The 128,989-nt window shown below is 37.1% G+C and overlaps 2 protein-coding genes and 1 long non-coding RNA gene across 6 annotated transcripts; 2 read left to right on the top strand and 1 right to left on the bottom strand.

Moving 5' to 3' along the window:
* The first annotated feature begins 61,512 nt into the window (after window positions 1–61,512).
* Window positions 61,513–71,504, top strand: LOC127518821 (uncharacterized). Of its 3 annotated transcripts, none has more exons than XR_007931674.1 (4): window positions 61,513–61,596; window positions 66,753–66,934; window positions 69,021–69,039; window positions 69,464–71,504. It is a non-coding gene; the product is annotated as an uncharacterized LOC127518821 (long non-coding RNA). The 3 variants fall into 3 exon arrangements; XR_007931672.1 differs by lacking the exon at window positions 61,513–61,596 and adding an exon at window positions 63,840–63,907; XR_007931673.1 differs by lacking the exon at window positions 61,513–61,596 and adding an exon at window positions 63,840–63,907 and having other exon boundaries at window positions 66,753–66,947.
* Window positions 71,505–92,907: 21,403 nt separating this feature from the next.
* On the bottom strand, window positions 92,908–105,345 carry wdr3 (WD repeat domain 3). The gene is made up of 27 exons (XM_051907023.1): window positions 105,190–105,345; window positions 104,241–104,427; window positions 103,929–104,138; window positions 103,709–103,827; window positions 102,873–102,951; window positions 102,521–102,616; window positions 102,280–102,375; window positions 102,051–102,152; window positions 101,230–101,327; window positions 101,017–101,118; window positions 100,703–100,933; window positions 100,514–100,607; window positions 97,949–98,050; window positions 97,744–97,829; window positions 97,513–97,651; window positions 97,060–97,116; window positions 96,859–96,959; window positions 96,479–96,590; window positions 96,053–96,187; window positions 94,876–94,926; window positions 94,733–94,798; window positions 94,554–94,646; window positions 94,320–94,370; window positions 93,837–93,880; window positions 93,565–93,693; window positions 93,335–93,428; window positions 92,908–93,218 (listed from the first exon to the last, which is right to left on the bottom strand). Exons 2-27 carry the CDS (start codon window positions 104,412–104,414, stop codon window positions 93,063–93,065), a joined length of 2,817 nt encoding a protein of 938 aa, XP_051762983.1. The 5' UTR covers window positions 104,415–104,427; window positions 105,190–105,345; the 3' UTR covers window positions 92,908–93,062.
* Window positions 105,346–105,694: 349 nt separating this feature from the next.
* On the top strand, window positions 105,695–128,478 carry gdap2 (ganglioside induced differentiation associated protein 2). 2 transcript variants are annotated; one of them, XM_051907025.1, is made up of 14 exons: window positions 105,699–105,936; window positions 107,428–107,651; window positions 108,830–108,969; window positions 109,145–109,298; window positions 109,901–109,989; window positions 110,098–110,174; window positions 110,470–110,629; window positions 116,865–117,015; window positions 117,629–117,705; window positions 118,881–118,957; window positions 119,699–119,838; window positions 121,366–121,420; window positions 122,259–122,402; window positions 127,335–128,478. In XM_051907025.1, the coding sequence occupies exons 2-14, from the start codon at window positions 107,455–107,457 to the stop codon at window positions 127,374–127,376; spliced, it is 1,503 nt and encodes a 500-aa protein (XP_051762985.1). In that variant the 5' UTR covers window positions 105,699–105,936; window positions 107,428–107,454; the 3' UTR covers window positions 127,377–128,478. The 2 variants fall into 2 exon arrangements, 1 of the variants encoding a protein (XP_051762985.1); XR_007931804.1 differs by lacking the exon at window positions 121,366–121,420 and having other exon boundaries at window positions 105,695–105,936.
* Window positions 128,479–128,989: the final 511 nt, after the last annotated feature.

The following is a 128,989-nucleotide window of genomic DNA, read 5'->3' as shown; positions in this document are numbered from 1 at the left end:
CGATTCTGTTGGTTACCCAAAACCATAGTTCTAACCAACATTCATAAACAGCATCCCGAAGTTGTGTGGTTGGAACTACAGCTCTTGACCTGTGGTAACTTAGAAGCATAGTTTCTTGTTAGTTTGACTTGACGTGGATTTTGATCTTGCTTTTGAGCAAAGCCAAAAGAGAAAAAAGGCCGAAAATATAAGCTAAGAAATATGCGGCCCCACACCTCCGTGTACAAGTTTGTTGCTTTGCAAAAGGCTCCGCTTCCTAAGATGCACAACTTCGAAGCGACTGCCCAATGTTCCACTCCGCGTTCGGCTCCGTGTGCGCGCTGCGTGCTCTGCCCAATGTTCCGCTCCGTGTGTGCGCTCTCTACTCAGTTGCTCACGGCCCAAACGTTCCACTCACCATTCACGCTCACCGGAAAAGCAAAGTCCGCTCAAATAACGTGCCGACATGAAATTTCTCTGGACTTGTTTGATTCTGTTTGCAAACTGTACTGTAACATGGTGTGATATAGCCGTGCTGGGCAACGCTGGTAAAATGACGCTACCCTCTTGTTCACTGATCCACTATCTGTTATCTGCTCACATGCGCTGATTGTAGGACTATATTTTGATAGTTGGTGAAAAAATAAAAAAAATTAAATCTGATTCTGTTGTATAGAACTGAATGAAGAATAATACATTGATATTAATATATTTATATGTAACATTATTTTAAAGGTGCAATATGTAATCATTTTGCAGGAAAATATCCAAAAAACCACTAGGCCAGTGTTATATATTTTGTTCACTTGAGTAGCCTACTTACAATATCCCAAATGTTTGTATTTGTAAATCGTGAGAAAATTGCAATTTTAACCAAGGCTCCGGGACGTGTGAGGAGTCGCCTGTCAGTTGCGTCATATCCGCGTTACCCTCAGTTTCCGTTTTATTTTGTAGAAACCATGGAAACACCAAAGACGCTTTAATATTTACATGTTTTAATAGACAAGGGAACAACTGTTTTGATATATTTATAGACAGAAAATGAATTATTGTTATATAGCTCAACACGTTTAGCCTTATAGTTTAAATCTAATTTTCTTGATTTTTTGCGAGTACCATGCTTTACCATGCCTCAGAGAAAAACACTATTTTGTGAAGTAGCTATTTTTTAGTAACAGTAAAACAGCATTCTCTCCATCATACAATATGTTTTAAAATTAATTGCATGCTATTTATCAACACAAGCCATCCAGCATTTAATATGATATTCTAATATCGATCTAGCTTACTGCAGTGTGCAACAGTGTCTCACAGCAGCCACCGAGCGAATGCACAGAGTAACGTTATAACATTTTCAACACTCTCAAATGTATCTAATATGATAAACAGAGCTGTGTTACCTCATACTCATGACCGGAAAAGCGGAAGCAGCGCCGGCGACTGCGGCCTAATAAAAGTTCTGCTGCTCATGGCGTGTGTTGTGCAATTGCTCCAGCGGCCTCGTTCAGCTCCCACAACACTCGGTCCTGCTCTGCTTCATACTACAGTAACGTTAATAATCGCATCCTTAAACATGATGTCTTCCCGAGTCCTATCCCAATTCTTTTCCATCGGCCGTTGAGGTGAAGACCACATGTCCCAAGATTCCGCGCTCAAACTTGCCGTCATCAAGCTATGCCTTTGTTTTGAATAGGCCTCTAGCGGACAGAAAATATTACATATTGCACCTTTAATACAGGCCTATTTTCTGTCCAATTTTTGTGTTACTTTAGTATTAGTACTTACTTTAGTAAAGTGTGGTTATTTCAGATTCAGTAAAATTAGTTAATTTAATTAAAAAAGTAGAATAATAAAACAATTATAGAAAAAACTCATTTAAAATAAGAAATGAATAATTGTTTTTTTTTTTTTTTTTTAAAGTCATTTTCAATATATGCATGGCCTGGTGGCTAATCTTAACTGATTTTACATTCCATCAGTATGAAGGTTGAGCTAGGTTGAGTTATCAGAGCAATAGTACAGCTGTACATAAAATATTGCAACCCACACAACATCACTTTTAAAAGGAGAAGTAAGCTGGTCGTCAAAAAAATCTGGAATTTGGCATCAAGACCTGCAGTGTAAATGCGGCCTTAGGGTCATGTTTACTGTAATTGTGATTGACTAGACTTTGCCTTTGCAAAATGATATAGCAAGAATAAAGTATTTATAGTCCAAAATATTGACCTGTAGAAATTGTTTCGGGTGGATGATCAGTGCAGCAACGATTGAGTAAATCCCCAAGCCGTAAATAATATAGGTCTGTAAAAACACCACACAGCTTTAGGCACGCTTTTCTTCTCTCTATAAACCAATGCACCTCCTCAGTCCTCGACTAGGACTCTGCACCACATTCTGCAGTTTGATTCGTTCCGCTCATTATTTTCACAGGAAGTTTGTTTAACGGTCGATAGATGGACAGCGTGAACAGCCATCATTCTGGCTGCTTGAAAATGCAGAGCTAATCCAGACCCCCTCCCCAACAGTTAAATATTCTGGGAAATATTCTGCCAACACACATGCGTACAATAAATCACCTTTATAATGCTTGTCACATAAAATGTTACTATGATGGCTGGCTTAAGATTGTGTTTGTAGAGTTGGGCCTAACAGTGGCCATGCCAGTGCTTCGCCATCTATGTTAGCCGCTCATCAATCTATGTGTCAAGACATGTAGATATGTGTTGGTGTGTGTCTGAATGCAGGTTTGACAAACAGCCGCTGCATTCTTCTCTGCCCCTCACCTGGGCCATTGCTTTCATGGAAACTTCAAGCCGGCCTTTCCAAAAAGCTCCATGTTAATCTCCTTTCAGAGCAGTTACTTGTGTAAAAATGGCATTCTAACATGGTCGCAAAACGCTATCGTCGCACACCTAATCCATAGTAGCGAGCCTGCTGGAAACTCTCTGGCAGTGCAGGCCTATAGGCCGGCCCGGACTACATTACTGTACCCTAATTTTGCCCCACCTATGGCATTTAGCATCAGCGCACCCTTTTAGACCTCAAACCTGGGGTGTTTTTGTGCATAATGGCTTTGCAGGGCTACTTCGTGATTGCAAGATAAAGCTCCTCTAAGTCCATGAAATGTAGGCAGTTGTTAGGGTGCATGATTGCTCCATGAAAATACCCTTCTGTCTGTGTGTGTTCCTATGTGCCCTTTTGCTTGGCAACCCTTGTGTCTCTGTAACTCAGGATAGATTGAGTTTAACCCTTTAACACCTCATTCACCACAGCAGCGAGCAGGAGGATGACTGGAATTAGTGAGCAGCTTTTGTTTCACAGTCTCACAGGCTTTTAAAGGAAACAATAAATGTTATGGCTAGCTTAGCATCCTTATGTTACACTTTTGTTCTGTTGGTACGGAAAGCAGGTGCTGAAAGGGTGCAGGGGAGTCAGTTGTAAATGCACGAACAGAGAAATTTTCCATTGTGGAATAAGTTTTAAGTGTAATAATAGAGATGAAGCACTCCATTATTGTCATTTAAACTAATCAGTGCATGTGGACGTCCACTAATATACTTTTCTAGCAAGCCGGGATGTTTGTGGACTAGTTTGATAGAGGAAACAAATCTTAATATAGGAATGGCATGAAGTTTAAGTTCATATGTCCCACAACAACTGTACCCTGGACCTTTTTTTCCATCTCTGTGACCACCCTCCCTCCTCCCAAGCCTTCTTCAGACAGAGGGTTTGCTTAGTAATCCCAAACACCTGCTCCATACAAAGGAATGCCAAGTTAAATTTACTGCAGTAAGGAGAGCCCGAGTGAGAGACAGTCTTTTAATTGAAGGGACTTCTCTCTTCCACTAAAACAAACACTCACTTTTATTCATTTATTACTGCCTGTGCATGTAAGAAATGCTTATTTTTAAGGTGCTTTTGTGAATTCTGTATATGCAGCCCTATTGTAAGGCTAAATTTAATGGAGATTATACATTTAAAACAGATAAATGACAACAATGCATTAACTAACATTACCAAGCAATGCATTTGTTCTAGTTTTTAATAATCTTTGTTAAAATTATTTAATAAAAATACAACTATTCATTGTTAGTTCATGTTAGCTCAAGTCAAATATTAACAAGTAAAACTTTTGATTTTAATGTGTTAGTCAATGTTGAAATTAGCATTAAATAATAAATGTGACCCTGGACCACAAAACCAGTCATAAGTCGCACGGGTATATTTGTAGCAATAGCCAATACATTGTATGGGTCAAAATTATCAATTTTTCTTTTATGCCAAAAATCATTAGGACATTAAGTAAAGATCATGTTCCATGAAGATATTTTGTAAATTTCCTACAGTAAATATATCAAAAATGTATTTTTGTGAGTAGATATGCATTGCTAAGGACTTCATTTGGACAAATTTATAGGTGATTTTTTTTTTCAATATTTTGATTTTTTTTTTGCACCCTCAGATTCCAGATTTTCAAATAGTTGTATCTCGGCCAAATATTGTCCTGTCCTAACAAATTTGATCAGCTTTTATAACTTAATTTATAACTTATTATTCAGCTTTCAGATGATGTATAAATATGCTTTAGAAGTATTTCTCATTGTTAGTTCATGTAAGCTAGTGTAGTTAACTAATGTTATACCAAATGAAACCTTATTATAAAGTGTTGCCAAGAAAATAGCTGCCATTTATCTTAATAGCTGCTTAACTTCTTATTTATTTCAACTACACTGAACTTTTTCAGTTTTGAAAATGTACATTAATCATTCATCTTCATTAATCAGCATCATTCTTATAAATGTTTGTAGTATTAATTAACAAAATACTTCAGATTTTAGTCTGCATAAGAAAAATGCTATGTAACCAGATGATAATTACTATGTGCATTTTTGGATCATGTTTATGTGGGAAAATACAGTTTATGAAAGAAACGTGTGACCCTGTAACTTCGCCCACATTCAGTTGTGTTCACAAAATAAAACTAACTGGGCAATAATAAGTAAATCTCACACTTCGGTTGTTGACATTACCCTCAACGTATTGCATGTTATGGTCACAACTATAAGTAATAATCTGTCAGATTTTGCAGAATATGCAAATCAGTTGTGGAATATAATAGTATAATGTAACAAAGTATTTTCACTGTATTCATTTATCTGCCTATTTGTGTTTTATATTGTTGAAAAGTGGTTAAGTTTAGGGTATCCAAAATATCTACAGTCAAATCAAAATTTATTCAGACACCTTTAACATTTCATTTATTAATACAGTTTATTCACTATAGTTTAAAAAATGGCAATAAAATATGACAAGATCTCAGAGTTAAACTGTGTCAGAAAAAAATAATCTTAATTATGTCCGATAACACTTAAGCAAAACATGGTCAGGTCAAAGTGTCTGAATAATTTTTGGTTCCAAATTTTTATCAATTTTACTGGTAGTCCACTGTATGAAGAATTTTTGGGTATAATATGTCACAGTTTACTTTATTTTGCTATCCTCACTTACATAAATTAACTATAGTGTCCTGCACCCACTAGTAAAAATATATCAAAAATGGTATAGATATTAAAAAACATTTCTAAAGCTGTGCTTTCGTAAATATTTGTATGTTATAGATCCCGTCAGTATGCCAATATTGTATGTTTCAGTGTATATCAGACAAAAATGTGTGTGTAACATTTCACATGAGTACCTGTGAAAGCTAATGAGATCAGGCTGGTTCACCACAGACCTCTTAACAGTGTTGTGTAAATGTATGTGGTAGTGGTAAATGGATTCCTTCTTGTATTAAATAAAAACAAAATTGTAGAGTGGTACTTTTTATATGGTACTATTTTCACTACTTTTTAACCTGCAAATGATCAACTTAAATTCTGCACTGTTTCCATTACAAACTGTTTGAACCACCACTGAATTAAGTTGCCATGAAGAGACTGTCTGTGTCCAGCTCAGCCTATGTAGTGTGTGTAGCTGTATGTGGTCCAGATTTTCACTGCTGTGCCTCGGTCCTAATCCATTTAAAGCCAATTACAAGGCTATTACAGCAATCACCCTCCCAAAAATGACAATGGAGTTGGTGTGGTAGAGAATGGAAACAATGGCAGCCATTTGCCCTAGTGCTGGTCTGTCCAGCCTCGGCAAAACCGGCTTTGCGTTGGCTGGATGTCTCGATCACTGCAGGTGATGATGGATACAATTAGGGTTGAGCTTAGACAAGAGTATTTAGTTGTTGACTGACATCTTCTGAGCCTGGGGTGTGAGTTTAAGGCTTTTGAGCTCAATGTTTCAGGGCCTTTTTCAGGTCTGGTGACCGCCTTCCCAACAAAGTTTAACTAGATTGCTTTTGACTTGAGAAGGATATGAGACTGTGCGGCATTGGGTGATTAAATCACTGAGGTGTACATACTGTATATGAATACAAATAAATCACACATCAGCTTTTTTATTGCTCTGTTACTGTTATATGTTATATTTATTGCATGCTAAAAGTGTATAAAGTAGGTATTTGCTGATGTTTTAATCGGCTCCATGTATTGTCGAGGCTTGTCTTATATTGAAAAAGAGGCTGATGTATAGTCCTTATTAAGCGATCAGGAACTGGTTTATTCTTGTATGTTTGTCAGGACTTGATTGAGAAGAGAGAGAGAAAGATGAAAGCAGGAAGTTTGTGTTTGTGACCTTTGCACGTGTGTTGCAGCAAGATGTGTACATTTGTAGTACATATGGTACACACACAACACCAGGCATTCACAACATCACGCAGCACACGTTTATTTAATTAGGCAGGAAGCAGCCCCTGTGACATTCTGCTGCTTATTTATGATGTGTCGCGTCCAATGCAGAGGCCAAAAAACTGATGAGGTGGAAGCCCCCCATTTTGGAGTTTGTTACAAATTTATTTCAAGCCATAATTCTTCGTAGCATTTATGTCCCACTTCAACTTGAAGGAAGCTGCAATTAGTCGGGTCTCTAGACTTCCTCTGAGTGAGGCGAAACAGAGTTTCTCTGTAAAGTCTGTCCACAGAAACAAAATGACTCTGTTGGATTCTCATTTTGTTTTAATTGTAGTGACAATGGGTGCTTTTTTGTTTTGCTTTTTGATTTTTCCAAGGCTGCATTTGCTCAGTACTTTTGCCTCTACATTGGATGTGACACTTCACAAATAAGCAGGAAAATGTCACTGGAGCTGCTTCCTGTCTAATTAAATATATTTTTATGTATTAAAAATTGTTTAATTATTTTTATATATATATATATATATATATATATATATATATATATGACATATAAAACTTGCAGTCAAACCAAAATTAATTCAGACACCTTGAACATTTCATTCATTAATACAGTTAAATAAAAATAGTAAGAAAACATGACAAGATCTCGGAGTTAAACTGTGTCAGAAAAAATTAATCTTAATTATGTCAGATAACACTTAAGCACAACATGGTCAGGTCAAAGTGTCTGAATAATTTTTGGTTCCAAATTTTTATGAATTTTACTGGTAGTCCACTGTATGAAGAATTTTTTGGGTATAATATGTCACAGTTAACTATATTTTGCTATCCTCACTTACATAAATGAACTATAGTGACCTGCATCCACTAGTAAAAGTATATCAAAAATGTCTGAATAATTTTTGGTTTGACTGTGTGTGTGTGTATATATATATATATATATATATATATATATATATATATGATCTGTGTGAAGAGTTACTGTGTGTGTGTGTGTTTGGCAGCAGCGGGGGACATTTGTTGAGTGGAAAATGGCCTCTTAAGCTCCTCTACTCACCTTTCGCAGTGGTAACATTTAGCACTGTATGTATACCCCCTTCCCCCAGCTCTATCCCCCCTTTCCTTTTCTCAGCATCCAACCATCACCCATGTTTCCATATTAAGTTTTCACAACCTGTTTTAGAAGCAATAGGAGGATAAAGTGATTTTAAAGAACTAATGCCCTTCAACAGATGGTCAGACACAACCAAATGAAGTGGGGGGCTGGAGGTGCTGGCTGGTGGATCGGGTTGTCGGGGTGGAGTTTTGTGGAGTTTGAGCAAGGGGTTGAATGTGACAAAATGTAAAATGGAATTCACCAGCACCTCAATTCCAGAATTGGCCCAGGAAGAGAGCATGCGAGAGGTACAATGGCATGTCCTTCGCAGGCCTCGCGAGTTTGGCTGACAGCTGCGATGTTTATAGGCCGGCTTCGATGACAGTCAGGAGGGGATGGCTCGGCTCTTTTCAGACAGGAATTAGGTTTGTCATCAGATTCTAAAATCCAGCTGATTTATGACATTTCCACTCTTGGTTTCCCTTTAGTCTACCCCCCAACCCCGCAACTCTCCCCCACTTTGGGTTGATGACATTTGGGCTGGGTAGTTGTTTGTTTACTTCTTACTTTCATCAGAAAGATCAGTTTCCTCTTATTTGAGTCATTATTGGAAGAATAACCCTTGTGTTAATATCTTGTTAAACACATTGAATTTTAAAGAGAATTAAAGAGAATTTTGTCTTTGAACTGAAAGCATTTTATCGCACTCTAAAAAATGACCGTGATTTTAACGGTAAAAGACTGTAAAAATGCTACGGTGGAAAACTATTAATTGGTTTACAGAAAGATTCTATACTATATACGGTTAATAACTATAATAGATCTAATGGTACATTTAATGTAATTTTACATCAATGTATAATTTACAGTGAAAAACTGTAAATTGACATTCCCACAATTCCCTGCGTGATACTTCACTTTTGATGTATTTTGTTGAAATAACTCTGTTTCTTCTTAGTTTTTCTTAGTTTTTTCTAATCGGTTTTGTACATTAGGGTTTTATGTTACATCTAATGTTGTTAAATTAATGTTTATTGCATTTTTAAAATTTCATGTGTGTTACCATGATGGTGTTTAGTGTTTGTGTGAATGACACTGTGTGCACCTTCTATATATTAGTATTGTCCTTCTCAGTTTGTGGAAAAGCTGCTTGTGATGAGCTTTCGATTCGTCACGTGACTCTCATCACCACTGTGTTATTGGTGGTTGTCAGTGTATTATAAAGGTACAAAACAGATATTAGTACTTCAATATGTTGGTAAATTAACATTATATCAGTTAATGAAATACGTTTTTTTACCATAAATTTAACAGATTTTTTTTTACGCTGCTACCGTATATTTTACGGTAAAGTTCTGGTAACCACAGCTGCCGTTTTATTACCGTAAATTTTAAGGGGATTTTTTTTTACAGTGCAGCTAATACAGAACATATATTATTATTTTGGCTGGCCTGTTTGTTAATGTGAAATCTATATAAAATTTTGCTGAACATTTTCTTCACAAAAGTCCCTGTTTCACATCAGTCTGAAGCATCTCTTCATGCCAGCAGATCAGGGGCATATAAATGGTAACACAGGGTACATTGTGATTTCAAACGCTACATCCACAGGTCCCCCGACAGCTATTCAACTCCCAACCAGCATCGTTCTTCTGCCAAACAGCACAGAAAGACAAATATTTAACAGTGGAGGCCACTACATTAAAATATATGCATAGAGTCAGACGTTCCCACTGCCACATTGAGATCATGACCTGCAGGCACAGAGCAGACATTTATGAGGCAAAAGTCTTTATGACCTTTGGCCCCCGCAGTGCCCAGACCACAACCACCAGCACAAACACTCACCTCAGCCTAGTTCACAACAGGACAAAGTCAAAGAAGAGAGGTTTGTCACACCCCCTCTCTGACCCATCCAATAAATACAAAAAAAATAAACCCATGACCAGCTGTAAAATTATCATGTGGCATATGCTTTTAATAAAGAACCTGTTTGTTACACTTAATTAAGGAGATAATTATTTGGAAAGTGTGATATCAGTGAAGAAATTGGGAGAGCACTGCTATGGGGAGGGGGTGTTTTACAAGCCACACACTGACAGACCTCCAAGCTCTGTGCTTATATGCTTCTGAGAGGCGTTGAGTTTTAGAGCAAAATAAACCACAGCGTGGAGAACTTTATCCTTTAAGGCTACATTTGCATTACTACGGATACATTTGAAAACACATCTTTTTCTCTACTTTTGCCCTTCGGTCTACACTAAGACTGCGTCTTTGTCCTGCAAAAATTGAGCTTTCTCCCAAGTGGGTAAATTGAAAATGCCATTAGCACATTGTATTGTGGACTGTGAAAATGGAGGTATTCGAAAACGATGATGCGTGTTCAATTATGTGACGCATATTATATATGGTTATACCCGCACTGTTGTGCCTGCTATCCATTTTCATAGTTTTGTTAAAAATGAATCTTATTTGTACAATCTTCATATTACATTCCTGCAAAGATGACAGAAAATTGCTGTCCTGCATCAAAACATGAGGGTAACTGCACTATACATGGAATAGTGATTTTGAGTGCGACCTGGATATGATCATTCAGGAAGTGATGGTATATTTTGCTAATAAAGTGATTTTGTGCCAAAAGAATAGCATGAGAACTTGATTATGTCTGGTCTCTTGGTATCATCTCAGTGAGCTTTTATTATGTTTTACGCATACACAGTAAGATGATTTAAAGGGATAGAAAATGAAAATTATCCCATGATTTACTCACCCTCAAGCCATTCTATAGGTGTATATGACATCTTTCAGACGAACATAATCGGAGTTATGTTTAAAAATATCCTGTCTCTTTCCAGGTTTATAATGGTAGTGAATGGCGCTCCTGATTTTCAAGTCCAAAAAAGTGTATCCATCCATCATAAAAGTAATTCATATAACTCCAGGGGGTTAATAAAGGCGTTCTGAAGCAAAACAGTGGGGTTTTGTAAGAAAAATATCCATATTTAAAACTTTATAAACTAAAGTAACTAGCTTCCAACAGACGGCCTACTCAAATTGACCTTGCCCAAAAGAGTCAATTCTGACGCGATGTATGATGCAGCACATCAGAGTAGCGTAAGCTTAGACTCCTCTCGTGGTTTAAACAAATAGGGCTGGGCAACAAACTCAAGCTCCTCTTCTCTTATATCAAAATCCTCCGATATTTCTCTTTAAAAATTCTCGTTTTAGACTTCTAATTCTTGACCGGTGTTTTGTTTTGCTCTATCCTTTGTGCCTCCGTGCTCATCAATACGTCATGCTTCGTGTCAGATGTTACTCTTTTGGCATCTTTGTATCTCTTTTGGCATAAGTCAATTTGCGTAGGCCGTCTGCTGGAAGCTAGATATTTTAGTTTGTAAAGATATAAATATGGATATTTTTCTTACAAAACCCCATCGCTTCACTTCAGTAGGCCTTTATTAACCCCCTGGAGCTGTGTGGATATTTTTTATGATGAATGGAAGCACTTTTTTTGGACTTCAAAATCAGGAGCGCCATTCAGACCATTATAACGTTCGGAAGAGCCAGGATATTTTTTAATATAACTCGTGTTTGTCTGAAAGAAGATGGCTTGAGGGTGAGTAAATCATGGGATAATTTTCATTTTTGGGTGAACTGTCCCTTTAAGAATTTTTGGATGTTTTAGTGTGGACAAGCAACTTTTGGAAAATGCCTGCAAACCCTAATGTGGATGGTTTTAAAAGTAGTGTCGAGTGTTTTGAAACAAATACGCCATACGCCAGCTTTGTAGGGGTCAGTGGCACTAATAGACCTCAGTGTGCTCTTATCTATAAATGTTTGCACAAGCTTTCATGGTATTGCTGTATTTCAAAAAGAAATCAAGCCGAGTGATGTTTCCTCACGTCTTAAAAAAACGACAACCAGTTATGTGACACGTCCCCTCCTCCTTATGGACTGGATTTATACTCTCCTCCTTGAGTGAGGTGCGTCAGACAGGAGTAACGCATTCACCAGCTGCAAATGCTGGTACGCGCACAGGTCGATCTTGCGCCTCCCGTAAAGCGGACTCTATTGTTCCACCTGCCCCCCAGCACTGCTCTGTGCCCCATCCCACTCTGTGCTGTTAACTGAGACTATTTCACAAGCTGTAAATTCTGAGCAGATAAATAAATCAAATGGCTGGACGGCTGAAGGGGGGTCGTAACGGGATCTGCAGACTTTCACTCCAGGGGTCATCACTGCTATTCCAAACCTGGCTCAGTCTTGGAGAACGTACTCGACCCTCTGCAGCAGCTGTGCAGGAGAAAGCTGGGAGACAGACTCAGCAGCCTTTATAATGACATTCTGGAGAGTATTAAATGCTGGATTGTAAGAGGAAACCCTGCTTTGTTCTATGAAAACAACTTGCTTCTCTGTGCGGAAACACATCGAACATGACATCATTCATGACCTTTTGTAATCTGTTTACCATAATCAATTATTAATTTAGACTCATTGATTATGCAGTATATATTAGTATAAATGCAATATATATTAGAATTAAGCTATATATATATATATATATAATTTGTTTGTTTAAAAGTTGAAAAAAGTCTTTTTAAAGAAGTCTCCTATGCTTACCAAGGCTCCATTTCTTTGATCAAACACACACACAGAGGCACACGTGTTGGGCTTTCATGTTCTGAGGAGTCTTGCCATAGACATAATGATTTTAATACTGTAAAAACTGTATATTCTATCCCCTAACCCTAACCTGACCCCTAAACACACAACCCTAATATATATATATATAGTGGTGTAACGGTACACAAACATGATGGTTCGGTACGTACCTCGGTATTGATGTCATGGTTTGGCACGGGTTCAATACAGCAGGGGGGAGAAAACTAAACATAAAATTGCTTCTTTTTTCTTCTTTTTTATTAAACAGTGGATTATTGAACAAATTGTGTCTCTCTATTTAAATAAATTAAATTATAAGTAACATTTCTTTAAGGGTAAAAATAATTATCTCAGCTAATTCAGTAAACTATATACAGGGAGCCCTTTCTTGCACATTACTATAACATTAAAGGTTACAATTAACAACAGAGCCCAAACTATTACATTCAGTTGCTATTTATTTTTAGATAATAATAATCAACACTCAAATAAAAAATAAAAAAATAAATAAAAAAAAAACATGCAAATAAGGCAGGTTTTGCATTAACTTCTAAATCTAATTATAAAATTATTTTTCAGTTATTTTTCTACTCCAATTCATTTTTGAAATATACTGTCATAACTTATTTTCATGACAAATTTATTTAAACATATATTAAATAATTAAGATATTACCAACAGATAAAGTAAATATAATAAATAAGCTAATATAGTATATTTAGTGAACTGCTCCCCTCTAGAGTTCATTTCTCTAGTGAACTAACATGCTGTGGACACTAAATGACTTGCCTGAGGTAAATGTATTGCTACATGAGATATTATTCTCAAGCTGTTTTATTAATGTCTTCTTCTTGTTCTGAGCTTTTTCCTGTTGTAGAGGTTAGCAAACAGCGTTGCATTACCGCACACGCCCCCTTCTGTTTTTTAGTGTGGATCGCCTGTGATCGCCTCTATTCATCATCTGACTGCATGCACCGAACCGTCACGAATACATGTACCATTATACACCCCTATTAATGATAAAGCTAAATTTACGTAGGTTGCTGACATGATCGTGCTCTTTTAGTAAAGCTATAAAAGCACAGATGTCCAATGATCAGTGTGTTCCATGAATGGGGCCTGTGCATGCTTGGTGAAATGTTGTCCCTAAAACCCCAGTGCTGCAATAATATAACCCTACTGCCCACCCATCCTAGGCCTCCTCTCACTGATCCATCATGAGCTGACAGTGCGTGTCCATTGCTGAATTTCTGCTCCATAAATAGAGCCACGGGCCTCGCTTTTTTGGGCCTCTAGCAATGTCCTGCCATGCCTGTCATGTGGCCAATGTGATGGCTTGTGAACACATCTTCGCCACTGACCTGTGAGCAGTCCAAACCCATGACTAGCTTATTTTAGGCCCGTTCCTCTCTTCCACCTCCATGTTCTGCTCACCCCCCACTCGCTTGCTCTCTCCTGTCTCTGTTCTTTTCACAGACAGCCCCCCTCTCATCAATCACTAGCCTGTTGGAGGTGAAAAAAATAAACAATACCCCCCTAGGACGCGAGGGGCGATTTTCGAGTGGTGGCAACAACTTTGCAACTTTTCAAAAATATTCTTTCCTCAGCAGGGGTTCATCCCATGAATCTGCCAGCCGCTAAAAGTTCACACTCAGTGGAGACTGTCAGTAAGCCGCACCAGACTAGAGCAGAGACATTCACACCAACAATTAGTACTTAATAAATCAAGACCTCATTTTAACACTTCAGTTTCAGCACCATGGGGCAGTGGAGGAACAGCAGACTTCTAAATGAGACAAACCTTTCTTCTTCAGCAGGATGATCAACATACATCTTTGATAAAGCTTATTTAATTCTACATTAACTGTTTTTCTCTGTGCATTTATAGCCCAGCTTATCGGCTTATATTGCATAACCTAAAACCAGCTGCAACACAAGAGTGCATTCAAGCGAAAATGCTTAGAATGAATGCGACGTGTAAGTCAAAGGTAAATTTGTAGTAATTGTCCTGTTACAATGCAAGGTCTTCAGTCTTGCCAGCTGATGTTGGAACAAACTGGCATGGGATGTGGGGATTATCATAGCTGGGCTTGAGTGAATCGGCCACCTGTGTTCTGTGTCACAAGAGAATGCGACTGACCCTCGCTGTGTATGCGGCCACATACAATGTGTGACTGTGGTTGTGTACAGCATTGTACTGAGAAGCAGGTGTTACTCATTATGTTCAGCTTGACAAATTGCTATATTCTCATCTTCTGTACAATGCGTGGTGCCCTGCGGAGAAACTATATGGTCAGAGACTTATTTTCTGCATCATTATGTCACTATGCTGGTTTGTAATTTTTAAAATCGCATTAGTAATGGATAGAGTGTAGAGATAACATTACGGGTATGCAAAGCAGAGTGTAATTAAACTCAAACAGCATAATTAAAACTCCATTGGTTTCTGATGAGCACTACAGTACAGAGTAAGTATCGCTGTACTTGAAAGCAGACTAATGTAATCTAATATCGGCGGATATGTTTCTCTCTGTCCTGGTGCCACATTTCTGATAGTTTACACCATACATGTGTCACCAGGTCGTTACATTTATTTAGACAGCATCAGTCTGATGACACTGTTTAATTAAAACGTTTTGTAGCTTTGAATACAAAAATATGTCTCGAAACATTATTTAACTAATGACGATGGCTAGCCAGAAATTTTCTGTTCATCAGTCAGCGACTGATCTATCAGTTCATATTATTGAGAACAGAGGCCTAGACAGCTTCAAACTGAGAAATGCAACTCCTGTCTTCAGCTGTTCTAATATGACCTTTCTGCTGTCCCTAGTACAGACAGTTCTGGCTAGCTATTTGATATGCAGATACCTAGTAAGATGTACACTGTGACATCTGGTTAGGGATTTAGAGCTGCATGTGGACAGTCTCTGTCTGAAGTCTGAGTGGAGATGAGTTTAGGGCTGGTAATTACTGTGCTTCAGTGTTGGTGTTGAGTGATGATGGAGATGAATATTGGCCAGCGGAGTTGCTGAACTAAAGTCACAGTCAGAAGCGTGAAGTGATGGCCAGAAGTGAGCCAATTGTGATGGTCAGTGTAGGGAATATTGTTAATTTGTTAGTTTATCAGTAATAGTGTTTTTGAAAGAAATTATGCTTTTATTCAGAAAGGACACATTAAACTGAAAAAGTGACAAAACATTTATGGCCCGATTTACTAACATCTTGCACCAGCACAAACCAAAAATTTACTCAAGACACGCAGTGGAAAATCAGCACTGAAAAGGCGTGGACAGTCATTTTTGCAGCTGACCTTATTGCATATGCATTTGTAGAAGTTTCCCTTTCAGACAAATTTATGGGAGGAGAGTATTTTAATGAATCATGCAAGGTGATTTATTAAGGTTTGCACTTGTCAATTTACTGGTATTTGCACCATTATTTACCACCCAAAAGAAACATGTCTTAAACCAGATGCTAATTTTGCACTGCTATTGGTATTGCTTTGGTCGTGACTCATTATGGAAATGATCCGGCTGCATCTGTGTTCTTTAATTTGTGCGTTGTCAGTAGATTATGCGCAGAACAGAACTTTCCTCTTCTATCTGTGTTTTTTTTTGGAATTGCGTTGTCATGCTAATTTACCCTGTTTAGTAAATCTGGCCCAAAGTATGTTAAAAAATATTTCTATTTCAAGTAAAAGCTGTTCTTTCTGCCCATCAAAAGATACTGAGAAAAATATTAAAAAATATTATAAAATTGTTTAAGTATTATAAATGTTTAAATATTAAAGGGTTAGTTCACCCAAAAATGAAAATTCTGTCATTTATTACTCACCTTCATGTCGTTCCACACCCGTAAGATCTTCGTTCATCTTCGGAACACAAATTAAGATATTTTTGATGAAATCCGATGGCTCAGTGAGGCCTCTATTGATAGCAAGATAATTAACACTTTTCAATGCCCAGAAAGCTACTAAAGACATATTTAAAACAGTTCATGTGACTACAGTGGTTCAACCTTAATGTTATGAAGCGACGAGAATACTTTTTGTGCGCCAAAAAAAAACAAAAAAACGACTTTATTCAACAATATCTAGTGACGGGCAATTTCAAAACACTGCTTCATGAAGCTTCGAAGCTTTACGAATCTTTTGTTTCGAATCAATGGTTCGGAGCGCGTATCAAACTGCCAAAGTCACGTGATTTCAGTAAACGAGGCTTCGTTACGTCATAAGTGTTTCGAAATTTCAGTGGTTCACCACTGGGGGGCGTGACTTTGTCAGTTTGATACACGCTCCGAGCCACTGATTCAAAACATTTTATTTTGTTTTTTGGTCCACAAAAAGTATTCCCGTCGCTTCGTAACATTAAGGTTGAACCACTGTAGAATATTAAATATCTTTTTAGTAGCTTTCTTGCTGCCAATGCAGGCCTCACTGAGCCATCGGATTTCATCAAAAATATCTTAATTTGTGTTCTGCAGATGAACAAAGGTTTTACGGGTGTAGAACGACATGAGGATGAGTAATTAATGACAGAATTTTCATTTTTGGGGGAACTAATATATATATATATATATATATATATAAATTTATTTTTTTTATTTAATAATTTATTAAATATGACAGTGGCCTTCACAGTCACCCTCTCCAAATCCAATAGAATACCTTTGGAATGTGGCACAGATTGCAAGATAGATGCTATTTAATTTGACCTGAATTAAAGTGAAGGCTCAAAGCCCCAAGCCTCAGCTTGTATTGTCTTAAGGTTCTAAGTCACTTCTAATTTTCATTGTTGCCCTGCATGAGCCCTGTAGCCGTCAATGCTTCATTTACTGGCATCTCATACTCAGTTCTTTTCAGCATGGATTAAGAACGTTCATTTAGGGGGTCATGTCTCCCCGTCCCCCTCAAAACTACACATAGGTACTGAAAATTTACCCAATCACTGGGTACATTCCACCATCTATTTTCCCACCCTGAATCTCTTGACAGTTTCAGCAGGCTACAAATTACAGCGGCAAGAGCTTTTCACATTAAAGGGCCGGGTGAGTAGATGGTCTAAAAGCAGAGACAGAAGCTTCACTTGGCATGTGAGAGGGCAGCCACCACATGTACGTGTTCTAGATATCATCACATCACATGAAGATTCCACATCACGCTCAACAATCTCTTGCCTGCATGATTTATTGTGGAACTCTGGCTTTAGCACAAAGGACTGGGTTGCAGGGGTCATCGTTTACTGTGTGTCTGGTGTCAGGAACAAAGGGTGGAAGTGCTCTTCAGCCATGCAGTTTGGCAATGTTTGTTTACCACTGCAGTTATATGATATCAAGGAATATGTTCAGTTTGTTCAAATACCATGAAAAACATCCCTTGCACCCTGATGGATTTAGCAAATTATGCACAGATGTAGTATATTTTTTAGAAATGGATCTTTTAATATTTTAATATTTCTCTTACTACTACTATCGCTGGAGACAATTGGATTGCAAATAATAATGGATATTTAATTTAGTGGTATATTAGTGTCTAGTTTCAGTTTCAGTTGGCATCATCTGGAGTCTTCTCAACTGTTGGCGTCATCTGAAAGCGCAATATTTGAAAAAGTATCTGTAAATTGATAAGTTTGCACATTCCTCTCGTGAGTCAAAATGAGATGAACAAAGATGGACCTGCAAGAGAGCTATTTTTTCCCTTGTCTCTTGGCAGTGAGGATATTTTGTACATTTACAGTCAGAGATCAAATCTTTTATAGTAAATAGTTGGAATTGTCTGTGTTGTACTTGGCAGTGCCCTGTTGTTTATAAAAAACAGTGTGAGCAGTGGGTTCACACTTTAGGTGATAACTACACTGGGTCTTTATGAAGCATGAGGGCTGGCCAAGGAATGATGGTTTATTTTGGAGGCTAAAACTGAACCTAACTTCATGCGCAAAGTTGTCAGGATTTGCAACTTGTATACAGGGTTTGAGCCGTTTGTATCTGCATGATGTCTACTCTTTTGGACCTGTCAGCATGAGTAGCCCTCTTGAAAAAGCAATGTGTATTTTATGTACAATTACAAAACATTTGCTCATTTTAGTCTTCACTCGAAAACCAAAGCTAGAAGCTTGTTACAAGAATGAGGTCACTGGGACAAAAATCTATACAACACTCCTTTTGTTTAAATTTCATGCTTTAATTTCTCTTTTTCCAAATGTTATATTCTTTGAATCTTCTCCTGCCAATTCAGAACAATTCAACTGAACTTTGACCCCTGCGGCAGCCTGCTCTACTTCTCAACCTCTGAAGAGTGGCGCTGAAAGGTGAGGGATGTTTTTAGAGAAAGTCTCTGATAAGAACTGACAGGTCAATAAAAACAGAAATATTATCAGCTCCATCATTAACCGCTACCTCGGCAGCTGCCAAAATATCCCCCAATGCTCTGGCTGGTTCCTGTCCAGACGCTTACGTCTTTCCGTAAAGGTGCTAATTTTACGGTATTGGACCACTCAAAGCCACAGATATGCTAAATGCATTTGAAGCCAATTCTTTTTCCAGTCGGTTTTGCTGTGGCTCAGATTTATTACATATCCTGTTCCTAGTCAACCATATATGTTTATGTTATAGATATGTTATAGATAGTGTTAATATTAATTACTGAGTCCACGAATAGCTTGGGTATGCAGAGCATTCGCAGCTTATATGGACCGCACGCCACTGATGTATAACCACAAGGGGTTTCACTGATAAGTTCATAAATATGTTAATATTTTGTATTAAATATACATTATAAACAGGGCTTGACATTTTTCCTCACTGGCTAGTGATTTTCCAAAGTTACTAGCCACTTTCACTGGCCACAGTTTTGACATCGATACCATGGGGAAAAACTGCCATATAGATATTTTTAATATTATCTCATAATTTGGCAGCAGGTATATTAGGTTGCTGTCACTTTAAGATCTGACGCATGGATCCATTATACTTCACACACTTTTCTTTCTCTCTGTTTACGTAAACAACATAACTGACCATGTTTACATGAATACTTGCTAAAGACCGGCATTTTGGCATTATTTTGTGTGTGCATTTGACTGCAAGCAAAAAAAAACCTCAATTTAGTACTGAGAGGTGACTTTATGTGCGTGCACTTTGGGTGTGAGCACAAAGTCTGCGGGATTGAGTAAAATTATGAACAATACGTGCAGTCCCACGGCAAAATTCAAGCCCTGTAACAGCAATAGGGTTGCAAAATTCGAGAAATTTACAAAGATGGAAACTTTCCATGGGAATATATGGGAATTAAAGGGAACAAACTGGAAAGAAGCTAACAAAACATTTATACATCCAATAGATCCCCAAAACTACATGATTATGCTGGGTACAGTTAAAATGTTATTTTTAAATTTGTATTAGCATGCATTTCTGCTTATGACCCAACAAAATGTTTACGTTTGTATATGATAAAGTTTGTATAAATTACCCCAAATTTCCAATTAATCTGCTTTTAATTCCTGTAAATTCTCATTAAGTGTCCAACTTGAAATATTGGAATGTTTCCGGAAATTTTCCGCCCCTTTACAACCTTAAATACCAACGATATTCATCCGGAGCAAATGAAACGAGTGAGTGAGGGGGGGCGGGTTTGTGTTTAACTCTATGTCGGAGAGATGAGAGAGCGAGAACGCGCAGCTGGTATTGTGTATCTATTCTGTGGAAAATGAGTATTGGAAGCATTTTCAGCTGTTTCAATATCAATATGTATCGATAAATTTATATTTTTGTCAACACTATATTGCACTTAGTTTATTATTTCAGATGCCTTTTTAAAAGACTACAATTGATAAAAAATAAAATGTATTATAAATACAAATTTAACCCACCAAAGTGATCAGTAGGAGTGACTGCGTTACACACCACTGCTGAAGTCCACCCGCTGGGTGTTAATGTCAGGGCTTGATTATAAATATCATATTACATTAAAATATTTTAATATTGTAATTTATTAGATTTTTATGTTTCTGCATTATGTATTTTTATGGTAAAATATTATTAAAAATGTTTAAAAAACTTTTTATAATTAAAAGATATGAATCACACTATAATTTATAGGGAAAGGGGCATCCTCACTTTTAAATAAAATGTTATGTTTAATTTTGATTGTTTTAATGTTTTAGTTGTGGGACTAGAATATTATGTGTGTTATCATAATGGTGTTTTGGGTTTGTTTTACAGTTATGGTGTGTTCTTTTTTTATTTTACAGTTGGCCACTTGAGATTTAACTGTAAGTCAAGCTAGCAGATTTTGATTGCTTAATTTGAATATTTTAATGCATGTAACTGTTGATAAAACAAAGATAATGCCTATATTATTTATGGTAAAATTCTGCCAACTGTCTTTTTTTTTTTTACTTTAAATTTAGCAAATAGTTTTTTTTAACTGTCAGGTCACTTCAATAATATACGGCTGTAACGGATCATAACTTGTTGAACAATCACATGAATGAAGAGTGCTGTTGGCAGATGAAAGCAGTATCCGCACCTAAATGATTTGCACAGTTGACTCTTACAGATGTTAGTCTAAAACCACAGGTTACTGGTACAAATCTCGTCTGAGGAGTGTCTTTCACCAGTAACGGCTGTTTATAGTATCCTCAGAGCTCTCTCTCCCAGAAGAGAGGAATGATCTGCTGTTTGTGATGTGTGTTTGATGTTCTATTTCAGCATTGACTTCTGTCACATTAATCAGAGTGCTGGACCTGTCCACTTGACATATTCAGCCATTCCTAACGCTCTTACCCACCCACAGACGATTTATTGAGGAAAAAAACTTCAGCTATATTTGCAGCTCAACCTTTGCTCTTACCCTCCAGCTGACGTCAGTTAATTATTCGTCCCCTGAATCTAATACATTTTCTCAGTGCCAAGTCATCTCGCTGTGCTCTCTTACTCCTGTGGGGAGAATCAAGGCTAGTTTTGCAGGTGGGGGTTGTACATGACAGTCACTGTGGAAAATCAGCCTATCCATCCATCTGCTCATGTTATCCTAGCAACCAAAGTTTGGTTGCCAAGGTACAGGTCTCTCCATATGAACTTGTCAATCAAAGTATCATGACCTATTTTTTCCCTGTCTCATTTGATTTATTTATATACATATATATATAGATATATACACTGATGAGCCAAAACATAATGACCAGTCACAGGTGAAGTGAATATTGCTGATTATCTCCTAACAAGGCCACTTATTAAGGTCTGAGATGGTAAGCAAACAATCAGTTCTCGTAATCAACATGTTGTATGCACAGGAAATGGGCAGGAATAAAGATCTGAGAGTTCTTGACAAGGGCCAGATTGTTATGGCAAGGCGACTGGGTCAGAATATCTCTGAAACTGCAAGGCTTGTGGGTCGCTTCCAGTCAGCAGTGGTGAGAATTTACCAACAGTGGTCTGAGGAAGGACAAACCACAAACTGGCGACAGGTTGATTGCACCCAAGGCTCATCGATGCGTGAGGGCAACAAAGACTATCCCATCTGGTCAACAGAAGGTCTACTATGACACAAGGCACACAAAATTTTAATTATGGTTATGGGTGGAATGTGTCACAACACACAGCGCATCCCACTCTGTTGTGTGGACCAATCAGAGTGCCTATGATGACCCCTGTCCAACATCAAAAGTGCCTACAATGGGCACGCGAGTGTCGGAACTGGACATTGGAGCAGTGGAAGAAGGTTGCCTCTTTCAGCAGGATAATGCACACATTGTTCAGGAATAGTTTGAGGAAACTGATGAAGAGTTCAAGGTGTTGTCCTGGCCTCCAAATTCCCCAGATCTCAATCCAATTGAGCTTCTGTAGGATGTGCTAGACCAACAAGTTCGATCCACGGCAGCTCCACCTCGCAACCTACAGGACTGTTTTGGCAGCACGCAGAGTATGTTTTGGCTCATCTATATATATATCTATATATCTATATATATATATATATATATATATATAGATATATATATATATATATATATATATATATATATATATATATATATATAGATATATATATATATATATATATATATATATAAGATATATATATATATATATATATATATATAGATAGATATATATAGATATAGATATATATAGATGACTCACAAAAGTGAGTGCACCCCTCACATTTCAGCAACCATTTTAGTATATCTTCTCAAGGGACAATACTATAGAAATGAAGCTTGGATATATTTTAGAGTAGTCAATGTGTTGCTTGTATAGCAGTACAGATTTACTGTCCTCTGAAAATAACTCAACATACAGCCATTATTGTCAAAATAGCTGGAAACAAAAGTGATAACAGTTGTATGTCATTTAACCATGCAAAGCCACATGTCCTATTCATCATGTTCATGTTTTTGTCTGCTTGACAGGACCATACAAATGTGTGTATCTTGTATTAGAGCAGTTAAAATTTGGTGCTTTGAGTACAATTCTCTCATTCTGATCACTGGATGTTCAACATGGCACCTCATGGCAAAGAACTCTCTGAGGATTTGAGAATTAGAATTGTTGCTCTCCACAAAGATGGCCTAGGCTATAAGAAGATTGGTATCACCCTGAAACTGAGTTACATTACAGTGGCCATGGTCATAGAGAGAGGTTTTCCAAGACGGATTCCACAGGCCAAAGAAGGTGAATCAAAGAAGTTGAGACCTTGTGCTGTGCGTCAGGTGCAGAAGCTGGCTTCAAAAACAGACATATGAGTGCTGCCAGCATTGCTTTAGAGGTTGCAAAAGCGGAAGGTCAGCTTGTCAGCGCTCAAACCATACGCCGCACACTGCAACAAGTCAGTTTGCATGGCCATCGTCCCAGAAGGAAGCCTCTTCTGAAGCTGGCTCACAGGAAAGCCCACAAACAGTTTGCTGAAGACAACCTGTCCAAGAGCATGAATTACTGGAACCATGTCCTGTGGTCTGATGAGACTAAGTCAACTTGTTTGGCTCAGATGGTGTCCAGCATGTGTGGCGACGCCCTGGTGAGGAGTACCAAGAAAATTGTGTCTTGCCTACAGTCAAGCATGGTGGTGGTAGCATCATGGTCTGGGGCTGCAGGTACTGGGGAGCTGCGCTTCATTGAGGGAAACATGGATTCCAACATGTACTGTGACATTCTGAAGCAGAACATGACATCATGGAGGTGATAAAGTGGCCAAGTATGTCTCCAGACCTGAACCCTATTGAGCACCTGTGTGGCATCCTCAAGCGGAAGGTGGAGAAGCACCATGTGTCTAACATCCAGCAGCTCCATGAGGTCAGGGAGGAGTGGAAGAGGATCCCAGCAACAAACTGTACAGCTCTGGTGAATTCCATGCCCAGGAGGATTAAGGCAGTGCTAAATAACAGTGGTGCTCACACAAAATATTGACACTTTGGACACACATTTGACATGTTCATTTAGGGTGTACTCACTTTTGTTGCCAGTTATTTAGACAATAATGGCTGTATGTTGAGTTATTTTCAGAGGACAGTAAATCTGTACGCTATACTGCACATTGTCTACTCTAAAGTATACCCAATTTTCATTTCTATAGTATTGTCCCTTGAGAACATATAATAAAATGGTTGCTGAAATGTGAGGGATGTACTTACTTTTGTGAGATACTGTATGTATGTGTGTGTGTGTATATATATATATATTATATAGTCAAACCAAAATTTATTCAGACACCTTGAACATTTCATTCATTAATACAGTTTATTCACTATAGTTAAAAAAAATTGTAATAAAATATGACAAGATCTCAGAGTTAAACTGTGTCAGAAAAAAATAATCTTAATTATGTCAGATAACACTTAAGCAAAACATGGTCAGGTCAAAGTGTCTGAATAATTTTTGGTTCCAAATTTTTTATCAGTTTTACTGGTAGTCCACTGTATGAATAATTTTTTGGTATAATATGTCACAGTTTACTTTATTTTGCTATCCTCACTTGCATAAATTAACTATAGTGTCCTGCACCCACTAGTAAAAATATATCAAAAATATCTGAATAATATATATATATATAACATACATACACACACATATAATTAATAAATAATATACAAATATTTTTTAAATTATTTTATAAATTTACTTTAAAATGTAACGGCTATATTTATATTTATATTGCGACAGTTTGTATTGCATCCGTGACAAGTGTAAGGGTTTCTTTGTCTGTTTACAACCATTCCACACTATATTTAGACACATGAATTAAAACACATGCTCCCTACGCAAACTAAGCAATTGAGAAGCATGACTTGTGCCAAAAGAACAAGCCCAGTTATATCAGGTATATGCATTAGTACATTAATTGCATTTATTATTAAATAACCCTGGGTAAAGGCAACTGAACTTAAGTTATGTGTACATTCAATGCTTTTCATGGTGGATAACTGCATCTGCTTGCAGAAATGTGAAATTTAGCTGTAGAAATCGAAGCTTAAGGCTTTAGGAGACACGGCTAAAGCACACAAAGCCTGTGGAACAGACGAAAGCCATCCTAACCCTGGATAATTCCCAAACGAAGTGTGAGAAAGGGGGAAAATAAGTATGACTTTGTAATGTTATGAATGACACGGTTTACACAGGGATAAATATCACATTTCAACAGAAATATTACTGCATATGAAATGCTTGCTTGCATTTGTCGCATTTTTCACGCTGACTTACACAACTGTATTTAAATGGAAATTGTTATGGTAGGATTTCAGATTTTTTGATTACCTTACTGACCTTCAGTTAAGGTGTGAGAGTGTGAGACTGGATGAATACAGTATAACAAACAGCTTTATTTTACCTTGCTGACAAGCTCTATAATGATAAAAAATAGTACAATAAAACAATTAAGTTCACATTAACTTAAAACTCCTTTAATGCTTGAGATATTTTAGTGATATACTGTTAAAAAAAAGAAAGAAAAGAAAGAAACATTAAGAAAACATAGCTAAAATATATACAGTGCACAGGGTCACATTAACAGGGGTGCACATAAGTGGTACGCAGGTGCGCATGCGCAGTAAAAAATAACGCCGCACAACAGAAAACATGGAGGAAAGCGCTTTTGAGTACCAACAATTTTGAGGACCGGTTCACAGGGACACGTTTACTTACTGGAGTAGGATTTTTCTCCATCTCTGGTAAGATAGCAATCATGATGATAAGTGTGTTCTTTAATTATTAGGTGTGCAAAGGATCGCAGTTAATCCCTGATCCGTACGGATAAGGTTCGGCACGCATGTGATTCGCGGATTAACTGCTAAATTTAACCATCATAGAGTGAAAGTTTATCATTTGGACGTGTTTTGTCTCGCCAATTAACAAAGTCAAACGATTTTAAAAGCGGAAGAAGAGGCGAAAATCGGGACTCGCGAGCTGTTATTTGTGCGCACGAGCGCCCGCACGCAGAGAGAGAGAGAGAGAGAGAGAGAGAGAGAGATAGTCAGACACCGAATTAATTCCTCTTTCGCGTTTACTTGCGCTTGAATGGACACATACGCACAAAATTATGTCAAAATACCTGTCTCGGCAAGTATTTTCTCGGTTATGTCATAAGTGAACAGCTGAGAAAGAAACCGGATGTGTGTCAGTTATTCGGTCCGTGCTTTCCTTCTTAAAGTGACAGCAGCCTAATATTCTTGCTGTTGTCTGTGTCATTAATGTTAGTAAAAAAAAATAAAAAAATCATTATCATCATCTACCATGTTCGAGAGAAAAGAAGATAGTGAGGAGAGCAGTCAGGAGGAAAGTGATGAGGACAGCTTTTAGGATAAGTGTGTCGCATAAAGTGTGAGTACCAAGCAACATCTCCAGGTGCTCCCATGAGAACCAGACCAAAAAAGTTATGTGCACCCCTGCACATAATGACAAAACACCATCAGACTGACACACAACACTAAAATAATGCCATAAAAACACCATAATGTACATTACTGATAAAAATGAGATGCAAAAATATTTATACAAAATGTAATAATATGTGATGTCACACGGAGTGGGAATGTCTACTGTTTTTCACCTTAAAGTATACTGTAATTCATAGTTTTTACTTGCAAAAACCATAAATTTGACACTATTTAGGCATAATGCGATGTTAAATTATTTACAGTTTTCCACCGTATATGTAACTTAGAGTTAAGGAATGATTAGGTTTTTACTGTAGCATCTTTATGTATGTAAAAATTGCAAATCTTTTCATTATTTAAAAGTTTTTTTATGCATTTTCTGAGGACAGGGTCATAGGTCAAAAAAAAGTTTTTTCTTAAATAAAATGTTTCACATCTTGTTAAGTTTGTGTTATATTATCCAGCACTGCCACTGTATTTCATTATGAAAATAACTTTTCACTTGCAAAACTCTATTATCATTTAGCACAGATATAATTCCAGTGCGTAAAGCTGTTTATCAAAGAACGTGGGGAGCGTGTGAGTCTGTAACTGATCGGTGATTTGTGGCTTTGGGGCTTGCTAAGGTACACTGTACTGGGGTTTAAGGGGATATGTAGTGGTGTTGAGAAACCGAATCACACTCAATGTACACTTGTGAACCTGTCAGCCCAGTGATGTCCAGGAGGAGGAGGAGAGGGTGGGGGGGGGGATTAGTTCTATTAGTTCTGGACAGCACATACACATTCACATTCGTGAGGAGTCACCGAGGTCCTTTCTGCTAATTATAGGCTGAAATCTGACAGAGAAAAATTAGAGAGAAAAGGGACAGCTGCACTGTACTCTAGCACAAGGGTGGGTGCGGAGAAAAATAGGGAGATGAGGAGTGATAGATAAAGAGGGGCAGTTGATTTTGGCCTAAATCCTCTAACCTCCTCTGACAGGGAAACAAAATTCAATTCATCCCCTCAAACCCTCCACTCCACTCACAAGGAGGTCAGGAGTTAGTCCCACGTGGGGTGGCCTCTGACTTTGTGGGATGCTCTGTTTTTCAGTAAAGCCACACCATTCCTAAGCTGGGCTTAACTTCAGGAAGGCAGCAGACCTCTCTGACGTATGTATACTCAGAGCTCAGTCCAGTTCAGCCGTGCTAAACCTCGCCAATCTGAAGAATAATAAACATTTCTAACTGGTTTATTTTCTAGCACAGAGAAACTAGGAAATATCATTTGAAGTCTGAAGCTTAAAGGGATAGTTCAGCCAAAAATGAAAATTCATCAGTGAAGTCATCATGTTTTTCCAAACTGGTATGACTTTAGCTTCTGTGGAACACAAAAGAAAATGCTTAAATGTTTCAAAAATGTTTCAGCTGTTTTTGTCCCAATGGGGTCCAAAAAAACTGCCATTGGGCTCTATTGACTTTCATTGTATGGACAAAAAAACTTATCAAAATACTTTTTGTGTGTGTGTGTGTGTGTGTGTGTGTGTGTTGTGTGTGTGTTCCACCGAAGAAAGTCATGCAGGTTTGGAACAACATGATAGTTAGTAAATTATGACACTTTTTATTTTTGGGTGAGCTTATTTTAAAAAAGCGTCTAGTTACAAAACAAGCAAAAAAAGACAGTTTGCGTTTGTCTTTCATCTACAAATCATCAAAACAAATCTCATCTACAAATGTGCAAAAAGATTAAGAATATTACAAAGCTGTGGCCTGCTGGAAAGCAGGTACATGGTCACCTGCTAGTGAAAGTTAGGGAGCATTGCAGTATGCTGTGAATGTTAACCTTCATGACGTGCCAGAGTGCAAAATGTTTTCTCAATGTCAGTGTAATATTGTAAGATCATTATCTTGTTACAACGCCACCATGAAAATGTCACTGCATCAGCCCAATGTGACGCTCATCCAGAGGCCTACTTGAGATGTTTTTCCTTTCTGTGATTGACAGGTTTCGTGCAATCCATGCGGATTCACACCGGAGATCCACAGAAACGAGGGGGGCCCCCGTGTGATCTGAGCTGACCTTGCCAAACTCATCCACAGTGTTTGCTGCTCCCTGCCAGCAACAGGTGTATTTAACACTTGTACTCTGTGAGCACTTTTGTTTCACCATACTTAGAACTAACTAGAGAAATGTTCATAAATTGTGCCAGTTTATCCTTTTTTTCCTGTGAGTAAAACATATTTACACCAAGGATATGCATATTTCAGAATTAAATAGTTCTTAAAAATTTTAAAGAATATAATAAGGAAGGCACAACTAAGGGAGCTCTTTTCATTTAATCTCTGCATATTTGTACTCAGTTTGTGAGGGGGGAAAAAAACATTCAGTAAGCAAGTCTTCTGTGTGAAATGAAAACTCAAAACTCCCTCTGCTGGCATGGTATGTAAAAGCGCTGTGAATCTAAACCAAAAAGAGAGAGTGAGTCTGTGCAGTTCTTCATGTACAGTCTTATCTTTGAATTTAGTATAATAAAGCATGAAATATGTGTATTATATATAGCCTCTCCTTTTTGGTCATGAACTTTCACCATTTAAAGCCTGTAATAGGGTTCTGGCACTGCTGTCCATCTATCCATCCCTCTGAGGCCTGTGAGATGGAAATGTGCTCTATAATATTACTTTGATATATGACACATCACGTGGTGGGATGTAAAGTCTGGTATAACACTCATTCAAAGTATTATAATTCCAATTTAGAGTGATAGTCTCTGGCGTTTTTTTTTTTTTGTTGTAATTCAACCTTTTATTGTGTCTTTGAGCTTTGTTCTTATACCAAAGTTTTATTTCTTATTTGTGGTGAGAGGCACAGTATGGTCAATGTGAGGCCCTCTTCACTTTTACAAACCAGTCTTCCTGCTTTTCTCATTTTTTAAGAGGAAATGAATTTTTCTGTGGGCTGGATGACATAATAGGGATACACGCAATCTGCAGCCATCTGTGAAACAAATAATCATTTTTATAAATGAAGAGCCCTCCAAATGAAAGACCTCACTAGTGTAGACCTATGTGTTTGGCTCAACAGCTACAATTAATGGTGCTCTTCTGTGCTTGCACTTAGTTTGTTCATACTTGCTCTGTTCCAAAACCCAGTGAGCTGCCTATGTAGGCAGCATTTTGAGGCATCATAGATGTAATTCCCACACAAAAGCTGTTCTGAAGGGTAGGCAGCATAATTATTATTTACTTTATTCAATTTTTTTTAAAATTGTGGATGGGAGAAATGCTGAATATAAATACAATTCAAAAATTTGGGGCATTAAACTGATCAAAAGTGACAGTAAAGACATTTATAATGGTCATATAATAAGCAATATAATAAGTTATAGACAAGTCATATTATACTGTTCTTTTGAACTTTCTATTCATCAAAGAATCCTGGAGAAATGTTTCACTGTTTAGCAGCACAACTGTTTTTAACATTCAAAATGATATGAAATATTATTTGAGCAGCAAATCAGCATATCAGAATGATTTCTGAAGGATCATGTGACACTGATGCTGAAAATTCAGCTTTGCCATTAAATAAATTACATTTTAAAATATATTAAAATGTAAAACAGTTATTTTAAATTGTATCATTGTATTTTTGATCAAATAAATCCAGCCTGGTTAAGAATTAGAGACTTCTTCTACAATTTTTTTTTTTTTTTTTTTTTTTTTTTTTTTTTTTTAAATCTTACCAACCTCAAAATTTAGAATGGTGGTGTGTGTATACTGTATAAAAGTATTAATAAAAATAGTTTAATGCAATTAAAAACAGGATTTATCTCCAGTATTTGTGTGTGCTAGCTGTATTTTTTTTTTTTTTTTTTTTGCTTAAAGTATCATGTCGTTAGCTTAGCAACATGTTAACACCAAACTACTGGAATCAATTGTGAGTTAAGTCTCCCATTTGCTTCACAACAGGGGTGCTATTTATATGATGCACTTTTATAGGAGTTGCTGATTATGTAGAGTGTTCCAAATTAGTTATTTAGTTCCATTTCAGTTATCATGTGACCTTAGTATGCAGTCAGTTTTCTATGTAGGCAGCAAGTCTGCTATTACATTATGCATATTCAAAAAAAAAATTCTGAATATAAGTTGACTTTTTTCCAATTTTAAGTGTGTAGTGGATAAATCTTCAAGCTGGCTAGCATTAAAGTTGCCCTGAAGGCTCAGATGAATTCCAAAAGTGAAACTCCTTTGATGTCTCAGAGCACCTGCAGGTCATATCAGCACTTGGGCCTGTTTTCATCTCAAAGAACACATAATGCTTCAGCCTTAAGTATTACAGCCATATACCATAAGTTTTGAACTAGTGTCTTTTCTGATTTGCTAGTTTCTATTGAGCAGGCATTCAGCATCATTGTTATCTGTGCCGCACAGGTGGAGGTCACCTCCCTACAGCAGAGGGTCTGCAGGGTCACGGAAGCTAATTCAGGGAAGATGAGTCTGTGCTCTAAAAATGCTTTAGCTCCCTATGGACAGCTGCCACTCTTTTCCTTGTCCATACCCCAGGGCAGTGTTAACGAGAGCAATGACCGGTAGCTTTGTTAGTGTCTGTTCTGAGTTAATGAGGTCAGTCAGTGGATGTTTGGGGTTTGTGTGTGTGTCCTGACCCACTAAATTCTCCCTGTCGTTATATCCTGCTGCCCAAATTATAGTTTAAGGAATGGCATATTAAAAGTGCAATTTTGGAACCCCAAGTACTTTAAAACATATATTGTGTGTGTGTGTGTGTGTGTGTGTGTGTGTGTGTGTTTGTGTGTTTTCTATTCTGCCATCTCTCCTGCACATTAAATGTGTTCTGCACCTTATTTTTGAAGACATGTTATTTAATTTAGCCTGGAAAGCCCATTACAACCCCCAACAGTTGGAGAATTTACCATCAAGAGTAACTGGCGCTTAGGTCTGTGTGTGTGTTGTCCTGTAAACCCTACGTTATCTAGACAAAATTATCCCACAAATTTGGCAATATCCCAAATCCTTGTGGGGACATTTTTTTTTTTTTTTTACATTTTCAAAGTAACAATTATACATGCAACGCCAGAAATTTGTAGACATGTAAAAACGTATCTGAATGCATTTTTAGGAAATGTTCTGTATTACATATTTTTACCGATTTATGTCGTCCTACCGTGACTATTTTTGGCCAGGGACACGACGTTGCCGTCGGACCAATGTTTGCTGGGGTTAGGAATATACAGTTTGTACAGTTTGAATTTGAGATCCTTGTGAATTGGGTCAGCTGTGTTATTCCTGCAGTTGTACAGTAAAGTGACGTCAATGCTTTTCGTGGTTACGTCACTGTTCTCATGTTGATTGTTAACACTACTATTCCAGACTGGGCTGAAGGCCGCTGGTTCTGTTCTCGGCTGCTCAGAACTCCCTGGCATCTCGCGCCCATCACATGACTGACCGTATTATCTCCCGGCACCTGTGGGAACAGACAAAGTAACTCTGATCACAGTGTTTAAAAATGTACGGTGATAAGTCTTGAGACTTTGTGCTGATCAGTGGCATTCCTGGTCATATGCAATATGGGCAAATAGACCTGAACATAAGCATGTTGAGATGAACACACAGTAGAAGGAACATGAGCGGCTGGGCAGTTGTCATCAAGCGGAGGTGTTAATGATGTTGCTTTTTGAGGAAGTCTAATGAGTCAAAGAGACAGCAGACAAAAGGCCTTGTTCAAACTGTCCTTCCAAATCTGATTTTTGTGCATATCTGATTGGAATCTGATCATATTTAACAAGTGTTAAAAGGATTAGTTCACTTTCAAATGAAAATTAGCCCAAGCTTTCCTCACCCTCAAGCCATCCTAGGTGTATATGACTTTCTTCTTTCTGATGAACACAAGCGAAGCGATGCATTTGTGTAAAAAATATCCATATTTAACAACGCGTAGGACGTAGCGTAAGCTTTTTGAACTGCAAGAGTTTTACACTTTCTACCTCCTTCCGTATTCAACGTACGAAAAAAGTGTAAAACTCTTGCAGTTCAAAAAGCTTAAGCTACATCCTACGCCTTATCTATTCATCTTATGGAAAAAGCTTAACTGACGCAACATCACTGTCTTCGTAACTTGAATACAGAAGGTGATCTGGAGGAAGCTAGATATTTTACTTCGTAACTTGTTAAATATGGATTTTTTTTTTCACAAACGCATCGATTCGCTTCAGAAGGCCTTTATTAACCCTCCGGAGCCGTGTGGAGTACGTTTATAAGGGATGGATGTGGATAGAAGCACTTTCTTCAGCTCATACCCCTGTTCACTGGCATTATAAAGCTCGGATGCGTCAGGATATTTATTAATGTTTCTCTGATTGTGTTCATCAGAAAGAAGAAAGTCATATACACCTAGAATGGCTTGAGGGTGAGTAAAGCTTAAGGTAATTTTCATTTGAAAGTGAACTAATCCTTTAATGGCCAAAAAAAAAATCACATGAAATCCATTTTTACAAATCCGTTTCAAGCTACATTTATATGTGATTTGAAATCAAATCTTTAAATCTCATTTCTGGAAATCTGTTTCAGTATAACCACTCAGAAGTGCGTTTCCCAAAAGCATCATTAGCCAACTATGGTCACAAGTTCCATTGAACTCAGTTGGTAACGACGGAACTTGCATCCATAGTTGGCTTTGGAAAACACACCCCTGATCGGATCTGTCACTTTCTCAAACCATGCAATACGTAAACACGTCAGGCGCCATTGCAAGTTAGGTTGTGTTGTTTTCGATGTGCAGGTTGTGCAAAAAAAATTATATATAATGGAGATATCTCCATGGTCCACACAATTGAATTTTGAGACCAACAGAGACAGCCGCACATGCCAGCCTAAAGGAGTGCAATGGGACACACAAATCGGATCTGAACAATTGCGATACACAGTGTGAACAGTCAATTATTTAGATCAGATTCCAATCAGATACACAAATAATTGATAATACACAAATAAAAAAAATTATGTAATATAAAATTGTTTTTTTCCCTTATCTTCTTGAACATTCCCCAGAGACTGTACACATGTTGGCACTAATATGTATTTCACTCTAGTTTAAAGCCATAATGCGCCTGACCACAAAAACACTCACACTCTTGTCGCCTGAGGTGTGAGGTGCAAGTGTTGGCGCTAGGTTTGGAGATGTGTCCAGCTCATTAAGCATCTCTCTACTGGGAAAAGAAATGGCTAATGTAGCCTTATTGTGTTATATTGCCCGTGCAAAAGGCCAGGCTCCAAAAAACACACTCTGTTGCCCAGCCTGGCCCATGGAGCTTCTGACAAATCACTACACAGCATTTTATTATGACAAGCTCCTGAATATGATTACTGATGCTTCCACCAGTTATATATCCTGTACCTATAATGTATGCACACAGAAGTTTGTATTTGTTTTTCACACTTTCAATTATCAGCCCTTATGTTGATATGTTTTTGTTTTATTAATTAATTAGACATTTGTGGCCAGTTTTACAGCAAGGAAGTATATAGGATTTAATAATAAATAAATAAACAGTAAAGGAACTTTACATTACATTATACCACAAATGCTGTTAGAACATTTAGTCTTGAAAAAGAAAATAATTTGCCTAAAACATTTATGTGAAATTAAGGCTATTCCAAGTTCTGTCTCTTTTTTCTTTTACTGTAAGTGTGTGTGAGTCTGTATGCCTGAAAGAGAGAATCACTTCATACGTGCAAAGTATGAAATCTGACTGCCAAGTCACTGTGAGACTGATCCAAAGTCCATCTGCTGTTTTCTTCTCTTCTTACTGCCTGAACTCTCTCAATCCCCCCTGCTAAAATCACCCTGTCCACCCACATGCCCTTTGCATGTGGATAAAGCCATTTCAGTTTAAAATCTCTTCTGTACTTCTGCAAAATAAACCATCCTGTGAAACAGGACAAATTGGAGGTGATAATTGGAAAACATATTTTTCAGTCAGACTACTTCATTTAGTATCTGCTAAATAAAATATACACACACACACACACACACACACGTGTATGTACTTCTGTTATGTAATAACAATAACAATTTACAATTTATCAGCAGATATAAATTAGTTTAATTGTGTATATTTATATTTAATGCCATCTACAGTTGCAGCGATCCACACGCACATGCTTCCAGACAAACCTGAGAACTCCGTGAAGAGCCAGATGATGTCGGAGGGAGATTTGAGAAGGCTTATCTTCAGATAGATCGGGGAGCGGGCTGCAGCTGCGCTGAAATGATTTATATGGTCAGAAACACACACATGCTCTCTCAAACACACATACTCAATACTGCTCTTCCCCCTTCTCTCACACTCACTCATTCGTACTCTTTCACATGTTTACAAGCAAAATTTCAAATGTATGATCTTCATGTTCCCCCATCATGCTCTCAACACCCTGTATGTGGCCAGACATACTGTACACAATACAACGTTCTGATGTGTCTGGCTCAGGCTGGCTGTGAAAAGTAGTTGTGGTCACTGATGAATCTTTAAAAATACCACCAGCACACTGGCCATGCAACAGCAGTCCAACAACTCCTTCACACCAAAGTCCTCGTGCTCTAGTAACATAGTGCTGCATGCAAGATGCTCCCATAAAACATTAACGTTTCTGTTATTAGTAGTACTTTTGAGCATCACTATGATTATTGCTCATACTTACGGTTAAGGATGTAAACAAAACCTTTAAACTTAAACTTAGGTGTCTTACATTTTTGTGATGTCTCAAATTATGTGGCTTTTTGAGAAAAATTGTGTCATTTTTCTAAGCAATTGATTATGTCTAATTAAAAATAATAAATATTAATATTTAATATTAAAATAAATACTTAACTATGTTAAATGTGTGAAAATATGGGTTTACATTGAAGGAAAGACTCCCAACCATATCGGGGGACACAACATCATAAAAGCAAAAAACAATATCTTTGTTTGTATTGCAAACACATATCAACACTCTGGCAAGTAACCATCCATTCCACCACATCAAGTTTTTTCATGGGCAAATGCCACTTTTCTTTTTTTTTTTTTTTTTGCTTCGGTAATTTTGTTGTTGTTGTTTTCAACATTCAGACGGTGAACCTGTTGGATAAGGGATATAGTTTAGAAGAAAAAGGGGGACAAATACATCGTATGAGTTTGGTCAGAAAAGACTGTTGAAACTTCCCACATTGTGCCTGGTTAAAGGGATAGTTCACCCAAAAAATGAAAATTATCCCATGATTTACTCACCCTTAAGTCATTCTAGGTTTATATGACTATCTTCTGTCAGATGAACACAATCTGAGATATATTTAAAAATATCCTCGCTCTTCCAAGCTTTAGAATGGTAGTGAAGCGGGGCCAGATTTTGATGCCCAAAAAAAAATTCATCCATCCATTATAAAAAATAATCCATATGGCTCCATGGGGTTAATAAAGACCTTTTGAAGCGAAGCGATGCGTATTTGTAAGAAAAAATATCCATATTTAAAACATTATAAATTAAAAAACTATCTTACGCAGATAACTACTGTGCGCAAAATGCGCAAGTCGACTTGCGCCAAATGAGTAATCCTCTGACGAGATGTATGGTGCAGGATGTAGGAATAGCGTAAGCTTAGACGCTTCTCGTGGTTCAAACAAATAGGGCTGGGCAACAAACTCAGTCTCTTCTTCTTTTATATTGAAATCCTCCGACATTTTTTTTTTTTTTTTTTAAATTATCGTTTTAGACTTCTACTGTAATTCATGGCCGGTGTTTTGTTTTGCTCTATCTTCTTATGATCGTCTGCCTGAAGCTAGTTATTATAGTTAATAAAGTTTTAAATATGGATATTTTTCTTACAAAAACCCATCACTTTGCTTCAGAAGACCTTTGTTAACCCCCTGGAATCGTATGGATTACTTTTAGGATGTATAGATAAATTATTTTTGGCCCCCCTTCACTGCCCTTATAAAACTTGGAGGAGCAAGGATATTTTTAAATATATCTCCAGTTGTGTTCGTCTGAAAGAAGATAGTCGTATACACCTAGAATGGCTTGAGGATGAGTAAATCATGTGATAATTTTCATGAAAATTATCACATGAATTTTTGGGTGAACTAACCATGTAAGACATGGTCTTACTCTACTACTTGTGTAGATACACAGTAACATGAGCGCTGTAAAATTAACAATGTAAAAGTGTAACTGAAAAGGATTGCATAGATAAAAATCATTATAGAAGTGATGGCTTGGCACTTTGGCAGATTGAATGGGTACTATGTAAATCATTGTGTATATGTGTGACTTTGCTTTGCCAGATAACACTGACTTGACACCCAGTGATATCAGTACTAATCTAAAGCTGATATCAAACTTCATTTGACTTCTTAAAGATGAACGTGAGCTAAATTTATCCTGCGATGGGGGCCTGCTGGGTTGCCAGAGAATGTGTAAATGAATAGAAAGTGTACGGTGAGAGATCAGTAGGGGCTGATGCTATACACTTTTCTATTAGCTCACCTTACTGTCATAGGAAAGGAGAGAGAGCAAATGAAAAAGAGAGAGGGCAGGTCTGATGTGGTTAGCAGATGCATGTGCGTTATTGCAGAGAGGGGATTTGGACATTCTCCATATACTACGCTATAAATATCCTCCTGACGTTTATTACTCTCACAAGACTTCAGGTGCTAAAACACTTGGACACTAGTCAATTTTTCGTCCTTTTTAGACTCTTAAATTGAAATTAAAACACGTTATATTCTAATTTAAAACAAAAGAACAGAATAATTACAGTGAGAAATTAAGTAGGCAATAAGTAATCACATTGTTGTTCATTTAATACAGCATACCAAAATGTGAGACAGATGCAAGAACCTGTCTTATGTGAAGGGGGTCACACTTTAGATTAGGGTCCAATTCTCACTATTAACTAACTATTAACTATGACTTTTGCCTCAATAAACTCCTAATTACTGCTTATTAAAAGGTAGTTGTTAAGTTTAGGTATTGGGTAGGATTAAGGGATGTAGAATTTGGAATAAGGCATTAATATGTGCTTTATAAGTACTAATAAACAGCCAATATTCTAATAATATGCATGCTAATAATCAACTAGTTAATTGTGAGAATTGAACCCTAAACTAAAGTGTTACCGTGAAGGGCTCTGACTCACCCTGTCAATTTTTTTACATATTTTTTTTGTACATTTTTTTTCATATCGTAAATGTAAAATTATTACACATACAGTAGCATATCAATTTATATATCAGCTTATTTTATTACCAAAAAGAAGTCATCTATGTCTAAATGTGCAGTCACATTTACCGTAGCTCAGCAACATTTCACAGGCGAAAGAAAGAGGGACCAGATGCAACCAAATAATATGAATGAAATAATGGCGTCCAAAATAAACTTCCAAAACAACCCATCCCTAAATAACTGCTTTCCAAACAGGCTCTTTTTTAATTTTTACAACATTGCATTAGTGTTTACAAAACCAGCTTATTAGACACATGAGTAGATGAGCACCTCATCCATTGTTTATCTTCAGTTTTTTCTTCAGTCTTCAGTTCGCAAAATTTTACAGTAAATGTGACTGCACCATGATCTTTCTAGATAGTCATTGCAATTGTTAATAAAATCCAGCATAAAGTATGTTTTTCATGCTGGGACTAGCATGGGGTGCTGGTTGCTGGTTTCTGGTTTGCTGGTCACCAGCATGGGAAGCAGGAGTGCTAGAGGACCAGCTACTCCAGCTCTGTTTTGCTTGAGAACTTCATGTGCTGGTCCACCAGCTAAACCAGCACTGTACCAACTCTAACCAGCATAAACCAGCCTGGACCAATGTGGAATTCATACAGGTTTATGTTGGATTTTTCAGCATTGTACAGAGGCCTTTTTGCTGCTCTGATCATTGGCAAAAGTTGTATTTTCAGGTGGGCCAACATCTGTATCCAGGTGGTCTGCATGTGCTCAGACTTTCTTAGAAACACATTATTTTATACAGACTTCAGGCGTGACACCTCTGTCATCAGATGACTTTTATAAATTGTTTCATTTGTAGGCAGAGGGTGATGGTGGGAAACGTGGTTGATGGAGGAAGTGCCAAAAATGAATACATTCCATGCTATGCATTTTTTCTTCACGCTCGTTTTACTTCTTCTCCATTATCCTAAAGCTGCATGAAAAACAAAGTTCATGTGGTCAAGTACTGGGAATGTAAGCAGTTTGTTAGGTTAGTGGACTTTCTGGCCTGTCTGAATGGGGACACAGTTGATTAGAGATTTGAATTGTATCGCAGCTGAAAATGAACTGGGACCACACGGAACCGACACGTAATTTTTGCTCGTACACGTTCTCGGGGGAGCCCTTACTAATACCTCTAGGTAATTTGGAGCAGCTGTCCACAGCTGGGTCGGCAAAAGAGAAAAGAAGAAACAAGAGAGATAGAAGAGGCAGATCTGGTGGATTTGATTTTCTGTGTCACACATATCAGATTAGGAGAGCATTGGGAATGGACTTAAATTGCAGGCTATTTATCATACTGTACAAAGATATTAAGTTATTTCAGCCTGTGTACAGATAGAAGAGAGTGTACGTATCACTGGCGTAGAGTACAATGATTTGGTCATCTCAATGTTATGATAATCCACCAAAGAGAATCTGACACTTAACTAGTATGTGACACATGATTACAGTGAAATATCGGGGAAACGCTAGTGCAGACGGTAAACTTTTTGCAAGTGAGTATCGAATCGGATTTCTGAGGTAGACTAATGGTGTTAAAATATTTCTAAATTAAATTAAAACACAGAAAATATGAGGTAGAAACAAGTAGTTTGTTGTTTATAAAACGGATAGTTCCGGCCCTTGATTCTGATTGGTAGAGCCGCATTCAAAGCCGTTGTAAAATTCCCGAAACATACAGCTGACCGCATTACATAAGTATCGCTGCGCCACTGAATGTGTATGTTGCTGCGTCTGTCTTAGCAACCACTCTTAGCAACGTAAACATATGTTCTTTGTTGATTTTGTTCATTGAAGCTTACTGCATTATGTAGATGAGTGTTGTGAGAGAGATATCGAGTGACCGAGTGTATTACCTGCATTCAGATTTAGCATTTTCCTTCAGGTCAGTCCTATGTTCATAATAAAAAATCCGTTTGAATGTCCGCTGCGATCTTGTCCTTTTAATAGTTAATGGGTTTCCCCGTGCCTTGCTGACACTGACAGCGCTAGTCAAAGCATTTGTCATTTTGCGTCTTGTTCCATGTTCACAAGAAGTTTCAATATAAAAGTCTTTGCGACTGAGTGACTCGCCTATAAAGACAATATTTGCCGCCATCTAATGGCGTAATAAATAACTTCTGTTGCTGTTCACAGTCAGGGACTATTTTTTCCAGTGGAAGGAAGCCTTTTAATGATTTTACTTCATGAAAGTTGCATTGATACATATTTTTTTGGCTTCATTATTTGTATTGTGTGGTAACCGTTTTATAAAACCAAAAAGCCCCCATGAAGCCGTGGTTTACAGTGAATTTATAACCGCTAAGGGGGTTTCCGCTCCGCATCGTGCCTAACAATGTCCCTTAGCTGTTATAAATTCACTGTAAACCACGGCTTCTTGGGGCTTATTGCTTTAATAACCAATGCACAAACTGTACAGTACCAGACTTCACTACTATAGGAAGTGTTTGGGGATAACTAACTAAACATAGTGACACTACTTAATGTTGGAAAGTCATAGTTAAAATATTACAAAAATGTTAGTAGTGTTTCTTACGGTAGCCGAGAGAGCTCAGAAAGAAAATACATACAAATAGGAAAAACACCAACAAATTAAGAAAACATCATCAGTTTGACAACACATGTGCTGCAAAAGTTCACAACACAACCAAATACAGAAACGCACTGCACACAGCACAGTTATAAAGTAGCTTAACATGCACTATAGGCAGTTTTCTTTGAATGTCTCTTCTGTGGCCTTTTATGGTCAACAGAAATCAGAATGTTCCCTTGATTACTTTTAAAGTTGCTCTGTTACTTAAATGTGCAATTTTACCCTACAAATGTCATTCTCCTTCTTTACTGCAGCATGTTGGAGAAGTTGAACTTCAGCCAGGCAACAGGGCTGCTTGTGTAGGACTCGGTATTGTGATGAGGGTTGGATTTAGTGTGGATGCCAGGGCCTGAGAGGATCCAAAATGTAACAGAGACCACAGGGTTATGAGACTTGACGCACATCTCCAGTTGGATCTGCCCTCCGAGGTGCATGGCTGAAATTAAACTAGTGTTCTGAGAAGTGTCTTTCTTAGTCATCTTACTTCAGAATAAACACAGCTTAAGAATTATAAATAGACCTGGTCCATCTATTTATTTCATTCAGTGCCTGAAAGGGCTCAATCTTATGGTCAGGTTTCAGATGGTTGAGAGGCGGGGGGGCATGTGGAACAGATATACAACCACAAATGTGTGTGTAGGAGTGTGTGCGTATGTTAAACAGAGTTCGAGAGCCAGTTCTCAGTGCATGCACATCAGAAACTCAAGGTCATGGTTAATGCTTTTCTCCCTCTGGTGATCTCCCAGTGGATCAGGTACAGATGATCCCAGTCATATTTCATGTGTCACACACTTAAAAAGGAGAAAGTAGTCATTCGTCAGCAAGCACGGCAGCTGCTGCCAGTCTACAAAACAACTTGTGTAAGCGGTCACAAACAACAGCATCAAAGATCTTGCTGTCATAATAGTTTTCAATGTTTCCTTTGGGATAGTTCACCAAAAAAATTAACATTCTGTTATCATTCACTCAACTTCATGTCGTTCCAAACTTGTATGACATGAGATATTTCGCAGAATGTTAATTTTAGTATTATTTATATACTGTTATAGTATTTATTTCTATTATGAATTTTTTTTTTTTTATTTATATATACATTTTTGTTAATATTAAGAATTTTTTATTTATATATATTTTCAGTTTTCATATTAATTTGAATCATTTTGTTATGTGCTTCTGTCATTTTTATTAGATTTGTTTTTTAAAAATACTATTAAGCTTTAATTTATATTTATTTCGGTTTTAGTTTTAGTAATTTTAGAACTTCAACTTATTTCCATTAGTTGCCAAGGCAATTATTATTTTATTTTATTACAGCTTTATTTCAATTAACGAAAATCATTTTTAATAGTTTTGTTTTTACTTTTAGTTAACAATAAAACTGGTTTCAACAATAAAACTGTTTCATTGTATGAACAAAAAGAATCATTCTTCAAAATATTTTATTTTGTGTTCAGTAGAAGAATGAAAGACATACAGGTTTGGAATGACATGAGGGGGAGTAAATAATGATTTTGAACTATCCTTTTAACACTTGAAGAGTGTTCATGTTTCAGCGCTGTTGACCTTCAAGAAATATCTTGAATACGAGAAGATCTCTGTTTCTTCTGATTTTTCAGAGTTCCAGAGTTCACTGGAGAGTTGAGAGAAGTAAACGTTAAGTTTATGGTCATGAAACAAACACAGGACAAGATGAAGAAAGGGTGATGGGCACACTGGAGGAAGAGAACAGAAGGTGGAAACAACATTTAAAGGGCAAAAGGAATAGGTAATAATTTTAAATGCTTATCAAGGGAATAGGATATAACGATCTGAGCAGATCCACCATTCCCTGCACGAACCCCCCCTCTCCACTCTAACATGCCTTCCCACCCCCTCCCAGAGCACGCTTGCCTCCCTCTGTGAGGGGCGATGACGTCAGGCCCAGTATTTCACGGCCAGACACGGGCGATGACACAGGCAATTTGGCCTGTGAGTTCTCTCCAGCCTCGGACATGGTGTTACGATTACACGCTTCACTGCGGCTCCAACATGCCAAGGAAGGAGGAGTGGGGGGGTCTTTTAAACTAACTTTTATAGAGTACAGCTCTATCGATCTCTCTCCCCATAAAAAACAGGGTGGCTGATAGATGAGGCGAAACTGGTCAGGTCAGCTGGAATGCCAGAGAGATGCCCACAATACCTTACAAAGGCAGTTCAGCATCATTTCCTCTTTACAAAAGTGGTTCTGGGGTGGTCTTTGAGTTCGATCATGTAAGGTGGATGACAATAATTGAAACAGACTATTTTTTTACTGCCAGTTTAAGTTTCATGGGCTCAGTGGGTGAAAAAGTGTCGGTTTGTGTCCTGTGCTCTATTGAATCACTCCACCGTTCAGAGAGGATGGTGGAGGATGCAATTCTTGTTGCTGACCAGAGGATATGAAATACAGTAAATACAGATGTAATATGGCTAACTATTCAGGATCATACCAGGCTTTTTTGATTTTGAACAAACCCCTAAATTCTGCACAGCTTTTGCTTGACCTGTGCCATGAACTCACGCTGGCCTTCTGACACTCAACCAATCTTTACTGTCATACTGACCGTTTACTGACTGGGCAGTTTTGTTGCACATGTAAAAAATATGTGAATCGAATTGCAAAGTTCAGGGTTCTTAAAAACAGATAATCTGAAGTCTGATTGGATTCATTTGGATTAATGATTCAGACTACTATCAAATTTAATTCCAATTTTTCATTGATTGTTACAGTGACAGTAAGTAAATTCAGCAAAATGTAACTGTTCTCTCAAATGCAGCAAATCACAAACATTGTACAAAGTGGTCCACAAATCTGAGACCACTAGTGAAAATGCTCCTATTTTGTATTTTTCTAATTTGTTCTAATTTTCATTTTATCACCAACATAAACAATTGAGTGAAAAGTTTTAAAAAAATCTGAATTTTTTTTATAATTTAGTTTGTCCCCCTTTTGGTATAATGATAACAGCATGAATTCCAGAAGTTTGTCAAAGATCATTTCCTTTTTCAGTGCCCAGAAAGGTACTAAAAACATATTTAAAACAGTTCATGTGACTACGAATCAATGGTTTGGAGTGCCAAAATCACGTGATTTCAGTAAACGCGGTTTCGTTACGTCATAAGTGTTTCAAAGTTTCAGTAGTTCACGTGACTTTGTCAGTTTGATACACGCTCCAAACCACTGATTCGAAACAAAAGATTCGTTAAGCTTCAATGTTTTGAAATCGCCCATCACTAAATATTGTTGAATAAAGTTATTTTGCGCACAAAAAGTATTCTCGTCGCTTTATAATATTAAGGTTGAACCACTGTAGTCACATGAACTGGTTTAAATATATCTTTAGTAGCTTTCTGGGCATTGAAAAAGGAAATGATCTTGCTGGCAATGGAGGCCTCACTGAGCCATCAGATTTTTATCAAAAATATCCTAATTTGTGTTCTGAAGATGAATGAAGGTTTTACGGGTGTGGAACAACATGAGGGCGAGTAATTAATGACAGAATTTTTGGGTGAACTAACCCTTTAAGGAGTTCACATGATCAATGTCACTTTATTGTATTAGTGACCTGAAAATAGTGCAGAATTTTAAATATTTTTAATCCTTTACATCTGAAATTTTCTCTGTTTAAATGCAATGTATTTCCATGTTTAAATAAAAAAACTGCAGTGTAGCCTCAGACTTTTGAAATCCATTGAATTCCAAAAAACACATTCTTTTATGAGATGATAATGTATTACCTTTTATTCATCTTTACTAGACTTTCATGACATATGCATACACTGACACAAATGCAGTCTTAGAAACAATATTTCCATCTCACTCATTTCCAACCACAGCCAGGCTTATCCTGTAGGTTTTGTGCCTTTTTTCTGGTTGCATATGGATCTTTTAGCTCTGGTCAGTCAGATTCCCTGGAGATGGAAGAAGTACTAATGTTAGACGTGTCTAATTTTCCTTGCTTCTGTTGCTCTCCTCTCTCTCTCTCTCTCTCTCTCGCTCTCTCTCTCTCTCTCTCTCTCTCTCTTTCTCTCTCTTTCTCTCTCTCTCTCTCTCTCTCTCTCTCTCTCTCTCTCTCTCTCTCTCTCTCTCTCGCTCCTACTCGTCACTCTGGGATAGAGGATTAATGTGTTGATGTACATTAGCTCCTGGGCCAGATGGTTTCTTTCATCACCTTTTTCTTTGCTTGCTCTCTCTCTCTCGCTCTCTGGTTCTTTCTCCCTCCAATCTACTTGTGGTGAGAGAGCAAAACACACTTGAGGTGCATTAACACCTGACCATGAATCTTCATCTTGTGAAGACAGCGTGGGTAGCTCTGTTGTTTGAGTTACTTTCACTTCCTCTCAGATCCTCGAGGAGGTATCGTTAAATGTCTGTTCTTTTGCACCCAATTAAACAGGAATAAGACAACTGCCCTGACTAATAAGTTTATAGTCTGAAATTGATACATAGCTTTTTTTTTTAGCATAAATACTTTAATGAGATGAACATGATTTTAGAGCACTTGTGTGATGCTGTGAGTCTTTGGATTTGCTTTATAAACCAAGAAAACTTGTGTCAATGCCAGCAGTGATCACCCTGTAGCTCTTGCCTGTTACCCACTGAAATTTCAGTGATCGCTAAAATCTCAAGGTATTTCTCAAAAAGTATAGGGCTCTAACTACCTCATCCTGCCCAAATTTACCTATAGAGTGCTGCAGGAATGAGTCCTAAAACCCATAAATGAGTTACATTTTCTGGATCAATTATCCCAAAATCAGTGGGTTTTTGGTTAAATGGCAAAAATAAGGTCTGTAGTACACCAGAAAAATATATTTTTATAATTTATCCTACAACACGTGATGGAATTTTTTAAATTAATCATAACTAACATTTCTTTTTCCTTGCAGGAATAAGATTTATATGCTTTTGAAACTTAAATGTCCTCAAACCTTGCATGGGCCTAAGTTAGTGTGTGTCTGAATCATGTCCAAAAATAAGAAAAGTGGAAATGACACTTAGGGACAGCTAGACAACCATCTAAATATAATAGCCCCATGATATTGAGTAACCAAAGAACTAATAAACACATGATTTGGGCAGATCTTGCTTCACCTAGTAACATGAGGGTTTGACATATGAAGAACCAATCATATTGTGGAATGATTTACCATGCTCCTATACTATATAAATTGTTGTATTCTTCTTGCTGGTGGGATTCTCTTTGATTGATACGAGGTCCTCCGGCCGTGAATAAAGCAAATTCTAAGGCATAGTCTGGAGTCTATCTGGTTATTGCTGCGCAGCAAGTTAGGGAGCACTAGGTTTAAAAGGGTCAAGACGGTGACCGAAATATTATTGGGTGTCGATTAGGAGATGCCCCGGAAGATCAGGTATATTATTGGGTGTCGATCAGGAGACGCCCCAGGTAAACAGGTAAACTTAAGTCAGGTGCACAGGAGAAAATCTACCACACACAATATCAGCAATATGTTTTTTTATCTGTCATAAAAAAAGGTGGTTGCTAACAAGTAGCTAAATGGGACTACAGAGGTTGTCAGGGACATTAAACGTCATCACACCGAACAAGTTACACATCTACTCAAAAAGTTAGTTCACCCAAAAATGAAAATTCTGTTATTTACTCACCCTCATATCGTTTCAAACCCATAAGACTTTCGTTCATATTCAAAACACAAATGAAGATAATTTAATGAAATCTAAGAGATTTTCTATCCCTCCACTGACAGTCCACACAACTACCAATTTGACGCTATGAAAAGTTCATAAAAGTCCATTCGAATTGAGCAGTTTAGTCAAAGTTTTCTGAAGAGACACAATAGCTTTATATGATGAACAGATTGAGTTTAGGCTTTTATTCACATATATATTCACATAAACCACTTGATTCATATGGATTAGGGTGGCTACTGTAATGCCCTGAATGGGACAAGTGAGCCTGTCTAGGGTCAAAGCAGGGTGAACAGGGTTGGTATTATTATTCTCCACCTTGGTTTGATCTCTTCCTGATGTCATTTGGCTTAGCTCCCCTTAACAAGGATGCACGGGTGCTCCGTTTCCACCCAGTTTTTCTGGGTGAGGGTTTAGGGATTTCCAGGAGGGGAATGAGGTTGAAGCCTGTAATGTTGGCCAAAAAAAAAAAACAGCATTTTGTGTGCTCCCTTTTTATATCTGCTCAAGTGTTTTATAGGTAGAGCAAGGAGGTTAGGACTGGAATATAATATCCTTACTTACATGCCCAGCTTCCATGGTGGTTAGCTGAAGTGATAAGTGTAGTGGGCACACGACTTGATGCCCTGCACTTATTCACCCTCCTTCCCCGTGAGGAGTAAGGAGTAGTCTTCCCCTTGTATGGACAGCAATAGGGAGTTTGTAGCCTGGTGGCTAAATTATAAGGTTTTGTCTCCTTTTAGGCTCCCTTCCTAGTCTGCTCCTGAAACACCCCTTAGAGTGGAGCAGGGTGAATGGAACCATATGGATAAGCGCATAGATTTCTTTGGTTTTTTGTTTATTTCCCTCTCCAATTAATTTTTGGAGCTTTAAGTAGGGATATTGCTCCTCTTTGAGAGGATACTTGTCTTGGTCCTTCCCTGTTATCATGCCACTACTGGTATTGGACTTACTACTGGTGTTTTTACCGAAGTAAGTATTAAGCTATTCTCCCCCCAGTCATGTTAGGGTCTTAAAGTAGAATGTAAGCTCCCCTGTGGTCCCCTCTGTGTTTTTGAGTCTGGATGCTAGAGTTGTAGGCATACTATTTAATGCCATACTCTTGTTTCGCTTAGGCTCCCATTATTTAGCTTAAAATTAAATAAAACCACTTCTCATAAAGAAACAAGAACATGGTCTTATTTTATTTATTTTTAATTAGTGATACATTCTTTATAACAACTTGCATACAACATTCTTCATTCTTTCATACAGATATATATTTATGTCTAAATTTAAAGGTGCAGTAGGTGATCTGGGAAATGCTAACGTTAGCCTGCTAACATTGAAAGCATATGATCCCACCCTCCCTGCAAATCGCTGTCCAAAGCCACGCCTCCTCCAAAACACATGAAGCAGTAGTAAGCAGCAGTAAGGTTGTAGCCTGTAGGCTAGTTAGCAGGCTCCCTTTCTTATCTCTTAGGGTAAAGCAAGAAGAACAGAACTGGAAAGAGTAAATCACATGACGACTCCTGTTTCTTTTACTTCCCTCTCCATTAGTTGGAGCCGTAAAGAGGAACATTGCTCCCTTTGGGAGGGTGCTCAGTAGAGTTCACTTATCGTAGGTAGAGTATGAGCTGCTCTCCCCCAGTTATCTGGTGGTCTTTAAGTAGGGCATGGCTCCCCTGTTGCCTCCTTGGGGTATAGAGCCAGAGTATTAAGAATAATTAGTAAGCAATGCTATGCATTGCTCTCATGTTCCTGCTTCCATAAGTTGAAGCAGGGATTGACTCCCCCTTAGCAGAGCGACATTATTAATAGTTAAAAACTATTACTAAGGGTTGAAAGCATATTGAAAACATGCTCCCTGTCATTGTGCTGCTTTGACGATATCCTATAGGGTAGAGCAGGATAGACGGAATGGTAATTAATCCAATTCAGTCTGTTCTTTCCCAACAATGGTTGGGTCCTGAAGTAGGACTTTATGGTCCCCTACAGTAGGTATTATTCACGACTCTAGTCGACCTATGCTTAGAGGACCTGGCAAGTTAGGGCAGTTGGCCTATGGCCTCCTGGCTTGCTCAATTAGTGCTTGTAGATCTCTGAGCAGGTCCCTGAGAAGACTTGGACAGAGTTGAACTCTTCTCCCCTATGAACTCTTTCCCCTCTCCCCTATGCAGTTTCCTTAGGGGTTCAGTTGAGGGCCTTTCCTCTATAAGCCCTTCCTCTATGCTTATGTATTTCATCTCCTTTTTTAATGAAGTGAGAGCCCCCTGAGAAGTAGTGGTGGATCAAAGGTTGTAGATTAGTTCTCCCTACTCTTTGTCGATATACTGACATAGCTAGCGTCAGAACCTTGAGCTTGGGGCAATTAGGTTTTACCTGCCCTGTGAGGGACTTCCCTTGCATTAGAGCATTGAAGCTGAACATTTCTCTTGCTATTAGAGAAATTAAAGCTTAGGGAGTGGCTCCACTAATCAGTCTATGGCTCGCAATTTTGCGCCTGAGTGGTTGATGTCTTGACTCTATCTGATTGACCTATAGAAACAGGTTATTTTATGCCCACTGTGGTTTACATACTCGACCTAGTGAGGCAGGCACCTCCTCAGCATGGTGGAGTGGGTATTTGTTCCAGACGCCGCATCAAAGTTCCACTTCGAAAGGGAACGTCTCAGGTTACAACTGTAACCCTGGTTCCCTGATAAGGTGAACGAGACGTGGCGTCTCGTTGCCATGCTTCAGGTTGCCTGCATGTCTCCTTTAGACAAAAGAGTTGATAACGTATTTTGCAGGTGCCCTCTTATACTCACAGGCGCTCCGCTCATGACGTCATAGACTGCCGTTGGCCAATAGTTTGGTACACATCTTCAGACACCGGTCATGCTGAGGGCGTTCCCCATGGCGTCAACTCCGTCAACTCCCCTTCTCAGAGAACCAGGGTTACAATCTTAACCTGAGAAGTTTTCCTTATTTAATTATTGAAATATTATTTCAAAATCTTAGGGGGTACTATAAGTAAATATTTCAGGTCATAGGGTGACAAAAACGTTTGGGAAGGAATTCATTATATCAAGAATTATATAATATATATCAGTTAACATTTTATTTGTGATTTCACTGGATTGGAAAGCAGGATGAGTAAAATGCAGGAGCTTTGCTTCTATGTTTCCATGAAAGAAGAGAGAAATATATTTCCAAACTTGCACTGGATGAAGCATCTTTTGCTGATTTGATATATGAGGCACTTTCTCCCTGTCCATTCCAGCCCTGTAGGAGACAGTTTCATCCCTCTCTGCAGGGGAGCTTAGATTTATGGAGCTGAAACTGTATGCCTGTATATATGCCTTTTAGCCTGTGCTCCCTCTCTATCAACATCAATGTAGTTTATATAAGGAAGCGAATCATATTTATTTCTTGAAGCAGTTCATTCAGCATGGACACATCGGGCAGTTGTCCAAGCACAGGCGGGCCGCCGTTTACAGGCCGTATCTGTATTTCTCAATGGTTTAATGCAAGATTTCTGTATTTGTGTAACATTACCGACTGGGTGCCTCATTTGAACTCCGGATGTATGGGATGGAAAAGCTGGCCAGCGAACATGATCATTACAGGCGGCTCTGATCACCCAAACATATCTCTCTCTCCTGCGGTGCATCTGTTTCTGGACGCATGCTTCTCTTGCAGCGCTCACCCTCCTGTTGTTTAGTCATAAACGAATATAATATCTTTAGCATGCCCCGGGGCCGGGGGGCTACTGCCTCTCAAGGCTGCCGATCGAGGATGTGTCCAACTGCATCTGTAAACAGACGCCCGGCTGAGCACACGTCCTCGGTCCGGTAATGTAAACACACTGGCACTGAACGCACTCACAGGGTAATGAGAGCAGTACATAATCCCGCACACATGAGAGCAATCAAAAAATGTGTTTCTAACTAGTCGGCCCCCACCTTCTCCCACCGTTTTCCTTGTTCTATCTGTCGCTGCTCCCCAAAGCTGTATATGAAATCCTTCACTCCATGTCCATACTGTAACGCTTCGATTCTCAAAACATCCATTCGCTAATGTACGGTGGTACTCAATTCTGAACATGAAACCCATGGATAACAGGGTCCATCTGTAGCATACTTTTTGTGTGTACAGGAGTGATTGTGAGCGCACAATGTAAAGACATTGTTCTAGGCATAATAAATCAAAAGGATTGCAATGCATTGCAACATCTAGAAGACATTTTTGATGTTCTGATGCAATATGCGTATGTATGTGCAAATGAGAAGTATGTGGGATTTCTGTCTACAAGTGTGTCTTTTTGACCTGTTCACCACCCCTGCTGTGTGTGCATGGTATCCTCCCTCCATTTATCACTGTGTGGTCCCTTGAGGAAATGAGAGGCAGGGAGCAGCTCCCTCGGTGCAGGAGAGATATACAGCTGGCTCTGCCCAGACAGACAGCTTCCTCTTCTGACATATGGACCAGAGGCAGGGGCCCCAGAGCCAGCCTGGACCGTCCACACAACCATATCCTGCATGGAACAGGCATCCACCTCTCAGTTACTGGAAATTAAAGTAATTTGAAAATAAAGGAAACTTGTGTAATCCTGAGTAGGGCACCATTGAAAGCTGTGATAATGAATTAAATTAAATAAAAAAATCATTTTAAAATATAGTGCAGGCAATATTTGCGTACTTAAGTACATAATTGCTAGTGTTATTTTAGTATTATTTGTATAATATAGTATTTATTAATATTTTAAATTAGATTTTCATTTTAATTTTAGGAATTTCATTAGGTGCTTTTGTCATTTTATTACTTTTTATTTTATTAATTCTATTTAGCTTTAATATAATTTCCTTTTTTACTTTAAATAATTTTAGTACTTCAACTTAAACTTATGGAGCCCCGCACATGACATGCAAGAAAAAAAAATTTAATCGTGCACACGATTTACTATTTCGTTCCCTTGATTTACTAAATCATGCGCACGATTTACTATTTCGCTCCCTCCATTTAATAAAACGTGCGCACGATTTACTATTTCGCTCCCTCGAATTAATAAACCATGCGCACGACTTACTATTTCGTTCCCTCGATTTATAAATTATGCGCACGATTTAGTAAATGGAGGGAACAAATTAGTAAATCGTGCGCACGATTTAGCCTGCTATTTTTTTCCTGCATGTCATGTCCGTGGCTCCAAATTAACTTATATTTATTTCATATTTATTTATTTTTCTAGTTTTTCATCCAACATTTATATTTTATTTCAGCTTTATTTCAGTTTTGTAATTGTTTCATTTAACAAAACCAGCAGTGATATTTGCATATTCCAAATTGACAAAAGTATATTTTTATATATATATATATTAGTATTTTTCATTTGTTCTGCAGATATCATTAATGTTTAATAATTTAATGAACAACATAATTCAAGAAAAATGAGTCTGATTAGAAGAGATCAGAACCGTGATTTTGGCAAGTAAGACATGTTCCTGGGTCTACATATTTAGTTGATCCTGGAACAACATTCTTGTTTGAAAATATTATCCTAACCCTACCCATAACTCATCCCTAAAATTAGAGGAAAATGATGAGTGAATAACACTGATGTAGAAGTGCCTACCCCTGGTTGTAAGCCTAAGCTTATAACCTTTAAACTTGTCCAAAAAAAAAAAAAACTCAAATTTGATTGGTTGATTGGAATGTTATTCCAGGACCAACAAAGATGTTGATCCAGGAACATGTTGTACTTGGTGAAATCACATTCACCACATCTACACCTGAGTGATCTGTCAGTGTTTCATTTCTTTCTGTGTCCCATCCCTCTCCTGTCCCTCCCCCACACACTCTGTTGGCTCCCCTGTCTTGAGTTACTGCTCGTTTGATCACTTCTCTTGCCCTCCTATCGCTCTTGTTAATCTCATACAGGAAGAGAAGGCAAACTGTTTCAAGGTTGTGACAGTAATTTTTTTCCTAGCTTTAGGTAATGGAGGTGCGAAGTGAATCCCAGTCTCTCTCATCCATCCATCCAACTTCACTCCCTTAATGATGCATCAGACAGGTCCATCTGAAGATTACTGAGAAGAGATGCAACGGTAAATGGGGGGGGGGGGGGGGAAACAGGAAAAAAGTTAAGGTGATGTTTGTATATGTTAAATTCTATGTTCAATACTTACAACTTAAAAAAAGAAATCACCATTTTACACTTTTCGGTCTGATATTTTTTAAAATATTTTTTTTTTTCAAAGAAAAATATGTTCTTATATGCTCACCAAGGCTGCATTTATTTGATCTAAAGTACAGTAAAACTGTAATATTGTGAAATATTATTACAATTTAAAATAACTGTTTTCTATTTCAATATATTTTAAAATGTAATTTACTTCTCTGATGGCAAAGCTGAATTTTCAGCAGCCATTACTCCAGTCTTCAGTGTCACATGATCCTTCAGAAATCATTTTAATATGCTGATTTGGTGCTCAAGAAATGTATTTATTATTATTATCAATGTTGAAAGCAGTAGCCCTGCTTAAAGGGGTGGTTCAGTGTTTTACATGTCACATGTTCACCTCTTAATGCTTCGTTTTTAAAAAAAACGCTGTATTTTTCATATATTTTTCATATATTCATATATTTATACTTTATTCTACACTGCTGTTTCCATTGTCATTTGTATGGCTGGTTTGACTTCCTGATTCTATGATACCACTCCCTCCGAAATACGCAATGTGTTGTTGGTTAGCTGGCCCAGTGTATTGTGATTCGCTGAAGCGTTCGGAAACGCCACGCCCCTTACCATTAGCTGTTGCATGTGCTTCGGTGGAAATGTAAATAATGGCGTCTGTATTGCCGTATCAAACTGAGCCCGAATCAGACCCAGATAGCAGCAATGATGAAGAGGGTCAAGCAGAACCTCTGCAAGCACGGTTTTAAAGGACGTTTATGAATGGTAAGTATTTCCTTTTGTATTTGTGTCAAAGTGTTTAGATATGCTGTCACTTGTAAATGTTACTGCTGTTTGTTAGCTTTCAATATACAGTTTTATCCTGATTAAAGCTTTACTGTAGCTGAATACCTGACTGAGTAGTAGCATTTTTGTAAAGGTATCGTTTAATTTATAGCATGAACAACTGTTTGTCTATGAACATAGAAGTTTGTTGGTGTTTGTTGGCGTTTGTTGAAGTATGCAGTAGAATTTAGCTAACTGGTTAGCGAAGCAAAAACGCGTTGGTCTTTGTTTACGTCCTTGATGCAACCAAAAATAGCAACATAATACATTTAAAAGACATGTACAAACAATAAAATGTACTTACAGTTAGGGGCCCATAAACAGCAGCTTCTGCTTTTAAAGTGGGAACTGCTTCATCTTTCAGTAATAGCCTCGGTGCAAATCCAGCATTAAACTCGTGTAGATTCTGGAAGCTGTCTTGCGCACCGCATCCAGTGTAGACAATATCACTGATTATAATGGGTTATATTATCTTTTGATGCGTAGCGCGCGTCCGGTGTAGAAAACTCTTCCACGTGACATGTCCTCGCCCACTTTGTTGTGTGTTCCCAAGGGGAAGGTTTTATGTTAATTGCTGGGTTTATGATTTCACCAGCCTGGGAAGTAGCTCATTGTAGTCCAAACCGGTCGTTTTTGTAGGCATTAAACTGCCATAACTTTAAAAGACAATATCTCCGTTTGCATTGAACTTTCAGTGCTGTAACTTTGCAGATACTGTTTATGCTCAAGCAGCAACATTACACACTAACTAAAGTTAAAAAAAGTGAAATCGTAATGAACCACCTCTTTAATATTTTTGTGTCAATCCTTGCTAAATAAAGTATTAATTTCATTGAAAAACCTTACTGACCACAAACTTTTGAACAGTAGTGTAAATATTTGCAGTGTATATTTTGCTTGCAAAAATCAGAATAAATTATAAATGGCAGAGAAAGATGCCTTTTGCCTGCATAATGATGCACATCGTGGACCAGCCCCACATACTGTATCAACTAGTATTGTTTGTCTAAACAATGGAAAATGTTTGGGAAACCTACAGCATTAGGAAAAAGGAATGCTATAGTGGCGCAAATAATTTACACACCTCACTTTTAAAAGAATGACTGAACAAGAAAGTTTTAGAGAGAAAGACCCCTGTGGAATGGTAAGGCGCCGTGATATGACATATCTGGCTGCTGATTCTTCTACTCTGCAGGCTGCTAATGATCTCTTAAATGTGAGCGTGAAGACTCTAGGGTGGTTACTGATGGTCACAGACCTGTCCAAGAGCCTGGGGAACACATATTACTGATGATAGTCCCCTTGCACCAGAAAGGCTCCAGATCATTTATGGGAGTCTGGGCTTCTGGAGAATCCAACATTCAGATTATGCTCAATGAGTATGGCAGAAATCATGACGTTTGGCAAGTTCAGTACTGATGTCGACTGTCAGAAAATGAAATGAGGCTCACGCAGAGTCATTTATTTCACATGCAGCCATTATTCTGAGATCATACTTTAAGTACAGTATTCACGAACACACACCCTTTGAAAGCTAATTAAACTCCCAGCTGTTTCATTCATTTCAGTAGGGTTTCCTTTTCTCCTCAGATTTCAGTATAATTTTAGCACTTAGCCACACTTGAACAGATTTATTCAAATTCTGAGTTATGGAACTAATGGTCGATTGTAGTGTAATTGTTTTAGAAAGGAAATTAAATGTCAAACATGAAATGTGTTAGTGCAGTTTTAGTAGCCTCCACTTTTAATAGATGAATCGAATGGGCAAAAATCCCATTTCTATAATTTTACACAGCGTAAACACTGTTGGGAGGGAAGAATGTTGGCAAAGTGAAACGTACAAGGCCTTATGATTGTTTTCTTTAGTGACATACTGATCTCCTCCATTTAGTCTCATGTAAAAGCAGCCTAACTCATGAATGGGTCACATTATCTGTGTGATACTGTTTATAATCATCATTCAAAGGGGAAGAAGGAATATGATACTCACCACAAGCATTTTTTTGTCACAGATACAGTTTTGGCAGGCCTGGGTTAACTTAAGCACTGTATGTGCACTGATTTATGGGAAACAGCAAGCGATGATGCATCTCTCATATTCATGTGCCCACAATGCCCTGCACTGGGCTGCTTTTATGCGCCACAGTGGGCAACTGTTGACCAGCTGTTTGAGGAAGCTGCAGTTGTGTCTAGCACTCACCAGCATCCCTCTGCCACAAAGAGACACCTGTAAATGCATCATGCAACAGATATTTGCACACACAGTAAAGAACGGGAAGTGTATAGAGGCAGGGTGTATAAATATGGCAGCTCTGTAATTCATGTGTGCCGGTTCTTATTGATCATTAGTGGTTGGAACTTTAGTTGATTTGTGAATAACTTTATGCTCATGGGAACTTCATACAATAAGATCTCACAGAGGGGGACTCAAACAAGAGAAATGGAGATTTATGTCCCCAGTCTGCCAGTTGGGGAACATGGTTTACCAAAATCCCTTCATCCTTTGCCAGTCTCTCAGTCCCTCTCTTTCCCAATGTTTCAATTTTTCAGTGTTTTATAGGCATGACATTTAATGGTTCGTAGTGTAATAGCATATTGGAAAAGTAGAATTGGGTGTAATAATAGTTACAAAGAAAGAAAACGGAGATAAATAATAGGGCAATATAAATAATATACAGTAATAATGTCAAAAAATGTTATAATAATTACTGATAACGTAAAAATGACTAACGTATCATATAACTATAACTATTTCTATATATTTATATATAATTGTAAAAAAAAAACTTAAAAAGTACTTACATGTATATGTTTTAGCAATATTCTAAGAGTGTGACAATAGTAAGAAAATATAAATAATATTAATTTAAGCAATATTAAATATTATAGTATATTATAGACAATGTTTATACGTCATATATTTATAATGAAACACACACACACACACATATATATATATATATATATATATATATATATATATATATGTGTTTCTATTTAAGGAAAAAATAGAAACATATATATATATGTATATATATGTTTCTAGAAAGAAAAAGTAAAAAAAAAAAAAGTGTTTTATTATAGTATTTTATATAAAATTATTTTATATGTTCTATAACTGTCTGTGATTAATACATACTAAACAAATGAAAAAATCAGAAAATGAAAAACAATGAGATATAAAATTAGTAATAACAAATACAATTTAAAAAAGGTTAAATAATGTCATTATTTTGATTTTTACAGCACCAAAATATGATTTGGTTTGTTTAACCTATACCTTATGAGTAAATCCTCAAAGTTATCATAACTGTAAAACTTTTGAATGACATGTCTTTGCAATTAAACTGTTAGATGGTGATCTGACATTGAATTCAGAAAAAGAAGAAATGTATTTCTGTCATGACAACTGTCAGAGTGTTTGGCATTGTAATTCAAATGACAATGTTGATGTGTTTGGTTTTGGCGGAATAGATTTGCTACGCTGCTGCTGCTTTTATTGCTGCTGCTGCTGCTGTAGGTTATTGCTGCTACAGAGCAAGTATGGGACTTGCTACTGCCAATACATAAACAACACGCTACTGTGAGCAAGTAAGACATGCTGCTGCCTTACAATTTAGCATACATGAATTACCCATAGCAGATCTACACAGGTGGAGCTGGGGAAGGTGGAGGGTTTCTAAAAGAGCGCTGCACTGCTAAGGCAAATGCTACCCATGTATTTGAATGTTAAGCACGCAAGCTCATTGGCTAATGATACAGCAGGAATCAATCAGCTGTGTCATATAGATAATGATGTAATTAAGAGCAAGTTGAGTTAAAGGACCTATTAGCCTGCGCCATCAAGAGTTTCATGACAGAAATTTGTATATATTTTCTTTTGTCTGATTCTTGCAGACAACTCACTTTCTGCTGCCAGCTCTCAGTGACTGTGGTTTGGCAAGGCAAGTGTCCTGTAGGTCAAGGGGCATGATTTATAAAAAAAAAATTATATTTTTTATTATTAATTATTAAATTATTTGAAATGATACAATTATTCAAATATGTGGTTATATCTCACACATGTCTCAGATTTTCCTGCTGCTTTCCTACCTCCACAAAACTCTATCCATCTCAGTTCGGCCCATCTTCTCCCTTTTCATTTCCTCTCCATCAGTTCTAGGCGTAGTTTTCTGGCAGTCTGATGTAGTCTTGCCACCATCACCTGCTGAATCCCTCTCTCCGTGTTCCCCAGCCCCCACAGGTTGAGTTACACCAGATGTGGAGCCTTGCTGTTGGGAAGACTAATTGTTTTTCACTGCTACAATCTCATTGGAGTTTTTTTTACATGTTCATAAATGTATTTAACATTAGTTTTTGGTCTTCTTTTTCAGATGTCCCAGGCCACAGTCATGTCTAGTGAGGAGAGCAGAGCTGAGAGAGGAATGACTTGCTCATTGAAGTACATGGAACATTTTCCTCCGCCAGCTTCAACCACTGGAGTGGAGCGAAGCCATAACCATGATAGATAGTCCCCATGTGAGCATGTGTGGGTTTGCGCAGGTTTGTACCTGTTTGTTTGTGAATGTAGTGTCTATTTACACATACATACATACTCTGGACCTGGCTGAATGTGTGTCTGTGACCATTTCAGACAATTTGTGCAGCAGGGTGTGTAGTTCTTCTCTTTGCTGAACGTGTGTATGTGAGCTTTGGTCTCTCGGGCCAGGCCATAACAGTGATGGATGGTCCGTGTGTGTGGAGGCCGTTATTATTTGTTATGTGAGCGGGTGTGTGTGACAGCCGTTGTGGGCCGTACACCTGCTGTGCGAGCTGAGAGGCCGAGCGGGAAGAACAGCTGTACGCATTGATTTAGCAGCTCACTCCACAGTCTGCAGGAACAAATCAAGCAACAGCTAATAAAACCTGCCTTTATGATCGCGGCCCAACTGCCCCCAAAACAACTGGCTACATCATGTGTTTCTCCAACACCCGCTATTGCTCAAAATTAAACCCTGGACTAAGGTGTCACTTCTGGCCCCGGCAGGTTTAAACGTCTGAGCTAACGAGTATTTGAAGTTGATGTGAAACCAAGTGCAGGTTTTTTGGGTTTTTTTTGCCAAGCTGTCTTTTTCTTCACTTTTTTGGTAAAAAAACATTGTAAACCAAAACATTGTAGGTTGTGAATGCAGGGTGTTAGTGTATATATATTTACCTAGGGCTGTCAATTGATGATAAAAAAAAATTACAATCACATGATATGCTAATGAAATTAATTGCATATCAGTATTTGCTGAGAAAGGTCTCCAGATGATGATTTAACTAACAATGGATATATTCAAATAGTGCATTATTGAGGCCGATATTAAATAGGCCAGAGGTTTATAAACTGGGATCCAGAGAAAACTTTGAGAGACGAAAAAAGATTTTGACAATGTTAACATGTGCATTTAATACGTTAATGAAATATGTTTGTTTTGTTTTTGTTCACAGAATTGTACAACATTTCATTCTGCTTTTTAGTCAGAAACCATGAGATGAATAATTGGGATTATCACTGTTTGTCTATAAATTATACTATACTTTACTATACTATATATTATTATATCACTGTTTATAATATATATATATATATATATATATATAAAATAATACTAAACTGTATATAAATTAATATTTATAATAAATTTATTTTACAAATATATTATTTTTAATGTTTTAGCAAAAAGATATAAAAATTATTGTATTATAATATTTTAACAATTTCATGACCATATAAAAGTAAATTATTATTATTATTACTATTTACATTTCTTTATAAATGGCATCAAAAAGTTTTGAAAACCCCTGGAATACTGTAGGCATTACAAAAATATACTACATTGTAGGGCTGGGTATTGGCATTATTTTCACAATTTGATTCGATTTCTGTTCACAAGCTTTCGATTCGATATTGGTTATTTTGGATATATATCAGATACAGTACATGGCAAATTTTCTTGAGGAAAAAAAATCTCTCAATGCTGTAAACTATACATGGGAGTCAGTTGGTACAACATTACTATAATATTGAAGGTTAAAAATTAATTACACTCAAGGATGTTTTTTTTAAATAATAAATAAAGTTATAAAACTAACTTTAGAATTAGGCCTACATAATTATATTTCTACTCCAATTCGTTTTTTGAAATATAAAAATTTAAATCGTGGCTGTCATAACATGATCTATTCAAACATGAATTAAATATTGAAGAACATTAAAAATTATAATGAATATGTAATATGGTGCATATATTTATCAGAATGCTACTCTCTAGAGTTAATTTTTCTAGCTGACTAACGAGTTTATGGTCAGTGGTTTTTCTGAGGTAAATGTGATGTAATGTGACATTGTTTACAAGCTGTTTTATTGAAGTCTTTCAGCGGTTGAAGCACTGATTGAGTGATTACATGTGACATGATATGGATCTCGGTAAGTTGTACTGTATCTTTTAACATACCTTCAGATGTTCATTCATATTCACTTCGCGCTGTAACTGGTATTAAAGCGGAGGGGATGATCGGTTCACGTGTGTGTCGTGCTGCCGCTTCTCTTGAACTGAGCTGCGGTACAGCGATCTGTCACGCCACATTAAAGAGCACCAAAACGATTTATTGGATGGGAGACGAACTAGCAACTGAAAACAGGATAGACTAATCAATTCTTGGGATTTAAGAATCGTTATCGGTTCATAAAAATGAGAATCAATTAAAATCGAGAAATCGATATTTTTTTTTACCCAGCCCTTCTATATTGTTTTATTTCAGTATTTTTGAACATAAGCCTTTCACTGGCTTATAGTCCACATTTTACAGTTTTAGTCATACATTTTACAGTTGAGACTGTCCATGTGCCCAACACGTTTTTGCATGAAGTTTCTGGTAGTGTTTGGTCTTTGTAACCAAATACATCTTTGCCAGTTACATTGTGTCTTGACTCTTGCACCATGAGTGCCACGTTTTTAAGATGCAGTGTCAAATTAAAAACAGTTAAAAGCATCTCAAGACTTCTTCATTCAGTCAAGAGCCATCCAGCTGTTTGAACAGTGCATGAACGGCTCCTTATCTGCTGCCAGTTCTCAGTAACTGTGTCCTGTTGGCAAGAGTCCTGTTGGTCAAGGGGCATGATTTATTAAATGTTATTTTTTTTAAATTAATCATTTCAAATAATTTAATAATTAAATTATATAATTTATTTATTATTACTAATTATTGTTTTTTATATTTGTAGTAAATTAATGTGTTCCTAATTTCATTGTTTTGGTGTTCAGAAGGTTCATGTGCTGGTGTCATCTCAAGAGTGTTAGCATTCCTGAAGACGATTAGCTTTCTGATGCAGGGCTGTGTGTCTTTACACAGCTGTATGTTTGCTGTCTGGCCTGTGTTAGGCTGTGTCCCGTAACAGTGGCCCCATTGTTAGTACCGGGAGCTATGGTGTGTGGACAGACAGAGAAAGGGGAACAAGCCGAATACCAGAAGATTGGACATGGCTCCTGTTTCAGTGAAATCGACATCTGACACACACACAAACACAAACTAGAATGACACATATACAATATATGGCCATCAGTACGTGGACACCCAAAACACCACAGACTCAAAATGATGGATGTTAATTGGGGCAGATAATATGGGGCTAAAATATGCAGTTATATATCTCACACACCAAGATTTACAGCAAAAATTCCTTTCTAGATAATTTGAGGCCATTTCACCAGTGTTGTCAAGGCACGCGCATAAACAACCACACATGTGCAAACATTTTTTCAGCAGCCATTTGCTCCTCTATCCACACAGTATCTACAGCCTGGTGACAACTGGCCCATGGAGTGCTGGTGTGATGCTGTCATAGCTGGAGAATCGCCCACCTGTTAAATGGCCAGGGTGCTACACTGTCAGAAGAACTGGAATATTTGACGCACTAGGTGCTACACTGTCATAAGAACCGCAATATTAAGCAGGCTGGGCGTGATGTTGTGATAGCCACTGGAACATTGTTAAAGAAATCACATGTTAAGCCCAGATGGGCCCCTGGTGCTTTGGTGTGAACGTGTGGACTGGCTGTGGCTTATTGTGCTCAACCAATGGCTTGTTAGTAGTTGGCTATGTCATGGTGATATAATTGATATATTGATGATATTAAAGTATACTATTTATTAATTATTTAATTAATCAGATTAAATGAAAACAAGGCACATTTCTGATTCAGGGGTTGTTATTGTATATGAATTTAAAAAGGGGATAGTTTTTTATGTAAGTTGACTCTAAAATACATAAAATCAGTACTATTAAATAATGAGCACATATGAACTGTAAAAACTGTTTTTACAGTGCCTTCATTCACCTCACACTAATGCTTGATGATGATGTTTGCAAAAAAAGATAAATAAAGAAACCTTCAACAATCCATTGCACACTTTTTGACATCTGTTCACTCTAAGTGTGTCTTTGGTTTGTATTTTGTTTGTGTTCAGGTCCTTTATTTTGTCATTTTCACAGCCTTAGTTCCTGGTTTTGTCATGTGATTCCCATGCCCTCATGTGATCATGTCATGTGCTTCCCTTGTCTAATATGTTCTGATTGGTTCACTTGTCTATGTGTCACGTTCTTATTGGTTCATTGTTTGATAGTGCATAGGTGTCCCTTGTTTGCGCATTAGTCTAGTGTGTATATATAGCCCTCAAGTTTCATTGTTCCTTTGTCTAGCTTTGTTCCCTGTAACCTCTGTTGGTGAGTTTTGTGTTTCATGTTCATGGTCAAGTTTAGGTTGTCAAGCCAAGTCAAGCCATTGTTTATTTTGTATTTGTTAGTGATGGTGAAATAAAGCAAGGCTCATGTAGGCATATATGATCAAAATAAATGAAGATTATTGTGGAATGGTCAGTTGAAGTGCTTGTGAACTGAGGATTTTTACAAACTGAATACGCCCAAAATCAAAGCATGTAGGATTTTTGCGAGCTCTGTCATCCAGTGGATTTTAATAAGGTGGTGCTTAAAGATGTTTTCCGTGTGGGATTGAACGAACCCTTACGGTCCAAGTTACCAGGTGGGAAAAGGCCAGAGGCCGCTCCCATGCCGACTGTGGCCCAGACACCTGTGCTTCCTAGTCCTAACTCCTGTGGTCTCAAGTCCAATAGTTTCAGAGGTCCTGACACCATCGGCTGCACTTCCTGTTATGGCAGTCGCCATCTGGTGTGTGTGGGCCACGTACACTTCCTCCGAGGCGGCAGCGGACAGCTACTGCTCCTCCAGAGGTGGTGGCGACTGCTACAGATCCTCCCAAGGTGGCAGCGACTGCTACAGCTCCTCCAGAGGCAGCAGCGAACCGCTACAGCTCCTCCCAAGGCAGCGGCAACCACTACAGCTCCTCCAGAGGTGGCGGCGACCGCTACAGCTCCTCCCAAGGTAGCAGCGACCGCTACAGCTCCTCCAGAGGAGGCGGCAAACGCTACAGCTCCTCCAGTTGCAGCAGCGAACCGCTACAGCTCCTCCAAAGGCGGCGGCGACCGTCTTTTTTTGTCTGCCTTGTCACAGCCACGGAAACCATTTCTGAGCCCTTTGCTTGTCATGTCACGATTAGGGAGGCTGTCCAAGAACTCACTGTGTCCTATACTACGGCCACGGAGGCCATAAACTCATTGTGCCCTATGTCATGGCCAGGAGGACTGCCCAGGACTTTGCTCTACCTCTGCTGAGGTGGTCATCTCATCTGCCAGCTCCACCCTGGTTGTACCCATCTCCGCTGGATACACCATGGCCACCTGTTCCTCCATGGTGTAGTCCTCTGCTCCATGATCCAGGCCCATCCCTGCTTCGTGGTCCAGGTCCACCATGGTTCCATGGTCCAGGTCCACCATGACTCCATGATCCATGGCCGAGACCCGCCTTTGCTCCACATTCCAGGCCCACCACTGCTCCATGGTCCAGGCCATGATCCAGGCCCTCTTCCGCTTCATGGGCCTGGCCCTCCATCACTCCCCCTGTTCCGCCTCCACTCTACCACCCTCCTGGACTTTCTGTTAGTTTTAGGTGTGTTCAACTTGAAGTGGTGCTGTGCAGATTGATCGGTGTATGTCATCAAAGTGTCGCGAGAGCGATTTATTTCGTATTTGTTAACCTTTCATTTAAATAAAAACTGCACCTGGGTTCACTTATAACTCACCTTCAGTGGACTGCATTATATTAGTACTTTTCATATCTGTGCAGGGTTATTGTTAACTAAAACTAAAGATAAAACCATAATAAAAACCATTTTGTTTCTTGAAATAAAATAAGCTGTATATATATACATTTTTAACTTATTTTATTTCAGCTAGCTGCCAAGGTAGCATTTTAATTTTAAAATTTTAGCAGTTTTGTTCATTCAGAATAATCAGAAAATTTACTTTTATTAATATTCATTTGTAAACATTTATTTATATATATATATATATGACATGACTTTTTTTTTTTTTTTTTTTTTTCTGTGGATTTAAACTATATTTAAGCATAAAAAGTCCACTGATCCAATCATTTATTTATTCAATTTAAAATGAGTTTTAAAGTCCAATAAAAGGCCGAATACTGTATATATTTCAGGAATAAAAGATGGTAGATATACTGACTGTAATGTAACAAGCCTTTTAAAGCCTCTACAATATTTGAGGTGGCAGTTATGAAATGTGAATGAAGAGTTTGGGTAAAACTACAGTGCTGAGAGATTGACTTTGACAACTCAGTCTCACACACTCTGGCTGCCTATGATATCTGTTTCAGGAGTCCCCCAGGAAAGTTAGGAGCCGATATGCTAAAATAATCATCCGTCCTTCTGTGTGTGTGTGTAAGAAGTGGATTGTGTGAATGTATATTTTTAGAAGATATAGGCTACAGCATGAGCATTGGCACACATGTGCATTTCTGTGTGTATATGATCACATTCAGTGTGTGTGGGTTTATGTGTTGGCCTGCTATCCTTATGTTTTTTTCCGTGGACAGATCTGGAAGGAGAGCCTAACGTGCCAAGAAGACCTACAGCTGCAGCATTTCATCATTTTTATTACAGGTGCATATACAAATAACTAGCCACTGTGAAAGCAACGGACCCAAACATGATCGGAGATATTCTTCACATGCCTCCCTGCATGATACAGTGACCTCTCCCATAATGCACTTTAGAATTTTTTATAATCCGCTGTGAACAGGGTCCTGCATGACAGAAAAGGTATCTTAGGAAAGTATAAATCATCATGTCATACAATTGTCACGATGGGTTGCAAATCAAGTAGATCGCAGGATCTAAGCACAAACTGTTTTAACCATATTTTAGCAAAGAACTCAGGATACATAAAACACAGGACAGAACAACCTCCTAAACGTAACAATAACAGACAACTGAACTGAACTAAATACAGAGCTCAAAAACACAGGAACTAACGGGTTAATTGATAAGGCACAGGTGAATGGAATACAACAATCGGACACACTTGAACAGAACACTAAAACAATCAGTAACCAGGCATACTAACAGGTAGGGAATGGAGGATAACAGAACTAATTAACAAACTAGAAAACTAATCTAGAAACTGACACAAACAGAAAACCAGATTGCAAATGAACTCTACACATGAACAAACAAATTTAAAACGTGACAGTACCCCACCCTAGCAAAAGTATACATCCAAGAGGTGGGAGGGTGGGCGCCCAGGAGGCTGACAAGGGGCGGCTTCGAGCCAACAGAAAGCCACCAGGGCAGCGCCGGCAGTTCAGGGGGCCAGGGAGGCGCCGGCAGATTTGGGGACCGTGGCAGTGGAGGTAGCTCAGGGGTCCATGGCGGAGCAGGTAGTTCAGGGGCCCAGGCTTGGCCATTATGGCCGAGGACATATAGCATCTATATGATGATTAAGTTTAAATTTTAGCTAACGTCGCCAATCAGTCTATAGTGAGTTTAGCTAGTTAGCAGTAGATTACAAGAGGGTCAATGATCTAGTGCTTGCTTAAACACAGCTGTCAGACTTAAAAATACTTGCCTGTAATTAAGTCTCTCCTAAGAACAGAGATAATTTGGTAAATAAACTGTTTAAAGCCAAATTGAAATAATCTAAGTTTGCTTTAGGAAATGTCGGTAGTGACAAAAGAGACATACAACTGATCTAAACCACCTTCAGAATTTTTCAGCATTCTTGATGAATAAATATAGTACTGAGTCTGCTCTATTAAGAGTTTTAAATGACATTTTGCTATCTGTCGACTTTGGGGATTTAGTAATTTTAGTGCTTTCAGATTTGAGTGCAGCATTCGACACTGCTGACCATGGCATTCTTATTATCCGTGTTCCATTTTGGCACCAACCTTGTTTTCTCTGTAAATGCCTTAGGTTAAATTTTTAGGAAGCATGGAGTGTCTTTTCATTTTTATTTATTTATTTATTGATTGATTGATTGCAGATGACACCCAAATCTATTTGCCTTTGAAACAAGGAAGGTTTGGAAAAATTGCTTGCATGTTTAGCCGATATAAGATCTTGGATGTCTTTAAACTATTTAACCTTAAATGAGGGTAAGATGGAATCATAAAATGACTGTGATATATTTTAAAATGTCATTTATTTCTTTGATGACAAAGCTGAATTTTACCCATCATTAATCCAGTCTTCATGTCACATGATCCTTCAGAAATCATTCTAATATGCTGATTTGATGCACAAGAAACAGTTCTTATTATTATCAATGTTGAAAACAGTTGTGCTGCACATAAAAGTTCATAGAAAGATGGACAAACTATAGCTGCAAGGTCAGGTGGGCTACAACAATGGCATCTCATAGCTTAAAGAGTGTGTCAGAAGGTGTCATTTTGTTTTAGCACTGTAAAATTAAGAACTTTATGCTACTAAATAGGTCATAATTACAGCACAATAACTCAAACTCTCCACACACTCCCGGTCATTTGGCTACACCATTGAAGGTATAAATATTTGAATTATAATAGGCATTTCTGCACTTAAAATAAACGATAACAAACTATTTGAGAAGTGAACAGCATTTCTTGTGGTGGCTCCATGTATTTGCACAGTAATATAAAAATTCAGGACCTGGGGGCCAATTCATACTCGTGCCCAGGGCTCCTTAGGAACAGCCCTTAAATTATATGAAAGGGAAAGGGCTGCCAGACAGAAAATTAAGGAGGAAAAAACTTTTCAAGTTGAAATATTCACTGGACACAACTTCTGGGCCCCAGACGTCCCTTTACGGCTCTCAGTCCCCTGCTCTCAGAATGAGTTTCCGCTCCATTTTTCCTACATCAAGGAACTGTCTGCACCCCAGTCCTTCTTACCCCTGCAGCCCTCTCGATAGTTTAATTATTGCACAGCAATGTCAGCGGATCCATTTTAGGTCTCCGATTTACTGCGAGCTTCTCACTGATGTATTGAGCCCCAGTCACAGGTATGAAGGCTCGGCCTGTCGGCATCCAATGAACACTCGGGGATCCGGTGGGGGGCTCCATTTGTGAAAGCCATCATCCTGCTTTACGCCTGTGACCTTCACATGTCCAAATGCTGTAAATATCCCAGTGGCCTTTGCAGAAATGCACACGGGCCGCTCACCCAGCTCACAGAGCCCCCATAACAGTGTCCTCTTGGTGTTTGAATATTATTAAACCCTGAAAGAAGGCCACATGTCTGGCCTCTTGTAATTATGGCCCTGTGTGATTTTTCACACCTTCACCTGTTGAGTCAGATTGATTTGACTGGTAGTATTTCACGTGAAAACTGAGGTAGTATGAAATAAATGATTCCTCTATGTATTCTCTTTCTAAAATGTGATACTGTATGTATTACAATGGATGTGATACCAAAAACACTGAACTCTGTTAAAGCCATCACTGCCTCTTTCTCTGTCTTCTGTAAATAGGCAGCATTACAGCAGCAGTGGGGAAAGTCGTGGCTTTGGGTTACATGAGTTGCTGTGGTCCTGAGCAAGAATGGCAATTTAAAGAGCTTTGTGAGTGTGGGTCCCTGAGAGCACTTCATCAAGGCCATGGAGCTAGAGGAAGTGGACTTGACTGTCAGTTACCACACAGGAAAGGACCCAGTGTAAGTTTTACAAGTGTGTATCTCTATATAATTCTTCAGCTTGCTTTGTCAACGTCACACATTCTCTTTCAGTTCTGTCTCTTTTTCATGTAAACCTTTCATTTAAATAGAAAGAAAAAAAAAGTCGCTGCATAAAAGGAATAAGAAATGTTTTCTGCATAATTAAATGTAAGCAAATTTGTGACATTAAGCATGTGAACCTTTCTGTACAAAAGGTCAGATTTTCTTGCTTATAGTGCTTCCACCACCAAATACTGTGGCATTTTGAAATATAATAATTATTATTATTATGTTTTCTCAAATTTCCAATAATACAACCCGAATTCCGGAAAAGTTGGGATGTTTTTTAAATTTGAATAAAATGAAAACTAAAAGACTTTCAAATCACATGAGCCAATATTTTATTCATAACATAACAAATGTTTAAACTGAGAAATTTTACACTTTTATCCACTAAATGAGCTAATTTCAAATTTGATGCCTGCTACAGGTCTCAAAAAAGTTGGCACGGGGGCAACAAATGGCTGAATAAGCAAGAAATTTTGAAAAGATTCAGCTGGGAGAACATCTAGCAACTAATTAAGTTAATTGATATCAGGTCTATAACATGATTAGCTGTAAAAGGGATGTCTTAGAGAGGCAGAGTCTCTCAGAAGTAAAGATGGGCAGAGCTGTAAAAGAGTGCGTAAAAAGATTGTGGAATACTTTAAAAACAATGTTCCTCAATGTCAAATTCCAAAGGCTTTGCAAATATCATCATCTACAGTGCATAACATTATCAAAAGATTCAGAGAAACTGGAGAAATCTCTGTGCGTAAGGGGCAAGGCCGAAGACCTTTATTGGATGCTCGTGGTCTTCGGGGCCTCAGATGACACTGCATCACTCATCGGCATGATTGTGTCAATGACATTAGTAAATGGGCCCAGGAATACTTCCAGAAACCACTGTCGGTAAACACAATCCACTGTGCCATCTGCAGATGCCAACTAAAGCTCTATCATGCAAAAAGGAAGCCATATGTAAACGTGGTCCAGAAGCACGGTTGTGTCCTGTGGGTCAAGGCTCATTGAAAATGGACTGTTTCAAAGTGGAAAAGTGTTCTATGGTCAGACAAGTCCAAATTTGACATTCTTGTTGGAAATCACGGACGCCATGTCCTCCGGGCTAAAGAGGAGGGAGACCTTCCAGTGTGTCATCAGCGTTCAGTTCAAAAGCCAGCATCTCTGATGGTATGGGGGTGCATAAGGGCATATGGTATGGGCAGCTTGCATGTTTTGGAAGGCACTATGAATGCTGAAAGGTATATAAAGGTTTTAGAGCAACATATGCTCCCCTCCAGATGACGTCTATTTCAGGGAAGGCCTTGTGTATTTCAGCAGGACAGTGCAAAACCACATACTGCAGCTATTACAACAGTATGGAGTCCGGGTGTTGAATTGGCCTGCCTGCAGTCAAGATTTTTCACCTATAGAGAACATTTGGTGCATCATTAAACGAACTCTTCAGTAGCTGGAAACCTATATCAGGCAAAATGGGACCAAATTCCAACACCAAAACTCCAGAAACTCATAACCTCGATGCCCAGACGTCTTCAAACTGTTTTGAAAAGAAAACGAGATGCTATACCATGGTAAACATGCCCCCGTCCCAACTATTTTGAGACCTGTAGCAGGCATCAAATTTGAAATTTTATGCACTCATTTTGTGCATAAAATTTTACAATTTCTCCCTTTAAACATTTGTTGTCTTACCTATGTTCTATTGTGAATAAAATATTGGCTCATGTGATTTGAAAGTCTTTTAGTTTTCATTTTATTCAAATTTAAAAAACGTCTCAACTTTTCCGGAATTCGGGTTGTATAATTTGTAATTAACATTTTATATTAAATTAACTGAAAAATAGAAACATTTTGAGTAATGGTTTGAGATATTTAGACTCCATTTCTATCAATATATGAAAGGACACTTTTTTTCTTCTTGAGAGTATGATTCATGTTTTAAACATTTACTGTATAATGTATTTTATAATGAATTTATCTGGATATTTATTTTATGAACATGGCATCAACTTGACACCAATGTCAGCTGTCCTCAGGATCCGAAGGTAAAATCTACAAAAACACACATCTGAGTAGTTTACTGTGCTGCTGCATGTCACATAATACTCTAACAATTTTAAACCAGCATTTTGCTTTTTTTTTTATCATTATTATGCATGCAGATTTTATTAATTGAGAAATCACATGGAATATTTGTAATTTATTCATTTACAGGAAGTAAAATACTGTATATGCTTTACCTTATATAAATTTTATCCTAAGATCTTGGTCCATGGACATATTATGCATCAACTTCCCATCTGCATAACACTTAATGTGTGGTCATTCTAGAATAGTCTGATATCCAGCACACACACCTCCACAGACATACTTTAAACATGGCAGTTATATGAAAGCTGTGTGTGTGGCATGTCCTACATGTGTTCAAACATTTGCAGAGAAGGGTAAAATTTTGTGTGTTCATGACAGCCAGGTTCCTGTCAGGATTCATATCACTCCACAGCCTTTAGTGCCATGCGTCTGTCCGGGGGTGAAGGCATCTCTCACCAGCACATCTGGCCAGCAGGAGAAGCCTACCAAAGTCCCTTCTGCACACATACATGCATGACCAGACAGAATGTTTTGAAAGCATACTATTAATTCATTAAACATTTAGAGAATGTCATATATTACTTGGGACAGAGGTTAAGTGTGTATTTGTCATACAAATCTAATGGTTTGAATGTGTTTTTTGAATGTGAAATTTCCCCAGGCCTATATAGGAGAACGTGTCTTTGGGGATTTTTTGTTGAGAATGATTATAACATATTACTGTTTTTAGACAATCTACTGCACATATGTGGACTTTTAAATAGATCCTAAATAGATTGTAAATAGATCCTAATTAGAGGGAAAAGTCCCTTTTGCTTCACCATGTAATTGCTTGGCCTATGACCTCTGAAACATGGGCTCACTTCAGGCTGTGTTTGAATACTGAGACTGACAGAAAACATGTAAATCATTTAAAGCTGATGAAAGCTGTGTGTTTTTGCCACTGAAAGATTTGGAATGTTCTTAGACTTCTTACAGATGAAGAGGAAGAAATTCAGACACATTAAGCAAGATCACACAAACAAAACTGTTCACACAAGTAGAGTTTAATTACTGAATGAATTAGTTTTTATTAACTAATTGGTTTAGTGACCAATTCAATGACTCACTCATAAAGACAGTCACTTGTTTCATTATTGAATGAATCAGAGTTAGAAACAAATCAATTGACTGAATGATTTACTCATAAAGACAATGGATGCGTCCAAAATCGCATACTCTCTTCAGTAGGAATTTATTTTGAATAAGTACTTACTTTGCATCTGCTAAAAAAGTATGTTCTATATATTGTGAATGTGTGTAGTATGAATGCAATCCAAACGAACTACATTTATCATGTTGTCATTGTCATGTGTCCAGTTACATTTGCTTAAAATTCCTCTCCCTTGGCCTCATAGGACAGTAAAGTTTACTGTTTTTTATAAATACTGTATTTTGCCTGCTATATAATATGGAAGTATGCAATTTTGGATGCAGCCAGTCACTCGTTTCATTCCTGAATGAATCAGTGTTTTGATCCAAATGATTGACTGAATGATTCAATGATTCACTCAAAAAGACAGTCAGTTGTCTCCATCTACTGATATTGATGTAAACACCGACACTGATATACTGAATATGATACTGAATATCAGCACTCTTGGAATGGAACTCTTGGAATGTTATATAATCTTTAAATAAAGGAGGAGAATAAAACTGTTTTACAATGGATTATCAATTATACAACCTGCAAATATGAAGAACCATTGTGTTTCAGGAGAACTAAGACTCTGTATCTGTTGATAATCTGTTGATTAACTCGCATGCAGCCACCAGGCTACACTGTTCCATCTGTGTATTATGCATGATCCGGGACAGATTACACTTGGCAAGGCAAATTTGGCAAACAAGCTGTATGTAATGTGGCAGGTTGGAGAAGAGAAAGTTGCTGATGAAAACTAGGTGAGGGGACAGCAAGTGTTGGGTATAAGTGTTTGAACTGAACGGGTAAGGTTACATAAAAAACTTTTCTTCTCTGTATTTCTCCTCTTCTCTGGCTTGCTTCCTAATCTAGTTGTGACAAACCTGACATTGTATATTATGAATGTTGTTGGCTCCTTGTTGAATTGCTTTTATTACTCTTTTGGAAAAACGCATCTGCTAAATATAAATTGACATGCCATGCTGTTGACAGTTAATAAGTTTCCCTTTTTAGCGGAATGATTATGTTTAGTTCTGAATCTGTTATGATCTCCTCTAATCTGAGACGTGGTGCTCTTTTAGTGTGAACAATGCGCACCGTTTTTGAACATGGTCACCCTTGCCACCGCCCACTCCTACTTGCAGTTCACCTTCACTATATTTAGCCCCACGTCTCCTGAAATGACACTCTGGATGCAAGCCCCCTGCTGACATTCTGATTTCATCTGTGTTTGTTAGCTTGTCAGGCTTCTGTGCCTGCAGACATACTTGGGTGTGAGATAAACTTTCTGATAAGCTGTGAACAATGTTGTTACACGTTACTGATTGATGCTGCAGAAAGATGATGGATGAACGTCCAACCCCTCACCCTCTCTCGCTCTTGTGATAAAACATTTGTCTCATTAATTATTATCATTAAAAGTGGTTAAAATGAGGAATCACGTGTTCCTTGATCATTTAAGAGAGAAGATCAAAATGTTTTGGCATGGAAATTTTATTGACATTATAGGTGTTTTTGTTGTTGTTGTTGTTTTTTCACCAATGCTGCATTTATGTGATCAAAAAGTAAAACAATAATATAGTTAAATAACAATAAATGTTTTCTATTTTCATATATTTTAACATTTAAAATATGTTAAATTGTAAAGTATTCCTGTGATGGTAAAGCTGAATTTTCCACATCATTACTCCAGTCTTCAGTCTCACATGATCCTTCAGAAATCTTTCTAATTTGCTGATTTGCTGCTCAAGAGACATTTCTCATATCAATGTCGAAAACAGTTGCTTAATATTTTTATGGAAACTGTGATACATTTTTTCAGGATTCTTTGATTAATAGAAAGTATAAAGGAACAGCATTTATTTGAAATAGAATTCTTTTGTAACATTATAAATGTATTTACTGTCACTTTTGATCAATTTAATGCATCCCTGCTGAATAAAAGTATTAATTTCTTAAAAAACAAAAAAAATCTGACCCCAAACAATAGTATGAAATGAACTTTAATATATATATATATATATATATATATGATACATTGTGGTTTGCAGTGAGACAAAAAGAGAATGAATGGAGAGAAGGTTACTGTAAGTGCTTAGTTTTCTCTCTTCTCCTTCTCTGAAAGAGAAAACAGCCTGGCTAATAACTCAAACACACTGATGTGTGAACAAATAAAATAAAATGGTAAAATTAATTTATATTCCTCCTCTCTTGTCCAAACAGCAACAGTAGTCACCTCCTCATAACATATTCATAATCATAGTTAATTCATATTTCATTTAAAAATCAGTTTAGCTTCAGATATTTTTTCCTTAACTTGTAAAACTTTCCTATGGTTAGGAAAGAAAATTACACAAATACTCACAAATGCTGTATTGGCAATAAAATAGTGTGTAATTAACATCAAACATTTAAATCTGTTTTTAAATCCACAGTGGTCTTTTTAATACATCTGTTCAAAAAGTGATCTGCCAATGCAACATAAACAGAGTCTGTTTATAGAGTCTCATGCAAAGAGAATTATGCATTCATAACTCCTTAAAGAATTTTGAATGTGTATAAACTGACATAAATAAAGGTCATGTAGAAGTTGTTATACTGCATGTGCCACTGTTGTTATGAATGAGCACAAGAAACTCTTTTTAGTGTAAATGTGCATTAAACAGGTTTAGTGTTTGCTGTTTAATCTGTGTCTGCTTTGAGCATGTGCAGTAATGTTTCTTAGGAAAAAGTGATGATGGTTAAAGTGCAGTGTTTGATGTTGTTGGTTTAAAGCAGAGGTTTAATGTCTTTGTAGGCTGGGCCTGAGTTAGCTATGCATGATGGGAGTAAGTATATGTACGGTTATGTACTGAGTCCTGAGGTGGTTTGTTTTCCCAGCTGTTAGGAGGGAAAGCCCAGTCCCATACTACCTGTGTTTCTCCAGCTGTACTCAGATCAGCCGCCTCAGCTGGGACCGGAGCAGGACCTCGATAAAAGGCTGTCTCTCACATGACTTAGTTTGTTTCTCTGATATCTAAACTCACATTCTCCTTTTTTTGTCACAGGATCTGATGGTTTCCACTTAGATTTCCTGAGAGAAGGAGAAAATGTTTTGTTCCATATACAAAAATTTTATGGAACTTTCCACCCTTCATTATTTTTTTACCCACCAGACACAAACTTTGCACAGTTTCAATGATATATATATATGTGTGTGTGTATATATATATATATATATATATATATATATAGACGAAAACTAAAGACGACGATTCCCATGATTCTGCGTTCAATCTCGGCATCATCAAGCTATGCCTTTGTTTTGAATAGATGACCTCTAGTGGTGAAAAAATACATATTGTGCCTTTAATTAAAAAAAAAAAAAAAAAAAATATATATATATATATATATATATATATTCTTAATGAGTATTGTGTCTTATTTTCTAGAAAAAAGGTTAAAAAAATAAAATATAAAAAAAAAAAACATCTTTATAACCCATAGTAAATTTACACTATCATTCAAAAGTTTGGGGTAACTTTTTTTTTTTTTTTTGCAAGGACGCATAAAATTGGTCAAAAGTAAAGACATTTATAATGTTACAAAGATGCTGCTGTTCTTTTGAACTTTCTATTCATCTAAGGTGGAAAAAATGTATCACTGTTATCAAAAAATATGAAGCAGCACAAATGTTTTCAACATTGATAATAAAAAGAAATGTTTCTATAACACAAAAATCAGCATACTAGAATGATTTCTGAAGGATCATGTGACACTGAAGACTGGAGTAATGATGCTGAAAATTCAGCATCAGAGGAATAAATTATGTTTTAAACATATTCAAATGAAAAATAGTTATTTTAAATTGTAATAATATTTTGATGGTAAGCATAAAAGACTTAAAAAAAATATATTACTAACGGCAAACTTTTGAATGGTAATGTATCTTGTTTTAAGGGTGGTAAACAAGACAAAATACTGATTAATAAAATTACATTTTTCAGTGTTAATAATGACAATAGATGAAAAGATATAGGCAATGAGGATAACGTAGCACAAAACGATTAAGAACATGCAGGAAAAAGCAACAGAAAAAGAGTAGCATAAAAGTGATATGACAAACATTGTACCCTTGAAAGTGTACCCATGAGGTTTTGACTGCTGTATGGAATATAAGTCCTCTGGTCTTAAAGGGTTAACATATTAGTGTGGACAGTCCCAGCTGGTCAGACACGTCTGTCAGCACAGCTATTACAATCCTCTCTGCCGAGGGAAGGGGAGCAGGGCCAGTGACCTTGGAACCAACTGAACATTATTTTTTGCCTGCCACCCAAATACACATTACTTTTAGAATTCGCTTGTGAACATATGTTTATAAATGTGTATGGATTTAATGAGAACATGACTCTCCAGTGCTTATAAGGTGCCAAGTTTACACAAGTCCTTGTTCAGGAGAATGGTTTTCTGCTTTGACTCCTTAAACTTCATTCAATGTGATAATGCAACAATGGGTCCGTATGCTGAGTGTGAATATGTGTGAGTGCTGATGTCAGTGAGAGACCCTGAGGAGTAAAGGAGAGTGTTAATTTTGCTACTCAACAAAGAAGCTTTGTGGCCTTTAGTTTAAAGCCGCATGTGGAGATTTAGGGACATCTCATTTTTTATTGTGAGTGATAATGGGGTGAGTGATAATCATTGGTCAGGGTTAGTATGAGATCCATGGTCTACTTTTTCCCCAAAAGTGTCAAGAGGTTATGAGCAGACATGAATTCCACAGAATTCCAAAGGATGCGAACACTCATCTCGCGCTGCATGTTTGTTTGTGCTTTCAGCTCGCGAGGACAGAATGACTCAATAGAAAAACACACGTCTTTTCTTCTCTCAAAACATACACTTCAGGCAGAACTCACATTCACAACTCAGGTGAACGTGATTTCTTTTGCTGTAGTGTGCAGCAATTACTCTCATAACTATGGAAGCCCATTTGTGCTTTTGCATAACTGTGACTTCATATTACACAATGTAACTTTATCCACCTTATTTTTAACATAAAAGCGCCATTTAAGTAAGAGCGTGGCCTTATTTTTTATTTTTTATTTTATTTTTTGTCAATTTTGATGTCATTGTGACTTTAAGGGAAATAAATAGAAACATTTGCTAATTTAGTTGTCATAGCACAAAATGTAAAATTGTTCAAGGACTACAGGTGCTGGTCATATAATTAGAATATCATCAAAAAGTTGATTTATTTCACTAATTCCATTCAAAAAGTGAAACTTGTATATTATATTCATTCATTACACACAGACTGATATATTTCAAATGTTTATTTCTTTTAATTTTGATGATTATAACTGACAACTAAGGAAAATCCCAAATTCAGTATCTCAGAAAATTAGAATATTACTTAAGACCAATACAAAGTAAGGATTTTTAGAAATCTTGGCCAACTGAAAAGTATGAACATGAAAAGTATGAGCATGTACAGCACTCAATACTTAGTTGGGGCTCCTTTTGCCTGAATTACTGCAGCAATGTGGCGTGGCATGGAGTCGATCAGTCTGTGGTACTGCTCAGGTGTTATAAGAGCCCAGGTTGCTCTGATAGTGGCCTTCAGCTCTTCTGCATTGTTGGGTCTGGCATATCGCATCTTTCTCTTCACAATACGGTTAAGGTCAGGCGAGTTTGCTGGCCAATTAAAAACAGGGATACCATGGTCCTTAAACCAGGTACTGGTAGCTTTGGCACTGTGTGCAGGTGCCAAGTCCTGTTGGAAAATGAAATCTGCATCTCCATAAAGTTGGTCAGCAGCAGGAAGCATGAAGTGTTTTAAAACTTCCTGGTATACGGCTGCGTTGACCTTGGACCTCAGAAAACACAGTGGACCAACACCAGCAGATGACATGGCACCCCAAACCATCACTGACTGTGGAAACTTTACACTGGACCTCAAGCAACGTGGATTGTGTGCCTCTCTTCTCTTCCTCCAGACTCTGGGACCCTGATTTCCAAAGGAAATGCAAAATTTACTTTCATCAGAGAACATAACTTTGGACCACTCAGCAGCAGTCCAGTCTTTTTTGTCTTTAGCCCAGGCGAGACGCTTCTGACGCTGTCTGTTGTTCAAGAGTGGCTTGACACAAGGAATGCGACAGCTGAAACCCATGTCTTGCATACGTTTTTGAGTAGTGGTTCTTGAAGCACTGACTCCAGCTGCAGTCCACTCTTTGTGAATCTCCCCCACATTTTTGAATGGGTTTTGTTTCACAATCCTCTCCAGGGTGCGGTTATCCCTATTGCTTGTACACTTTTTTCTACCACATCTTTTCCTTCCCTTCGCCTCTCTATTAATGTGCTTGGACACAGAGCTCTGTGAACAGCCAGCCTCTTTTGCAATGACCTTTTGTGTCTTGCCCTCCTTGTGCAAGGTGTCAGTGGTCGTCTTTTGGACAACTGTCAAGTCAGCAGTCTTCCCCATGATTGTGTAGCCTACAGAACTAGACTGAGAGACCATTTAAAGGCCTTTGCAGGTGTTCTGAGTTAATTAGCTGATTAGAGTGTGGCACCAGGTGTCTTCAATATTGAACCTTTTCACAATATTCTAATTTTCTGAGATACTGAATTTGGGATTTTCCTTAGTTGTCAGTTATAATCATCAAAATTAAAAGAAATAAACATTTGAAATATATCAGTCTGTGTGTAATGAATGAATATAATATACAAGTTTCACTTTTTGAATGGAATTAATGAAATAAATCAACTTTTTGATGATATTCTAATTGACCAGCACCTGTATAAGAATGCATGAACAGCCTTTCAATACCATTCTTATTAATACAGATAGTATCTATATATTTTAAAGTGACATTAATATAAAATACTAAATCAGCTACTACTAAATCAGAAAAGTAAATTTATTCTATGACTTAAATACAGATATATGAAGACCTTATACACCAGAGAAACAAGCGCGCCGCCATCTTTATTGTCTTCGAACTTCCGTTTTTGCGGTAGCTCTGTACATTTCTATGGCATCACTGTCAAAGAATAATTAACTGGTGAAGTGGATTTACTTGTTGCAGAGTTCATGAAAGTTATCATGAGCATTGTAATGTTTAAAGCAGATGTCTTAACAAATGTCAGTAGATTTTAAAATGAGCAGCTCATTCATAAATACGTAAGATCGCTGTGGAAATACAAACCGGAAGACAAAAGACAACAAGCGCAGCGCTGAAAAGGGGCGGGGACTACATAAGGTCTAGATGGACATATTTAATTTTCATATAAAATTAAGATATAGAGTACCTCAGGGATGACGTGTTTTTGTAGGCAAAACCTGGAAGCGAGTTAGCATTTTAGGACTTCCGGTTCCATTGCCCGAAAGTCTTTGGGTTTTTTGAATGGGTTTTTGCTAAATCACCTGAAATAAGGTCTGTGGTTAACAAAGCCTCTAAATATTTTTACGTTTTGATCTATGACATAAAACACACCAGTTATAACCTGTTTGTGATTTTTTAAACCTTTATTGTGTCTTAAAAATGGCGGTTGCTAACAAATTGCTAAAAGGGACTACTTCCTTTTGCGGGGATTTTAGACGTCTTCATGACAAACAGGACATTTGGACAGCATTTCTCATGAAAAAGTGGATTCAAGAAGTATTCATACACAGCGCCGATCATAATCAGCAAGCATGTTTTTAAATAAAGTTGTTTTTTAAATAAAATTTGAGGAAGCTTGGTGGTGGTGAAGTTGATTCGCGACTATGGTGTATTGTAGTCCATTTATAGCCTACTGTTAGCTTTTTATATCTGACGACTTTATTTAGGCTTCAAAATGTATCAATGTTGTGTTAACTTGTAAAGATTATCTTGATAGACAAAATGTGTAAGTGTCATAACCCATAACACAGAGCTTATTTTTTTGCGATTTTCCAAAAGTCTATGGGAAAAATGCATAGGCTTTCTATCGAGGGAACCCGTGCACCGCTAACTTCCGGGTTGGCCTACAAAAACATGTCATCTCTATTTAGCCTATAGGTTTTGAATTAATAGCGATGATATATGAAATTCTATTTAACTCATGGATTTAGTGAATAATAACCCCATGAATTACAATAACACTAGTAACATGCCACTCTGGGCCTTCTGTGCCAATTCTGTTAGTTGGGGGCTAATTTTATTTTTTCACTTTAAAATCAAAACAATATTTTTTACTGCATAAATCCCTAATTAAGAATAGACACGAAAAGCTTTGGCATTCAAATTAATACAATGCTCACTCTTTTCCAGTGAAACAAAATTAGATCAATTAATCTTAAAAACTTATTTATCTTAAGGTGTGGCTTTATATCTCACAATGTGACTTTATTTATTAAACTCAAAATTACCTTTTCATTTTTTTTTTTTTTTACTCTCAGACAGAAATACATACATAACCGCAATAAACAAAAAGTGTACCTGTTGACAAATTTCTACTGGCATATCATTGAAAAAGTCTAGAAAGAGTGAGAATGTGTGAAGCCAGCAGCTCATGAGAAGTATTAGTGAAAAGAGTGGAGCACGGTGACAGGTTTGACAGGCCAGGCTCTCACAGTCCTCAAGACCTTGAGTTAAATATAGATGGAGGGATTGGATGTGCTCTTGGAGACATGAGCTGAGGCAGAAGGAGAAAGTGATGAGCTCTCCACTTGTAGGATCTTTCTAAACCCTAGCACGTCTGTCCATCACTTGTCTGTTGGCACCTTAGCGCTCAGGTCTCCTTCATCTCACGCCTTCCCTCAGCAAGCATCTCCAGCTTTTAGAGCCCTGTGGTTCTGTCCCGATACAAACTGCCACATAAATCAGGTGCATCAGGGGCCTTGCCTGCTAAGTGAGTGTTTGAGCGGTTTCGCTTGTGCAGATGAGTGAAGGTGAACACATGTGGGTAGTCTCCATGTATCTGGCATGTTTCTGAGACAAACAGTACTATCGTGCGTTTCTCCATTAACATTTTTGCCATGGCGTTCCTCTTGAAGGTAAGACTACACCACACTGGTTCAATAACAAGCTGGCAGAGAGGCTAAACGTCTGAATAGTGTAGTACAAGATGAGCTTCTAGAATTCAAGTCATCATGAGAAAATATTTTAATCATGGTGCCTTGCTGCTGTTCCCGTCCCTCAAATGACATGACATGTTTTAACTGATTCAGGCCTATATGCAAAAGACTATGTTGCCAATGTTTAAAGGCCCCTTGTGGTTTGAGGAAAACCAGTGCTTCAGATCCATTGTCATCAGCTGTGTGGTCAGTTATTATGTGAAGTTATCATTGTCCTGAAATGGATGGAGGTTTTAAAACGTATTTAGAGATCAAGCTCAGTGACTCGGTTAAGCCTTGGTCCTGGCTACCAGGTCATAAAAATGGCTCACCTCTGATCCAAAACGTGACTGAATGACTACACGCTGGAGGCTTCTGGTAGTAAAGTTGGCTCAAATGTGATCCTGGCCATGGCATCTTAGTCTTAGCATCTCTGATCTGGACAAGTTATCAGCTAGACTTTCCTGCCAGCTAATAAACATGACACTGGGATCTGTGCATTGCATGCTAATACCAGCTGAAAGGCTTTTGCACTTGGAAATAAGTTTATCAGCGATTTGCAATATAGTTGTTTGCTACTGCTTTACATTTTGTTTCAGTGGCATAGTTGAGTGTTTTTATTGAGTGCGATTTATTCTTTGGAAAATGTTTATACAATTTTCAGGAAAAGTTTACATTTGTTTATCATTAATCTTAAAGGGTTAGTTCACACAAAAATGAAATTCAGTCATTAATTACTCACCCTCATGTCATTCCACATTCGTAAGACCTTCGTTCATCTTCGGAACACAAATTAAGATCTTTCTGATATTTTTGGAGACTTATGTTTTTGTTTTGTTTTTTGTTTTTTGCATGTTGGTAGGACCACATGACTTTGATCTAACAGACAATCTTTTTTCAAATATTAATAACCAGTGAAACATTTTTGTAAGAAATAGTAATAAAATATGTCAAACTACTTAAGGTTTTCTTTTCAACCAAGTCACACAGACATTTTCTGATTTGCACCCCAAAAATATCAAAATATATTTTAATTCTAAAATTACAAACATGCTCATAGAAAAGGTGTATTCAAGTCATTGTATGTATAAACTGTATAATTTTTTAATATGATAGGACAAAATATAAATAAAACAAAAAACTGTGTGTCATGACAGTCACTGGTATAGTAAACTAAGTGGGTCCCATTTTATATTGGGTGGCCTTAACTATGTACTATACATTTAAATTAACATTTGATAAAATGCACTTATTGTGTACATACATGTTTTTACATTGTACTTATATTTAAAAAACAAATACCTGCATGTAATTACGTCTGTAATTAATTTCTGTAATTACATTTATAATTACACTGTTGACCCATCCCTTACACCTTAACCCACCCTTAAACCTTCTAATACCACCGAACCTGTCCCTAACCTTACCCGTATCCCACCTCAATAGCAGCAAAAGTGTTTTGCAATACAATATGAAAACAATAAGTACACTGTACTTATTTTTATGTAAGTACATAGTAGTTAAGGCCACATAATATAAAGTGGGACCACAAAGTGTGACATTAAGTTAAGAATAGAATGAAAGAGATGAAAATACTTTAATGGCATGATCTTGATATCTTGAGTAGATCTTTTCTCACTAGTATCGTATGACTGGACTCAGTTCCTTTGGTGTTTCTCTTTTTGGTTGGCATGGATGTGAGATTAGTTTCCAGCTGTCCTAGTGAACCTTATCGCACTTCAATATTCTGGTTTGTCAGAGAATGAAATAACTTTTCTGTCCCCGGAGGCAGAGTGAGAGCGGCTGGGACCACCTGACACTGGATCACCCTCATGGAATCCTGGGAATGGTGGTGTTCATTCTGTGGAGCCACACCACAGGAGATCTGGCATCCCTGAATTGTGTTTATTTGTTGGCACCCTGTCGTGAAAACCTTCCCATCAACTGCATATTAATCTTGTCAGCAAATTTCTAAAGGTCTTTCTTCCTTTGCATCCACACCTCTCCCAGCTCAAGCTTCTGATGAATTTATGGCCCTCTCCTCACCTCCTCACTCGCCTCAGCCTTGCTCCTGTTCTCCTCCTATTTCTCTGCTCCTCTGCTCCTTTTCTTTCCGGTCCATATATATGTCCTCTACACACATGCATAAATATACAGCGTTCTTTGGTGACATGTAGCCATCATAGAAGGTCACTAGGAGCTCCAGTGAAGAGAAACCTCTCAATCCTGCTGAGAGCCCTTCTTTTGACTGAAGCAATGGCCCCAGCCATGATCTGACTGAATACTCCTACTAGAAACCAATCACTATTGGCTAACATTCCCTCACTCTGCTTTAAACATATGACTGGAAACATATGAGTTACATATAAATATGAATGTATTGTTTTCACATTACCATCCCCACATGGTGTCTGTGCATGCAAAACTCTGATATTCGCAGAGTTCCTGTCATTCATAAAACGAAAAAATCTCCTGTCCAGCGTTAGTTTAGTGTTATTTACAGTATTTTTTAATATTTTGAATTTTATTTTTATATTTTCAGTTTTCATTTTAATTGTAGTTTAAGTTTTATTATGTGTGTATTTCATTTTTTATTTCGCTTTTAGTATTTCAATATAAATTTATTTTATTCAGTTAGGTGCCAAGGCAACATTACTATATTTTATACACATTTTACCCCAAAAAATTATGCTAGGTTTTCCACTAAAATGTAAAAAATGTTTGCAGATTCCATTTGAGATTTGCAAATTATTCATTTGAGATTTGATTTGATAATATTCGGTAATGGTAGTTGAATGGCCATTGTTTATACATTGTGGCCATTATGTATTTTTTTTAAATAATATATTTAATATAATATAAATATATAAAATGTATATATATATATATATAATTATATATATATATATATATATATATATATATATATATATTTTTTTTTTTTTTTTTTTTTTTTTTTTTTACCCTGTCAAAATCTGACAATAAAAGAACATAAAATTGAAGCCAAATTCTTGTATGTAAAACATCTACCTATAAACCTCTTACAGTAGCTTCACAACCTTATGAAACTGGGTCAGTATATAAGTTAGGACGTAGACTAAAGGTTCAACTCTGCACTTTTTCTGTTGCTTCCCATCAAATTATCAGGTGCTTAATATTTGTGTTTTACAGGCTTTAGGCTGAACATGTGTGTTGGGAATCAGATTACAGGGGCAGGCTTGTGTTTTAGGGGTCCAGAGAGACCTATAGTCAGAATGAGAGCCGAGCGTGTCCCCAGTACAGCACAGTTACCACAAACATAAGACTGCCAGAGAAAACTCAAGTACAGCGTTGACATCGTCATAACAACAGCTAATCCTTGTTTTATTTTCAGAAAAAGTGATCGGTTGAATGATAAGCTTGATTATTTGGTGTGTTTCTCTACGATGATGCAGAATTGACAATGGCCATATATGGCGACCCAGCAGACATATTTTCAGTCATGGCTAAAACAAATGATACATAAACACCTGCAGTGTAACACACACCCTTTGGAACACTATAGTAACAGTCTGGGGAGTTGGTGTGCCATACTGAAGCCCAAATGTCAGGCAAGGACCAGGGTTACAGAAGACCTTTAATGCCTAGATCCAAGCTACTTAGATTTACTGAGATGTTGAAATATGGGAAGAAGATCTGGGCCTATCAGAGTACAGCAGACTGAGCGAAAGAGAGAGGGAGGAAGGATCTGTCACAGTAATGAAGCAGTCTACACTTCTTAAAAAGAGGGTCAGGGTGGGTCATAACTCACACCAGGCTCTGAAAATAATAAAACATCACAGTACTGGATTTATAACTTTTTTTAATATATGTCTTTTTTATGCTGCTTTCCATCTCCTTCATATTATATATTCACAATTTGTTATATCATGCAAGATTTATTTGAAATTATAGATCCTAGTGCAGTATGTTTCAATTCTTTTCTCACCACTGAAAGAAACCCTGCTGTGGAAAACAGACACTCCGACTTTCAAAAAACCTGAAATATCACACAACTGTCACATGATCCTTCAGAAATCATTCTAATATGCTGATTTGATGCTCAAGAAACATTTCTTATTATTATCAATGTTGAAAACAGTTGTGCTGCTTAATTATTTTGTGTAAACTTGTTTTCAGAATTCTTTGATGAATAGAAAGTTTAAAAGATCAGCATTTATTTGAAATGGAAATTTTTGTAACTTTATTAATGACTTTACTGAGACTTTTGATTAATTTCTAAATGAAAATATTAATTTCTTTAACAAAAAATAATAACAAACCCCAAATAATAACAGATCCCAAACTTTTGAACAGTCGTGTACTGCGGTACACTGTAAAAAGTAACACGCTATATCTACTCCGCAAAATTTTGGCAACAGATTACAAGCAATATTATTAATTAAATTCAACAAATAGAATTGAGTTAGAATTAATCAAATTAATTCCTTAAATGTAAACCATTTAAAATGAGTAAAATTTAAGTAAAATTTAAACAAAATATCTGAATAACAGACAGATGTCAATGATGAATTAAGAACTCTTTATTTTTTATTGCCAACATTGAAGACACCTGATGATAACAAGCAGAATCACTGACGGAAAGAGAAACACATGAAGTAACAGAGGTTTAGATGTTGATGTTGATTTTATTGTAAAAGTTTGTGTTCCATTTAGTTGGGCAGTTTGACTCTCTGCTTTTTATGTCAGTTTGTGGTTTTAGTAATGGTTTTTGCTAATTTTGCACATTTTAAATGGTTGACTTTTAAGGATTTAATTTGATTAATTCTAACTCAATTCTTATATGTTGAATTTAATTAATAATATTGCTTGTAATCTGTTGCCACAATTTTATTGAATAGATAGAGCGTATTACTTTTTACAGTGTACGGATCACCATTAACACAAAGAAGAATAGTGTTACAAGCAGTGAAACATCCCAGAGTTGTTTTAATAAATATCAACACTCTCAGGATGCTGCTCGGCCAATCAGAATGGAGGACCGGAAATAACGACTGTATAATTTCCATATGGGCACTGTGTAAGGGACTCAAGGGAAACAAAGCCACACTTCCCCCCATAACAGGACCTCAGCGAAGTGTGATCTTACATCCCTATGAGCATGAAACTTCATAAGAGAGGGGCCATTAAATCCCCCTTCCCCTTCAGTGTGGAAAGAGGGATCTCACTGTATAAATATTACACTGAATGCTGGTGTAATAATGAGATTCGAAATGCATTTGAAATTAAATACTAGGTGCCACAATAAATACAAGACTCCGTACTGTAAAATGTTCAATGATAGATTTAAACCATTTTCTCTTTTGTGGGGTATTGTAATAACGGCCATGGTGATGTCATTGAAGCGCACATAATATTTTATTGCTTAGAGAGATTTATAGCCCTGTGGCACTTTGGCCAGATAAAATGTAACTCAAGACACCAAAACAAACTTTTTCAGACTTCGCTCACTTTTGTCGAACCGAAAAGATTTTTCTTCTCAGCCAATACGAGATTACATCTCGCTCTTCTGGAGAAGATCTCTGGAGATCAGGTCTGGTTCTGTTTAGCCCGTGCTAAAAAGGTTATCTGTAGCGTATGAAGGTGCTAAGCAGAGATCTTTCAGTGCCTCGGGGAGCGTCTATATGTGTGTGCGTTCCGCTTGTTTGTGCAGAACTTCAGATGGGGATCACTCTTAATGGTTTTATTGAATTAATCACATGAGTGGGAGACCAACCTTGGCCAGAGGCTGCAGGAGGCCCGGCGTCCTGCCCGTCGCGGTGATGGCAGCCCATCGGAATGGCTTGTTGCTCCGCATACAGAGAGGGAACGAGTGCGGGGGCCACTCTTTAACTTAATTAAATGCTAATATGAAGCAGTCAGTACGTCTGCCTTTGTTGTATGGGGGTGTTGGGACGGATCTGGGCCTCTTAGTGTGTGCTGAAGCTGCTGAGATGTTATTAGTGCAGGATTACACCAAACCCCGGGGCTTTCAGAAGGGAGATGGTGGTGGAGGGGGTCCTGTGATGTGGGACCAGTTGAGGTGTGATCACTGGCCAAAAGATTAGAGTGAGATCTACGTCTCAATCCTGTTGTGCTGACAGATGGAAGGGAAGCGGTGTGGAACCTTGAACGCTCTCTCGTATAGGACGGTGGCAGCGCTCCTTGACTTATTTTTTGTGCTGTGGTCAATGAAATATGAGAAAAATGAAACATTTTAGGCGAGCCGATGTGTTTATATCTCTTGGTATACCTTCACATCAGAAATATGGGATCTTTAGTGCTAATTTGAGAAAGTTTTACTGCTTAGTCTATAAAAATGAAGGCATATGTTTGATGATTGACAGGTCACTCTGCGGTCTGGGTGGTCTTTGCGGTGCTAGTGTGGGGGGAGGGATGGTTATGACAGCTTGCATGCCTTCAAGACATTTTTATTTTGTCCTCCTCCTTTTTTTTAAAAAAAAAAAGTAAACCTTAAAGGGATTGACCATACCCATGTCAGGCATGAATATCGCATCCCCGAAGGCATTTCTGACATGTGGGGCTCCGAGTCCACATGTTCCCAGTAAAAAAGAAAAACCATATAGTCTCTAATGAATACAACCTTTCACTGACTTTTTTTGTGTGTAATTCACTTTTTACGGCTCGTTTTTGACTTGGTTTACTTTCAATTCTTCACAGACTGCAGAAATATATCAAGTCTCGATGCCAGAGGAACTTCACGGGCGTTCTTTGAAGGCTCTCACAGTCCAACTGATTTGAGCCTCACAAATACAACAGTCTAAATACAGATTCTTAGCTGTGATCGATGGTGTCCTCGCACACACACCGTCTGGTGGTCTTAGACGTCCATCACGCAGGGATGTTTACATACCAGACCCTGGCGAACTTTACAAACATCCATTAATTGGAGATAATTACATCTGTTTAGAAACAGAGAGAAACAGCATACAGAATCTAAACAGAGCAGTGGACAAAACAAAGTGATCCCCAGGACAGGAGATCCCATCATCCCCACTGATCCTCTGCTCAAAATCACGGATGTTGGATTTTCCTACCCACACCTGTTGCCAGACAGCTGAACCCAATGATATGCAGGGAAGGCCGGGGCTAGTTGTCACACTTGTTAGCAGTTTCTATATAAACACAAACCTTAAAATCTTGGCTACAATGAAAAAAAAAAAAAAATCATTGAACATTTTCATTTCATTTTATTGCCAAGGACAAAAGATACAGTTCATTTAATGTACGTAGACATGTGCCGATATTCGGTAATACGATATATCACGATAATCAATATGCACGATATTGTTATCGTGGGCTCTTAAAAATACCGTAAATAATTATTAATTACGAATTGTTCACATTTTTATATTACAGTTTAAGAATACTTTCCCCATCGACCGTATAAAATGCACAACAGCGCTGTATGCTGCGTCAAAAAGGACATGCACACTGATGTAAACAAGCCCAACATGCACGAGAAGCACATGGCTGATTGAGTGAAGGAGATGCACTGAATGAAAGTGCACAATCACTCTCTGACAGCAGAGGGCACTGATGGAACAGCAGAAATGCAGCGGTTACCCCGGAAACCCTGTAAACAAAGCAGCTGCCCTAGTGAACAGTTTTTAAAATGCTTCAAACAGCCATTCAGTTTTTTTGTATTCGCAATGTTGTTCATCACAGCACCAAATACTTAATAGGCTATTTGTTTTTAAACTTAAACATTTTTATATTTTAATATGGACTACAACATGCCCTATATTGATTGAAAATTTTCTGATTATTTGTTATTATTCAGTAACACAGTGACATAAGGCTTCATTAGTTGACAATGAAAAATACTTTATTATAGCATTTATTAGCATTGAAAATAGCATTTATTAATCTTAGTTAATGTTAATTTTTTAGTTAATGTTTAATAACATTTCTAAAATCGAAAGTTGTAATTATTATTTAATGGACCTGAGCTAAAACTAATAGTGATTCGTTGTATTTTTTTAACTAACATTAACAAAAAATAATACCTTCTGTAACAAATGTAGCTATTGCTCATTGTTAATCTTAGTTAATGCATTAACTAACATTAAATAATGAGACCTTGTAAAGTGTTACCTGTTGTTCTTTATTCTTTTGCACTTTAATCTGTTTGAAACATTTACTTTATTTTTTTATTTTTGTGTGTGTGTGTGTGTGTGTGTGTGTATTGCGTTATTGTATTTAAATGTTCAGAGTTCCCTTTGTTAAAAAAAAGAGTTCTTAAACCTGTTATAGTATGACAACACTTTTTTTGCAACTTATTTCAATATCGTGATAATACTGTATACTGTGATAAAAGCTTAAGCAATTATCGCAACATTAAAATTTGATACCATCACATGCCTAAATGTACGTTGACTTTTTGTGTCATACTATACTAGGAAATGGAAACTGCCATTAAATAATCTATTATAGTAGAGGTTTTTCAACTTTTTGACTCCAAGGCCCTCCATTGTCCACAACAATATTCAAAGGACCCATGACTTTTCCAGTTGTTCTTGATTTACTGGATAAGGATTAAGGATAAGAATTTCCAAAAAAATTTTTACTCAATTTTTTTTCAGTTTTTTGTGGGGGTGAGTTAACATAAGAAAGATCATAAGATATCACAGCCGATAGCCTTTGAGATGTTTAGGCCGACCTGAGATAGAATCCCGGCTCGTGATCCTGATTTTGACCAATTGTAGTTATAATAATATTAAAACAAAAAGGGTTTTGAAATATAACTCCCTGCTTAAAAAAAACCCCACACATTTGTGCAAGTGCACATTGTGTGACAACTAGCCCCGGTCTCCTTCTTGTTATACTTAAAAAATGTAGTATGTATACTATAAATTTTCTGTAGACGTGTCTTAAAAGCCAAAGCAGGCACAACGGGTGAATAACACATGGGTGTGACAGCCTCTGTTGCGTTCAACCATTTTATATTAGTTAGGAACGTGGGAAGAAAGTCGGGTCCTTTTTCACCATGTGTCGGTTTGTGTGTCCGCTGTGTGTGCATCTATAACTGAGGTTACACTGACATCTGAAACAACATTTGCTCATGTCCAGATCAGTTCAGTTTCCTCTGACTAGCCCCAGCTACTCCTGAATATTTGGATAAGACTGACATTCATAGTGTGTGTGCCTGACTTAAAGAGATAAAATAAGCTATTACTATGAGTTTCTGTACACTACTAGTGTCTTTTCAAAGGTACTATTTGTATATTTTTCTTTTGAAAGCACAAAATCACTATAAACCAATCAATTTTTTTTTAGCAAAGCAGTGATCATTCATTGTCAATATGTTAGTATATGGGACGGAAAACTTTTACTGGCAAACGGAAGGTCACTTTGCTTGTGTAATGCAGATTTATGGCTGGATATATTTAGATAATGATGTAGATCAAACCTTTGAAAAACATGTCAAGGACGTTTTTCATTCATCACCCCTACTATATGTACATCGTAAATCTAAATGTTGTGCGCCATTATAAAAGTGTTTTGGGAACAAATCTTGACATTGTGTCCATAATCGATTTGTATTTATTTTCTTTGTTTAATTGGACAAATGAACTGCATTCCTCTGCCACAGTATAGGAGCATTATTGTTGGGGAAGGATAAACAGACGGTGGTCCAGAACGGATTGTAAAAGACTAGGATAAACAGTGAACACTGAGGAAAGGATTGAATGTCTGTTTATAGGGAGTATTATGAAGTGCATGACTCTGAAATGACTAATTACATCAGCTGTGTGGATTTCTGGGGAGAGCTCTTAAAAATGTCTCTCTCTGTGTGGGTTCATGGTTGTAATGGGGTTCACAAAGCAATGGGGCGCTTTCAAAAGCTCAATCGGTCTCCACACCTTTGGCGAATCAATGTGTAGTGGAGAACAGGACACAAATATTACATTCTGAAATTGGATCTTGGTTGTTTTATCTCAATTTAAAAGTAAATACACTAGACCACAGGTCATCTGTTATAGCTTGAAATCATTTTCATAGGAGTGAATTCAGTGGTGACCGGTTGAATTGACTTTCAACATTGAAATGTGCTTGCCAGCTGGGATTGATAGAAGAAAAAGGGGTGGAAAAGAGGAAGGTGAGAGAGTGAATAAAATGTGAGCACGGTAGAAAGACAGATTAAAAGAAACTGAGAGAAAATATGTGAATGCAATTCACTGCACTGTAATTGCTCTTGGTTATCTACATATTTTTTTTACATTCAATAAAATGTTTGCAGTTAATTACAAGTGATAAACCAGTTAGCAATTGCTAACTATTTAAGACGTTTCTAATAAGAAGCCAAACAGAATTGAGCACAAACATAACACCAAGTATTGCTCAGTGAGCAGTTTATGTAACATCGATCTTTTGTGTTGATGAAGTCAAATAATGATAATAATAAAACACCTCCATGTACCCACTCAGTAAATCAATATCTCTCATCTTGAGATTTGTGAGAAAACATTGAGATGGACAGTCACTGAAAGCTTTTGTCAGAAAAGCGTTTTTGGAAAAGCAATGCTGCCACCCAGTGGTCATTCCACTTACAGTAATTAATAAATATGAGGTAAGTATTAGCGTTTAATCCATTAGCCCAGTGGTTCCCAAACTTTTTTTCCTTGAAGCACTGGTTTACTGAAAGGTTACCAACCGAACACACACACATATCGATTTTCCTTCTTTCCCCCTCTTTTCACATACATCAGAAAACTTCTGAACCCACTGTGGATGTTTTTTCCCAAAACCATAAATCTTTTTTTAGCCACTGGTCTAATTGTCCAATATCAAATGTCATGGTTATGTTTTTGTACATTTATACTGTTATTGTTTATTTATATGTGCTGTACTAAGTAATATTTACATATAAAGAGATATACTGTAAATCAAGAGACACATCAGAACATTTTAATTTTGAGTTACAATCATTATTTTTATTAAGGAGTGACACAATTCCCCAACAATTGAGTCATCTGGCTGATTTAAAGCATCTACTGCCCGCTTTTCACCTCATAACATATTTTTCCTCTTTATTACTTTGACTGGACATCAGTGATTGTGGAGATGTCAGGAACATTTCATACACACTCTCTCCATGCTGTGGATGTTATGAACACTCAGTTATTGCTATGAAAAATATCAACCACAATATAAAACAAAATTATTTCTGGACTTAACTGTATAGTAGAAATTGTTTCAGACCTAGACCACTATTATTCTGTGGTGCTTACAACTAAAGCAGGAGGTTAAAAGGTTAAAGTTCAGACATCAAAAGAGAAGCCTGATGTCTCCAACATGCTAAATATTCAGTCATTATCAGTGGGTTATGTTTAAATTAATGTGCTTTTCCATAAAAACACAGCTGTGTTTGATTAGTGCATCCTGTTCGATGAGGATTAACACAGAATGTGTTCTCAGGCGTTTAACTTCAGACTTTTTCGGAGGAATTTTTAATATTGGTAGGTGTGACATTTATAGCTTTGAGACCCAGACCGGTCTCATAAAATGCTGCAAGCCTTTTTACGGCTTTATAAATATACACTTCATTTGCTTTTTTCATTACTGTTAGATTGAACAGGTCTGAAAATGGTGTCTTGAGGGATTTGTTTCATTATTTCCAAGACACTGATGATTAGGATGTTAACACGCAGCAGGAACACGAGGTGTGAGAGGTGGGTGAGAATCGCTGTTAAGACCGAGGAGCGCTAAATAAGAGTGAAAAAGTTGCTGAAATAAGCAGCGTCAGTTTCCAGGTGGTGAATTATGAATCCCACATACGTATGAGCTTGTAACTGTAAATTCAGGCCAGGTTATGAGCTCAGTAAAGTCAGAGTGGATCTTCCACCAGTTAAAAAAACAGGTCACCACAGCCTCTGTCATACAGAAAGATTGAACTAATTTAATTATTTCCTCACTATTGAAAGCTCTTGTGTTTTTATAGGCTTGCAGTGATCAGTGAGAGTGAGAATCTATTTTGATGACTCACTTTATCTTTTCCACAGCATTAAGCATAACAGAAAACATATGGGAATTAAAGTTGTGTGAATCAAGGTTAATCTGGGACAGTGGTAATGTGGAGCTCCTAAGATCTGATGTGTACATTTCCTAAACCCGTCACAAAAAAAAAAAAAAAAAAGTACCCTCAAGAGTACCCTAATGTAATCTTGACCTCTTTATATCTAGTCTCTCAGACGTCACACCCACAGACTGTCAGTCTGAAGGTCTAGCTACGCGAGACTATTCCATATCCAACAATTGCATTCATATAAGGAACTGTCATGATTCATTTGCAGTCCTTGCCATTGAAACATGTCCATTATGAAATGAAGAACTGAATGCAAGTCCATCATATCATGTGCGTGAAACATTTCACAGTAAAACAGGTGTGAAATGGCCTCCTATTGTTGTTTAGCTTCTCCTCGGTGGTGCTGCTTCACTTTGGAGTAGAAGCACATGCATTGCCCTTCCAGTAAGAAGCCTCACTTTCGTCCTTACATTGAAAAAAAATATGTTTATTGAGCTTTTTTTTTTTTTATGTGTCCATTTTACAGTGTAATTATATATTTAAGTAGCGTAATAATAATAATAATAATTAAAGGGCTAGTTCACCCAAAAATGAAAATTCTGTCATTAATTACCCTCATGTCGTTCATCTTTGGAACACAAATTAAGGTATTTTTGATGAAATCTGAGAGCTGTTTATCTCCTCCATAGACAGCAATTTAATTACCACAGTCATTGTCCAGAAAAGTAGTAAAGACATGGTTAAAATAGTCCATGTGACTGCAGTGGTTCAACCTTACTTTTATGAAGTGACGAGACAATATCAATATCTTCGTCGCTTCATAAAATTAAGGTTGAACCACTGCAGTCACATGGACTATTTTAACCATGTCTTTAGTAGCTTTCTGGGCCTTGACAGTGGTAATTAAATTGCTGTCTATGGACGAGTCATAGAACTCTCGGATTTCATCAAAAATATCTTTTTGATTTTTTGTGTTCCAAAGATGAACGAAGGTCTTACGGGTGTGGAACGACATGAGAGTAATTAATGACAGATTTTTCATTTTTGGGGGAACTAACCCTTTAACTACATGTACTTACTATAGGGTTATGGTGTGGTTTAGGGTTAGTTGCATGTAATTATGCACATTTTATTTTAATTACTATAGCAACTACTTGTAACGTGTAACAAGACTAAAAATAAAGTGTTACCACTTGCCAGGTTATTTAGTTTTGTTTGTTTTGTTATTTTAGCATCCCTAAACCAGGTTACATTTACGATGTTGTTACATTTACAAGCATGTTTTCATAGAATCTGTTGCATGTTTTTTTCTCATTTTAAGCATTTCAGAACTAATTTAAATTAATTAAACAAAAATAAGATTTTTTGCTGTGCATACAGATACAGTACAAGATAGATGCAAATAGAGTATCATCATAATGGCCATGAATTTGGTTGAAGTTTTGAACCATAAATAATTCTATATGTATAGATACATATATAGAGATACATAGATATTAAAGAACAACAGCATCAGTGAGTTGATTTGTGGAGAAATTAAACTTTATGGACTTTCACAGGTACAAATGACACATGAACTTATAAAAACATCAGCATGATGCTTCTTCAGGATTGTAAAAGCACAAAGCTATGGAGTCTGCTATAACAGTTGAAAGCCATCAGTTTTGTCATTGTTTCATGCGATTGTAAGCACGGCTCTTTCACGTTTCCTCCTCTTTCTCTTCTTCTCTTCAAAACGGTCTGTGGCATCAGCAAAGAACATAACGTCCTCTTTGCTCTCGATCTCACGCTGCAGGAACTGAAGACCGGCGCTGTTGAAACCCAGGACATCCTGAAAACATGGGTAAGCAAGAACACACATGCTTACACAATCATATCTGATCATATGAGAGGAGTGATCACAGTGGCTAAATCCATTCTGTTTACTGTACTGAAATCGGAGCTCACCCTGATCTCTCGCACTTTAGAGATCGTGTTGGTCCGTAACTCATCGATGACTGACAGCAGCATCTGATTACTGGTGATTTGACCAAAATGGACTCTAGGAAAATGGTAAATTAGAGAACTGTTAGTCAGGACCAAAATCACATGGGCCTAGAAAAATAATCAACTCAATGCTAATTGAGAACATCATTTAATTACAAAATGGTAAAATAAACACAAATCAAAATGAATACCTGAGCAGGAAGAAGAGGCAGCGGCACACTAGCTCCACCTCCAGGCCCTGCTGTACGTAACCATTGAAGAGCTGCAGCAGATCCGGGACATAGGGGAACGGCAGCACCAGCAGAGACACCTCTAGCTCACTATGAACACACCAGAGAGAAACAGAGATAAAGAGAAAAACACAGCTTAGAATCAGACTGACCCATAAAACATAACGGCACATAACAGATGGGAAAATGCATGTGTTAGAGTGCTTTTGACTGGGCTGATGAAGAGCTCTTACCTGGACCGAACCTTCTTCATCACTTCCAGAACATATCGAGAGGGCTGCAGATATAAATGGAAATCATGGGAAATATGAGTGGTGAATCTTGTGTTTTAAGAAAATTTAATTTAAAAATAAATTCAGCTCTTTACTGTGGTGTATTATTAAGAAGAATCCACCGATATCAAAATCATGTTGTTAAAATTGTGTTATGGTAAAACAACCAATAAATATACCATATTAAAATTCTCATTTGTGTAAAAAATACATAAAAGAAAAATGAAAGAAAAGAAAGAAAGTAAAAATAGTCATTTTATTTGCTACAAGTGAATTCATGCATCAAAACATTCAACGGTGTTATTAAGTTATCCAATATATACCTTTAAAAATTCAATAATATTGACCATTATCTGATACGGTGCATATTGTGCATCCCTTATTATTAACCAAATATGACAGCCAAACAAGCCCAGTACTCATAATTAAAAAACAGACACTCACAGAGATATTTCCAAAAGCCACAAGGATGGGGTTCATTTTAGGGGGTGGTAACTGCAAAAAAGCAAAAATAAAACAAGTAATTCACCGGCATCATTACATTTAAAATCCATATTTTATGATACTTTTCAAGCTTCAGTCCTAATTATGTGCTGACTAAAAAGGAACTTAAATCAAATATTTTGTTTCATCTCTTAATGGAATTTGAATGTGCTTTTTTTCTAGAAAACATCATACCTCCTTCCCTGCTGCTTCACAAGTGGCTCTGTGCTCCTCCAGCTTTTTACTTTCCTCTCTATAGAGCTCAATGGCCTCCATTATTCGCTCGGCCTATAGAAACAGAACACGAGTGTCATTTCTCCATTACTGTATATAAAGGAGAGGAGCTCTTCATGTGTACAGCTCTGCAGACTTACAGCTTTCACGGTCTCAATGGTCTTCTTCCCAGCATGCTCTGCCTCTCCTTTAGTCTCTCCAGGAACCTGCGAGGTACATAGGGAAACACTGAGACCACGCCGAAACTTAGGAGGCATAACTGATCTCTAGGAGAACCACTTACCACGGGTTCATCGCCTTTAGCCAACGACTCCTCAAATTCTGCTTCCCTTTCCTGAGGAGAAAAATATTAGACACGTCAGCTAAAATGTTCTAATTTTATGTATAGATTTTATTTTTTACAGATTTACTTTTAAAAGCTGATACACTTGGGTTTTTTGGGAGAATGAAAATACCAATAAAGTCTCTTCTTCTTTTTTTTATTTACCCAGGTGTGCAGTAAACATACAACTGTTTTACAAAAACCAGTGAGCATTTTACAGCATTATAGGTACACTCCTGCTGTGAAAGCAGCTCCAAATTATGTTTTATATATTACAAATACTTATAAATTATCATGCAGCAATATATTTTTTGAAAAATCTAGTGATCTACACTAAGTTTGTGGTCAGTAAGATTATTTAATTTTTTAGATATTTTAATTTTTAATTTAATTTTGTAAACATTTTTAAGGAAGTCTCTTAATCTCACCAAAGCTGCATTTACTTGATCAAAAATATAAAAAAATAAAGTAAAAGCAGTAATATTGTGAAATATTATTACAATACAAAAAAATAAAATAAAAAAAAACTGTTTCCTATTTTAATATATTTTAAAATGTAAATTTTTTATGCAAAGCTGAATTTTCAGCATCATTACTCCAGTCTAATATGCTGATTTCTTATTATTTTGAAAACAACTGCTTAATATATATATTTTTTTTGATAAATATAAAGTTCAAAAGAACAGCATTTATTTGAAATAGAAATCTTTTGTAACATTATGAATGTCTTTACTGTAATCAATTGATCAATTTAATGTGTCCTTGCTGATTAAAAAAATGAATAATTTCTGTCAAAAAAAAAAAAAAAAAAAAAAAAAAAAAAAAAAAAAAAAATCGAACTGACCCCAAACTTTTGAACAGTAATGTCTATCATTTAAAAATGAAAAGGACTTTCGCTTATTTTTTAATCTTGATGGACACAAGTCAAAAGATAATATTATTCTTAAATTAATAATACATCTGTAATCAAATAAAGGTTAAAACATTACAAATATAACTTGTTTGAAGTCTTTGTAAAATTTCTTGCACACTTATGACAAGCCACTGCATATATAAAGGTAGATCTTAAGATCAGTATTTAATTCTATCAAACCTGTTTTCTGCTGTGTGAAATTCTGCTGAAAAATCAAGCACTCACCATTTCCTTCTCCTCCTCCAGGATGATGGGCTCCCTCGTTCTCTCCCACAGCCTGAGAGACTTATCATGAGAGGAAGAGACAATGTGGTCTCCATTGGGGCTGATGGCCAAGCACCAGACCTCACGATGATGACCCTGAGGAACATATCCAGGGGGTCAAGAATACATTCACGGATATGAGAGGCTCTGTAATAATACAACAGTTCCAATACATCTTTGTCCGTGATTACATTGATTAGGGCTTAAGCAAAAGCAGACTGCGGCTTACGTAATGCAATCAGCCTCTGCTGCATATTGACTGGACTCTTATTATAACTCTAATCCTTTCAATATAACAGCTACTTCCACCTCAGCGACCTTTGGAAAACTCATTTCGGCTATGGAAAAATGCCTATTGAATGCTGTCCAACTATCAGAGAAGGTCACCTCCAATGTCTGGATGTGCTCAAACTTGTCAGCGTCCCATTGCTTGATCCTTCTGTCCTTTCCCGCGGTGAAGAACAGATGGGTTTTAGGGACAAACTGAAGAAACATGACACTGTAGAGGAAAAAACAACAGGGAAAAAACAGGATGACAAATAATGACCATCTGGGCTGATGTCATCCAGTGACTATAGCCCACAAGCGCTGAAGAGTAGTCAACACCATAGGTAGGTGACACCTGACCGAACACTGAAATCACTGTACTTGTCATCAACCGGTATCATAACATTCACTAATATAACTAAAAAAACGTATAGGTAATGTAACAGGGAACAGACTGTGCCAGCAATATGTCACTATACGAGCAGCAGAGTTTTTATTACCTGTCGTCATGTGCAAACATAGAGCGATGACAGTCTCCGAAATCCAAACCCCATATCTTCACGTTTCTGTCTGCTGATCCTGTAGCTATTAAAGCGCTGTCCTACAAAACAAGCACAGCAAGCCACAAACAACATCTGAGTACAATTACGCCATCCGTCAAAATGACTTGCGGGATGTGTAGTGTTAGTCAGTGCACTCACATGTGAAATGTCCAGGCACAGAACGGGCAGCTTGTGTCCATACAGCGACAAGAAGAACTAGAAGAAGTTGAGACAGAGGGCAAATCTCTTATTATGCACAGCTCACATATCTGTCCTGTTGTTTTGAACTAAAGGCATGATGACACCATATTACATTAGTGGCGTTTAGTATTTAAAAAAAAAAAAAAAACTATATTAATCCAATGACAAGTAGCTCTGGAAATGCATTTGAGACATATGGTATTACTAGGTGAAAATGGTAAGATGACCTGAGATTAATATAGTGTCAGTATCTTTATTGGTGGTGCAATATCCCTTGGTAAATGTAATTCAAATAATTTAACAGTAGTCTTTTGTTGGATATCATTCAATCGTATAGATTTAACATACGAGATGCCATCTTTTGGTGTGAGGAAGGTATTGTAATGCTGTAACACTGTTCTTGTGGTTTACCTTTAGTGTGTCTGTGTAAAAGATCTTGACCGTACAGTCGAGAAGAGAGACAGCCAGCAGTCTCTGGTCAGGACTGTAGCGCACACACAACACATCCTCATCTAACTGCAGGGTGCGTGTATGCTTTACCGTCAGTCTCCTGTGGATTACACAAAGCAATAATACATTAAAGCCATAGAGAAAAACCTGGATGAGAGAGTCGTGGTTTGTGATCACAGATAATAAACTCACTTGTTCTTTCCAGAGTCCTGATCCTTTATGAGCTCAAAGTCCCAGAATTTCACAGTCTTGTCAGCACCCCCAGTTACAATCCCTCTCTGTATAAACACAGACACAAATCAAATGAAAAAAGCCAAATAAAGCTTAAAACCTCAGGAAGTCACTGTGGTGTTTTATAGGGATGAGAATTTAATCCATAGAGAGATCAATATTATACCTGGTCTGGAGAGAGACACATGGACCAAAGAGCTCCATCATGTGCATCAGTCGTCTCTAGAAGGCTTCCTGAAGCCAGGTCAAAAATTTGAATCTTCCCACTCTGACAGAAGACAAATAAGAAACAAAATAAGGAACAAAATAAGGAACAAGCTACACAAAAATAATGAAAAATGACAAAAGAACTAGTTTTTGTAGTATAGGTCATTATATATGGACTAAAGGGTTAGTTCACCCAAAAATGACTCGGTCGGCCCCTGCGTCAGCATCACACGCTTCTGTCGTGCTGCTCACAGCACGGCTTCGACCAATACTGAGCCAGCGTTCGGACGTAAACACGGAAGCCTGCACTGCATTCACTACGTCAACCGCATAATTCAAATTGTTAAATAAAGTCGTTATTTTTGTTTTGTTTTTGCACACAAAATGTATTCTCGTCTCTTCATAACATTAAGGTTGAACCACTTTGACTATTTTAACTATCTCTTTATTACCTTTCTGAACCTCAATAGGGTGCAATGACATTGCTGCCTATGTGTGGTTCAGAAACCCTCGGATTTCATCAAAAATATCTTAATTTGTGTTCCGAAGATGAACAAAGGTCTTACGGGTTTGTGAAGACATGAAATTTCTGTCATTAAGGGTGAGTAATGACAAAATTTCATTTTTGGGTGAACTAACCCTTTAAAGGAATTGAAAAATACTAATATTTTAAACTTTTTAAACTATAAAACATCACTTCCGACCAACTGTCATGTAAGCGTTCACTTGTTAGTGTCAAAATTTATTAAAAAAAAAATATTTATACCAAAATAATGCCAAAATAACACCGTTGAATAAGTGTGCAAAAATTCAATTCAATTAAAAACTAGTTTAATATCAGTCTATTCCTCACACACACACAAAAAACAAAAACATATGGCTTCTGAAGACTTGTAATGTAGTGCACAAGTAGTATGGAATACTTTACAGGATTTTTTGTATTTTTTTTGGAGCTTGATAGCCCATAGTCACAATCTGTTTTTTTTTTTTTTGGAATGGATATATGGAAAAGAGCAGCTCAGATATTCTGCAAAACATCTCCTTTGTGTTCCACAGAAGAAAGTCTGTCATGCCGGTTTATAATGATGTTTTAATTAGGGCTGGGAAGCAATTACAATTTTTTTATCTAATTAATTACATGATGTGGCAATTAATTAATCTAATTAATCACAAATTTATCGTACATCAAATTTAGCTGGAGAAATTATCCCCAAAAGATCATTTGAAGTCATTATTGTGTAAAGCATCAAATAGACATTACAAAAAGTACATTCAGAAAGAAATATTTTATTTGATTCAACATAGAATTTATTACTCAATCTTTTGGACCACGAGGTTGAGTAAATGATGACTGAATTTTAATTTTTGGGTGAACTGTATCTTTATAGAACTACAGGCTATCTATAATTTTATTTAATTTTTTTTATCAATATGAAAATATGAAATTGAAAGTAAACATATGGTCAACTGATGTTTTATAAATCATTTTCTTAGAGAAGTTAATTTAATTTACTGAAGGCTACCAAGAAAGCTAGGTTACTAAGTTTATTAAATTAATTCACAATATGTGCACATTTATTATTAATGTGGGGGGCAACACGTCACACAGGCACAATAGCGCTGTATGACAGATGTATCACTATTTCCTTTTTCCTTTTTTATTCAAAATATTCACAAACTTGTTAACTATAGCTTATCATGAACTATAGGTTATATAGACGTTGAGCACCCACGGAAAAATATAAGATACTCTCCAATCATTTTAACCAATAAAAAACGACTGCAGCTTTCAGATGCGATGTTCTTTTCATTTTTATAGTTCATTTAAGACAGTTACTATGGCATTTTTAATGACGCATGTCGAGTGCACATCAATGTAATACATTAACACGAGAGCGCATCAATATAGCTAATGTGCAGCACAAATCTCTCCACAAAACTCGCGCGCTCTCAAATATAGTGTCCTCAAGGCTCTACTCTGGCTCAGATATTACATGCGCGCTTGGTTATGGACGGTTCGGTTGTGGGCACCAACTGACAAAACATAAATCGGCGCCTAATTTTTGAATGTGATTTGTCGTTAAAATCACGTCAGTTGATCTATAATGCGCGATGGGTGCTGCCACCGCAGCCAAAGCACAAAAGCACGTTTGAACTTAGCAGTGAACTTCAAAAAGTTCAAATCAATCACCTTTCATATCTTAAATTTTATGGAATAAAAACTATAGGCTATATCACGCAGTGAGTTGTTGCCCTGCATTATGTTCATCATCAGTCAGCTGTATAAAATGTCAGGTGACCTATGTACATCTATGGGCGGGGCAAATGCGTTAATTGCGTTAAAAAATTTAACGCGTTATTTTTTCCCATAATTAATTATTCTAATTAACGCGTTAAACTCCCAGCCCTAGTTTTTATATATATGACAGGTTTGAAATTAAATTTTAATGTAATGACAGAATTACATTTTTGGATCTCTTTGAACTCTCATCGATTGACGTTAGAGAAGTGAGTAGTTACATACCTTCGTTCCTAAGATAATCTGTCTGTCTCCAGGAACAAATAATGAGCAAAGAGCATATTCACATCCCATGGTACGAATGACCTGCAAGGTGGACCTGACAGAAGAAGATACTTCTTGTTAAGATTTTTGCCAAAATCTATACAAAAAAATGGATATGTGATGGAAAATATTTGGCTTCATCACACTCACCTGTTCCACAACTTGACGGTCTCTCCAGAGGCGGAGAGGATGGCTATGTTATCTGAGCTGAAGGCCAGCGTTCTGACATCTGTACGATGACCACTCAGTGTGAGCCGAGAGGTTTTAGTGCCTGTAGTTATTTTCTCTGTGGTCTTCAGTGTATAAGTCTCCACTGTGTTATTCTGCAGAAGAAGAGCAAGCTTCATCTCTCCATTAGGAGCCATAAGGCAGTCCATTGATCTGCAGATGAAAAAAACATTGCCATCAATACTTGATAACGCATACAAGGGGGACTATGCTTGCATGCAGGAGTACTGTCTGACCTGATCTTGGATGACGCTTTTATATTTGCCAGTTTTTGGATTTCATCACTCAACTTTCTTTCCACTACAGGCTCAGGTACATCCTCTCCTCCTTCTTGAGACCTGCAGAACATAACAGTTAATCAGAATACTATTCTTTATTAATTGGTATTGGGAAGAACTGAAGAAGAACTCAGCAACAATTTTACATTTCAAAACAGAGGTCTCACACACTTTGCTTTTTTCTTGGCTCTCTTTAGTTTTTTGTCCATTTTTTTCTGGACCTCCTCCTCTGATAGTACAGTAAAGACTTCAAGCGTAGCATCCAGGCCCTGAGGAGATTTTTAAAAAAAAGTTATATGATACACGCTCAATTCCTTATAGCTGGATATCTGACTAACACTGTTGTGAAAGATTTCCTACCTATAAACTACTCATACTCTGAAGAAAGTAAAGCTACATTGCAAGCAGCTAACAAAACACTGAACTAAACTGAAGCTATTTAAAAAACAAAATATTCATCTATAAATATAAAAAAATATCTGGCACATAAATAATGAGGAAATCAATTAGGGTGATAGCAACAACTCAATTAGGTACATCTACACTACATACTATATATGCAATATAAACTAGAAACACCCTAATCTACAGCAGAATTAAAACATTTCTCTACAAAAAAAGATGGAAATGTTGCACAAGGCCCTAAGTGCATAGACTCAAAAGAGTCAGTGAATAATTTTTTGAAAAGATTTATTTACACACAATCCCAACAAACATATTCACTAAAATAAACCAAACATCCCAGCACTACATTTGAATTGTTGAATGGTTTCGGTTTCAAATGAACTGATTCATGTGAGAGTTTGAATAAGAAAGAGGAAATATAGAATGTTAATTTTTGCCTAATTATTGCATAGCTGCTTTTAGTTAGTTACTTCTCAATGTTATTGACCAAGCTAATGAAAGTGGACTCCTTTTCAGAAGGACGCACTTTTTTTTTTGAGAAAAAAAAAAAAAAAAATAGTATACACAACTATGAAATATATACTTACATGGCATGCTAGCACTTTAGCCTTGGCATCTGTAACCAAGGATACAACCCTATCTCTGGCTTCCCTCAGAACAGAACCGGCTTTCTTACAGCTGAGTATCCGCTGTAGACAGAAATCAGATCTTTGGTAAACACATGAAGGAAACCCTTTTAAACAATGCCATGTCAAGTCACTGGTATCCACTGAACACATAAACTGAATAGGGTGAACTGGATAGAAGAAATATTACTTCTTCTGGCTCTTCATCAAGTCCTTCCTTATCTTCCTCCTCATCCTTAAGAAGAGTTCTGACTTTCTTTTCCTGTGGTTCCCCAACTTCTTTACCCTGTGAAGACACTTTGATGTTATTCTGAACACATTAAAATGAGATCAGTGTCAATTCTCTACATAAAACTAAAGAGATCATTCAAGACTGTACTGAAATGTAATTCAGCCGACACTGTAACCCAGCATGAGTGATATCTCTTTACCTCCTCGATGTACTGAATGTCCCAGGCTCTGAGCTCACTGTCAGCAGACCCTGTAAGCAACCTATTTTCCTGGTTCAACAGGACCATTCCCCATACCTACAGAGATCAGACAAGGTTGCAGTGTATTATAACACCAACAGATATTTGGACAGTGCTGGATACCATTCTCCAAAAGTAAAATAAGAAAACAACTTATGAGCAATTACACTGGCTTTATGTCCACATAGGATGCCAAAGCGGCAAGAAAACACATTTAGTGTGTTGTGTTAATTATTTCAGAAAGATCAAGAAACACATGAAGGAAACCCTTTTAAACAAGAAAGACTCAACAGTGTACAGTGGTTCTATTTACCTCACTGCGATGTCCCACCATGGTCTTGAAACAATGCTGTGTGCCCAAGTCCCACCACTTTACAAAGCTGTCCTTGGAGCTGAGGAAACATGACACACACAAAATTAGTACAGAATCAGTACACATAGTATCAGCAATTAAAGGCTCATTATTATGATCTATATGGCTTATTAATAAGCATGTGCGACATTAGTCGACTAATTGCTTAAATGAACAACTACTAGTCTACTAGAAAAATCTTTAGTCTAGGGCAGCCCTAATATTTATATATATATTTATATATATATATATATATATATATATATATATATATATATATATATCAGTCAAACTAAAAATTATTCAAACATTTTTTATATATTTTTACTAGTGGGTGCCTGTAGTGAGCAAATGAAGATAGCAAAATAAAGTAAACTGTGACATATTATACCCAAAAATTCTTCATACAGTGGACTACCAGTAAAATTGATAAAAATTTGGAACCAAACATTATTCAGACAGTTTGACCTGACCATGTTTTGCTTAAGTGTTATCTGACATAATTAAGATTAATGTTTTTCTGACATAGTTTAACTCTGAGATCTTGTCATATTTTATTACCATTTTTTTAAACTATAGTGAATAAACTGTATTAATGAATGAAATGTTCAGGGTGTATGAATAAATTTTGGTTTTACTGTGTATATATATATATATATATATATATATATATATATATATATATATATATATATATATATATATATACACACACAATCATGTCCATGACATAATATAAAGTGTCAAATATTTTCAAGTGCTGAATTCATTCAAATGAAATGTAAAGGCTGATTTACCTTGTAATCAGCAGGTTTTTGTTCTCCAAGAACAAAACTTGTGTGACTTCATCTTTGTGTCCTTTGAGTCTGTACAGACCGCACTCATTGATGATATCCCACATAATCACATCTGTGTCCTGCAAGACAACAACATAAAAAAAATGACTTTAGTTTGTCCAAAAATTAATGTCTGTCAAAAAAACAAAAAAACAAAAAAATTTTTAAATTGTAGTCTCACTCTTGAGCCGGTGACAAGACGAGCGCCCAGTGCATCATATCTAATGACTGAGACAGCTGATTTGTGTCCACTAAAGGAGATGTTGCTTTCACCGTTCAGCAGGTTAAAGATGCGCACACCTCCATCCTCATAACCCACTGCTATGTGGACACCATCAGGAGAGGGACACAAGTACGTCACCTCATGCTTTTTACCTTCAAGTATAAGAACCTGAGAAATTAAAGGGGAGAGAAGGTGAGTGCAACATTTAGCAGTTTATATAAACTGATGAGTCAATGTACTACTAATTGATCTTTTGAAACATTCAAATACCTTCTCAGCTTTGCGGACATCCCATATGAAGACATGTTCACAGGCTCCAACAGCAACATATCGACCCTTCTCACCACCCTTGAGGGTCACAAACACGAGGTTGGCCTTCTGACTGCCGATCACCCCGAATACAGCACTCGCCACATAGCGCAGGTACTGCTTAGTTAAACCCATGGCAAACCAGAGGCTGTAGGCACAAAATAAAAGTAGGGGATTCTGGTAAGATATCTCACTCTCTTAATCTAGAAAACTGTGCACAATTTGTCATGTGAACACATATTTAGAAAAGGCCCATCATACTGTATATTGCAGCTTATCAAAGTAAATTTTCTACAAAGCAGTTTTATATCAAAGAAAATACATTTCATAATTATTTGGTAATGTATAAAAACTGTATAAAAACCATTAATTTCACCCAAAACGGTGGTATGTGTATCAGATGCTTCGCCTCTAAATACTATTATATTGAGCTTGTTGAAAATTTATATTATTATATTGAGCTTGTGGTGGCCAAAATAAATGCTCAGTGAAACGGCTTACACATAACATGGGGCAAGTGCCACTTCCCTACTTCATAAGTCATATTTTTCATCTCGATGGGAGCATACATTTGTTTTACCTTATATCAACATTAACAGATTAAACCAGATCTGTGGTTGTGACGTTGTTCAATGGTATTTTAGTTCTTCGGCTTCACCAAATGATGCTCATAACCACCTCCAAAAGCTGTGATTGCCAGTTATAATGCAAATTAATCAAACAGGCAATCTATAAACGGAAAGTGAGCAACTATTTCTGCAACCACGTTTTCAGGTCCACGCGACAATGTACACAGCAACGTGAACCACATGCAGTTCGTTTAATCTAGTATATATAGAGAGAGCGAGAAATATTAGAAAGTAACAAAATCCAAATTAAGCCTATGTGTATAGAAAATGTAGTTACATACTTTGTCGATTAGATATTGTATCTGAAGTCCTTTATGAAAATATTGCTTCTGTGGATCCGGAGAACGTCTACATGCTTTTCGTCGCATGTGTGACATCCAGTAAAGACAAAAGAGGTCGATTACCGAGCAGAACTACGATGTTACTTCACAAAATGTTTCAGGAATTTACGTTTATATGGACATTTGTGTCATGATAAAATATATGATTGAATGCTTCATCATTACTTTCACTCCTTATGCGTTTAATGTATCTGTTCTTCTTATAAATTATGTGCACACTATCGATTACTTCGGTCTGTGAAGTCATGTCGCTGCCCATGAGACGTACCAATGTGCTTATAATTAAACTATTAATTGATTTTTTTTTTTTTTATTCATTATACTTTATCATGCTTATTTTAATTTTGAGGTGACAGTAGAACGCCACTTAAAATCTATGATACTGTATTGGCTAGGTCTGTGCGTTTTCTACACGTATCGACAACATAGCTACCGTCCCTGCTGCAATCCCGGAAGTGATGATTTTTGTCCTCGTGAATCAGCTGATCAGGAAACTCGCTGAATGTTGCAAACACAATGTGTTGACCACAAGCAGCTAAAATCACATTTTAACAATGGTCTATTTAAAAGCGGAAGCACAGGAGGATGACAGTGATCTCTAGCACTATCTTTAACGGATTAATTTGAGCTAACGTGGTTTTGTTTTTGCAGTTGGCAGGACTGAATAGCTACATCAGTGGACATCTGGTAGGTTGCTGGTCATTGCGATTGATGGTGCTTGTAATTTGTTGCATTTTCATCAAGTCGATGTGGTTAGAATTAGTATAAGGTGTTGTTCTCCTTTCTATCCTTAAAGCAGTATTGTGCGGCATGGTTTGTATGTGCTTTTTGCAATCGAGATGAGACTATCTCCTAACTCCTAGCTTTGTTGTTGTCGATTAAATCTAATTTGGGGAGTCGACCTTTACACATGCAGCTCATTTCTGCTGAATATCTTATCTGTTCCTGAAGTCCTGTCTGTCTGGGCACTGATAAAGCTTCTCTGTTGTGCTTCAAAGTCAATTACGTTCAAAAATAGTACACTTCTCACACTGCAGCTGCTGCACCAGGCACAGAAATAATTGCTGAATACTTTTTAAATTATTGTCACACTTTGGAAGATTGGAAACACATTTTTTTCCATTTTGAAGAAAGCACCACACTATTCAAACAGTAGTGGTTCTCAACCAGGAGGTCAGGGTCCACTAGGGGGCCTCAGCAAACTTCCAAGATGACTTAAAGGATTAGTTCACTTTCAAATAAAAATTTCCTGATAATTTACTCACCCTCATGTCATCCAAGATGTCCATGTCCTTCTTTCTTCAGTCGAAAAGAAATGAAGGTTTTTGATGAAAACATTCCAGGATTATTCTCCTTATAGTGGACTTCAGTGGCCTCCAAATGGTTGAAGGTCAAAATTATAGTTTCAGTGCAGCTTCAAAGGGCTATAAACGATAACAGACGAAGAATAAGGGTCTTATCTAGCGAAACGATCGGTCATTTTCGAAAAAAAATGTAAATGTATATGCTTTATATAAACAAATGTTCGCCTTCCAAGTGGTTCCGCCAAAACCGCACTTACGTGTTCCTCAAAAAGCTTACGCTGTATGTCCTACGCCTTCCCTATTCAACTTACGGAACGAACGCAGAGCCAGTTCCATTTTTTCCGTAAGTAGAATAGGGAAGGCGTAGGACATACAGCGTAAGCTCGTCTGGTATCGTTTAAAGCCCTTTGAAGCTGCACTGAAACTGTAATTTTGACCTTCAACCGTTTGGAGGCCATTGAAGTCCACTATAAGGAGAATAATCCTGGAATGTTTTCATCAAAAACCTTAATTTCTTTTCGACTGAAGAAAGAAAGACATGGACATCTTGGATGACATGAGGGTGAGTAAATTATCAGAAAAATTATATTTGAAAGTGAACTAATCCTTTAAAATTGTTTAAAGGAGTTTTATTAAAATAGTCAAACTTAATCAAAATGCTACAAATTTTAAAAATTAGGATGCATAACATTTAACTAACCTAAAGTAAATTTTAGATCACAAGTGATTTCACAGCATTTCTGTGCCTAAAAAATTTAAGTAACTATCCACTTACATGTTTAAACTGATGCAGACCACAGTGTGTGTATGATTGCTAATGTGGCCAAGGTCACACTACAGTCTCTTTGTGTAAACGCTTCTCTGTGTCTTTCAGTTCAACATTTTTCAGTGAAGCAACAGCATGGATCCCTTGGGAGCTCGTTCCCAGTTTTTGGAGGTCCAAAGCCTCCACACGTGGGACCAGCTTCAGGGAGTCCACGATGAGGTGGATGGAGAAAACCACTTAAGGAAGGAGAAAGACAAGCTGACAAATCATGTCAACTCCTTAACGTCCCCTTTCCCCTTCAGACAAGACATCAACAGCAAGATTGTACTATTGTGAGTGTTATTTATTATAATGCTATTGATATTCCCCAAACCTTCTGCTTTTCCTAGATTCTCCAAAAACATCTGCAGTTATTTAAGAACAAATTGCTTAATAGTTTTTTGGCTATAATTTCAGTCTTAGCCCTAAAAGCCTAAGCATCAAACTGGCTTAACTCTTTTCTTTTGATGTCTTAGTTTAATAATTTAGGCCTAAACCTTTTTATTCCTCTGCAGTCTGCACCCACTGTGCTCTTTGCATCAGTTATTTGCACCAGATCTTTACTGCTTTTAGTCATTCCCTCGTGCACCCAAATCCCCCTTATAGTTCAGTCACATGCAACCATCTGAGAAGTCCTTCTTGCTGTGCTTTCTGACTGATATAGCTGTGTTATGGCAGTATCAAATTCATAGTTTCTCTTTTTTAAGAAAGGGGAAATTCATTTCATGGAACTTCTCTATAAAGTCAATTCAGAAAACCAGTCCATCTGGAAGTTCAGGCAGGAAAAGAATTCAGCAGTGCACATTGTTTTGTGCTAGCAGGATTTGTTCATAGTGACTTTATCCTTTCATTTTTGACTGTATACTTGTATATATTTTTGTTCATGTTATCTATCAACTTGATGTAAAGCATCCTTGGGTCCTTAAAAGGCGCTATATAAATAAAACTTATTATTATTATTTATCGGATTTCCATGCAACTGCAAAACATGATTTTTTTTTGTTGTTTTTGATCATTTTTCTTTTAAAAATGGAAAATGGCACAATTATATTAACAGGTAATAGTGTTATGTTAAAAAAAAAACTTATTTATCAGTGTTGTTTTAGAATTATTTATATAGCGTTTTAGTATGTATTATTTTGTGCTTTTACTTTTATATTTTCAGTTTTCATTTTCATTTTAAAGTTTTAGTAATTTTATTATTTTATTATTTTTTTGTTTTAGTAACTTTAGTACTTAAACTTTAACTTAATTCACTTAGTTGCCAAGGCAACATTCCTAGTTTCTAATTTCTTTAATTTCTAATTAAAGTTTATATATATATATATATATATATATATATATATAGTTTACAATAATAACACTGTTATTTATATGCTATATTTGTACTCATAGCTTTTCCATACCTTATGTGATTTTCTGGATGTTCTGTATGTGATATGTTGGGTTATATCATTCCCTCATTTTACAGTAATGGAGATGTGGCACTTTTAAACTGCACTGCAATCGTCAATACAAGCAATGAGACCCTAACAGACAAGAACCCCGTATCAGACAGTATCCACAGATATGCCGGACCTGAACTACGGGATGAACTACTCAAACTGAAAGGTAGGGGGCACTACCTGGTTAGCAAATGAAGAACTGTTAGATGTATTCAACTTAGATCTTAAACTTTTAATATTTTTTAAATGCTGTTTGTTTTTGTTATACTATTTTGATTACAGATATTATCTCATTATTTTGTTGGAGTGTAAATGACTTGGCTGTGCTAATATTTTTCCAGGATGTCGAACCGGTGAGGCAAAAATGACAGAGGGTTTCAACTTGGCTGCACGCTTTATCGTTCATACAGTTGGACCCAAATATAAAGCCAAGTACCGGACAGCTGCAGAGAGTTCTCTATACAGCTGCTACAGAAACGTCATGCAGCTTGCCAAGTAAGCTGGATCATTGCAACAATTTTTGAGTCAAATGTCACTCTGCTCACACAGACATGATTATACTAAGTAAACATGCTTAGTTTTTCTGTATTTCAGTCACTCACTCTCTAAGATCATATCAGACAGTTCAAATACAGTCATTTTAGGATGAACTCAAGTTGATTGGTGTGACAGTTCCATGGCAATAAGGTGTTTATTAAAATAAATTTTTTGTTCAATACCTGGTGATTCTTAATAGCGATGATGTAAAGAATAAACATTATGTGCTTGTGGTAGGAAAGGAAATTATCTAAGATTTAGATTCCGACTCTGAATACATAAGCTTTTGGAATTTTGAGCTCACCCTTGGGCCTTGGCTAAAGATAAACGGCATTCATCTATTGTTTGGGAATGACTGTGTGTGTGTCATTCCCAAGTGTTGATGAGGTGTTGATGACAGTAATGCTTGATCATGCACATTACATGTCATCAAAGATACTGCTGTCTGCTGCTATGTGGAATGCCCTTTTTTTTTTTTTTTACCAAATAACAGATGTAAACGATGTATAATTGAAGTGAATAGAATATTTTTGTGTATGTTCATTGTGTTTCTGTCGCAGGGAACATGCCATGGTTTCTGTGGGTTTTTGTGTGGTCAGCACAGTCAAAAGGGCGTATCCACTGGAGGACGCCACACATATAGCATTAAGTAATTTACTTTTTTTATTATTATATCAAGTACACATGTGAGGCCAGTCCTTTCTAAAGAAATTTGGAGGTATCTCAGAATGTGTTTTCCCCACATTTATGTTTCTAGGGACTGTTCGTAGATTTCTGGAGAACCATGGTGAAAACATTGAGACGGTGGTGTTTGCTGTTTCGGATGTTGAGGAGGTGTGTGTCGTTTCATTTTCCCCATCCTTTAACTCTCAACTGCACTCTCTCATTTTATTATGAAATTCTCGTTTTATTTCAAGGCAACTTTAGTTGTGTTTTGTGGGTGAAACTGCTGTTAGCTGACTGTGAACTACAGCGTTATGCAGTAGAGAGTCATGTGTTCCTCTTTAACAGTTGCAAAATGAATATAAAAACTTACAATTTTTATTTTTTTAATCAAGTGCCTGTATGTTTATTGTGTATGTATGATTGATTGACCCTGGATGTGTTTGTAATTGATTCTGTTTTCCAGCCAGTGTACAGGAAGTTAATGCCGTTGTATTACCCACGTTCAAAAAAAGAGGAGAGAATCAGTCTGCCTCTCCTCCCTGCCGACATTGGCAATTCTGAGGGGGAGCCCGTGGTCCCAGAGAGACAGATCCGCATTGCTGAAAAGCCAGGAAATCTAGAGGGTGAGCTCAAATAATTGTTCAATATAACATCTTTTCATATCTTTCAGGCAGATACAGTACCGTTCAAACGTTTCATGAGGGTATGTTGTTGTTGGGTTTTTTTTTTTATGTGAATATTTTGAATATTTTTTCTGTTTTAATATATTTTAAAATGTAATTTATTCCTCTGATGCCAAAGCTGAATTTTCAGCAGCCAGTAAGGGGTGGTCACTAAACTTTTCATTGCATTGACTTCCATTCATATGCACGCAAATGCTGGAGACCGGAAAAACAAGTTCAAGAAAAATAACACTACCGGTTTATTTTGAATATAGCCTTCATAATTAATAACTTTGATTTGCTGCCATTCGCAAAATATGAACATTGGTGTGATACACACGCGGAACCAGTTTGGTTGCCTCCGGCCGTTGCAAAATTGCTGTAACGCTGTTTTGGACAGCGGCCCAAGTAGACTCTCCAGTACTGCCGCACAAGCACGAGATCTTGCTTTCCTGCCGCAGGCGCACTTCTATCTGCGCCTGCTCTGTTCATTTATTATATTTAGTGCAAGTGGCGGTCGATAGTGGATAATAATAGGTTATATAATGTATAATGAACTGACGGTAACAGGAGAAATAGAAACAAATACACAAGAAACTCGGTTAAATACTGCGGTAAAAACTGAAAATGTGGAGTTTTTATATTTATAACACATGATACAGTTAAGCAACATCACACGACCAAGAGTGCTGTCTTCCTGAATACCATTACGATTGTAAACGTGACACTGATTTCATACAACAGTTAATAAACAAGTAGTTAATATTAAGTCACTTACATTTTAGAAGGAATATTGACTGTTTTTGTTCTGTTTCAGCAGCGAAAATAGTTCCAAATAAACATCACAGCAGAACCATAGCGCATCTTGCAGCAACACTCAACCGTGTTTTCTTTACCGTGTTTTTGAGTGATTCAGCGTTTTGAACGAATCGGTTGAGTCAATGATTCAGTGACCCATTCATAAACAGCTGCCTCATTCTTGAATGAATCAGCCGTTTGAACGAATCATTTGAATGAATGACTCACTTATTAAGACGGTCACTTGCCGCCACCTACTGGCGGTTTACTATCATTTTCACCCCAACATTTCTTGTATTTTCAAATATTTATAAAGGGGGGAATGCCCTTTATAAAGGTAAAATCATATGTCAAAGCTGCAATATTCTGAATGAAAGAATATTGCTTCAGAATACATTTATATTTACACCACACAAAAATCCCATTTTTTTTTCAGATTTCTCCGTAAGACAAGCACATGATGAGGCTTAATGTCGAGCCCTGCATGTAGTCTTAATGGGCCATGTTTCAGTCACTATTTCACATTGTCTGACAACAAAAAGAAAAATAAATAGATTAAATAGTTTTATTGGGATTTTGACTGCATTAAAATACATTATGTGAGCACAAAGAGTAGCAGCAGAGAAGCAAACGAATCTAAATGGCTGACACTTGGCAGAATGCGAATGCAACTTAATGACATAATTAATATTATAATTGCCATATGATGTCATCTATTGACTTTTAACGAATAATATATATATTAGTTAAAAGTTGATAGAGGTCAAATGTATATATGGCATTAAAAATTGGCATTAAAAAGCATTACATTAGATTTGATGAAACCTGTAGAAACCCTGAGAAATATTTTGTAATATTATAAATGTCTTTACTGTCACTTCTAGTTTAATGTATCCTTGCTGGATAAAAGTATTTACGCTGTATTTATGCATTACTGCGGTAATGTATTTGATTAACAGCATGAATAACAATTGTCTCCCAATAATGTAATAGATTAATGATTATGAGCAGCATGCAGCAGATCTAGAGCTGTTAAATGAGCCATTTTGTCCTCCCTGGCTATTCATCTCGTTCTGTTGTGGGTGTTTCATGAGTTCAGATCAGCTGGATCAGCCTTGTCCCACAACAGGTGCTCTGACTATAGCGGAATCTTCAGCTTTCAGACAGGCACAGCTACAGTCAAGTGTGTGTGTGTGTGTGTGTGTGTGTGTGTGTAAAGGCACCAATGTTAACATGCCTATATGAGAATGAGTGTATGTTTGGCTTACTTGCTTGCCATAGCACTCCAAGCACATGTGCATATTTATTTGTTAGTGGGAGATTAAACTTGTATATTTGTTGGCTTGCCATTATTTCAAGCCTAGATCATGTGGACTGTGAGCCAGCTGTGTTAAGGTGATCAAGTCTCACTAGAGCTGTTGATCCAACTCAAACAGGCCACATAAGCCAGGTCCCATGTAAATAAACACTGCACTTTCCTGCCTGTCTTTGAATGCTTTAAACCAGGACATGGAAAGGCAGCCCAAGGTCTGTTACCAACTGAACTATTAAATAAGCTTTTTCCAAGTTAAAGTCATTTAATATTCTGCTTTATCAGTCTCACTTCTGGATGTTTGCTTGAGCTTGAGCCTGAATGACAACAAGATCTCATCTGAACAAAAATGATCGCTTAACCAAATTTACTTCTCCATATACTGAAGTGGCACAACAGCTTCCAGGCTTCCTTGTTAAAAGTTCACTTTCAAATAAAAATTTCCTGATAATTTACTCACCCCCATGTCATCCAAGATGTCCATGTCCTTCTTTCTTCAGTCGAAAAGAAATTCAGGTTTTTGATGAAAACACGTATGTCCTACACCTTCCCTATTCAACTTACGGAACGAACGTGGTGCCAGTTCCGTTTTTTCCGTAAGTTGAATAGGGAAGGTGTAGGACATACAGCGTAGGCTTTTTGAAGAATACGGAAGGCAGTTTGGCGGAAGCCCTTGCGAGGTGATCTTTTGTGTTTTATAAAGCTTTTTTTTTTTTTTTTTTTTTTTTTAGAAAATGACAGATCGTTTCACTAGATAAGACCCTTATTCCTCGTCTGGTATTGTTTAAAGCCCTTTGAAGCTGCACTGAAACTGTAATTTTGACCTTCAACCGTTTGGGGCCAATTGAAGTCCACTATAAGGAGAATAATCCTGGAATGTTTTCATCAAAAACCATAATTTCTTTTCGACTGAAGAAAGAAGGACATGGACATCTTGGATGACATGGGGGTGAGTAAATTAACAGGAAATGTTTATTTGAAAGAGAACTAATCCTTTAATATGAAGTTAAAGGTGAAGTGTGTACCTTCTGTGCCACTAGTATCACCAAAAGGAATTTATGAAAAATGATGAGTGTTTCAAACTGCTATTGCTCAGCTAGACATTAAGTCCAACATTAAACACGCACCATTGGTTGAGCCACTGTTTCAGGCTGGCTGAAACAGAACAATATTTTTAAAGGTCCTCAGTGTTACTGTTTACACTTTATTTACAAAACCCGATTCTGTATCTGATTCTGATCTGTATGATTTATCTTCTTCAAATATTTGTATAATGACTTTTCCCATACAGTCAACTTACAAAGCCGTGTTAGTTTAATGTTTCTTACATCACTCCACATTCTCTCTTCCTTCGCACATAACATTTTTAAAAATATATATTTTAGGTAAGTAGCCCTATAATTAGTAGGGCTGGGTAAACAATATCGATTTCTCGATTTTAATCGATTCTCATTTTTACGAACCGATATCGATTCTTAAATCTTAAGAATCGATTAGTCTAGTCTGTTTTCAGTTGATGAATGAACATAATATGTAGCGCGCCTCCCATCCAATAAATCGCAACAATCTTTGTGCTTTGTTACTTTTGATATGAAACAAAGTCTCAGATTTCAAATGACGTCCATCTTATTATGAGATTCAAAAAATAAATACCGTTTTGGCGCTGTTTAATGTGACGTGACAGATCGCTTTAACGCCTCAGTTAAAGAGAAGCGGCAGCACGGAGCGAACATCCTCTCCTCCGCTTTAATACCAGTTACAGCGTGAAATAAACATGACTAAACATCTGAAGGTATGTTAAAATATACAGTACAACTTACCGAAATCTGTATCATGTCTCGTGTAATAGCTCAATCAGTGTTTCAACCTCGGAAAGACACAATGTCACGTAACGTCACATTTACCTCAGAAAAACATATTCAGTGACCATAAACTCATCAGTCAGCTAAAAAAGTGAACTCTAGAAAGCAACATTCTGATAAATATAGCTTTGCACCGTTACATATTAATTATAATGTTCTTCAATATTTAATGCATGTTTGAATAAATCAGACAGCCACGATTTAAATTAAAACAAAAACAAAACAAAAAAACACGAATTGGAGTAGAAATATGATTATGTAATTCTAAACTTTATTTATTTAAAAAAAAAACATAATTGAGTGTAATTTAAGTGTTTGTATATAAATAAGTTAATTTTAACCTTCATTATTATAGTAGTACCAACTGAATCCAATGTGTAGTACAGCATTAGTTGAGAGATTTCTTTCCCTTTAGAAAATTTGCCATGTACTGTAACTGATATACTTCATCCAAAATAATCGATATCGAATCGAATCGCAAGCATGTGAATAGAAATCGAATCGAATCGTGAAAATTGTCAATACCCAGCCCTAATAATTAGCTATAAAAAAGGGGTGTAATGCTTAGTCAGTTAGTCATTATAGCAAAATAAATCCCAGATGGTGATCAGGACCCTGACCCAAAGATTAAGTAAGCTCCTTACTTTACATACTTGGGAATGGAATCCCACAAAGTTCAGTGCTGGGCCCTTTCTAAAGCAGATGATGTGCAGTACAGAAAGTTTAGTATGCTACTAAACTTTGTCACTTCTGTTTTATTATGATTTATTGTCTAAATGTCCCGTTACGTATTATTGCTATCTTGGGTTGGACCAAAACCCTGCTGAGGGTTTTTTTATGAGGATAAGAAGTGTTTGTTCCTATACAGTCTTTCTGAAAGACATTAAAGGACACATTTTTAATGTTTGTAACCCAGGTCTGCCGCACCCTGTTACTGATCTGGCTGATCTCTTCAAAACCTTGTCCTCATACATGCCCTTTTATCATTGTGATGCAGGTCTGCTTGTCATTTTTGGAGTAATATTAAAGACAGCAGGTGACTTGGCCTTCACTAATGCAGCCCAGCTCTTATGGATTAGTCTATGAAGCAATGTAGAGGTCTCAAAGCATGCCTCAAACCACACACTTGCCTAATCTGCTTTCTCCCGTTTTTCTTTTTCTGCCCAGTTCCCTTAATCCCCATTTAATTTTTCCTGTCTTTACGCATTCTGTTATTCATGTTCTTATTACCCTCACAAAAAGATGTGCTGTATACCATGGCGCAGTGATGTTTCAGATGGTATTGCCATGATATTCATTGCTTTATTCATTTACCATGGTATTTATTGATATATTTGTATTTCAATATTTACAGTTTTTTCTTTTATGATTTAGGTCATTGTTTCTCACAAAGTTTAATGTCACATTGTGGTGAGGTGCTCCTGAAAAATTAAATAAACTTTAGCTTAAAAGCCAAAGGCCTTACTTGAAAGAGCAAGCATTGGTGCTTTCTGTTCAGTGAGGCAGATCATAAAAGGACCATATGTTGCATTACAAAAACAGAATCTCATTCTTTGCTTCAACATGCTGTAATGATTCTGGCCAAAGATAATCTTCAGGAGACATCTGTGTCTAATTGAGTCCTGATCATGTGTCACTGTAGGTTTGCTAGCAGCTGACTGTTTGGCTGTGATCCTCTTATTTACCCGTTATTATCTCTACCAGATTTTTTTTTTTTTTTTTTAATTTCTGGCTAAATATTTTGCAGACTGACCTGTGACCATGTGGTTGAGCTGAGGAAATGAGAAAAATTTAGTTTGTTGTTGGACTGGACTTTCTTTTCATGTCTGTTCAGATATGGCTAAGGTTGGCCCGTAATAGAGATTTGGCATACACATGTAAACAAGAATAACAGACGAGGATTATTTTTACATTTTGCCTGGCTGTACATCACACACGCCACTGGCTTTCCCAGCTCTAATTGAGGGTGGGAGGCCATGTCTGGTTGAATGTACCACATTGTAATGCTCATTGAACCTGGTAATGTTTATTCCAAGTGTGTGAGATATATATAATTATTATTATTATTTTTTTTTTTTACTGTTTATCACTGCAAAAGCATTTGTGCTTCAGCACACTTTTATGGTGCATTGGTTTTGCTTTTCTTGTAATATCCAGAACTTTGTGTTGTACACGAATACTTGCTGATAAGTTCATAATACTGATATTAATCTAATTTCTGCAGATGACTCCGGGGATGATTCACTAGAATCCGACCTGGGGCTGGTGGGAAGTCATGCGTTTGCTCGTATGGAAGGGGATGTGGATAAGCAGCGTAAACTCATCCTTCAGGGCCAAATTTCAGAAGCAGCCCAGCAGAAACAGCACCAAAGAAAGTAAGATGTCTTGTTGTCGCATTATACCGTTGCTTTTTACAACTACATTTCTTACTGAAACCCCTTACAAATATTTACCATATTAGCTTATATATATATACCATAGTTATTGACCAAATACCGTAGTTATTGACCGTACTGTACAATCCTTGTCAATTAATATGATTCTTCCGTTAAACATTAAGAAGTAGGGCTGGGTGGTATAACGTTTTAAACATTTTAGATAAATTTTTTTTTTTAATGGAAAAAATCACGATAACCCTGATATAAAATTACTCAAAATGTGGTTTTGATTGGTCATACTACCCACCCCTAGTAAGAAGCTTTTAAAACCCTTCCTGTCATCATATTTAATGACTTTTTTTAATGAGTCACCACAGTTTTGCTGTACTACCTAACGTTATTATGTCAAATGTTTGAGACACTGGAAGCTTTACAGAAACTAGCATTCTAAAAACTGTCAGCCATGTTTAGCTATATGCAAACTAAGGAAGCATTTATGTTACATTACAGACATATTTATACTATAGAACTATGTACTCATATGTTTGTTATTTGTACATCACTGCAAATGACCTAGAATGTCTTAGTTTTTGTTGTCTGTTTTTTACAGCTATAACCGCTGGCTTTGCAAAGCTCGTGCAGAGGACCTCTCAGACATAGCAGCGTTAAAGGCGCTATATCAGACTGGTCAGTCTTTCTCTCTTGGAGTGTCTTTTATGCATTTTTATAATGTGTGTTTTAATTGTAAAGCTGTTAGTTTCACCCAATAACTTTAGTACAGTCGATTTAAAAAAAAATATCATTGATAAAAAATATTTTTATTTATTTATTTTTTTAAATTTTGTAATTCACACAAGGTTTTTTTTAAGGTGCATTTTTGAGTTAAACTATTTCGACTTGTCACAGTATTAAAATTAAACATTTAATTAATTGGCATATTAATTGATTTGATGAAAATATTTAATCATTTTACAGGCCTACTTCATGTATGTCAGTGTAACTGTAGTAGTATGATATGGTGAATGTTTGGTCACATGTTCACTTGTTCTCTTTGTGTTGCGGTCTCTCTGTATATCTTTATGCACATGTGGACTTTGTTCTCTCCATCTGTCTGTTTGCACTCTGGGCAGGAAACCTTTGTTCCGCCTCATTGAGCACAACATCAGGGGTTCTGTAATCCATTTCTCTCGTTTCACAATTTCAGAATAAAAAATAACCACCAAAGTAACGGTTTCTGTGTTAATAAATATTTATCATCATCTTTTTTGATGCATGGCTCAGATAGTGTCAGCTGACTTTCTGCGTTCAAAACTTCATTTACCACAGACTGTACACATTATGTTTGTCTTGCTAAATTAAATCTTTAATTTCTTTTTTTTAATCGTCTTTTTAGAAAACTGCAGAGCAATACTACATTTATAACTGAATATCTCAATCACACTGACTTACTTGCCCAAAGGGGGGCAGACTTTCTCTAGCTGTACACCTCAACATGCATGTTTACTGTGCCACGTGAGGATGGACTATAATAAAACATCTGGCTATGCACATCCAGATGTTTCTCATAATAAAGTTCAAAATATTGATTTCAGTGTATATATATACATAACTCTTACAGTTCTGCAGGATGAGTTCATTAAACAGGGTGAGGCTGAAATGGCTGATGCATTTCTTCAGAAATGCTTCATATGAGAATTCTGTCAGCAGAGAAAACAATCTAGGGTGCTGTCTCTCTCTTCTGACCATCTGCCCAGCGTTTGAGGCTCATTTAGGGTTAGGGACTTAAGCATCTTTTACAATGGGTGTGAGGAAACATCCTTCCGTAATATAGTTATATCATGATGCTTTTTTCTCATTTTCAGGTGTTGATATGTGTGGTAGGACGGTCATGGTTGTTGTCGGCAGGAATATTCCAGTTACACTTATTGATATGGAGAAGGTAAAAGAGAAAATTCTCATACTTCCATTTGTCATGTTCTGTGTATGGCAGAAAAAAAATCAGGTTGACCAGTTGCCCTGTATTAAGGATATCTTAAAGTGCACCAAATGTTACACATTTTGCCAGGTTTAGCAACAAATGCTGCCTAACCAGATGAAAGCTTAACTTAAAGTGTTTTAAAAGAATGTTGGTGTCAAGGTATTTATTTAGATGTAAACCATTTAGATTTAAGATTTCTACTTGAGATCTGCCTTTAGACAGAAAACTTTGATTTATAATTTAAGATTTTTTTTCTCTTTTTTTTTTTTTTAAAGATTGACTTGTTCAACATATACTACACTGTAAATGTGAAAAATTAGACTGCACTGTTTAAAATGTTTATTTAAAGGATTTAGTTCACTCAACATTTAAAATCCTGTCATTGACTCACACTCATATCAGACCTGTTTTTTTTTTTTCCCTTCTGTGGAACGCAAAAAGAAAAATTGAAATGAAATGTAAAGTAAATGATGACTTCATTTTCATTTTTGAGTGAATCTGACAACCTTCTTCTGATGATGTCCTCATTTGTAAAAACGGTGTTAAAAATAGATGAATTAAAAAAAAATTGCATAAAGTTTTCTGTTACGGTTAAGATTAGGGTTAGGTTATAGCCTAGTATTTATAACTATAAAAAAAAAAAAGGAAGTCTATGCACTGTCCCCATTTACATGGCTAAGTTAACGTGTGTTTGTGTGTTAGGCTTTGCTGTATTTCATCCATGTGATGGACCATATCACAGTGAAGGAGTATGTGATGGTGTATTTCCACACACTCACCAGTGAACACAACCACCTGGACACGGACTTTCTGAAGAAGCTCTATGACATTGTGGATGCCAAGTAAGAGTTATTTCTGTTCCATTACAGAGATACTACAAACCACCCACATTTCCTGCTCTCTACGACCTTACAATGTTTTCGAGATGACTTGACCCAGTTTTTGGCTGAGGTATTCTTTCAAACCATAACTCACAGACTCCCATGGAAAAGCTAATCACAGTTTCATATAAATGCTGGCTTGGTGACTTTGTTTTTATGAGCTTCATGTGCCAAACAGTACTGTCTCCTCAAACCCAAACCCAAAAACACCACATATGTTGTGATAATCATAAGGGAATGTCTTGGGCTTCCTGTTCGATGAATGTCATGAAGATTTATACACCGAAGCTCAACCCTTTTCTAGGTTATTACAAGCTTGGAAAGAAGTTTGAAGTAAATCTACACACTGCTGAGTCATGTTTCCTGTTTTACCTGCTGCTTCTCTGAAGTATTACTCTAAATTGCTGCTCAAATGGTGATTTGTTCCTTTAAGGAAAGAGAAATAATATTACTTTTGCTCAGAGCACTTTGGGAAATTTTGAGGGGGATTCTGGTTATCAAGATTAGAACGCTGAGAGCGATTACAATGACTTTGACACCTTGTAAATCTAAGGTCTTGATGTTCTCCTCTCCCCCATCGAATTGAGAAAATCAGCAGACTACCACCACCAGAGGCCTACAAACACTTGCATGGATGTAGCACCATGGTATGGCAATTGTTCTTTTAGTCAAACAGACCTCATGATTACTGTTTTCCTGGCTTAGCAGAGGAGTCTAGTCTTTGTTGAAAGTCAAAACCGTGGGAGGTGATTGGTAGGTCAGGCATTCGTCATTTATACGGGGGGACACTCTCAGCATGCAGGCAGAGGAAACCACAGTCTTGAAATAAAAAGCAGAAATGCTCTCCAGCTCCAGTCCCTCACACTTTCCGTACATCGTGGAGCTCAGCGTGACTCATAACTCTGAGAGCCAGGCCAGTTTGACTCGTGTCATTTATTATGAGGTATCAGCAGAGCAGAGCAGATCATCATTGTATTTATCCTCACAAGATATTGGTCTTTAAGGAAGTGTTTTACAGACTTAATCCTGAGCAAGAGTGATGGGGTTCTGTAATGGTTCTGTGAGCAATCACAGCCATGTTTATAGCTGAGCTAGACGGTGATGCTATCACTCCCTTTGACCCCTGCTTAAGGGTTTTGGACGGGATGGGCTGTGTCCATCGTGGGAAAGGGTAAAGGTTGACAGACACATCCCTCGCTCTATTCGAACACCCCTCCGCTTCTGGCTGTCCATATCTCTATTCATCTGTATGTTTTGGACGACAGCATGCGGCTTGGACGTAGCTGCTCCGCTGAACTCGATTCACCAACTTTTGCTCGTTCCTAAAAAATGCACTTTAGCTCTCTTTCTAATGGGTTCATTGTTTTTGTTAAGGCAATAATCCTTTCAAAGCTCAGTGCGCCAGAGGAATTCACTATTTGTGTAATAAGTAATTGGTTGGATGTGTTGATAATGTTTCTAAAGCCAGGTTTCCCTTTGTGTTTTCAGGTTTAAGAAAAACCTGAGGGCTTTCTACTTCGTTCACCCGACGTTCCGCTCCAAGGTAAATGTAATCAATTCATCAACTTGGATGCAAGTCTATTAAAGGCAGCACTAGATGTTGATCTCGTTTTGAGCTTTTCTTTCCGAGCTTGTACTGGTCTGATTTGCGGCGGTCAGCTCCACATGTTTCGCATTGACTAAGTAAGAAAGACTGTGTATGCGCCTGTGTAACTGAATATGTTGAAAAGCGTCTCTGAGACCACATTGAGATTCATGATGTGTCTGCACTAAGTGTTCCGTAGTGTTCCACAGAACCTATTCAGGTAATTGAAGTGCTTATGAGAGCACGTTGCCACTGCCAGACTTTGCTTTCATTTGCGAAATTATTCAACAATTATGCTTTGTGCACTCCAAATGTAGAGGAACCTCAGCAATTAAGTGTCAGATAATTGTTCGTTTTAAAATGCATCCATTTCAGTCAGAGAATGCTCGAGCCTTGTAACAATCCCAGGTGTGAAACGTGTTCAGGCATTATGGATGAGTCATTGGAGTAAATGCTGAAAATGACTACAGAAACAGCTTTAGGAGCTGCAGAGTTTGCACTTAGTAATGAAACATTTTTTGCACATCTTCACCAATTTTGTAGTTGTCCATTGTAAACTGGTGTATTGTCTGTCATTTGTCAGTTACATTTGAGGAAAATTTTATATAGTAAGATGAATAAATGATTATAAATTATATTTATAATGATACAAAAGATTTGCATTTCAAATAAATGCTGTTCTATTCATCAGTGAATCAAAGAATACCGAAATCAAAGAATTTAAATTATTTTGTACCCTTTTCATGGAAAGTTCCATCTCTGTCCATCTAAGGCTTTTGTTTGTGATTCCCATCAGGTCTCTACATGGTTCTTCACAACATTTAGTGTATCAGGCCTTAAAGAGAAAGTCCATCACATAGAGAACCTGCAGCAGCTCTTCACCTGCATCCTGCCTGAGCAGATCGACATCCCTCCTTTTGTCCTGGAGTATGACACACGGGTGAGTATTCAGTCCTTTCACACACACACCTCAGTCTTATCCTCAAATCCTTTACCACACTACAATTTTCCATTGAGGATGGACAATTACACTTGGAAAAAGAGTTGTGTAAATAACCTGACCTTTTACTTTTTTTTTTTTTTTTTTTTTTTTTTTTTCTTTATTTAATCTGTATTAAATTCTGTCAACATTTATTCACTGTTACGTTATTCAAATCTTGCATTACTTTCTTCTATGAAACACCGAAGGGACATTTGAATTGTTACTCTCTTCCATGAAATTACAATGAATATGAAGCACCATAAAAGTGGTCTGTATTTTTGTTCCAAGTCTTTTGAAGCTATATAATAGCTTTGTGTGAGGAACAGACTGAAATTTAATTATGTTTGAGACCCATCTGCATGTTTGTAGCTTGTGAAAGCAACAGTGGCACGCTCCTTCCATCCGTAGTGCTAAGGTCAGCTCTTTGGGCAAGAGTGATTAACCCTTAAGTCTCCCATACTAGGGTAACAGTTGTGTATATACACGGTATTTAATGTGTGTTTTGTTTTTTAATAAGGGTCAATCAATCAAGTCTAATAATAACAGATTGAAAACTATGGCTCTTGAATCTCTTACAAATGATCACCCGGCACTAGATCTGCACGTTTAATCGTTAAAAGATTAAACGTGTGTTGTTATTTCTGTTACAAACATTCAAATTATCACAGAAGTACTGGGATAAATAAGTAGTTCAAACATAAGCACTGATGTCTACGATTACAGTAGCGATCAAAATAGAGTAAATCACTTTTTGAAAACAACTTGATGCTTCAAATAAAGATTGTATCAATGACATTGTTACACCAGTAGGTGGCAAAAAATGACTGTTAAAAATGTATTCGTCATTGAATCATTCATTCAAACCGATTTAAAAAAAAAAAAATATATATATATAAAAAAAATCAAATAATTTTTTTTTTTTTTAAATAGACTGCAGCAATTATCATTTTGCCATTTTGTTTAGTTGTCTGTTCAGAATTGTGGGAGAATCGTGATTTTTATTTTAAAGAGAAAAATTGTGATTCTCAGTTTATACAGAATTGTGCACCTCTAGTTAAAATCTTTTTCAAATCGTCGGAACTGGAAAAACACGTACCGATGTACTGATGTGCATTTTTAGCGATCGAAATAAGCCTGTTAAAAGTGAAACGTTGTACATTGTCAAATAAAGTTGAATGAACAACGTTTTCATATTTTTCATCACTTCCACTGTGCTTGAATTATCTCATGCCAGGCTTTGTCTTGTGCAACTATTCCTTTAAGCGAGTCTAACTTTTCATAAAATGACCCGTTTTATCATTCAAGTCTCCGACACCTTGCAGAGAACCGGATCTTTACTGCAACACATATTCTCACCACAATTTCACATCAACAATCATCCAGGGATCATGTTAGGTGTTCTGGTTTTCAGAGGGCTGAAGATAGTCTCAGTGTTGTTTCAGTTTGAGAAAACACATGTGGTCAAAAAAGTTGTGTCTGTAATGTTTTTAAACACACATTTAGGAAAATTACTCTGCTTAAACATGTAAAAGATTTTCTCAGTGTTTAAGGTAATTGAAATATACAACTTGTGACCCATTTGAGATGCAATTTTATGCAAATTCTTTAAACAAGTTTGCCTGTATGACCTGCTCTTTAAATGCAGCCTTAAGCACAGTTTTATTTTTAGTGAAGCTGCTATATAAAAATATTTACTTTTTTTAGGCCTTAATGAGGTCCTTTTTTTGTTTTGAAATGGATTGTGTTTGGCTTGTGGAAAGGAGATGCTAAAATAAGTCACAAGTATGGGTGGAGGAAAGTCTTTCCCTTCAGACTGAAAGAGGCCTCAGCCATAAGAAACTCTGAGCTGCCGCTCGCTTCGACTCAAAGGAACACATCACATTTAATTTCTTAAGATTACTTCAACTTCTTATGTGGGATCGGGTGAAATATTCAAGGAAACATGGAAACAAAAAAATCAGCTAGTTACTCTGGAATATGAGAAGACAAATTGTGGCTGTAGTCGTCTGGCATTGCAGAATCTCATTACTATTATAGCGTGTCACTTAGCATGTTTTTCCCTCAACATAGAGAACATTGTAGTCAGTTTGAAATTTTGCGTTGCCTTTGTTACCTCACTGTTGAATCCAAGCAAATTGCTCACACTAATGTAATAAAAAGATTTGTCACAGTTAATGGCAGACTTTATCCATGCATTGATTAGATCCATCTGGACTGGACTCATTTAGCTGATTCCTTAGCTCTTAGTTTTGCCATTTTACCTACTCCCTACTGGTTTTTATAACCATTCTATTTTATATTTTTTATTTTATTTTACCACGCACATATCTCATTTAAAGCTGTGACCCTAAGAGTAGAAATGCCATCTGAAAAACTAAATTATGTATTACTGTATGGTCAAATAGGATTTTTTAGATGTTGTTTTTGTCCTTTTGTTCCTGGGTTTAAAGGGCAATGGATTAAAAGTAAATGAAAGCAGGAAGGAAGACACAAAGGTGAGGCAGCTGTGAAGAATCGATCATGCCACTAATGCGTTAAATGGATGGTCTTTCTCGTGCCAGGTGCATGTCGCCCTTTATTTATGTGTTCGCTGAGCAAGAGTGCAGACGCACAGACTTGATTAGAAACAATTTTTTTTCCCCCTGCAGGCTGTGTGTGTATTTGATTTGCATGGAAGACATTCTGTACTTGTGCTTTAGTATGTTAACACAAACTCGATGACTTTTCGGGTAAAAAATGCAAGCTTTAATAAGTATGTCTGATTTTTGTTTTCATCCTTGCGTAAATGGGTAAATGTTGAAGTTACTTTAAACTTTAGATCAGATGGTCGTCTTCAGATGATTCCACAGAAATCATCTGTATCGTCTACCCCAGGATCCCTTAGATAATTTTCCACATGTTTCGGTTGAAACCAAAGGCATTGAAGCTTTTCTCTGAAATTCAGTTTTACTTGTAGATTCATTTTAACTCTTGTGTTTTTATTATTTCTTGAAACTGTGACTTTGGAGACTTTCTAGAGGTTATTTTCTTTAGGGAATATTCATGACCATTTTATCAATTAATGTGTTGGTCACTTGAATGGATAAACCCATTTTCTCCCTTATTTTATGCAAGTATAGCGTGTGTTTTTGGTCTCCATGCCTTAGCCTTGAATTCACTCCTGGACTACCATACTCAAGTGTTTCCTGTCATTCTTTGATTACCCAGGAAGTTAATGGGCAGGAGGGGAAATGGCAAAATGAGTAAGCTTTAATGCCAATTTCACTCGGCTTTCTCTCTCTGTCCATTTGAATAGATGCAGTGCCATGGAAAGTCCAGCCACAGTCACCTCAAATAACCCAGTCAACTTTCCATAAAGCATTGAAAGGCCCCTAAAGGGTTTTTATTTTGAAATCTCACCTCTATACTGTGTTGGGTAGTAACGGACTATGTAATCTGGATTACATAATCAAATTGCAAAAATCTTGTAATTACAAAAAATACTTGTAAATAATTGTATTACAGTTTTTTTATGGATAACATGATTGTATATTGATTATAATCAGACAACAGCAATAAAATAGTTTGGAAACACTTTACAGTAAGGTTCCATTTGTGATCTACATTAGTTAACATGAACTAAGATTTAATAAATGCTTTAGAAATATTTTTAATTGTTAGATTATAGATTAAAAATATAGATGAAAAGGAAAATAGATGTCTGCACACTGAAATTGCAGCTCCAACGAGTTTAAAAGGCTCAATGTTTTTAGGATTTTACCAGTCAGGTCTTCATTTTCATGTGCCTGATGAAGATCTGACTGGTAAAATCAAAATGTTGCACTTTTTGGTAAATATACTCTTTGGAGCTGCAATTTCAATGTGTGGACATCTTTTTTTCTTTGCTCATTCATTTTTATTTTGTTACCCTGCACCTGAGCCCAATTTGGGTTTTGGATGTGTACTCCTTTTTTTGTATTTTTGAATATTATTGTATTAGTACAATTGCAAAGTGTTAACAATAGTTTGTGCTAATAGTTAATGTGCTGATTGGCTCAGAGGCTAAAATATTTTTGGTAGGCCTCCACATGATTCCTGAAGAAAGCAGGAGTGGGAACAGACAGACATGATCCCAGCCTACTTTGTTGTAGAGCTGAAATAACTTACTGAAAATGTGCAATGCAGCACTTGCGTTGCGAAACATGTCTTAAACATGTCTTCGTTGCGAAACGTTTTTTGGGGGGTTCTTATTTTTTGTCAAATTAAAATAAGGCAAGATTTTTCTTGTGTGAATTGAATAAAATCATATTAGACTACCTAAAACGTATCATCATAAATCACACAATTTTTTTTTTCTTTTTATTTTTTTAAATGAATTTCCTGTGCTCTTTGCGGAATCTCTTTTTGCATTCTTTTGACCTGAAGGCCTAAAGCACTTTCTTGCTAGATTGACCTCACAGCTTCAGATAGTGAATCATCTGCTGTGCTGTGAGTCATACAGTAGCAACAGATGCTCATTAATTCCCAGCACATCACTTTCCCCTAAGTGTTCATTTGGCTATTGGAATCCTTACATACATTCTAATTCTCCAGTATATCCTAGAAACCACATCCCTTATCAAATACTTGCATAAATATTTACCTATTGAATATGTGTATTTCTATGGTAAACCTCTCGGGTTATGTACAGTGTAGCTATATTTAAATCTATCTTCATATTTGTGCCGACAGGCTCTCTAGGATGTAGGTGTGTCTTGGGCTTATGCTGTGGTAATAAGGGCTCTCTTGCCAATTTGCCTTCAGGCTTTTTGGAGCGTTTTTAGCTCTCTCCCAGTCCGTGACCAAATGTAACCTTTACTACTGTTTATCTTTATTCAACTGTGCTCAGGAATATCATCTCTGCTCTTCCAGGTTAACAGCCCCTATTACATGGCTCAGCCCTCAGGCCTGTGATGGTAGCAGATAAATTCAGCACTGAGGAGTTTTCACTGGGCCAACACTCAACCCAATGACCCTGACTCTGACGTGAATTCAAGATGGAAGCAGTCAAAAGTGCGTCTCTGCCGTTCCTGACCGGCTACATTTTCTCCGTGACAGTGAGAGACTGTTGATCAATAATGCTGTATAAACACAACCTGCTGTGAAACCTGCTGAACTGCCACAGACCCAAATATCATTGAAGGAACCTCTGGCCTGACCGAAGCTGTTCTTGGACAAGGTATGTGTGTGTGTGGCGTGGATGAAGAGACTGATTTTGACAAACATGCACAACATACTAAACCAATATTTTGTACCAATGTGAAACACATGTACCAGTGTCTACGTGAATAATGGCTGGAAATTGCCGAAACCATTCTGGTTTTAATTTCTCATGTCCTTGTCTATCCAATCATATTTAAAAAGCCTTATATTTTGCCATCTAAACAGTTTTGTAGTTTCATTTATTTCCATGTCTGCACAGTCACCAGAAGGAACAGCAGCATTTTGCTTTTATCTCGAGTCTCAAGCACTTTTACAGCTTTATCTGAGGTATTAAACAAACATCACTACAGATTCTTGAGCTTTGACAGCAAGCAAATTGTCTGTGTGTGTGTGTGTGTGTGAGTGTGAGTGGATGTGGATGTGATGTCAGAAAGATTGCTTTGTGAAGCTCTAAATTCAGGTTGGCCTGTTGAGATTTCAGTTACCCTATTAATAGTACTTTTCTTCTATTCCTGTCAATGGTACATCAGTGTTCTGGTGGGTTCCCCTGAGGTACACTAAAAATGCTAGTGTGTCGGTTTGTATTTTATTTGGTGATTTACATGCATGGCCAAAGGAATCTCACAGGCTGAGAGCTCTTCTCAAAGTGAAGCACTGTAAATAGGTTATTGTAGATACTGCAGATGCTGCCTCTTACTATTAATTCTGGTTTGTTTTAGTCAGCCTTCACTGTAGCGGTTCAGTGATTAATGTGCTCAATTTTGTACCGTTTTAAATGAAGTATGACGTATGAATTATGATTATGAAGAGAGTACTCTTTGAATAAATAGAATATCGAAATTTGTTGTTATCATTAATGTGTTTGGGTGTCTTTATTGAACTCTTTTCTGTATGATCAGCGTATTTTCAAACTAAAAACGCCCTTATGTTTCATAATTTCCGTGTCAAGTTGGGCTATTTTTTAAAAATATTGCATAATCTGCCAGTACTCGTCAGTTGTGCAGAACAAAAAAAAAATGTATTAAGGTTAATCAAAAAATCATAGCTGTCCTTTTTATGAAACCACACACCAAACACAGGGGTCTATCAGACTTGGTAACGTTTTTTTTCTTCTTCTTTCACAAATTATATTGTTAAAGCTCTTTTTGTAATATTACAGTATGTGTAACTTGTTTCAAGGCAAACAGATCTCTTTGCAATCAAGACTTACATGGAGTGCAAAAGTATTTTCGTGAGTTGAGAGGAAGTGGTGGTTTTGTCAGAAACCTTTCTGTTCACATGAAACAGATTTTAATATAGAGACACTTTGTGTGGAGGAAAAATAATCATTAGTATTGCAGCCATTGATATTTTTTCCACAGAGT

Source organism: Ctenopharyngodon idella, chromosome 9 (assembly GCF_019924925.1).
Source record: "Ctenopharyngodon idella isolate HZGC_01 chromosome 9, HZGC01, whole genome shotgun sequence".
NCBI lineage: Eukaryota > Metazoa > Chordata > Actinopteri > Cypriniformes > Xenocyprididae > Ctenopharyngodon > Ctenopharyngodon idella.
Note: the sequence above shows the minus strand (reverse complement) of the source record. Positions and strands in the feature narration are given on the sequence as shown.

Excerpts from the sequence above, each read along its gene's own strand:
- gdap2 (XM_051907025.1), top strand. The coding sequence starts at position 107,455 with ATGGATCCCTTGGGAGCTCGTTCCCAGTTTTTGGAGGTCCAAAGCCTC. Across the intron at positions 110,175-110,469 it reads CTGTTTCGGATGTTGAGGAG|CCAGTGTACAGGAAGTTAAT; the intron begins GTGTGTGTCGTT and ends TCTGTTTTCCAG. Across the intron at positions 117,016-117,628 it reads CAGAAACAGCACCAAAGAAA|CTATAACCGCTGGCTTTGCA; the intron begins GTAAGATGTCTT and ends TGTTTTTTACAG.
- wdr3 (XM_051907023.1), bottom strand. The coding sequence starts at position 104,414 with ATGGGTTTAACTAAGCAGTACCTGCGCTATGTGGCGAGTGCTGTATTC. Across the intron at positions 101,328-102,050 it reads CTAAAGTGCTAGCATGCCAT|GGCCTGGATGCTACGCTTGA; the intron begins GTAAGTATATAT and ends AAATCTCCTCAG. Across the intron at positions 93,694-93,836 it reads ATGAAGAAGGTTCGGTCCAG|TGAGCTAGAGGTGTCTCTGC; the intron begins GTAAGAGCTCTT and ends GTGTGTTCATAG.